Here is a 144,179-nt window from a genome sequence, read left to right as displayed (position 1 = left end):
AGTACTATCACTCCAACTAGCAAACCCGGCGACTTAATTCCACCATCTCTAACAAACAATACACAAGGTATCGCTTCATCTCAGGGCCCAAACACTAAAAGGAAGCATGACGGGATAAATGAGAGTGGGAACCATCCTAAAACACCTAAATTGTGCGCCGGTCCTACATCGCCAGTCTCTAACCCCACCTTAACTACGGTAGAGACCAGAAAAGACGAAGACCAAGTACCTCCTCCCTATTTCCCTCTACTGTCTCAGTTACAGCTACTGTTAAATTCTATCGTACTACCATTGGTAGAAAAAGTCAATGCCCTGGGTGATAGATTAACAGGTATTGAGAAAATCATTTTAGCTAACTCCTCATCACTCACTAAAGATTCTTCTAACGTCGCCAGGAGCTTTTAAACAAGGTCCTATTTTGGCTATCTAAAAATAGACCACTTGCACCTAATCACGACGGCGGAATCCTGTGTGTTAGAAGGGTGGGCTGGCTAGGGTCTTTAACCAAAGACATCAGTGGGGACCTGATCCTTGTGAAATTTAGAAATAGGAACATTGTCCCCTATCTACGATCTATTCCGCCCAAAATAGGAGAAGGCCCAATATCTGTATGGGACCTACATGATTTTTACCCAAAGCACTCCACATATCCTGTCTACAAGGTTCAAGGCGGACTATACCCATTTGTTGGGAAGGGGTACCCATGTTATGTATAATGACTATGATAATGTCTTTAAAAAGTGTTTTAAAACGACGGAATTCATTATGAATTATTAACTATTCGATTGAATCACTCTAATTAATTTAATACTTTTTTTTTTAAATGTTATGTATGTTTGTATAGATTTTTTTTATGAACTGCTTTTATGATTTTTAATACGTGAAAATCGAATAAAGCTTTGAAATTGATAGTATTGATATGTTTCTATGTTTTTTTATTGTGCAAGATAACTGTCTTGATGTTTGGACATTCTGTAGTTTTCTGAGCTGCTTCTGGGTGACAAGGGCATATAGTGCATTGTTGGTGATGAGTGCGTGGGTGACCATCTTTCTAGATTCTGTGGGGAGCCATCTGAAAGTCTTTCAAAGCAGGTGGAGCATGTGGAACAGGATGAGGATACTGCACTGATTTGGTAGTTCATTTAGAGAGAGCAATCCAGTATGATGCCAAGGTTGCATGTGTGGACCATGGGGGTAGGAGGGGATCTTAGCGAGGCAGGCCACTAGGAGTCATCCCAGGCTGAGGGGGTGGGTCCCAGGATGAGTGCTTCAGTTTTGTCTGAGTTGAGCTTGAGGCAGCTGTCTTGCATTCAGGTAGCAACTTCCTTCATTCCGTTGCAAAAGTTGATTTTGGCGGTAATGGGTTTGTTGGTGAGGGAGATGATCAGCTGGGTGTCGTCGGCGTATGAGACAATGTTGAGGCCATGGCTTCTGACAATGGCTGGGAGGTGAGCCATGTAGATGTTGAAGAGGGTGGGGCTCAGGGAGGAGCCCTGGGGCACTCCCCTGCTGATCTCTGCAGGTTCTGATAATAGTATTTAATATATGCACATTACTTCTGGAGGCATCCTTTCAACGTTTATAAGAACTAAGTTTGCACTCGCTATTCCAGAGGAGTAACATAGTGGATCTTCATTTTGCATATACTTTGTCTAAATTTATTTTAAGACACTGTATGGCATTAAAGTATTGGCGTGTGGTAAAGTGATTGCTTATTGTCTAGAGAAAATGTATAATACTAATATGAATTTATTACATTGCAGCTTACAAACTTGTACATTGAGAATCATTTGGAATGAAGATAGTATTCACAAAAAACTGAAGTTATTTCTCTATAGTGAGATGTATATTACAGTTCAGTTTTTTTGTTGCACATATTATAGAAGTTCTATTGCTAGTCTTGCTCTAGGAATTCACAGAGCTTTATCCAAATATAGTGCATTGGAAATAAAGAGCTTGCCACATGGTATATCAAATGTCATATTAGGAATAGTAAACCTGAATTAGAATGAGAAAATGCTAAGAACTATTTATTGTTTTCAGATCCCAAAGTTTTTGGAGCTCAGATTGAGCACCACTGGAAGAACAGGCCAAGTGAAGCTATCCAATGTCTTTCCTTTCCTCTCTTGTCCCATTCCCCATTCACTGTGTCCAATGGTGCCATGTTGCATGGGTAGTGATGGGCAAACTTAACATCTCATTCTAAATCCCTTCTTCCTCGCTTTCATTAAAGGCCAAGTCACACATTGTTTCATAAAATGCAGCTCTATACATTCTAAAACTCTAGGCCAAAATATAGCTACCTACCTAATCTCTCATTCTGAAAACGAAGATTTGGAGAAGGACGATGTAAATAACCGAACAGGGGTAAAACAACATTACTTTGGCTGCCCACATTGAAAAAGCATTACTGATTATCAAACGCTGTAAGAAGTCTGGGGACAGGCCAAGATTGTTGATCTCCTACATAAACACTCTCAATACGGCCAGAAAAACTCCAGATCCAACAGGAGTGATACTAATATCCACAAATCCTTGTGCCTGCCAATGACTGTGCAATAAATAGGTATGCCAGTTGGCAGTAGTTCCAGGGAAAGGCACAAGAGAGAGAGAAAAAAGATACTAGAAATATTCACCTCGTCTGCTTTTACTGTTGTTCTCAATCTGCACTGGAGAGATGTTAATGTTTGCACCAAGAAATCATTAGTGTAGTATTTGATCAATGGTTTTACAGTTAATTCGTTCACTATGACATCTGATATACCATGTGGCAGCCTCTATATGACCCAGTCTCTCTGTGGTTGCTGATAATTCTCTGACTTCTTGGACATAAAAGATATAAATAATCTATGTAAATAATGTATAGAATAACCAGAACTGTAATACATATTCTTATATCTATAACTACCTTCAGCAAGTTAGAAATCAAGTCTGTGATCTCAATGAATCTCAAAACATATAGTTTATCAACTTTAATATAATGAATACTTATTAGCATTGTGCTTTTACTCCCAGCAATAAAAATTCACTTTCTCACCACTGGGAATACAGGTGCTACAGCAAATTTAGTCATTTGCAAAATGCTTATAAAAAATAATGTGCAGAGCATACGTATAAAAATGAATTGTGCTAGAAGCAAAATTTGTAGTAGGCAACCGTACTTAAAAACTATGGGCCAGTAACATAGAAATTTTATTTATTTATTTATTTATTTAATGGTTTTATAAAGCGCGTAGTAACTCGAAGAGCATCCCAGCGCTAAAACCTGCTTTCTCCAAAGGTTTCTGCCATCTGACGGGATTATGTTTGCGGGAAAAGAAGAGTTTTTAAAGTTTTTCTGAACTGGAGGTAGTTCAGTTCTGTCCTTAGTCTCCGTGGTAGTTGGTTCCAATGTTTGGCCGTGTGGACCGAAAAACGCCGGCCACCGGTCCTGGCCTTTTTGACTCTTGGGACCGAGATCAGATTTTCTCCACTAGAGCGGAGATCTCTCTCCGCTTTGTAGGGAATTAGGAGTTCTTTCAGGAGGGGGGGGCCATTGTTGTTAAGGGTTTTATGGGCCAAACAGAGGGCCTTGAAGACCACCCTTTCTCTGACTGGGAGCCAGTGGAGGGACTTCAGCGCTGGCCTAGCAGAGGATCTTGCCGGTGTGTCCGTAAGTAGACGGGCAGCGGCATTTTGGACTTTCTGAAGAGTGTTAAGGGTGGTTTCGGGAGCTCCCAGGTAGATGGCGTTACAGTAGTCCAATCTTGCCAGAATTAGACCCTGAATGAGGAGCCTCCTTGCGGTTTCGGGGAGCAGGGGGAAGATCTTCCTGCAGGCTCTGAGTAAGCCAAAGCATGTCCCAGCCGTCCTTTTTGCTTGAGTTTTAAAGCTCATGTCCTTCTCGATCCATACACCTAGGCTTTTGACCTCATCCTTGGGTGCGGGAGGGTTACCTAGGCAGCTGGGCCAAAGGTTAGGTGGCAGGGAGGGCCCCTTGTGTCCCATCAGCAGTATCTCTGTCTTGGACCCATGGAAATGAATCATGAGTTCTTAAATTGACATAACCGAAGAAGCCTTGAATGAATAAAAGAATATATTAATACTGATGTTTGGATAGGTGTTTGTGCAAGATGTTTTCCTCTCTTTACTGCAGATATTGCAATTGCAGAAGCTACTGTTTATTAGCTATTGAATAGACATTTGTTGTATTGGACGACTGATAGGTTTTCCGTGCAAGAGATGCAGCCGACAGGGAGGATGATTCATGAGAAGTAGTTTTGGAAAACAAGGAAGGATATGCCAAACATTCAAGGACACATGGTCAAAAGATGATTGTACTCTGGTGAGAAGAGGGGGAGTAAGCCTATTCCAAGGAGTTAGTGGTCAACATAAGAGAAAAGAATATTGATGTTACATCATAGAAAATGTGTATTTATATCAGTGCATGACTAGGAACAGAGTGAGCAGAGATAAAATATGATTTCATCCCGTATCCCAGACTAGGGGATGAGAGGAGACGCTTCTGAGTTTTCTTAGACATCTCTTCATGTCAATTTGTTTTATCTGTTGGTATTTGAGCTGAGAATACATTCCAGACTATTATTCTAAAGCTTTATGCTTATGATTGATTCCCTCATCACGACTCTTCATGGGTATCTGAACTGACAACTTTATTACTTTTCGCATTACATTTTAATTTATTTAGAATAGGGGAGTTTCTTTATGGAACACGCTTGTTGCATTATTAGTATTGTATCACTTGCATTATTGATTAACATATTGATTTACTCTATAATCAAATATCGATTGATTGAATATATTAACTTTAATGATGAGACTTGGAAATAATGTAATAATAAAAATGACAAACTAAAGATTTGAAAATAAAATCCTTTAACTCACACCAACTCTCTTTATTGACTGAACTAAAATAAAAGGTAATTGATAACTCTTTATATTGACTACAACTCCTTACAACTTTGTCGACATAAAAGATCCATCGATCTGTCCGCTGGGTTTATGACTGATGAGTAAGTGATAGAGAAACCTTGAACTCCAACAGTGGTAGCAGAGGATAATTTATGTCATGAGAGAATCGATGAAATCATTAGCACTAGTTTAGAAATGCCCATGTCGTTAAGCCCAAACCCTGAACTTGAAGGCTGACGGAGTTGTGGTTTCGAAGGTGGTGGCGGTGCTGGAGGTGTGAGTATCAATAGGGTCATGCATCACTATTATTTTTGTTGAGATTTTGTCATTATGTTGAAGTTATGCTGCGTTTGAGAATAGTGGTGTTTAAGCGATAAATGTTGAGCAGTTGAAGTTGTTTGTTGAACTCAAGGTAGTCTAAGATCCTGGAATAAACAATTGAAATTGTGATGCCATTTGCCTGTTAAGATATGTGATGCGGGTTCATGAGGTACCACTGAATTGCACAATTGAGATAGATTATAACATTTGTTGTGATTGTACTAATATTGATTGGTGTTAGGGTGAATCTATTGTGCAAGGGGTATACTACATCTGACTGATTACCCGTTTGTCGAGATTTCATTTGTGTGTGTGTTTGTGTGTAAGTGTAGGGAACTCAGAAGGTGTTAAAAGCTCTTTTCTGATCATTTAATGAATTAATTATTTTGAAATTCTTTAGAGGAGCAGACAAAAGTTATTTGTGTATTGTGCTTGCTTAAGAGTTGTAGAATTTGTGTATGAGACAAATTGTAAAGGAGCGTGAACCACTGCGAAGAGTGAGAAGTAGGTCATAAAGTGTCACGCTAAAATTAGACAGCTAGAGTTAGTTTTGTGCTGTTATTGGTTGATGAAGTTACAGGGTGCCGCATTGGGATAGGTCGGTTATTGTGAAGTGCCACTCTGACATTGTTTAATGGGTCATCAAGTATTCAGCCATGACAGTATTGGAGAAATTGATTGACTATTACAGAATTAAAAACAGAATCAAAACATTGACATTTTGGTTCTGATCACTGTACATTTATTGTTGAAATATTGCAATAAGGAAATGGTTTAAATCCTTTGAGATTCGGTGACGGGTGATGTAAGAGCCCCTGTTCAGAGAGGTGAAAAGTCACCACTGGAAGGTACACCATATTACGACTGTTCTATAGCTCTGTACATCTCTGAGGCTTCGTCAGTGGTTCAAGATTGCTGAAAATGAGGGTTCATTAAAACGTCTACAATACGGTACATTTGATTTCAAGGTTATCAAACACATAAGGTAGAAATGATAAAAGATGAAAACCACCTTCTAAACCCACACAATATGAAGCTTTAAATCTTTGGGAGAAAGCATCACATGGTAATGAGAAATACCAGAATAGGACAAAGAGCTGTGTGTAAATAGGCAGATGCCCTAATGGGATGAAGGACAGCAAAAGTGGAGAAAATGTTTAATCAAGGGAGTAAGAATGTACCCAGTCATAACCACAGAAAAGAAAAAAAAATCGGAAACAGAGACATGATCATGAAGAAGCTGCAAAGAAAACAGACACTGACACGGATGATATTCTGGGTTCTTTTTTTGGCTTTACCGTATGAGGCCCCTACAACCAGTACTGATAGTGATACAACTTCTAGTGCTACTGTGGCTACAGTCCCTGTTGATCTGAATGCTATTCTACTTGAGACCATTTCCAGTATTTCAAATTGCACCCGCGCAGGTTGAAATGGCTCATACCGTAATACCTCCAAATGTTACTGCTTCATTTGTGGCTGTTCCTGTCTCAGTGTTGCAAGTTGCATAAACTCAGACATTGGTAGTGCAAGTTGCTACTGCACCAATAAATATTATCCCGAAATGCCATAGTTCAAGGTACTGTAGGAGGAGTAGCTATGACAGGGTTCATCCCGACTTCGCAGTATTCACAGATTGTTGCCTGGACACCACAGCAAAATGTTCAATCATTGAGAGAAGGAGGAAGATTGTCTTTACGACACCAGTTGCACACAGTGAGGCAGGACCATTTGAGAATGGAATTTTTCCCCGTGGTTTTGAAGAAACCATGCACAATAAAAGACAGGAGGTGCAGAGAGGTCATTCACTAGTCCAGAAACAGAAAGACTATCAGACATCTCAAAATTGAAGGTAAAATTAGAAGAATTTATTAGGGGACGTTTGGAGATTTCACATTTGGTTCATTATATTTACAAATAACTCATATATTTGAGTAAAGAAATCATTAGACATGTAGCTGCTACACTTAAATTGACTGAATGAGCAGGAAAATATGAAGTGAATCTTACTAAGAGTGTTCCATTACAAAGAAGCTTTAGGGCATGGCTAGATGGTGAATCTTTTGTGACAATGGGATCCTCTGGGAAGAGATTACACATTGTGGAATTGGTAAAATGCATCCGCAAATGGAGTGCTTTTGACAAATAAGAGTGCAAGTGGTTAACGAAACAGAAAAATAAAAAGAAACCATCAAATTCAGCAGAAAGAAATCGGAAACCACCACTAGAACCCCTTTCCTATGAGGGAAATACCAGGTGGAGTGTATGTTCATGCACCATGGAGTAGAGGTGTTCTTGCAACATTTCCAAACAGTTTTCCAAAATTGAGAGAGAATCCTGCGGTCAGGATTCCTGCCGCAGCTCACCTCTTTTGACTATCACCGGCATGACTCATATCATTTCCCCAAGCACTTATGAATGAACAATCTTCTTGTACCCTGACCTTTGACCATACTACATGCTGTTGGTAATAGCTAGCTGCAGCTGGTGTTCCCCAGTTTGTTTGAAAAGGCTTAATAGCTTTTACAAGTGTTTTATCGTGCATATGCATGGTCAGGGTTTAGTTGCCATGGATGTATGACATGACAACGCGGGCTTTTACCCCGCGCTGCCATTACGGCGCTGCTTTTACAACGCAAGTCGTTACAATGACTTGCGCTGTAGGCGCTGGATAGTGGAATAGTTTAATTTTCTATTCCAACTCCAGCCCACATACAGTAGGGAAGGTGTTGGAATAGAAAATTAAACTATTCCTTTTCCAACAGCGCCCTCCAGTTCAAGTCGTTGTAACGACTTGCGTTGTAAAAGCAGCGTCGTAATGGCAGCACGGGGTAATGCCCGCGTTGTCATGGCTGCTCACCGTTGCTACAGACATTTCCAGAAAAACTACCGGAAGCATCAAGCAATGGCATAGATGACCTCAAATGTGAACCTTCCAGAAGAAAGCCTACATACAATTAATCCCCTGTGCCTTGCTATAAGCAATTAGAACACGACCTTTGTGAACATTCTGAAACACCTTCCAGAAGATCACCTTATCAATTAATCATATGCACCTGTTCCTTGCTATAAGCAATCAGAACATTACCTTTGTGAACATGCTAAAGCACCTTCTAGAAGGCAGCCTCATCAAGTTGATTATCTGCACCTGTTCCTGTTCCTTGTCCAGCGGGAAGATCCATTGATCTTCCCGCTTGGACCTCACAGCAAAGAATATCCCACATTAGTCTCACACCTAGATGGAAAAAAGAACAAAAAGGAAAAGGAGAGATGCATTAACAGACTTGATTTTACTACCCGCTGAATTCAGTTGCAACATCATGCTTCAAACAAAGGTAACCAGTGTTTTCGTTCAACTTGTACATACTGTTGGCTGGGAGCTGCAAATGAGAACTTAGGTGAAGCTAATCCTTCCCAAATTTGCTTGTGGGTTTGATGCTGAAATCATACTCATTGCAGATTCGAAACCTTTGATTATGGGGCCTTTAAGAACAATCTAAATGGAAACAAAACAACCACAAAACTAATGGTTGGCTGAGATTTGAAAGGCTTTTTTGAGGTGATACCTTATGAGATAGAGTTAATACTAGACGAAAGCCTTATTATTTGTTTGTTTATAGGTACCATATCTGCTGGTACCATTCATCAGACTGGTGTGAATGCCTGCTGCAGTGTTTTTGTTGAGTAGACGAGCCACAGGATATTTGACTCTACATGCTATCTACATCCCAACCCCCTTCTCCCTGGGATTTATCGCCGGAGCAGTGTCTCCACCTGTAAACCTAGGGCAAGTATCTGGAGGAATCTGGAGCTAGTGTCGCCGCTCCATTGGAATCATCTGGGATCCAGGTATATGTCTTATGGCACCTGCACAGTGGTATATACAAATTGATAGGTTTGTTGAAATTTCAAAGGTTTTGAGGACAGATTTCAATACTTTCTTTGACTTTGTAGTGCTGAGTGATTTGTGGGCTGAGTGTAAAAATAGCTATGCAGTGGCCACTTTCTAAACCTCCGAGAGATGCCCGTGCTCATCCACCCTTGCCTGTGGTCATGACTAAGTATGATGAGGTGATTACCTTTATGAAAGGAAAAGTTCAAGTGTGAGACAGCGATTGGCTGAAAATCAATAGAACTACTCAAGAGACTCAGGGTCACATGTATCATTTGAAATTGCGGTTGCAAAGGGGCAGATTCGCAGAATCTGCCCCTCTGTAACCGCAAAAATCGTAAGTTGTGATTGCATTTAAGGAATCGCAAATGGCGACGCCTTAAATGCAATGCAAGATTGCATTTAAAATAGCAATTTCGCTATTATGCAGTTAAATACTGATTATTTTAACCTGAATGTATTTAGCGTAAACTTTGAAAAATGCACCTAAGTGCATTTTTCAAAGATTCAGGTTACACGCACACACACACATGCCCTTGGGGCATGTGTGTGCGCAACATGGGTGCGCATCACAATTTCTGGGGTGCAACAGGGTGTTCTTTTGACACCCATGTACCCTTGAAATTGCATGCGCAATTTGCGAGTACCTACTGGTACTCGCAAATTGCGCTTGCAATTTCCCCTTTCATTCCTATGGGCCTATAGTCCCATAGGAATGAATGGGAAGCCATTCCTTAATTGTGAGTAGCAATTTGCGAGTCGCAATTAAGGAATGTTTAGGAATCACTATTTTTATGCAATTCCTACATGCATAGGCTTTTGCTAGTCCTTAATTGCGATTCCTTAAAAATCGCAATTAAGAACTCGCAAAAACCTACCTTGATGTATGTGCCCCAAAATAATTACTGCATGCTCACTCTGAACGATTGCTACTGGTGTTTAAACAGCACAGTGGACAAGAAAGTCTTAAAAAAAGTGACATGGGGAGATTTGTGTCACAGTTTGTTCTTGGGTTGTGACCAGAGATCAGTATGCACATTCAGCAAAATCTGATTTGCTGGCAGACAAAACATTTGGATGAGATTCAGAGGTATGCAAAATACTGTAGTCATAATCAAGAAATGAAGCAGAAAAGTCTTAAGGAGAAATGTATGCTTGCACAGACAAAGCTAGCTCAGAAACTTTTTCCAGAATCAGTCATTTAAAGGAAATATAAGTGGAATGCAATGTATTGGTTTTCAAGCTGAAGGGCAGTTTGCTTGTGGAGAAGTTAGTGTCTCACAGGGTAAAGGAAGATGTGTTCCAATTGAGTCGAATTCTAGAATAGATATTGCAACATTGGAGAAATCAACTCTTTGGCATTTTTGTAAAAGGATCAGGCATTGGAAGAGGGAGTGTAGGCAGTATTAGACTAGAGTGCAATGAAGTGGGCAAATTCATGGAGTTAGCTAAATGCAGATATAGAATGTTCTAGTTCAGGTGCCTAAACAATGAATGCGAATGCTGGTACAATCGCAAGTTCCTATGATGGAGGTTCCTCAAGCTCCAGTGGCCGAAAAGAACATAAAAAATCCTAGGTTCAATATGAATCAAGTAAATAGAACAAATCCCAACCCATTTCAACACCAGAACCCATTTCAATAGTTCCCCATGTTGGAGTTTGCATACTTGCCGCAGTCTTAGAGGTAGACCAAAGTGGACCATTTGTAGATGGCTACCAAGTGTAATTTCTTATTGTCACCTGAGCTACCTTATCCATTGTTAGAACAGCTGAAGTCCTAGACCTACCACTCTCGGGGAAAAAAATATCCAAGTTGCAGGTGTTGCAAATAAGCAAATTGTAAATCCTGTTTCAGAGAAATTGCATGTAAAAATAGGGTCATTAGAGTCATGTGAATCTATTAGGAAGATATTATTTGTACAAGTTAAATTGCACTATTTACTGCACACCAGATGGAGTTGAATTTCAAGTGCATGATCGGAATGCCTAATTCAAAATGACCAAAAAAGAAACAAATGTAGGATTGTATACAGTGAGAACAGTAGAAGATTTACCTCCTGATTTCAAAGCTACAGTAAATTTGAAGATATGGGACTTTTCAACAAATGACAAGAGACTAACAAAGGTGTAGAACTGGTCTGAATTACAGTTAAGCTGAATGCAATTTTTCCAAGAACGCCACCTTATAATTTAATGCAAGAGATAGTAGCGGGAATAACGCCAGTGATTGAGAGCATGCTATAACAGGGATTTTAAAAGCGATTGTTGGAAGTGCTTGCAATTATCCTATTATAGATTTACAGAAACCCAGTGGGAAATACCAATTTGTACCAGATTGACAACGTTATTGTTCCATGTTGTCGCATGGTACAGAATCCAGCAACAATATTTTTTTCAGATTCCTTGCACAGCAGAGTGGTTTACAGTTGTGGGTTGCTGTCAGGCTTTCTTTTCCATTCCGTTGCACGATGATAGTCGTTTCTTGTTCTCATTTGTGTTTAGAGATAGAGTTTTGCATAGTGTTGAGTTCCATAAGGATATACAGAGTCCATCAATCTTTAATTGCTGTGCTAACTCAGATGCATGGAGATTCGCATAGACCTGTGGCATATTTTTTTACTATTCTTGACCCTGTTGCAACACAATTGCCCAGCTTCCTTAAAGCAGTTTCAGCAGTTGATGTTGGTATTGAGACATGTGAGAGCATTGTGATGGGACATCCTCTTACAGTGACGGTTCCTCATTCTGTAGAAATTCTGCTCATTCGAATGAACACCCAGCAGACTTACAAAGTATAAACAGCAGAAAATTGCAGCAGAGAATGTAATGTTGAAAAGATGTTGCATGCTGAACCCAGCTACCCTGCTGGCATTACCTGAAAATGAAATTGATGGGGATAAGGTTGAACAAGACTGTCTAGATGTTACGGACTTATGCACCAATCCAAGACCAGACATAAAAGATGGACCTCTTGATGAGGCAGATTATGTAATCTTTGTGGATGGCTCAGGCGTAGAAAACCATGAAGGAACATTGGTAGCAGCTTATGCAGTCTGCACAATTCAAGAGGTGGTAGAAGCTTCATGGATTCAAGGTTTTGCCTCTGCACTAGGCCTGGGTGGAGTTCACAGAACTCCGCGAAGTGGTAAAAAAAATCTGTGAGGTATGCAGAGTTCTGAGAGCGTACAGAGTTGCTTCCCGTGCCTGTTTTCATTACGTTTTCCATCAATATCTTTTATTACATCCTTACCCTACGTCTTTGTGTTTTTGTATTTTATGTTTATTTCTAATTTTTTATGTTATTTGCATGAGTTTTTGTACCCTCGAACTGCCAGCCACAGCCGCCTACCTTGTGGTAGGCATCCCAGAAAAGGGTGCATCCCGGCGCACTATTCACTGAGATGGAGGATGCAGTACTGGTATTTTATGTGCAGTGCCTGCTCCCCTCCACCCTGGCAGGCAGGCGGCAGTCCTGGAAGTGGCTGCGCCCTGCGGGAGCAGAAGCAACGCTGTGAGAGGATGTGTCGGGCTGTTCGCCACTGTTCAGGGATTAAGCGCACCCAATAACAGGGGGCGAACATCTTGGACAGGGACCAGCATCTGCTAGACCTCCTGGGCTTGGCGGTTGCGGGGCTTGGTGAGTAATATTTTTTTATTGTGTTCTCTCTATGCTAATACTTCTTTCCCAATCAGCAAGCATGCTGCTCACACTCAGGTAAGTTAAGTTATGTTACAAATATTATATGATCATCCTAGAGTAGACAAGTGCTCAGCGGTGCTACCTAATCCTATGTGTGTAGTTGGCACTCGCTTGGACTGTTTAATTAGGAAGCCACAGAGGGTCCTTTGTACTGTCACTGAGAAAGCGATGTATTAGACAATGAGCTAGCTCATTCTTCTTTCACTTTTCTGTGCCTTTATTTTTTGTAGCTCATACAGTCCCAATTTCCAACCCCAATTGATTTCCCAATGAAATTTAGAAAGTATTAAGGAACTAGTAACTATGCATGCATCAGCATGTATGCATTGAAAAAAATGCAGACTCAGGTGACGCGTCAACGGTGAGAGATTCAGAATGAGATGAGAAGTAAAGATCAATCATTGCAATTGATTAGTAGTTCCAATGTAGTTATGGAAATTTGCAATACGGTAGGGTTAGGAAACTTAGGAATAGGTTCACAATAGTAATAGGAGAGGAGGTCTGATTTTAAAACGTTAAATCAAATGTTACTGCCTTTGCCTCACAGTCAAATATTTTTGGGGGAGATAAACTGTACCACTAATCTTTTTTAAAATTTTATTTTGTTGATTTCTTACATCAGCATCCAGGGGCAAGAGGGATACGACAGCAAGTACCAACACCGTGACACACGTGGTTGGGAAGGCTGGAGGTGCCTCCACAAGTACATATGGCCTTGCTGGGCCCAGTAAGTTTTCCTGTTAATATTATTTATTTCCCTATCTTGTTCCTTCTTGTACTGCTCCACATTTAGAATTATTTTCTTTCCTTTTTACTAAGCTTTTCAGCTAATTTGTTTCCAACTCCACTTTGATCTGTTTCCTAAATCCTTCTTATCCCTACATTATCCTATTTATTATTACTGTCTCTATATTTCACGTTTCTGTACTTGACTTCAAAACTATCTGTACTAGTCTGTAGCTACCTTTTTCTTCTGCTTTTTCAGTAAGCTTTCCCTTTCTTCTTATGGACTGGTGGTACAGTTAGACTCAGAGAACCCATTTTAGGTCAGGTACTCTATTGTGAAGATTGCATGTATTTTACACTTGTTTGTTGAGAAGGCTTTCATTTTCTTGCTCATGTTCAAACAGTACTGTAAAACGAGAGAGTGGCCATGGTCACTGTGCACCCCCGGTGTTGTGCATGTATTATTGGTATATGAGCAGGTAATCAAAATGCAGCATGGCTAGAACTTGGAAGTATGATGAGGAAGACGGCCCCATTGCATTTGTCAACTAAGAACATATGTCCTTCTTTGACCAATTATTGAACCACTTCATTGCACTTCAATAACTCAGATTCATTATAGCTCTTCCCCTCCATAATTCCAAAAAGTTTTTGTTTGGCTTGACTACCTGCAGTTTTTAAATTATTGCCAAACAACAAAATGCCGAACGTGATGTTTTGCATTTTGATAGTAGATTAACAAACTAACCAAACTGTAGTGATGTTTTGTGGTTATATTTTGCTTTAAAAAATCCAGGAGAGGCGTATCTGGCATCTCAAATTATAAATGTGTAATGTCTTTTCTAACCGCACCGACCACCAGTGCTGGGGACGGTGGCACCAGCAGAGGTGACGTGGTTGCAGCGGTCACAAGTGAGGAGGGGGAGAACCTGCAGCAGTATGGGTGGGCAGTGGCAAGTCATATTGCATACTTATTGACAAATAGTAATACACTTACTGCGAGGGCGTTGACTGACTCGTGAACAACACCCCGCTTTACAAGATACAGTGGCAGTTACATATTTATTATGTCCTATTCTATCTGCAACTCAGCAGACAAAGGCTCATTAATGGACTTTAAGAATGACGGGTTAACAGGAAAGACAAAACAGGATGGAAGGAGAAAGGATGGGTGACATGTATGTAATATATGAGTGAAAGGATACATGTGTGAAAGGAATGGTGCTCAGTGGGTAATGATGATATGAATCAATCTGCATGGCTGGGTGAAGGATGGTTGAAACTAAGGAATTCCTGGGTGGGTTAAGGCAAAGCAGGATGGGTGAATGGAATGGCTGAAGGTAAGAATGCATGTCTAGGTAAATGGATGTTCGTGAAAGGTTTGTTCGGAGCTATGTTTGGATAGATGGATTGATTGGATAATGGTGACTAGTTTTCCATTGTGAGAGAGAGGATTAAAGAATGTAATGCTAAAATTGAGCATATCAAAGCCTTGGGGGGAGGATTAAGATTACTAGAAGAACAGTGCAAGGTTGAATGAACGTGCCAAAGCTATATCCCAGTCCTTCTTCCTTTCGCTGACTGAACTGTAGTATTTCAGTTTTACCACCATCTACTTCCTCAAAAGGATGTAGGTTATAGCTGAGGGAGTTAAAGGTTAAATTGGCCTGAGGTGATAATAAAATTAAACATGCACATAGTAACACAAAAATTCTTGTTTGGGGGCCGTGGCCAAGACCTCGATGGAGTAGGATATGTGCTGCGTTAGCTCCGTCCTCCGTCCACCGGAGGTCGGCTGCTTGCATTTCATCGCTTTTAGCGGCTTGGGGGTGGGATCGGAGCACCCCCAGCGTCTCTCCAGTCCACCGTTCAATACCGGCGTCCTTCCGGGGACCCGCTGCTGTGATCAGACTGCGACAGAGTGGAGGGCCTAGCAGGATGCTCCCGCTTGTCATATTATCTGTGGGTGCTGTGGAGGCCTTCAGTCTGTCCCAGGCCCCACAGGGGGACAGGCTGCCGGGGCGCAGGGTGTTCGTTGGGGTGCTGTCTGTGCCCCGACACCCCCGTACCTGACTGTGCGCATCCCAGGGGGCTCCTCTCGCGGACAGCACGGCTGACAGAAGCCCAGGCCACGTGCTCCATGGTGCTGGGACCCAAGAACTAACATCCCACAGAGGCGGCCATCAGCCACAGCGCAGAGCCAGCAGCCCGGAGATGAGGTGATTGGTGGGGCGGCGTAGCAACGCAGGCCCAAAGGAGCTGCATTGGTGAGGTGATCTGGTGTGAAGGCGCAGCCACAGGGGGAAGAGCGCATTTGACACTCCAGCTTGGGGGACACCGGAGCGCCACAACAGCCAGGGGCCTTCCAGGAGCGCCGCCGCTGTGACTTACCTGCTGCCTCTCCCACCCCTCCTGGCCTGAGGTGACTTGGTGGGGGGGCCCTGGCCCCTGCATGCATGGAGCTCCGCTGCTTCTGGCGCCCTGGTGGGTTCCTGCACCCCTGCCTGAGCCCGGAGGATTGAAGGGCTCGGGGCTGGTCCAGGGGGTATTTGACCCCTGCATCTTAGCCATTGCATCTCCGCTCCCCCCGAGTGCTGCCCCATTGGTGTGGAGATTGTATGTGGTGGTGCAGCTCCTAGGGGTAGAGTGCGTCAGACTCCTTGCCTCACAGGACATCGGTGTGCATCCATGGCCCGGGGCCTTCCAGGAGCGCCCTCAATGGGTCAGCCTTACTGTCTCTCCCTCTCCCTCCTGGCCCGGTGGGACTTGGCGGGGGTGCCTCGGCAGCAACAAGTGCGGAGCTGCACCACTACTTGGGCCTTAGCAGAATCCAGTATTCTCTACTGAGCCTGGAGGTTTAGCGAAACAGGGCCTCCATCTGGGCCGCCTTTCCACTCATGCTCCAGGGTCTGGATCTCGTTTTTTTTTTGCCCCTTGCCCCCCAACTCTTATATCTGACCTCCCCCCGGGGACAGCGCAGTGAACACCGTGCTGTGGCCCGCAGCTCCCAACAGTGACTGTCCATTTATGTTGCCCCAAGGAAAGCAAAGAGGGCTGCTGTGTGAGGAATCAAGGGGACCTCCTCTGTGGTCGTGCCGGGGGTGCGACTGGGGTCTGAATGGAGAGGGAGTGCGGGCGGACTCAGTACAGAGGTGAGGCTGTGCAATCGGCCAGTGCCTGGGATCCGACCCGCCGTTCCCATACCTTGGCGCTTGGCAGTGGGGCCTTCACTTGGCTGGAGGGGGATTCATGCCATAGCATCTCTGGCCACCTAAGGTGGTGATCCCATACATTTGAGGGCTCTCTTTCTTTGTGCTGCGAGGGGCACCCCAGGCCCACCTATGTCATATCCGCCCTAGCGCTAACTTCTCCTGCCTGCAGTTGACCCTGGTTGGCAGCCTCCCTCACTGTTGTGTATGGTGCCACTCCAGAGGGTGACTCCAGAACTGGTCGCTAGCAGGCACCTCCATGGGACAGGAGCATCCTCTGTCTAAGTCATGCCCCGCACCAAATCGGGGAAAGCCATTGCACTGCCAACTTCCAACAATTGGCACTAGAGTGGGCGATCTCGAATGAACCCTTGATTCAAGAACGGAGGATCAGGAGGAGCTCTGGCGCTGCGTAACATCGCTTGAAGAACAAAATATGGAACTCAAAATCAAGCAGAAGGATTTAGAAAATAGAAGCCGCCGGAACAACCTCCGCATCAGGGGTGTTCCACGGAGCGCGCAGGGTCAGGACATCTTGACCTACGTTGCTGATCTACTCCAAATGTTCCGGGGTGATGATGATGCCTCACCCACTACGCTGGACAGAGCGCACCTGGTTGCACCTCCACGTAGGAGGGCGAACCTGGTCCCTGAAATCCTGACCTGGGTGCATTTCTTCACAGAGAAGGAGGCGAGCCTTCGACCGTCTGTGAGCAGCAATGATCTGACCTACGAGGGCCAAAATATCCAAATCTTCCAAGATCTCTCCCCTATCAGCTTACAACAATGCCATGAAGGGACTTCAAGCAAGTACCAGACAAACTCAATTAATTGAATATCAAGTACCAGTGGGGCCATCCTTTTGCCTTGATATTCCAGTGGGAGGGCAAGCGCAGATCATTGACATCACTCAAGGAGGCTTTCCAATCGCTTCACCTTGCCCCGGACCCTCGGCCTTCCACCCAGACCTCTGCAGATCCTGAGTCCAGGATCCCCCTGCGCCCAGAGTGGTTGAGGATCCCTCCTCCTCATACAAGAGCTTCTAAAGCAAGCGAGATGTCACACCAAGCTAAACAGGACATCATCCATCATTTAAAATCCATGGAGGCCTAGCAACCTTCAGAAGGACGGGGCTCCATGTCGGGCCCCCCTCCCCCACTGGATCCGGAAACAGGGCGGCGACCCCCTGACTTGGACTAGGCCTTTCGTGGGTGGAGGGGGTGATCCTTCACCCTGGTGCTCCAGCCATTTGCCTTCTTCAAGAGATTTTGAACATGTTAGAACTTACTCAGCAACTTGGGGACCTCTGATATCCTTTTCTGGGTGGCGATACACAGCCCGGTTCCGGCAATAGGAGCGGGGGACTCTGAGCTTACTCCTTGGGGGGATCCACACTTCCCCCTTTACAGTATTGCGGGTTGGCCACTGCTGCTCTCCTATATTTACTGGCACACCCTCTATTCCCTTAGTTCCCATGACGAGTGACTTCCTCAGAGATGCGTGGGTGTACGCCAGTGGGCCTCTCCTAGACTGGAATGGTGCACTTTGGCCCAGTTGGCCTTTTGGCCGCTCGGTTTGTTGCTCTTTATTCTGTCCCTTTTGTTATCTGTCTTTTTTCTTTTTTTGGCCTCCTAGGGGGGAGAGCACAGGCGCACTACAACATCCTATATTCCTGGTGTATGAGCTTCTGGGCATGGGAGGGGGGATCCTCTTCTGCTCGCTTAAATGAAATTTGTCTACTTCCCCATCCCCATCTACACCAGACACCAATACCACTTAGGCCGGGGCCCACGATGGGAGTGGTAGTTCGCATATTTGCTTGCGCTCTACTCTGTATGTAGTTGATGATGGCACAACTTAAATGTATATCCCACAATGTAAAAGGTCTCAATGCCCCCAATAAGAGAAAGCAGGTGTGGCGCTACCTCATTATTCACGATCCAGACGTCATTTTCCTCCAGGAAACCCATCTCTTACACACAGACACGCAGCGCATGCCCCACCCTAGGTACCCCAAGCAGTTCTAGGCATCAGCACCGACTAAAGCAGCAGGAGTGGCTATTCTTTTTAAAGTGGGGAGCCCTGTGCATGTTTCTCAGGTGCTGCGCGACAAGAGGGGCATTACTTAAAACTTACACTACTCATCCATGGTAGGGTACACACAATGCTCAATGTTTATACACCTAACCAGGCACAAGACACATATATTAGGACCCTGCTTAAGGACTAGCTGTCCCGGGAACCCGACCCCATCCTTCTTGGGGATGGATTTAATTTTGTGTGGGACCACTGCTTAGATCGCACCACATCTTCCTTCCAGGGCACTGGAGTGATGTCTGCGTCACTTAATCAGGATTTTGAAGCCTTGGGCCTCGTAGATGCATGCCGATACAAAGAACTTGGGACGAAGGATTACGTCTTTTACTCACATGTTCACCACTCTTACGCTCGAATCCTTTTTTTTTTCTTAATCTCCCATTTGCTCTTTGGATTCTGCTGCGATCTCGGATATATCCATCTCGGACCATGCCCACTTGGAGGTTACCTTGACGGGTATGGGCAGGAATCCTCGTTCTGCTCCTCAGGGGCATTTCACCCACACGTCTTGCAGGATCAGGTCGATCTGGCCGAAATACGTCAGGCGATCCAAACCTATTTTGCAACAAATTACCTCCCGGACACTAATGGGCGTGTCCTGTGGGATGCATTCAAGGCCACCATTCGAGGCATCATTACCTCCATTTCCATCGCCCATACGCGAGAATCCCACCTAGTTGAAACCAATTTAGCTCGCAATATCAAACTGCTGGAAAAGCAGGGACATAATGCATCCTCTATCTAGACTCAGAAGCAGCTGGCCTCAATCGGGGGCCAACGTAGGGCTCTTCGAGTCAACAAAGCGGAACACTCCTTCCTCGCTCTGAAGCAGAAATTTTAGGATAGAGGCAACAAGGTGGGCTCCCTGTTGGCACGTCGTCTTTTTCTACAGGTTTCCCGTAACCACATCTCCAAGATGGCACTTCTGGGAGGGGCGTGGGCTACCTCGGAGTCAGCCAAGGAACAAGCATTTAGATCGTTCTTCTCTGCGCTCTATGAACAAGGCGACACCCGTAAGGATGGGATAGACCCTTTTTTGTCCTCCTGTCCTTGGACGCCACTAGCACCCTCTCATAGGCAGCAATTGGAAGAACCCATCACTGTAGAAGAACTTCAACAGGCATTGAACAGTTTTCCTATTGGCAAATCTCCAGGTCCTGATGGCCTTACATTACCATTCTATTGTCTTTTTCTTTCAGAGCTGCAGACACAGCTTCTGCAACTCTTCAGTTCCTTCACAGATACACTGACTGTCACACCTACCATAGCCGGAGCCAAAATACCTCTAATCCCTAAGTCGGGGAAAAACCCCACCTCCTGTGCTTCATTTAACCCAATTTCTCTGCTAAATGTTGATGTTAAACTCTATACCAAAATCTTAGCCCAAAGCTTAGCACCCCATCTATCTGGTCTGATTGAACTAGACCAGGTGGGCTTCATACACCAATGACAAGGGGTGGACAATCTTAGGCGAGTAGCCCACTTGGTGGAAATGGTCCAATACCGTCATATCCCGGCTATCCTCATTTCCCTTGATGCCGAGAAGGCTTTTGACCAGGTTGACTGGTCCATTCTCAAAGCAGTGTTCTAGAAGATAGGCCTGGGCCCGGTCATGATTGCCTGTATCATGCCCCCTTAAGCGGCGCCATCAGCACAGATCAGAATTAACGGTCTCCTTACCACACCTTTCTCCATTCACCGGGGCATGTGCCAGGGGTGTCCCTTATCGCCTTTGCTCTTTGCCCTGCCCATAGAGCCCCTGGCGATTGCCATCCGCCAATCGGCGGAAATTACAGGCCTACCATTTGGGAGAGACGAGCATAAAATCACTCTTTTCGCTGATGATCTCCTCTTGACTCTTACCAACCCCGTGAGCTCCCTTCCCGTGCTGCTTTATGCACTTACTAAATTGGAGCTCTGGTCTTAAAATCAACCATCACAGGCGCTTAACCTTACACTTTCTCCGCAGCAACTTGAGGATTTTGGGGATGGTGTCCCCTTTCAGTGGGCTTCCCAATCAATTTGCTACTTGGGCATTAATGTCACAGCTACTGTAGACTCGTGGACCCAGGCAAATTGGTCGGCTTGTAGAAACTCTGTCAGAGATGACCTGGTTAGGCCGCCTCAACGTGGTCAAGATGTCCATTCTCCGCAAGATCCTTTACCTTTTTCAAGCACTTCCAATCCCTATCCGCCAACGGGACAACCTGAGCCTTCAACGGGAGGTCACTGCGTTTGTCTGGGGTGGGGTGGATTCTCCACCAAATTGTTAATGCTGCCAAGAGATGGGGGGCTGGCATGCCCAGACTTCCTTGTTTATTATTGGGCATCGCATCTGCACTATGTCTCGGAGTGGCTGGCTCGCGAAAGCGAGAAGCATTGGTTCCACATGGACAGAGCCTGGCCTGCTGCCCACTCGGGGATCTAGCTTGGTTGCCGAGGGGAGTGTGCCATTCCGGGGCCTATATTGCTACTCCAACACAAACTGTTGTAGAGATATGGGACAAAATTGCAGTAGCTTGTGGCCTCACCTCGTTTGCCTCCCCCAGCACACCCTTGGCGCGCAATCCGGGTATTTCGCCAGCCCTTCAACTGACATCCTTTCTAGCATGGGCAGCTTGAGTGTATTGTACAATTGTAGATCTATTTGAGGGAGGGTCTTTTAAATCCTTTGAGCGCTGCAGGGAGGAATTTTATCTCCCCAGCACAGCGTGCTTGGAATACTTTCAAATCTGCCGTTGGTTACATACTTCCTCATACACAAAGGGTGCCACTCACCAACTTACCCCCTTTGAATCCTTAGTCTGCTCTTTTGATAGCTCTCGGGGCCTGAATTCCAGGACATACAAGGTCCTTCAGCACTCACATGCGCTACCAACACATAGCTACTAATGACGCTGGCACATAGATCTTGAGGAAGAAACCTCCCTTGAATCCTGGGAGCAACTATGGTGGGACATTCCTCGCACTTTGAAAAGCATTACACAACAAGAGACAGCTTACAAAATCATGACTCGTTGGTATTATACCCCCCTCAGGTTGCAGAAGGTGTTCCCCGCCTCCACCCCAGGTTCCTCCATGCACATATGGTGGTCTTGCCCACCTATAATGCTATTCTGGAAGGAGGTGTTGAGCCATGTCCGGGAGGTAGTGGGATTCCCCATACCGAGTACCCCTGGGGTAGTGATTCTCGGACTTTGGACGAAGTCTCTTAAAGCGATGACACACTCGGATTGGCGCCTGATCTTCCACATGCTTAACGTGACGAAGCATGGAAGAAGGCTTTGACCCCCCCCTCCTTGGTGTGGCTCACCCGTTTACGGCAGGTAATGGCGATGGAAGTTCTTCCCCATTGTCTAGCCCACACTGCCGCTAAATTCAGGCACATCTGGCAAACCTTAATGTTAAGTCTGTCTAAACTGGAACACGCTCGATCTGTCTTTCCCCGCCTATGGGCCCTCCAGCTGTACGATGACCCTCTGTTCCCTAGGGGAGAATCCTATGAGGAAGCGCAGGAATAAACTGGGCCAGGATGGCTAGTCCTTGCTTGGGGTGGTTGTGCCTGAGGCTCTGATCAGGGAACCGTTCCTCCTCCACCATAGTTTGTCTTCGGCAACGGGACACGGCGTCACCTCCTCTCCTCTCCCCTCCTCTTCTTTTCTTTTCCTCTCTTATCTTTCCTTCTCTAGCATTTCATCCTGCCTATTCTTCGTTCTTCTCTTTTTTCACAGGCTAGCAGAATAGCCCCCCCCCCTGTAACTAGTTGTAGGCTGCATTCTGTACATCTAGCAGCTGTCGGCCCTAGATGAGCTTGTTACTAAGCGATGGCGACGAGCCTATGTTGTTTTAAGTGGCATGTTATTCGCCAATGGGACCTGCAGTGATGGCCTTCAGTCCTGTTACACATGTTTGACCAGCTATTAAGATAAAATCTAATTACATTGACCCAAGATCTAACAGGCTTCCCAAACCTCACAAAGAGTGAGACAAAGGTCCGATCACTTTGGACAGTTTGTTGTGTACTGATCTCATGAAAAATATGTAAAAGGTCAGACCACAGATGCTAAAAGAAAATACAAGTTGTCTGATCATATCAGAGTGATTATTGCAGCTAAAACTAGACCATTCATTAGTAAATGGCCTAATCCGTGAAGCCCCAAATCATCTAAACACTTTACTAAGAAAACCTGCAAAAGAAAAAAAATATAGCAGTTGCATCAAACTGGTGTGTTGCTGTGTTTATGCTGCCTTAATTCCTTTCAGACAGTTAGAGCTTAGGTAAGCATGGGCTCGTGGAATTTGCGGATTTTTGCCAATTTCGCTATCTGCGAATCGCGCGAAAATGGCAAACAATTCGCAATTCGCGAGTTGGCGAATTTTATTTGCTTGTTCGCACTTCAAAAATACAATCTTGCGTGCGCGGCGTTGACTTACCGTGATTCTGAGTTCGCCGAGTTGTTTTCCTCCCAGTTTGCGTGCGCTGTGCCATTTTGGATCTGGCTGCGTGATCGTGCGAGACTTTTCGACCGTGAGTATGTCATGGAGTCCCGCCATCTTTTTTTTTTTTTGCAGTTTTATATAGCGCGAACTAGAACCGAACCGAATCAGTTATCAGAGCGCTTTACATAGCACCAGTAACGTTACATGAGGACACACTTTCATTGTAGGCACGGGGAGATTAAGTGATTGGCCCAGAATCACAGGGGGTTTTTGGCGTCGTTACCGAGACTCGAACCCAGATCCCCAGGTCTGAGGTCGAGCGCCTTAGCCGTTAGGCCAACCCCTCTCCCCTTGCACTGCGAGACTTTGAGAATGCGGATACGTCATAAGGGCCCGCGATCACATATCGCGAGAGTAAACAATAGCGAATACGTAGATGCGACACGCAGCTGACATCCGCGGGAGATTTAAACAGCTTGCTTTCCCGAAGTCGCAAAAATTGAAATTCTGCACAAGAAATCTATCGCTGGCAGCATAAACCTTCTGAACAAGGTGATTTGGATCAGAATAACTCCTCAGATTGACATTTGGCTGCACTTTTTGGTGCAAGGAGTCCATTTTTAGGGGGGTGGGAGGAAGGAAGTGCACCAGGGTCTCCAACTTCCTGTTCCTGTCCAGCAGGCTCATCCCAGTGCTTTGTCCATGTCCTGGTCACTTTTCATTTGGATCTGGAGCTGGAAGGATAACTCTTTGTGGCTGCTGCTGGATATTTGTACTTGAGGACTTTTAGTTTGGATCCCTTTTGGATTTGAGATTTTACAAGTAAGTTGGTGTTGTTTGTTTGGGGCATTGCAGTTGCTGCAACTACAATTTATAAACTTTTTCACAACTTTAAAAAAAATATATTGTGGGTAGCCACAGTATCCAGTAGGCCCAGGGTTAGTCATGGGTGCATGATACAACTGTTTCTGTGAGTTTGGTTGAACTTAAATATCATTTACGACAAGAATGGCATGGAATTGAATAGCTCACTGTTATATGTGGAAGTTTTTTTAATTTTGGGGTGCGTGTTAAAGCCACACTAGCCAGTAGGCCCAGGGGTAGTCAGTGGTGCATTGACCAAGTCTTTCTGTGGGGCCTCTTGAATTTAAACATCATTTAGGGCATGGATGGCATTGGATTGCGGAGATGTTTGTGTGTATTTAGATGTGTTGGGTGTTGTTGGGGCTTGGTCCAGAGCCTGGCCATGTGGGTGGGGACCATTTTGAGGCCTGTTCCAGGGCCAGGCCATGTGGGTGGGGGTCTAGGGGCCATTTTGAAGCCAGGCAGTGTGCTTTGTGCCATATGCCTGCACCCATTCTGCCTTGCTTTCATCCATTATGCCCAGGGGTAGTCAGTGGTGCATGGACCAAGTCTTTCTGTGGGGTCTCTTGAATTTAAACATCATTTAGGGCATGGATGGCATTGGATTGAGGTTATTTTTGTGTGAATTTTGATTTTTTGGATGTTGTTGGGGCCTGGTCCAGGGCCTGGCTATGTGGGTGGGGTCCATTTTGAGGCCTGGTCCAGGGCCGTGCCATGTGGGTGGGGGGTCATGGGGCCATTTTGAAGCCAGGCAGTGTGCTTTGTGCCATAGGCCTGCACCCAGTCATCCTTGCTTTCGTCCATTATGCCCAGGGGTATTCAGTGGTGCATGGACCAAGTCTTTCTGTGGGGTCTCTTGAATTTAAACATCATTTAGGGCATGGAAGGCATTGGATTGAGGTGATTTTTGTGTGTATTTCGATTTTTTTGGGTGTTGTTGGGGCCTGGTCCAGGGCCTGGCCATGTGGGTGGGGACCATTTTGAGGCCTAGTCCAGGGCCTGGCCATGTGGGTGGGGGTCTAGGGGCCATTTTGAAGCCAGGCAGTCTGCTTTGTGCCATAGGCCTGCACCCAGTCTGCCTTGCTTTCATCCATAATGCCCAGGGGTAGTCAGTGGTGCATGGACCAAGTCTTTCTGTGGGGTCTCTTGAATTTAAACATCATTTAGGACATGGAAGGCATTGGATTGAGGTGATTTTTGTGTGTATTTTGATTTTTTTGGGTGTTGTTGGGGCCTGGTCCAGGGCCTGGCCATGTGGGTGGGGACCATTTTGAGGCCTAGTCCAGGGCCTGGCCATGTGGTTGGGGGTCTAGGGGCCATTTTGAAGCCAGGCAGTCTGCTTTGTGCCATAGGCCTGCACCCAGTCTGCCTTGCTTTCATCCATTATGCCCAGGGGTAGTCAGTGGTGCATGGACCAAGTCTTTATGTGGGGTCTCTTGAATTTAAACATCATTTAGGGCATGGAAGGCATTGGATTGAGGTGATTTTTGTGTGTATTTCGATATTTTTTGGGTGTTGTTGGGGCCTGTTCCAGGGCATGGCCATGTGGGTGGGGACCATTTTGAGGCCTAGTCCAGGGCCTGGCCATGTGGGTGGTGTTCTAGGGGCCATTTTGAAGCCAGGCAGTCTGCTTTGTGCCATAGGCCTGCACCCAGTCTGCCTTGCTTTCATCCATTATGCCCAGGGGTAGTCAGTGGTGCATGGACCAAGTCTTTCTGTGGGGTCTCCTGAATTTAAACATCATTTAAGGCATGGATGGCATTGGATTGAGGTGATTTTTGTGTGTATTTTGATTTTTTGGGTGTTGTTGGGGCCTGGTCCAGGGCCTGGCCATGTGGGTGGGGACCATTATGAGGCCTTGTCCAGGGCCTAGCCATGTGGGTGGGGGTCTAGGGGCCATTTTTAAGCCAGTCAGTGTGCTTTGTGCCATAGGTCTGCACCCAGTCTGCCTTGCTTTCATCCATTATGCCCAGGGGTAGTCAGTGGTGCATGGAACAAGTCTTTCTGTGGGGTCTCTTGAATTTAAACATCATTTAGGACATGGATGGCATTGGATTGAGGTGATTTATGTGTGTATTTCGATTTTTTGGGTGTTGTTGGGGCCTGGTGAAGGGCCAGGCCATGTGGGTGGGGGCCATTCTGAGGCCTGATCCAGGGCCTGGCCATGTGGGTGGGGGTCTAGGGGCCATTTTGAAGCCAGGCAGTGTGCTTTGTGCCTTAGGCCTGCACCCAGTCTGCCTTGCTTTCTTCCATTATGCCCAGGGGTAGTCAGTGGTGCATATTGAGGCCAGGCAGTTTTTGTCATAGGCCGGCAAGCTTGTGGGCCAGTAGGCCTAGGGTTATGAATGGGTGCATGAAACAACTCTCTCTGTGTGGTCTCTCTTCTATTAATTTAAACATCCATTTTTGATTAGAATTGCAATTTTTATTTTGGATCTTTCCGTTTGTGGGTGTGTTGTGTTAATAATAATAAATAACTAGTTGCAATAATATTAATTGAAGCACGACATATGCAACATTTATTTAACTGATGTTCCTCTGGCTTCTTTGCTTTTAGGTGCACAAAGACTGAGAACCAGGAATCATCCTCATCATCATCACTTGTTGTAGTGCCAGGAAGAAGTCCTGCTGGGGTGTGTGTCACGCGACGTCACGTGTAGCCACAGACAACTCTGCAACTCGGGCAACAACGTCCTGCTGTTCTGACATCTAAAGAAGATGGGCCCAAAGAAAGGTAGCCGTAGCTCCTCTACCAAGAAAGTTGCCAGTGCCACTGCCAGTAAGAAGGAGCAGAAGAAGCAAGTGGCGCCACTTACCAAGGAGACTGGTGTGCCGACCGCCACTTTTTTGGGGATAAATAAACTACGCCTGCAGCAGCGGTGTCCGCCGGGGACCAAGCTGCGAGCAGCACCTCCGCTTCATTGGTCTCAGTGCCACCACACCAAGTTAGGCCCAAGCCCATGAGTACCTCAGAGGTAGCCACTTTAATTGCTCTTTCACCATCGACCAGTGATGTTGGCGTTGACTCATCGCAAACTAGCATCCAATCAACGCAGAGTGTTCAACCACTGCCGCAACGACAACCACAGGTGCAACAAGTAGACGCGCAAGGAGAGGCACAAGGAGAGGCGCAAGGAGAGGCGCAAGGAGAGGCACAAGGAGAGGCAGAACTGCCCACAATACTTGTTTCTCCAGAAGTAGCAGCACATCAGGAAATCAAAACTCATGCGGAGGTATCAGCCGAGCAAGCCACTCCTGATGATCCATTGTCTTCCAGATCCCCAGTAAGGAAAAGGAGGGCTAGTACAACTTCTTCTGCAATCCCCCTTCCTTCTGATGATCTAGATCTTAGTTGGCACCCACCAATTCAGTCTGAGAGGGAGGCACGCCATGAGCCGACAAAGCTAGGTAAAAGGAAGTTTCCCGCAAGGCTTTCAGTTATGGGTGATGACGAAGAAGAAGTAGAAGTGGTGTATTCTGCTGCTGATGAAGAGTCTGACGATGACAACCCAGTCATCACAGTCATCACTCCAGCCCAGCGGGCATGCAGCAGACATACATTTCTACCCTATCCCGAAATGCTGCACAGGATGTGGGCAGCGTGGCACTGGTACCACCTCCAACACGGGTAACTACTACACCAACACGACCTACAGCTTCCATATCTTCTCTTCAGAAGGGCCGTCATGGACCTCCATCCAGCTCGACCTCCATTACCTCAAGTAGTGGTGCTGTAAGTGCACAACAGAGTCAAATTCCGCCAGGCCCATCCTCCACTTCATCTGGCATTGAAAGTGGCACCTCCACCACCACCAGAAATCTCAACTCCCCAGTTTGGGACTTTTTCAGTATTAGCAAAAAGGCGGAAAACCAAGTTATTTGTTCGATTTGTAAAAAAGTAGTTAGTCGGGGTAAGCTTGGTACCAACTATGGTACCGGAGGCCAGAGAGGTCATCTCCAAAAACACCACATTGTCTAGTGGGAGGCGCACCTAAGTAAGATCCGGAAAGCCAAAAGTACAAATCCAAATGTAGCCATTGATATTGCATCTGATGAAGAGGAGCTGATCGTGCAGGGGAAGGGTGAAGAAGCGAGAGAATTTTTTTTTGGTACACACAGTACCCCTGGCAGCAGCACTGCAGTGGTAGCGCCCACACCCTCTACCCCAGCAACATCTAGGAGGCACAGTGAGAGACACCAATGCGAAAAAGTACATCAATGAGCCTAACTCGGTTAAAGAAGTCTGGATCATCATAACATATGAAAACAGTCCAGACCACCATTAAAAGCATGTTTTGGTCAGAGGCGCCATTGGAACGCAACCACCCAACGGCACGTCTGTATAATGCAATGTTGGCTAAAATGTTAGCGCTAGACCTTCTCCCTTTTTCTTTCGTGGAAGGGGTGGGTTTTCTAGAATTTGTGGCAATAGTCTGCCCTAAATGGAAGGTTCCTAGCCGGTCCTTTTTTGCCAGAGTTGCGGTTCCAGCACTACATCAAGATGTGCTGGACGTGATTGGGGCAGCTTTGCAGAAGAGTGCTGTTCACACTATCCACCTGACAACAGACATGTGGACCAGTTGCCAAGCCGTCTCTTTTGTATATATGTACATGACTTCCTTTGCTGATATCCCCTTCCCTTTTCTTTTCTGTACATTGTCTAAATTAAGATGATGAAAAACAGATACAATTAATTTTTTGATACCGAATAGGATTCACTGTGTGCTTTTTCTCTCTCCTGTAATTCATGTGCATTGTTGTTGCCCTGGTGGACACTTTCAAGTTTGTTCTTTATTGACTTACTTTAAAACTCCTTAAGTGGACGAATACTTGTTATATAAACGAAATCATCCAGGAGATGGCAACATGTTGGAACTCAACCTTCTACATGCTTGAGCGTCTGTTTGAGCAGTACTTGGTAATCAATGAGTATATCTTTCACGCACGGGGTGCTTCTATGAAAGATATGAGACTAGAGGTGGAGTAATGGGACCTAGTTAAAAGCCTGACAGACATGCTTCGTCCTTTTGAGGTCTTCACGCGTGAAGTCAGCAGGGAGGACTGTATTTTGGGCAAAGCTATCCCATTGTTGCGCATGCTAGAGAACCAACTGAAGGCAGTGTCTTCAACGTTCAGAGTTGATGCTGAAAATCAAGATGCATATCAGTTGGCGGAGAGCTTATTAAGCCGTCTAGTTGACAATACTAGGCTTAAAGCAATACATTCAGAACAACATTACATTTGTGCCACTATTCTGGATCCCCGGTGCAAAAAGACACTGGCCAGCAATACATTCATTCCTTTTTCTGAAGCAGATGTTTCCAAGTACAAACATTGGCTAGCTCTGTCAGCCACTTGGTTCGAAAAAGAGCGGCAGAAAATTAAAGGAAACACCACAAGTACTACTGAAGCAGCAAGCCATCCGGCGTCAAGGTCCACTTCTGTGGCCGAAGGCAGTCACTTTCCCTGAGAGCTGTTACCGACACCAGCAACCGTATCATCACCTGCACCAGGCCCAGCCATAATATTGTCGGAAGCGAATTGGATAACTCAGCAAGGGTTTACTCATTCCAGTGTTGATGCAAAGGCAACAGATGGAACGCAAAGTGGAGCACCCCTGGAGGACCTTGAGTGGATGGTGCAGGCCTATCTGGATGACCCAACAGAGGCCTTCTTTGATCAAAACCATTGGTGTATTGGTATGGGAAAAGGCCTCAATGGCCACTGATCACCAAGCTGGCTATAAATTATTTGGCTTGCCCATTCACAAGTGTGTCTTCTGAACGTGTTTTCAGTGCTGCTGGTGCCATTGTAACTTCAAAAAGGACCCACCTCTCGCCCAAAAATGTGGAGAGGTTAACAATGATCAAGATGAATCAGCACTTCATACCACCAGATTACAAAATACGTGAATCCACGCAGGAAGAAGAGGACACAGACTTAGGTGACAGAAGTTCTTCTCTGTTAGCTGACCTACTCCCAGTTCAATTCACAGAGTTTGAGGACGAGCTTTAATTCCCTGACACCTAGGCTTGAAGTACATACTTTTTTTTCCCGTCCTTATTCACTTTTATTTCTGTGTGTCTTTCTTTGTTGTGCAACTTTTAGCACAACAAAACTTTAATCACAACAAATCCATCAGCAGCACTGTCTGCATCTTATTTTCATATTGAAGGTGCCACTGTCTGCATTCCTGAAGTTCACAAGTTCACAATTCAGTCATGCTCCTCTAACCGCCTCCTCCAGACTCCCCCTATCCATTTCCCTCAAGGCAGATGGCCGGATTACGTAGAATCAAGAAACTGTCGCTTCGTAGACGAGTCCCCTCAAAAGAAGTGGGACTGGAATGACTGACTATGCTGACTGTTACTTCTGAAATTGACACGAGAGGCTGCCCTGTGGCCCTTCACTTAAGAATAAGATGCTGACAAAAAGTGGAACAGGTAATGAATGATGAGATGGCATGCAGTGGACAACACTGGCTGTCTGGCTCTGATGAAAGCAATTGCTTGTTGTTTGTTGTGCATGAAATGAATCCTATGTGTTCTGTTATTATTTAATGTTTTACACACTAAATGTAACTCAAGTCTACTCTGTTTACCTTGTTTAATACGAATTGTACTTCTACTGCAGGGGCCACTAAGTTGCATTTTTTAATTGGAAAATGTCTTTGGACTCACTGTGTGTAGACTGTGACTGCATGAACAACATTGAGTTTGCCAACACCATGATGATGATGAGTCATGATGACCAAAGTTACATAATATCTTCACAGTCGCTCACTGGGATGGATCATCGTCGATTTACGGAAGAACTATGGCCATTTCATTAGTGGCAAACAGGTAAACAAGTCAACAACAACCACAGCAGAACTACATGTCTGTCTACTCGTTGTATGGAGTGGTCGAGCCAGTGTAGTGTTATGCCAGAGTCCAGACAGCGGTTCATGTAAAATTGCGGCTATGTGGCTTACTGTATAAAATTAGATCTGCTTTGTCTGTCTGTGTCAAAGAGGTATGCTACATGGAGGTTGGTTCACTCAGTGGTACCTGCCTTGACCGTCTGCATTGCCCTGGCCTGCTGTGTGCTAATTATTATCCTGGAAACAGAGACTCAGAGTAGGCACTTTAGAAATGATGCATGTATGTAATACTGTCGCCTCTGAAAGTGAAAGTGTTATTTTTGCACTACACACCGTACCTTATATTTTTCCTCCGGGGTGTTTTATAATATCCATCGACAATTACAGGCCGGCACTTACCGTGTGCGATGGGAAAAACATTAACTCAGGCTTACCATAGCAATCCGCAATTCCGCATCCGCAGGGTAGGCAGTGGACAGTGTGGTCGCCAAGATTGATCGACGTAGCGCCCAATGGAATGTAGGAGTACAGCGAATAAGAGGAATGGCTGGATGCATGCAACTTCCCAATTTGACCAGGACAACTACAACATACAGTTAAAGTATCCACTTTACTTGTCCTTACCTTTAAAAAAAATGTTATTGTTGTGAACTTCTATGTGTGCGACTCTGTGCGTTTGCTCTCTGCTTCAAATTCATCCCTACACCTATTTGAGAAGTTTCTTTGCTATTTTTAAAATTAATGTAATGTACTACTAAGTGTTTATACTCTCTGAGGGCAGATAGGCAAGTGAAATTGTGTAATTACTGTAGCTCTGTACTGTCTAATTGTTTAGTACTAGTTAGTAAGTTGTAGTAAGTACTACTTTTCAGTAACCCAACCATCCTCTAACCATCCATTTAGCAAACAACTTCATGCATGCACTTCCTTTATGTGCCTTAAAAGATTTATGGATATCTTCGTATCCAAAGATTTGTTTTTCTTCATTTGTTGTTTGTCTATGCGTACTGTTTTTTTTTCTCTCTCCTAAAAAACCCTATTCCCATCCATTTTTCAAATCCTAACCCTCTTCCCCCGGGCTGTGTGGTTTTCATTGAGGTGTGACTAAATGACACCAATAATTCCACACGCTTGCTGGGGAGGATAAGGTCAAAAGCAACAGAAAATCAATTGCAAGGCAGGTCAATTCTGCTTGACCCACACCCATGAGTATTTGCAACTCAATTCAGAATTTCATGTCCGCCATCGAGTGGATTCATCATCAACAACATCCTCCTACAAGTGACTAAAGGTTACGCTGCTGTGTCCTTCAGTACTAGTTCTTGTAGTAGCCATAATCCACGCAACTAGTAGTTACCTTTTGATTGAATACTTTAGCATTGCTTAGGCTACAATTTATGGCACTGTTTTTGTGTACTGCACTATCGTACTGTTCTAATGCTCCTCTCAGGCCACTCAATGTCTCATTTCCTTTTTTTTCATATGTTGCTACTGCCAGTGTGTACAACTACTACTACCACCACAACGATGCCATTTCATCCGTCCAGGATACCATAGCCAACCTTAATCGCCATTTGCCATGCAGCCAGCCCTGTGCCTAGCCCTATTCTCAAACACGAATCACAGGTAAGATAAGCATTTTGGGGGAGGAAGAATAATGGAGTAGGAGGAGAGGAGATACTGACGGTAGTACTAGTAAAGTAGTAGGACAATTGAATTCACTAACTCTGTCAGTGGCACTTTTGTACAAATTTGGGCGATTACTTAGACAATTTGAATCAACGAGTCAGTTAAGTTTCAGGAAACCAAACGTACAGTTAACCCCCCGCCTCCCCCACAAAATAGTAAAAACGTGTATGCTATGTTTAAGTGGAAAATAAATAAACTATCCCACAAAACCCGACCCACCCCCCTCCCTAACCCCAACCAATGTCCATGAAATAAATGTCCCCAAAAGTTAAAAAACCCCAATGCCCAATTCCCCCATTTCCCCCCCAAAACAATCTTTAAAAAAGGGGCAAGGGACAGTCCCTACTTTGGCCGGCGGTGTCCTGTGGCCAGGTGGTCCCGCAGCTCTCCCCGGAGAGCCTCAAGAGGACTTTCTGCCTCTCCACCTCCTGCTCAAGGTAGGCCACTCACAGGGTTAGGCGGTTCACACGCAGCTTGCCGGTACTGTGGGGGGCAGCTGTTGGTTGCGCTGCTCGGTGGCAGCGGGCGACTGCCGGACCACAGCGCCGTACCACTGGAGGATTGCACTGGCTGGATGACCCAGGGGCAATGGAGGAGGATGCAGCTGTTGTTGTTGACCGAGACTCCTCCTCCTCCTCCTGAGCCACCAGCCACCGATATTCAGTGACAATTGCCTCCAGCTTCCGGCGCCTGGCCCGATAGCCAACTCCTTCCTCTATGGTTTAGGAGGAGTATCTATATGAAGAAAGAGAAAAATACTGTAACCAGTACTCTTTAAGATCAACACAAAAAACTTCAACAGAAAGTTGTGTCACAGTAGCACTAGCAACTTGCACCACAGTACATAACATTTGTGGCATGTATCTATCTAACCTCCCACTTCTTTGGCCTCTGCTCTAACATTAGTGGGAGTTAAAGGAATACTACTAGCACTATGGAGTCACTACATTAGACTCAGACAGTACACCAATCTTCTTCTTCTCTCTTGTTTAGCAAAATTAGTACGTAAAATTGAGGAAGCCGGCATAATACCTGCGCAGTCAGCTTGCACCCAAGAAAAACAGACGCTAGCCATGATGACGCAGACTCGCGTTACTATTACCAGTACATGCAGGTGGGGAAGCTCTTACTATTCTATTACGGGTGGCACTGGCCATACTCTGTGACAACAAGGGCTACTGCTCAATTAATTTAATTTTCACCCTGCCCTGTCCCTCACTACTACAAAAGGAAAATGAAGAAGATAATATGATCATCCATCCCTTCACATGATATTTGCTTATATAAGGGATGACTTTAGGTGCTTTGTTTTTATTGATTGAGTGAACACCGATAGGCCACACATGAGTGACAGAGTTGAAAAAAAATTATTAACATAGGTAGTGAGTGGTCCCCGTAATCGCCGGAGGAAGGCACTTGTGACTTGACTTGATAATGTGAACTATACAATATAGATACACAATATATTCTGTGCTTGCAAACTACTGTTAGTCAAGGGAGTATTCTAAAAAATTACAACTTCTACTTTCCTCGGCTTTGCTACTCTCGCAAGGACGTGCGGTGTTACGTGCTCTTCAAACTAATACTCTTCATCCAGTGACCGTCTACTCTGTCTACTCTACATACACCTTTGCTATCTATGAGGAAGATACCATCCAGGCATCCATCCATTCAAAGTAAATGTCAATCATTCTTCTTAATGTCTCAACTGGACAAACCTTTCTTTTTCTCACCGACAAACACCCTTTTTATTTTATTTTGTAAACCACCACCCATGCATCCGTGCTTGACTTGCATTTCAATTTGACCCAAAGGATATATTGCGCACACATACAGTTTCTGTTTCACCCAACCAGGCAGTCCTCTTTTCTTTCTCCTTCCACCCATCCTTGCTTCAACTGGCCATGCATTAGATTCCTACCAGCCACCTCTGCCTGCATTCAAAAACATGTATCATTCTTTGCCAGTCATTAGTTTAACTTGCTCGTCCTTCCTCCTTCCTTACACCCTTCTTTCCCTTTTTGTTCATCCCATCCATCAAGTTCATGTCTGATCTGACTTGGCTTCTCGATAAAACTTTCACAGCTGAGTTGCAGTCAAATTTAGAGGAGGCCAATGGTTACTCGTCAAAACCCGCTGCTAATGCTATTGCTAATGTGAAGTCAAGGGTGACTGTCTTCTACCTGGTTGACAAAAACTTAGTTCTAAATTTGTAAGTCTTCTTAACAGTAAAGTGTACTTGTGCTGTACAACATACACCCCTGCAGCGAACCCACTCGGCAATCTCAATAAGTAAGGAATATAATAGCTTACCACTGCCCGCCACTACCGAGGCATCCCCCACAGCAGTTCCTGCTGGCACTGGTTGCACCGCATCCGCCCCTGGAGTGACCACCTCCGCGCTTGAACTGGCACTGGTGGTAGTCTGTGACGATGGTGTTCCACCTAGTAAAAACATTTCATATTTTTTTTAGATGCCATATACACCACTCCCTATTTTGTCTAGGAATAAAACATTTTTTTACTTCATAAACAAATTTAATTATTTTTGACTATCTAGTCTAAACTAAAAATTCCCCTTTCGGAAGGGGAGGGTGTTTTTATTTATGCTTAGCCATAACATGCTACACTTTTTGGCACAACTGATGAATGCTTGTTTTTTAATGCGCACCATTTTTCTCACACCAGACAGAAGATTCCCTTCTACGAACAAGAGCAATATGTTACTCATCATCATCACCACCAGTACTTTAAGTTCCAACCAGGTGAGGGGTCTCCCACAATTAATGTGCAAATCAGCCACTGTTCAGTTTTCATGAGTTCACCGTTTCTCTTCTATGAAGTTGATTTTAATAAATGTTTTTATATAATGCACAATTGAAAATTAATATACATAGTACACACAGAGCTAGGTGTTTTACTTTTAATAAAGCTTTAAAACTTACATAGACTCTGTGGTTTTTGTTCATGAGTGAGTGAGTGAAAGGGTTTGCAATTTGCAAGCATGATTCTGTGACTCTGAGAGGTCTGAACTCTGACTCCGTAGTCTTATGTTCTGGGTTGTATAATCATTGGGGATCATCGCTACATTCGGGAGCTAAATAATGACTCTGACACACTAGCTAGTCAGTAAGGAGATTGGGGGTTCAACTTCTGTTATGACTGAGGTATGTGGAAAGTCTAACTGCGCCTATTTCACCAATGCCCTATTTCTTGTCCATAGTTCTGTATGTGCAGAATAGTCCTTGCAACAGTAGTAGTATGTCCTCCTATCCAATCAAAAAGTAAACTAGTATCTTATTCTTGGTGGCCATTGACATCTTATTATTGGGAATTGTCAAAGCATAAACATTAAGAAGACTTCAATAGACATTATGGACAACCCAGAGGACTTTTGTTTAACACCTTTTGCCAACTGTACAAGCTTAGCTAGGTACACAGACGGACTAATAATAATAAATAGTAGTAGCACAGAGAGTCATAGTAGAGGCAGGATAAGAATTTAGAAACAGTTTACAAGAAGATCAAAGACGATTTAGGGAAAAATAGAATTATGATGAACATTTGTAATAAATAGGTGCTGTAAAAGTTAGGGACTTATAATTATTAATATTAACCGGAAGACTTACTGGGGCCAGCAGAAGAGCCCTCGGTGGACCGATCCTGGCCTTCCTGCTCCGCCGGTGCTGCTACCTGTGTCCTCTTGCCCCTGGGAGGTGCTGATGTACATCAAAGAAAGACACAAACATGGATGATTGTTGTCAACGAAATCAAACATTTCAAAAAACAATAACAAATGATTTTGGGGAAATAAACAACAATTGCACAAAATGTATTGACCTATCTGATATGGTCTACTAGGATATTAGTATTGCTGGATTCGTGGACCGTTTACTTGGAAAGTTATGTAACTCACTAAACCAATTACAAAAAGGTTCTACTAGGACTGGCAGCACTCAGCAGCATGCGAAGTGACAGACACAGTCCGTCATGATTGCAGACCACTAAAAAATGTCCTACTAAATAACAAGTCATAATATACTCAACATATCAATCCACCACCACTATCTCTACTTAGTGGCAGGAGTACAAAGGAAGGACTGGACATCTAGTCTCTAGCATTACGCAGTTCTGTAAAGTACACTCATTTATAATAATTAATCAAGCCAAATGAGCACAAAATTGAAAACAAGTAAGCATAGTAGCACCGCCACTGAGCAGGCGAGCACCTGCAATCACAGAAGCTTTTGAAACATAATTTACCTGCAATGTAATCGGCAGCATTCTTGCTCTTTGGAAAAAACATATATTTGCAATATAGAACAGAGCAGAAGAAAACAAAGTAGTTATTAAATAGCTACTAGTACTCACCAAGCCCAGGGATCTCGACGCCAAGCAGGTCGAGCAGGTCTTGTTCCCGGTCCAGTATGTCGGACCACAGGTGCGTCACCTGGTTGTAGGTGCGCCGGACCCCTGACTCCAGATACATGGCCCGGCACACCTTACCCCATAGCTGGCGATGCTCGCGGAGGCCGTACCCAGTACCGGGCCTGTCGCCTGCTGCAATTGTCTTGGGGAGGTGGCGCTGCACAAAGAAGACAAGTGCGGCCACCTCCACCGCGCTGAAGATCTCCCTGGGACTTACAGACGCCCCTCTTAAACGCCCGCACGGGGTCCGGCTGTGGGGTGCGGGACTCTTAACCTTGGAGTTCTTGCCGGCTCCCTTTGCCATGATCCTGGGTTAAAGGAAAAATAGGGATAAAGTAAAGAAAAGAAAAGAGAGAGTTAAAAAAAAGTAGTTATTAAAGTAACGAAAAGTAGAAAAAACACAAAATATAGATATACAAAAATAGAGAGATAGATAATGAGTAAAAAAGATTTTAAAAAGTTCAAACAAACAAAGGATTACAGAGATTGAAGCAGGATAGAAAAGACATGCCCAGAACCATAGTAATAAATGAAAAACAAGATGGGTACATTTGCATGATACATTTGCGTGATATTTTCCTCGTGAGCACACAAAAACAGATGCGAACACGCAACTGCGACCCGGAGCAGGAAATGCGCAACGGGAGCATGCAATTAGCGACCGGAAACGGAAATACGCAACGCGAACAGTGAAAAACAAGATGGCCGCGCCAATATACGACCGCATGGGTAACTTCGAAGTAGCCGCGGTGAAAAAAATCCCGCGAACTCGCAAAAATAAAAAAATACGCAATCTCACAAAAGTGTGCGTATTTTGCGAACCACGAGTACGCTTTAGCGCGAATTCGAGTACCGTGAATTCGCTAATATTCGCCCATACTTACTTTTGACATTTGCCTTTAGTTTTATGAGAGCAGGTAATGGTGCCTGTGACTCTAATCACATCAAATCTAATGGCCCTAGGGGACCATTAATAAACTGCTTCTGTGCCACCCACTGCATAATTTTAAACACATTTTGGCACAGAGTGACAGGGCATTTTTTTACAATAAGTCTTTTTTTTTTCTTTCTAGATGCTCCTGGTCACCAGGGACCAGGGTGCCAGGATACAATTATCTGGATGCGGCAGCGGAAGCTGGCTGCATTGCGGGGCAAATACCAGTGGCTGGTAGCCTAGAAACAAGAGGAGGAGGAGGAGGCAGTGGCCCAGGGCCCCAGCCAGGCGCCAGCACCTCCAGCTTCCGAACCACAACATAGGTGCTGCAGTCTGCAGGCAGCTACCCGTCATCCAAGACCACACACTGCTGCCCCCTCTCAGTCTCAGACCACACCCTACTGCACCCCATCCTGTCAAGGCTGGCGCGCAGGGAAGCCTGTCAACCAAGACCACACACTGCTACCTATCAGTCTCAGACCGCACCCACTGCACCGCATCCTGGCAAGGCTGGCATGCATGGAGGCCCGGCAGAGATGAATAGACCAGCACCTCGAGGAGATCCTGTGCCATTTATAGTTTCCTCTGGCAATGGTTGGGGGGATATTTAATTTGCTTGGGGAGAGGGGTGAGCCAGTTGTCGTAGGTGGGTAGAAGGGTGGGATTTTTGTTTGACTGGTAAAATAAATATTTAGGTTTCTTTATTTATGCCTTTAATGCCTAATCAAGGTCTTCTGTGTGTTTTACTTTTCAAAGCTGCCTTTTAGTGCTTGTGTTTTAAAAAATTGCTGATAGTATGTAACAACAATTAGGAATGTACTATGCCTATGTGATACCTTTGGCCTACTACTCTCCTAACCTCTGCAGTCTGCAACTATATTGACCACTAAAGTGGGTATGGGGGTTTGCCATTGCCTTTATTACAACAACTTAGTAGAACAACAAACTATATTTGTCTAACCAAATGGAAGAAGTGAGGGTTGCAGGGTTTCCAAAGGTGCCATGTTAGTATTAGTAGCAAGCTAGCGCATTAATAACAGTGAAGGAATCAGAAGTAAGATTCCACTCCCATCTACGTGAACTCCAACTGTAAAATTTTGATCAGAAGGATAATTCATCGCAGGCAACTATATGGAAATAAAAAAAAACTGAGTTGGTGTATTATGTATTGTTAGCTGTACAAACACTTGAGACCAGACTAGCCGAAACAAAGAATACCTGATGCAGAATAACAAATGAGAAACAATACTAAATTAATCAGCGCAATGGTTGGTGAGCTAGTATTTAGAGGAAACAAAAGTGACTCTTAGTCTTGCATTGTGATTCGTTAGGAAGAGGACTTAAAGTCTGGAGGAATGGTTATTGGTTAAGCATTAAACACAACACATAATGCCTGAATGATGATACTGATGAATGATGTTCTTCTATAACTAAAATATTGACCACTTTTTTGCGTGATTGGGAAAATGGGGCCAGTGTGGACTGTTGTTTCAGTAAAAGAAGTAAAACCGAAGATCCTGCACTGAGTTGGTGGCTTTCACCACATCCGCCCTGCCAAGTGTGTGATCCGTTGATTGTGTAAATTAAGCCACAGCTCAATAAATCACACAGCTTGGGAGAAGAAGGTTAGGGGGTTTTGATACATGGATGAGAAGGGTATTTGGGAAAAGGTTTGACAAAGACAAACACTACACAAGGACAACATTCATCTGGGCAATGAGCAGCCAACCATCATGAATCTGTTATTGGAGGAAAAGGAAATGAAGGAATGAGTACAGGTAACTTAAATGCAAACCAAACCATGTTGTCTGTCTGCTCCCAGAGAGACCCAAGTTACATTATATATCTAAATGTCCTAGCTTTGAAAGATAACAAATATATTATAAAGCCGGGTCTGGTGGCTCAGTGGACTAATGCCTCCATTGCAGGGGCCTGTGTTCGACCTCATGATCACAGGTTCGAATCCCGGTGGGTCCATTCAGCCTTTCATCCAGTGCTTAATTTGTGCCGGTGCTTTCCGGTGCTTAGCACCGGCTCTTATTTACCAGGGCTGGGGCTACATATTTCCACGCGTCTCCAACTCTGCACATCGTATGGCAATATGAATGTGGCGTAGCCGTAGATTAGACAGTATTTCAAATGCAATTACTTTACTGACTCGTCGCATCACATAGTGGTCCAGACCTCGGCTACGTGTCATGATTTATTTAATCCTTGAATGAATCAGATCTACACAGTATTTCAGTCGTGACACTCATGATGCGCATTTTTAAATTGGTTTACTAAAGGGCTGGGCGGGACTCTGATTGGGAAGGGGTAGGAGTTGGTTCTGTGCGGCAGGCAGCGTGCGTCGATTTTATTTTCAAATGCCATGCCCCGGCACACCGCACGCACCCCGCCACAAGTTATCAGAGGTTGAGGTGGTTAGCCTCAACCTCTGGTTCCAGATTTAGTGCCTCAATACACAGGAATGAGTGCCCAAAGGTGCCATCTCCAGAATAATTTGCAGAGGTGCAGCTGGTTAATGAAAAAGATGAAGAAGAAATGCTAGAACTTTAATTTTTGTTTGTGGTCAGCCCATGGCCCCTGCTCTGTGGCAGAGAAAGCTCGAAAGAATGCCCCGCAGCATGTCATACTTCAATCTTCCAAAATTCTTTTTTCGCGTTTCAGAAGGGTCTCGGGAGGCTTTCTGTGGGCTTGTTGGCTAAAGTATTTTATCGAAATGTATTCATTGCCACATGCTAAGCGTAAGCAAGGGTGTGCGCGTTGTAAATGTGGTCAATCAGTTTGCATGAAGCATTTATCCACAGTATGATTACAGTGATCGAAGGTTTAGAGACATACACTGACAAAGTCAATAGGTTATATTTTTCTAGTGCTGCTATTTATGCCTTTTCCAAACATTTGTGTATATGATTCCCATATATTCAAACAACATCATTAAGCTCTGCTTTCTAGACCAGTCTGACGTAAAAGGGCATTTTACATAAATAAACAAGACGTCACCTCATTTTTCAAATATATTTATCACAAGAATGAATTTTAAGTAAGAAAAAATCACAAAAATACAAAATGTTAATTTTCATGTCTTGAAAGTGAGAAACTCCCACCTTGAAAGGGAAATCTGTGCGACTAAGGCATGTTATGATTTGAACGTGACACCTGAGAGACAAACCTGGCTGTCTTCTTCAAAAGGATGGTATCCTTATGCCAGCATGTAAGTGAACGTGGCCGAAGAATTCATTCACACTAGCTGCCTACATTTCCCAGAAACTGCACTGAATTTGGCGCATTGTTAACATAGGAAGTCTCAGTTTGCGGTAAACCCACAACATGTTGTCCTGTGGTAAAGGAACTGCTCTGGATAATATATGAGGTTCAGACTTACAAAGGCTGATTTGTTTTGAAAGAAATTGTCATTTGTTTCTTCTGAAGGGTAAACTTAGCACACCTACTAATGTTAAATTTGTTTACCCGGAAGTTTCAAGTCTGAACGTCATGATGTTTTTGGTGTATCTATGTTGACCTGAAACTACATGAGTAGACAAATGCATCTCTCTTAGTGCATATCTGAAGCTCTGTGAGTGTTCCCTTGAGAATCTTCTAGTTCCTATTGCCAGAAAACCATGGGTTCACTTTAGTAGGGTTAGGTAGAACATGGCAAATCCAGTGCTTAATTTGAGCCGGTGGTTTCCGGCGCTCAGCACTGGCCCTTAATAATCAACTCCAGCACTTTTCATCAGCACCAGTTAAGGACGTGTTAATTTACGGAGAACTTAAGTTATTTTGCTCAGAATCACAGGATGTTGAGCTGATGACGAGACTCAACCTGGTTACTCAGGTATGTAGTTCGCAGCTCTGGCCATTATGCCACATCTTTCCCCCACTTTAATGGTTAACAGTTTGTTTCGTTTTAGGCGGCGCTAACAGTAGAAATGGGCTGGTGCCAGCTGCCTCCTGGCGAGAGCCCTGGCACTTCATTTTTTACAAATGAACCACTGCTTTCATCCATCTAAGGTCGATAAAGTTAGTACCATTGGTAACAATAAACATCTGCTATTCAGTGCCAAGATACCTCTTGGTGAACGTGCACTTTACAAATACATATGTAATGTTACTGCAAATTATGTAGAAGTCAAGCGAACAACACGAACAGTTCTAATGATTATTAAAAGAAATGATTATGCAGTATTGGCAACATTGGAGTTGCATCTGCATTCCTCTTGAACTGCCTGTCAATCTTGGGTTCCTGGTGGATGTGGTCCAGTAAGGTAAACGTGAGTGTTATGTAACTTTTCTAGTTTGGCGCAGGCTAAGAGGGCCCTGTGGATTGAAAAACAAAAATGATATTGTAGAATCAAGGAGAAAGAAGTTAAACTTCATAAGGAGTTCACAGAGAAGACTCAGAGGCCGGGTAAGAGAGAAGAGAAGAATAGTCCTTTTTGCTCTCAAACATTTTATGACTGGTGTGAACAATTAGGTGAGGGCAATATTACAACAACGGGAAATCACACGAAAGTGGCTGCATGTAAATATCGGTATCTGGCTGATCAAACTCGTAACTCTCATGATCATCAATTCATCATCATGAATGATAGCAAATATATAGCCTAACATCACGTGTATAATGTGATGATCATTCATGACTTAATGCCTGTCTCTAGTTTCCTGCAACAGGCCCCCAGCCAACAACCACTTAGCTTTAAATTTGAGTCAGACAGCACTGAGCACACACAGCCAGCAACATTCAATTTTCCAAATCTAGTAAAATCAACATGCCACTGTCACCACTCACTACCACTCCACAGAGTTCGGTAGGCCACTTTAAAGTCATCACCAAATCGGTTGGTTTCAGTAGAGTTGAAAACGTCCTTCTTCTGGTGGGAGTTCAAAGCAGATCAGCCATATAGAGAGAACATTCAATGGTTGTTGGCCCTGGCCTAGTAGTCAGGGAAGTGTAGCTCAACCCCAAACTCAGGTGGTTCGCCCAGAAGTAGCTCATCTAACACACTACTTCCATGACCTGAGTCTCCCTCATCTTCCTCCTGTCGTACTTCAGATATGGAGTAATCCGGTGGTATAAAGTGCTGGTTCATTTTAATCATGATTATTTCTCCATGTTTTGGGGTTAGAGACTTGTCCCTCATGCTGTGACAATGGCACCAGCAGCACTGAAAACACACTCAGCGCAGACACAGGCTACCGGGCAAGCCAGATAGTTTATTGCCAGCCTGCTGAGCACTGGCCAATGACGCCTCTTCCCATACCAATACACCAATGGGTTTTGATCATGGTAGACCTCTGTTGGGTCATCCACATAGGCCTGGACCATCCACTCAATGGTCATTTATGCTCCATCTTGCTTGACCTCTTTTCCCTTCGCCTCTGCACTGGACTCAAGCCCTGCCAGTAGAAACACTTCAGATGCAGATTTTGGGGCTCATGTTCCTGTTCTTGTTGTTGATGGTGTTCATGTTGTTGATTTTGGCTTCAGCGAGCCAACAGCACTGCCTTTAAGTCCTGAACTTGAAGGCTGCCCTGCAGAACTTGTGCCCTGGAGGAGTGGACCTCTAATTCCTGGGCATTCTTTTTCTAGCTCACTGGTTTGCTCAGCTATCCATGTTTTGTATTTTGCAACATTGCTGTCTAAAAAAGGAATGAAACTGGACAGTAATGCTTTGTATCTTGGACCAGTGTAAAACAAATAGAAGAACTAGCAAAGAACATTTCCGAACTAAAAAGTGAACTAGATCCATTAAAGACTACTGAAGATAAAGGAGATTTTGCTATTAGTGACTGGTTTGCAACCGTAGGAGTATAACTTTTTAGAGTCATTCTGAAAGCTGTACTAATAATAGATGTTTGTTTGATAACTATATATGCTTTACATAAAATATTTAGAACAGAGAAAGTAGGAGAAAGTTAGAAGTGGAAGAGAAAAAGAATAGAGAATACAAGAAATTGAACAAACTCAGAAAATATCAAATAGAAAAAGAAGACTCAACAGAGAGTGAGAGTGTACTTTAAATATTCAATTCTGATGGCTTTTCAACCATCAGAGGAAAGAAACTGCTACAGTGAATTTAGTAAATTGCAAATGCTTACAAAAAATAATGTAGAGAGCTTATGTTTAAAACTGAAATGTGCTAAATGCAAAATTTGTAGTAGGCAACCATACTTAAAAACTATGGGCCTGTAACATAGAAATGAAGCCTAGGTTCTTAACTTGACATAATCGAAGATGCCATGAATGAATAGGAGAATATGTTAATAATGAAAGGTCTGGGTTTTTTGCTGCAGTCGTTGCTATTGCGGAATCTACAATTTATTAGCTAATGAATAGACATTTGTTGTATCTGACGACTGATAGTAATGTTCTCACCCCAAAAGATAGAGATGACAGGGAAGATGATTTAAGGGAGAAAAGTTTGTTAAACAAGATAGGATGAGCCTCAAAATTCAAGGACACATGATTTAAAAACAATGTACTATGGCGAGAAGATGGGGAGTAAACCTGTTCCAAGGAGTCTGCTGAGAGCCTATGGGTCAACATGAAGAAGAAAGAATATTGATGTTGCAACATGGAAAATGTGTTCAGGCAGAGCGAGGAAAGATAGATTGAGATTTCATCTCTTATACCAGACTCTCGGAGAAGAGGCTTTTTATTGAGCTTCCTTAGACATCCCTTCAAGAGAATCTTAGCTTATTTTTTTTATCTGTTGTAATTTGAGCAGAGAATACTTTCCAGCGTATTGTGCTAAAGCTTCATGAATATGGTTGATTGTCTCACCAGGACCCTTTATGGTTATTTGACCCACCACCTTTATTCCGTCTCACATTTCATTTTGATTTATTTAAAATAGGGGAGTTTCTTTATGGAACACACTTGTTGCATTCTTAGTATTGTTTTATTGCCTTATTGCCTTATTTATAAATATATTGATTTACTTTATTATCAAATATTGATTGATTGATTGATTATATTAACTTTTAATGATGAGAGAATAAATAGGGCAAACTAAAAGATTTTAAAATAACACCCTTTAGCTCAACTCACTCTCTTTATTGAATGACGTAAAAGAAATTATCATTGATAACACTTTGTATTAACTTCAGCACCTCACATCTCTGTCCACATCAAAGATCCATCGACCTGTATGCATTATGATTGATGAGTAAATGATAGAGAAACCCTGTGCTCCAACACCTCAATACCTCATGCAAATGATATTAACAAAGTTTGTACAATATGGAAGAATCACCAACTCCTCCTGTGAATCTATGGAAGAGAGTTTGTAATCCTAGAAAGGAGAACTCCAGGGCATATAGAACATAATGAAAGGATGACACCAGTAATAAACTCTAACTCAAAGTCTAAATTCTTGGTTTCTAATGTTTATCCTAAATACTTCTCTGAAATAATGCCTTTGACAACTTTCGATGAAAGTACAATGAATTACAATCTCTTGGCACAAGGTTCCAGCTACAGCGACTAACCATCTCAATTACCTAGCAAGGAATGCTCTGAACAAGGAAGACATTATACACAAAAGATGTAAAATGGCCATTGCCACTCCAAGTCTTAAGAAAGTTCTGTGGTACTCTTGAAAATATAGTTTGTCTTTATTCTACTTCAGAGTTCCATGTTCTGCAGGCATCACTGCTGCAAAGCCTGACAACTAGCAGAGGTGGACCTCTGACATGTTCAGCAGCGAAACGCTGAAGCATCATTGAAGGGGAGAGAATATATCTGTGCCCGCTGAGGATACATCGGGGAGTACAGGCCATAGATATTGACAATCCTTCCAAAAAGACTTTGAATAAAGCAAAACAGAAACCCCAAGAAACCTTTTTTGACATGGTAAACAATGGCTGAATACACCAAGAGAGCCATTACAAATGCTTTACAAGCCAAATGCAACCAATTTTGTCCTGGGTAAGACACAAAAAGTGAAGAAAAGGAACACTGTTCCTACAACAATATCTAACTCCCCAAGGTCAGTTCTAAAATGAACATTTGCAACCAAATGGGACTCCTGTGAACCCACCTAATCTAACTTCCTACAAAAAGCCATAAAAAAGCTGCAACATTCTTCTGATGATGAAGACCCCTTTCTAGCACTCTTTGTTAAAACCTATCCAAAACATATCCCCTTACTGGACCAACGTCATAAATTGCTCACTCGCAGAAGGAATGTTCCATTATAGTTTGAAAAACAGGTCAAGTCAAACACCTACTAAAAATGCCTGCAGACACTTAGGGGCCGATTCCGATCTGTGTCGGAAAGCAATCCGACCGAGCCGGATCGGGGTGTTTTCCGACCGATCCGAACTCCTGCAGTCCGGCCGAGCGAGTACGATGCGGCCGTACATGGGCTCCCATTGACTGAATGGGTACGTCGCGGACAAGTGCGCCCCCTACAGTGGGTACGCGTTGGTGCCATCCACACCGTACATGCCTGTGTTGGGGAGACCCATGAGTCTCCCCCTGTGCCCGAGTCATAAGGGTACGGGAAACAGGGGGTCCGACGCGGACCTCCAAAGTCCAACTCCGGGAGCTATTGCGAGCCGGACGCTCCGACTCGATCCGGCTATCCGAATTGAGCACTGTACTAGCTCGGTCATGAAACGACTCCATTGCGCGCCACGGTTTGCTTGTGACCAAGTCGTACGGAGCGGTTCGGACCTGTAAAAGATTCGGATGGAGATTTCACGCTTGTTCGCATCGTACTTTGACGTCCGGACCCGTGTGCGCCTCGGACGAAAATTCAGCCTCTGAATCGGATCCGCTAATGCCGAACCTGATTCGGTGCCCTTTCGACTGAGATCGGAATCGGCCCATAAGGGGGTGATTACGATGGCGGACAATCATGCGGGGGAGTGGGACCGCCCACCTACAATGCGGGAGTCCCACCGAGGGTATCACAAAGCCACTGCCACCGTGGTGGTCACATATACTATCTTTAACATTGCGGCAGGTGCTGCAAGCTGCAGCACCCGCTGCAATGTTAAAGATGCACAGTTTACATTTCCCTGCACTATGTGGGAGGCAACAAGCGGTGCCTGCCACATGGTGCAGGGAAGTGTCGGGAAGTGCTACAAAGAAGTGCCCCTACACAGGGGGGGGCCCGCAACGGGTCACCGAAGTCAATCTCTGCCAACCTTTGAATGGCGGATGAACCGCCATTCAAGGCTGGCATAGTTGAAGCATCCTAATTTGGCAGACAGTGCCTGCTAGGTACCGCCACCATCGTAGGTATGCTTTCCGGGTCAGACAAACAATGGTAATGATTGCCTGTGTTGGACCCATGATGGACGGACTACCCATCCACCAGCAAACCGCCCGCCATGCCAATTTAGCAGGAGGAGAATGGCCGCATGATTGCGGTGAATCTGCCCCCCGGCAGGCTGCCAGTGGTGGATTCACCGCTATCGTAATGACCCTCTAAGACCTTAACAAGGTCAAGTTTGTAATTGGGCTACCTTTTTTGGGCAAAACACTGGAAAGTATGGTCAACAAACAACTAAAAATCACTTCAAGAATAACAACTTGCAAGAGCCTAACCATTCAGGCTTTAGAGAAGGCTGCAGCATGCAGACTACAATCCTACCAGCTACAGTACCAGTTTAATGATATTAGTCAAGGGATTATTCTGCCTTCTAGTTCTCCCCTCCCCATGAAAGCCTTTGATACATTTGACAATAAGGCCCTACTCACCATTTTCAAGAATAACATGCGATTGGTAGGCACTGTTCTGAAATAACTCCAATCATACTTGGGAAAAAGAAAAATAATAGTTTACAGCTGAAATGGGAAATGTCTACTCAGATCTTACTCCATCTCCACGTTGTGTATCACCAGGCCCCTCCCTACCAAGCTACTACACCTCTAGGTTACACTGACTCAATCTTTGTGCAACATAACCAAGAGCAGAGGAAATTTCAATGTATAGAGAAAAGTACAACAGCGCCAAGTGCACTTCCAAACACAGCAGTTTGTAGGTGTTGCAGCTGAAGGTAAATCACACAAATTGAATCAATTCAATTCAATTGCTTTATTTCAATAACATGTATCATAAAAGCTTTGTTCAACAGTTGTACAATAATTAAAAGCGAGTAAACTGTGAAAATAAAACTTTAAATAAATAATTTGACTAGAAATTGTGCTGACACAGTGTTTTCGGACATCATGTTATACCACAAAGCATAAAAAACAGTTATCTAAAGCTTTGCTTATGAGTTTCTGCAAGTTCATTTCATAAAATGCACACAAATTAAAAACAAGTATAAAAAGAATGGATAAAGAATAGCAATTCATCTCAACGGGGTTATATAAAGTGCCAGTGCTTTACCGATCTGAAGAGACTTTCTTGGGTTTAAGTAAGGTCCCAATGTAATCTGGGATTTAGTGAATGCGGCAACTCGAAGCTTTTTGCCTGCCTCAAATATTTTCCAAGGCCTATATTTAGTTCACCCCACACAGGGCTTTATGCCTGACTATCCAAGCATGGTTTAAAAACTTAGCATAGGATAATAAAAGGAGAGGTAGGGAGAGTCAGGAAACACTCTTAGTCCCCGGTTATGATTGTTCAAACAAAGCAAGAGTGTCCAAGAGTACAACTAGGATACAAATGGAGAAGAAAGAAGTATATGACCCCACTCGGGTCAGTATAGAAAGCCCTCACTCACCAACCTGGTTGGTGACATGCTTCATCATCATCATAAATTGCAGGTCATTGGTTAGGCATGCCTTCGACATTCAGCAATCCCTCTTGGATAACGATTGGGATCTTTTATTTTTGACCGAAACTTGGCTGAATGAGGAGATTAACCCTGCCATTACTCTGGCGATCCCGGAGGGTTTTAGTATAATATGTGCTAATCGCCAGAGTGGTAAAAAAGGGGGTGAAGTGGCAATTGTCTATAAAAAAAATGGACAATTATTTCCCCTCACTTTGATCCTATTGACTGTATTGAAGGGCTTCCTTTCTGTATCAATCCTTCAGCATCAGTATCATTTGCGGGTCTTTTGCTGTATCGCCCTCCTAATTCCAGCCGCACTCATCTCCCGGCGCTATCGGACTATGTAATTCAAGCATGCACCCGATATGCTAATTTCACGGTCCTTGGGGATTGTAACTTGCACGTTGAAGATCTTTCCTGCCCTATAAGTTCGAATTTTATATCCACCCTAGCTGCCTGTGACCTGCCCCAGTTAGGTGCTCATCCTACCCATAGAGCTGGTCACACATTAGATTTAATATGTTCCAATCTTCCCGTTATGCCAATTGATGCTCCTATTCCAGTAATATAGTCAGATTATTTTCTTATCCCTTTTTCTATCTTTTTGACTCGCACTGATAGACCTACCTTAACCCCGAGGGAACTAGGTAGAAACTGAAGTAAAATTTCTGTGACCACACTTGAAGGACATCTCAAAGATGGTAGCCCTTCCCCTGCCGAGGATTTGGACTCACGTATTTCTAATCTTAATAAGTGGGTCGGTGAGGCAATTGACTCACTGGCTCCCCTCAGGCCGATAAAAACATTTAGGTCCTCACCAGCGGCCCCCTGGTACTCGGACGAATTACGCCAAATGAAATCCGCATGTAAAGTATTGGAAAGGTGTTGGAGATCTGGATACTATACAGAAAGTAAATCAGAGTTTCGTAAAGCTCTTAAGGATTATCGTAAACAGATTGTCAAGCACAAAAGAAGTTTCTTAACTAACAAGATTGATAAAGCTAGTAATGCTCCAAGAGAAATTTTTTCAATTGTCAGATCATTTACAGATCCCCAAGCTCTGATCCGTCAGCGGTCAGTCCCTCAAGAATTCTGCACCCAGCTCTTCGAATTTTTTGAGGAAAAGATTGCTCAGATTTACGCCTCTTTCCTGACTAGTGATAGAATTGACTCCCCTACAATACAGATGGACCTTAATATATCAGGCCCAGTTCTCACAGAATTTATAGAAATATCTAAGGAGTCTTCCCTCCAGGAATTATTAAGATGCAGGGCAGGATCGCCTGGGGATCCCTGGCCTGCAAAACAATATAAAGCGTTAGCATCTTTCCTCAATCCTTTTCTCAACCCCATATGGAACTCCTCTCTGAGCTCAGGGATTTATCCTGAAGCATGGAAACATGCATTCTTGGTCCCGATTCTAAAAAAGGCCAATGCAGATACAGATAACCCGGCTAATTATAGGCCGATATCACTCCTTCCAGCTCCAGCCAAGATTTTGGAAAGACTGGCCCATCAGCAAATCGCTAGCTTCATAGAGAACAACGGCCTCTTCCATGATTCCCAACATGGATTTCGCAGGGGCTACAGCACGGAGTCAGCCCTCATTGAAATGGCTGATTCTGTTCGCTGGACATTAGATCGGGGCTCGAGGGCGGTGTTGGTGCTGCTGGACTTATCAGCAGCATTCGACACCGTCTCGCACCCTATAATGCTGGAAAGACTAAAGGCCATAGGAATCCAGGGTAAGGTCCTTAAATGGATAGCCTCATTTCTATCCGATCGAAAACAACAAGTCCATACCCCTCCCTTTAACTCAACAGCCAGGCCATTGAAATGGGGTGTCCCTCAGGGCTCGTCACTAAGCCCCCTTTTATTTAATGTGTACTTTTCACTATTAGCAGAATTGATCTCCCGCTCAGGCATCAAAACAATGTCTTATGCCGATGATATTCAGTTGCTCTTTACCTTTGAGGAGCCTTCCTCTCTTACTTTTGACCCCCTTAAAATCTGCTTAAGAGATATAGCCAAATGGATGGATCTCAATTTTTTTAGATTAAATGCAGGTAAACTAGTAGTGCTCTTCTTTAATCAGCCTTCCCCTTTAAACTCGAATCTATGGTGGCCGGAAGATCTGAGCCACACCCCTACCCCGAAGGACTCAGTCAGAAATCTAGGAGTTCATTGGGATTATCAACTATCCTTTGGGAGTCAGGTTCAAACAGTTTCGGCTGCATGTTTTTCTAAGATTAAAATCCTGAAAAAACGTATAAACTATCTGCCCTGTGCCAACAGAAAAAAGATAATCCATGCGCTAATTATCTCTCACCTAGACTACGCCAATCGACTGTATCTGGGATTATCAGTAAGCCTCTGTCATAAACTTCAGATGGTACAAAACGCCGCTGCGCGTCTGATAGGTGGTTCCCCCCGCAGGCAACATATTTCCCCATACCTGCGTGAATTGCACTGGTTACCTGTGAGTAAACAAATTGAGTTTAAAGCCATGACACTAGCCTATCGAACCACCAAGGGCAATGGATCCGCCCATCTTAGATCCATTCTCTGTCCATACTGTAATTCAAGAGCCCTTCGCTCTAACACCAAATTTCTTCTGGCAACCCCTAGATTTAAAAAAGCTCGTTCAGGAGGCAAAACTTTTGTGCTATGCGCCGCCCAAAGATGGAACAAACTGCCTCTTGACTTGCGCAGGAGTAAATCAGAATCTGAATTCCGGCGATCTTTGAAAACATTTTTGTTTCGCCGGTAAAACCCCCGCCTGAAGAGATCTTTTTTTAATCAATCAGCGCCGGGACACCTTGTTGGGGTAGCTGCGCGCTCTATAAAAGACACAATAATAATAATAATAATCATCGGGCTCCACTGAAGAGGCCGAGTGCCTCTCCAGTGTGCTGCAAAGCCAGAACTACTGCGGAGCGTGGCTCAAAGAAGTCAGGTTTAACTTGGAGATAATATGTAGAGTATTTATGCATCACTTCAAACAGTGATGAAGTAAAAACACAACACAAGAAAAATTCCACATTCCACACCAGTTTAGAAAAATAGATTACATTTTAATAAATTATTTGACATCAAAACAACAAAAATCCAATCAGTAAAACCAGAGATATGCAATTTCAGACATTTCAGGTAAGTAACATGCCCAAAAACACAAGTGACACTTGCGGTTATCTGGTCGTGCGAGGCCGGGTGAAAGTCACAAGTTCAGATTAACCTCGATGGAGTACGTTCCAGATACAGGAACCAGGTTAGTCCCGCTGAAAGAGTTACCTTCAAAATCCAACAAACAGAGTTCTGTTTATGATGGGAGGGTCTGGAAGGAGCGGGGAAAACGTAGTGGATAGTCATCAAAGTAGCGCAAAGAGCAGGTCAGGTGTCGTGGGCAGTCATTGCTGTTCCGCGAAGTGCACGCATCACAGTGCTGGGCATCACTGGCGGTTGCTGAGGCACAAAGAGTCAGGTTCAGTGGAGCTTCGTGTTGGCAAGCAGCACGGGTGGCAAGATTTTGGCATGAGCGAGAAAGTTAGCAGTCGCAAAAAGCCCAAACATTCAAGATATCTCCTTTTCAAGAGGAGATACCTCAACTGATCACATTACAATTTTTTGACTGATAGTATGTCTATTTAGAGCTTCGAGTATCTCAAAATGGTTTTTGAAAGGACTGTTATTGTTACAAATGCTATTTTTATAAATATCCTGTCTAATGTGCAAGATGGGAAAGGGGGGCCAAGAGAATGAACATTTTTAAAATATATTTACATAGAGAAAAACCAGGGCACATGTGCATCTTTTATTTATTTATTTTATTTAGAACGTTTTATATAGTGCGAACATGACCCCCGCGGGTATCAGAGCGCTTTACAGATTATGCATCACGAAGGATATAAGCAAACTAAATAGAAAAACAAAGCGACAAATTCAACATCTAAACTTGTCCAACATTGTGAGGGAAAAGCAAACACAACAGAATGAACAAAGCGACAAAATAACAGTCTAGAAATGTCTGACATATTCGTGAACCAGGTGGCTAAGTATTTTAGAGCTGTGTATCTGATCAGAATAGTCACGTGTGAACGTAGCACTATAATATAAACAATGGGCATTTCTATCTCTGTTATAGTCAGCCAAAGCGTGGATATGTTATCTTATTACATGAACCGTTATCCACTATCCTGCTACATAGGATCGCATTGTTAAACAATACTTGTACTGAGTTAGCTAAATGTACTAAATTGGCAGATCTGGCATTAAAAAAATGTAATTTATAAATTCTTTTATAGTGATTCACTTTATGGTCTCCCTGTGAAATTTTAAACTGGATGAATAGTGCGATGCACCGTGATATCTTTTATTTCAAATCTTTTTTATTTTCAAACATCAGATTGTCACACAGCGTTAAGCCTACAACCCATGCCGGGCCGTCCACGTTGCTTGAAAGCACAGTGATAGCTGCCGAAGGCCATTCATTCAGACCTATTTGTACACAGCGTTTCGCCTACAACCCCTTGGGGCCGGCCGCGTCGTTTGGTCTTATGTTCAGGCATTTCGTCTGTGCAAGTAATAGCCCGACCCCTAGGGTCGAATACGAACTAGGAACCATTGTAACAGTAACAGACAGACCGCTCAGGTCCAAACTCTCATCGGCAGCGGAGTAAAGATGATAGAACTGGAAAAACAGATGGAATAAGTAAAGTGTGAGACAAGAAAAAGCAGAGGGAGAAGAGAAAAAGGGTAAGGGGCATCCGGAGAAGAAGTGTGCACCCCGGGCAGAGGACTATGGGACATTAGGCCTGTCCCCGCGCTCCTGGAGGCTAGGGCTGAGTGCTTCAGGGTGTCTATGACAGCAGTCTATCGGGGTCAGGGAGTGTCACAGAATCCTCGTAGAGTCGCAGCGCCCGAAGCTTAGCAGGCATATGACGCGCATGTTCCACAGTACATAAATATCGAACCAGGGGTCGCCAGACAGCCTTAAAGCGCATGTCCCGGGCTTGCAACCTAGCTGTAAAGAGTTCCATTGTAATAACATGCCATAGGCGCATGAACCAGGCTGCGATTGGAGGAGCCTCGGGTTTTTTCCAATACAAGGCTATGAGCTGTCTAGCTGCTCCCAACATTTGAAGCGCCAGAATCCAATCGCTCCGGTTCAATGCCCTTAGGCCCGCAGGTTTTATACCCAGCAAAAGTGTGCTTGTGGCTTCAGGCAGAGGGAACCCCAAGACCCCCCTGATGTGACTTAGAACCTCCTTCCAGAAGAAGGTCAGCAACGGAAAAGCCCATCAGATATGGATAAAGTCCCCAGTCGCAGACCTGCACCTCCAACACGTCGGAGAGGAAGTAGGGAACATCTTGCACAGGCGCTGAGGCGTATAATACCACTGGGTCATGATCTTGTAGGCATTCTCCTGCTGCGGGATGCTACGGTACACTTTGGGAATGTCCTGCCACAGGCGACGCCACTACGCCGGGGTGATGTCCGTGCCTGATATTGTCTGCCAGCATTTTTGGTATGGATTGATGGGAGGCGTCTTTGGATGTTGTAGGATTCGGTAGATCTGCGAGATCAGACCCTTCGAATCAGTAAAGGAACGGGCCAGCCGCTCAAACGGGGTGAAGGTGCGCGTAGCCGCCTGATATGTTTCACCTTCGGCCACCCAATGCCGCAGCTGGGCGTATTGCATCCCCGCTTCGAGGTTAACCCGAAACTCCTCTCTACGGTGGGCAAAGGACTTGATGGAGCCCCCCTCAAACAGATCCGTAAGCACCCTACAGTTTCCTTGCGTCCACTTGCCAAAGGCACTCATGCGATAGGCTGGTGGGATTCCCCTCAATCGGAGTGTCGGCGAAGGGAAGGTCGTGAGGCCCCTGCGGACCGCTATCCTATCCCAGATTTCCAGGACCGTTTTTGTGGCATCGCCATATAAGCGCTCCGAGAGCATGCCGCCCTATGGTGCAACGGGAGGTCCCAGATGGTACGTCCAGTCACCCCCCGGTCCATGTGTAACCACCCCTTCTCACTCTCAGAGACTCCCCACTCCACAATAAAGCGGAGGTGTGCTGCCCAATAATAGTCCACTTGATTAGGGCAGGCCAAACCCCCTCTATCTCGTGGTGCCATCAGTAGGGTCTGGGAGAACCGGGCCCTTTTTCCCCCCCAAATAAATTTGGTAAGGTCGTGCTGAAGGCCACGTATATAGAGGAGCGGGATGGGCGTAGGAAGACACTGAAAAAGGTATAGAATTTTGGGGAGAATAGACATCTTAATGGCATTAAGCCTGTCCAGCCACGACTGCACGAGCGGATTCCATCTCTGCAGATCTTCAAGAACCGAGCGCCTAAAGTCCCGCCAGTTGACTTGTGTCCACCCATCTAGAGAGGAGGTTAATTGGAGGCCAAGGTAGCGGATATGTTGGGCTGCCCATCGGTATGGGACAAGCTGTTTCAGAGGGGGTATTTCGTCCGTCGGGATAGTGAGGTTAAGGGCCCAAGACTTACTATGATTGGTCTTCAGACCCGAGGCCTGTTCAAAAAGGCACAGCACTGAGTGTAGCTCCGGGAGGGATTCCCGAAGGTTCGTAAGCGTAAGGATAAGGTCGTCTGCAAACAGCGCCACTTTGTTCTCGCGTCCCCCATGTGGATACCATGTATTTTGGGGTTTTGCCTGATCCAGTCTGCTAAAGGCTCTATCGCAAGGGTGAATAATAGGGGTGAGAGAGGGCAGCCCTGTCTGGTACCCCTAGAGATGGGAAACGACGCGGTGAGTTGGCCATTGACTCGGACCCTGACCTGCGGAGCCATGATCCTGGTGATCATCTTCTGACCTATCCCCAATTTATGCAAGACCGCTCGCAGGAAGGACCAGTCCACCCGGTCGAAGGCCTTTTCCGCATCCAGCGATAAAAGGCAGGCCGGTATCTTCCAGTGGTGTGCTTTGCCCACCAGGTGGGCGACTCTACGCACATTGTCTGCACTCTGCCGGCTGTGGATGAAGCTAACCTGATCCGGGTCTATTAAGCCCGGCATGTAAGGGGTCCAAGCGTCTCGCCAACAATTTGTTGTAAACTTTAAAATCGGTGTTAAGCAAGGCGATCAGGCGGTATGACGCACATAGTGTAGGATCTTTTCCGGGTTGTAGAATCAAAGCTATCTCCGCCATACCCATATCAGGGCATGGGAGATAAAAAGATAATCGATCCGGGAGTACGAGCAGTGCGCATGTGAGTAGAACGAGTAGTCCCTTCAATCTGGGGAGTGGTAGCGCCAAGCATCCAGCAGCCCTAAGTCTTCAATCTGCTTGCGCAGTGTTGAGGACATGGCCCCTGCTCCACTAAAGGAACCCTCACTGCGGTCTACATCTGGATTCCAAACTAAATTAAAGTACCCCCCCAGAATTAACGAGGGCTCTCCTTGCGACACCTGTTCTCGTATGAGGTCTCGGAGGTAGCGGTCTTGCGACTGATTAGGGGCATAGATGTTAGACAGGGTGTAGCGACGCCATCCAACCTTCTCACTCACTCTGATGAAGCGTCCATCCCCACTTCGTCTCTTGTGCCCCGCCTTGGGAACCGCAGCCTCCTCAGGTTCAGCAGGCCGCAGGGTGGCGGATCAAACCCCAGAGTGGGAGGCGCAAGATGGCGGCTCCCGCCTCGGGGCCTCAACGCAGCTCCGGCCGTCCGCCTGCAGACCCGCTGTAGATGGCCAGTCAACTTCACCTATGATGGCCCGGACGTCGATGCTCAGCATCCACCCCACAGATGGCAGGTAAGGTCCCCCGGGCTCCGCTTTATTGGCATAAACAGGTGGCAGGTGTCGGGAGCTTCCCCGAGACACGTCTCACCACATCGCCGGTTAGACCACGCCCCCGCACCGTGATAGCTTGATCAAATAATTAGAGTGGAAGATTGAAACCTCCGCTCCCAACATACATTTACCAAGTAGCATACCCCACCAGTTCCTATTGTCTCAGAGTAACATAGAGCATTTTAGCCCCTAGTATGAAAGTAGCGAAAAGTATTTATCCCATAGGTTCTGAATGGTGACATTATAGTTAAAGTTGTCAAAACTTATAACACTAATTTAAAACATTGTTTCCTCCAGGTATCTTTTAACATCGTTATTGATCCTGACTGAATTCCATTTGGCTTCTGTACTTTTATTAAGTATGCTCTATTTAAGTAAGTATCACTAACACATCTTCCCCCTCTAATAAAGGATAGTTTCTCTGTTTAGAATAGCCTCAATTAAATCATGCCACTGAACAGAACCTGGGGTTGAGATACAACAGTACCCCCTAAGTAACAAATCAGCAAATAATTCAGACATTAGCTATTAAAGTGTATGTAATAAAATTATCATCAAGACTGCTATATAGTAGCAATAACAATAGCCATGTCCCTAAAGTTTAACAGGGCCACAATTTAAAGTTTCTTGGGCTTTTATTATATATACTTATAATACTTTATCGTCTTCTTTCTTTTTTGAATTGTGATGGCACATAATTGTGTCACATTCTGGTTTTATGGTTTCAATTTGAGCCGTGTACCACTCCCAATGTAGTAATGAACATAAATAGATATGAGATGTTTCTTCTATATAGACAAATCAGTAGTAAACTTGAAAATGAAATTATAGGTATGAACGATGATTTGCTGGGCCTAATTATGTTTTATAATAAATGATGCCCCATAAGATGTGAATGTTCAAAACCATGGATAAAGTAGTCCAGTATGAAATCAAGAAGGATTGTCCTCATGACTTTGCCGTGTCTAGAGTAAAGTGTAAATATATGCTTCAAAAATATATGTATAGTATTGTAATTTTAGTTGTGGTCTAGTTAGGTAGCACTTGTAAATAATGTTCTTAATTAGTGTACATACATAGACGGCCTTCCTAATGAAGGCAGCAGTGCCGAAACGCGCGTAGTTTTCAACCCTGCCGCTTGCCATCACCATATCATCAAATTTTATTTGTATCAAAAGTGACATCATTGTACAATTGTATTTATTATAAGTTGTAAATGTGTTTATATATATGAATCTTAAACTCATGAAGAAGGATACAAAGAATGTTATACATAGGTAATTAATGAATTTATGAACTCTTTGCCTTATTCTTTTTTTATAAAAATTACATTACAAGATTAATAAAATGAAAATATTTTTTTTTCTCTATAGTGATTAATCTGTATGAGTCTTTAGTAATTAACTGAGATTCACACCTAGAATTTAAAAATATGGATTATTGTTTGCTCTAAAATTCAGAAACTTTCCATAGCTCTTTTTCCATATTAAAAAAAAAGGCTGGGCCAAAGTCAATAGCTGTGGACCCGGAATCAGATGAAGGGGCTAGGCTAAGGCAGAAATGTCTTCATCAGGAGCCCGTTGACTTCTTTTTTGAGGAAGACAGCAAAAGAGTTCACCCTGACTTTGGGGGGAAGGGCATTCCAGATCCTCTGAGTCATCCCTGAGAAGGCTCGGTTATAGGTCTTTTTTCTCTTGAAATTTTGTGGTTTAAGCAAAAGGGTACTGGCGCTCCTGAAGGCTCTAGAGCCACAGGAGAGCTCCAATTTCTGCGCGAGGTACAGCGGGGTCTTGAAGTGGATGGCTTTGTGAGCCTAGCATGCAATTTTTAACTTTATCCGAGCTTCATACGGAAACCAATTCAGGTCCCGCAAGTCCGGAGAGATGTGGTGGTATTTTTTTGTGCCAGTTAAGAGCCTAGCAGCGGAATTGAGGGTAACCCTAAGAGGAGCCGTCCTCACTCTAGGAAGGCTGCAAAGTATTGCGCTACCATAGTCCGGCTTTGAGATCACTCATGCTTGTATTGCAACCTTTACATCCTGAGCAGGGAGAAAGGGTTTGAGTTTCCTAAGTAAGCTGAGTTGGAAGTTCGCTCCTTTGGTTAGGGAACTGATGTGCTTCTGCATGCTCAGGCTTTTGTCTAGAATGATACCCAGAGAGGATGCTGAGTCTAAGAGGTACGGTCTACAGTTAAGAGCAGTCAGCTGCTTCGACCATTGTTCCATGAAGATTGGTTGTGGTATGAGATCAGTATGAATTCAGTTTTAAGAGAATGTAGCTTTGTGTTTCCAGCAGGACTGAGTTGAGGGACTGAATGTCTTCGGGGGAGGCTATTTTCAAGTATAGTTAGGTATCGTCCGCATACATATGATAATGAATGCTGGATAATTTTAGAATTTCTCTTAGAGGCTCCATGAACAGGTTAAAGAGCGTGGGGACAGTGCTGAACCTTGGGGAACCCCCAAGTTGACCGGTGCAGGATGGGACAAGGATTGGTTCACCTTGAAGCTTTGGGATCTGATCTGAAGGAACGAAGAGAACCAGTTTAATACAGGGCCAAACAACTCCATCCTGTGTTCCAGTACGTCAATTAGGTGATCATGTTTGACAGTATCAAATACTGACGAAAGGTCAAGAAGGATCAATAGGCATGACTCATTGTGATCCAACAGTCTAAGCGCATCATCCACGATGTGCGTTAGCGCCAACTTTGTACTATGACCTGGGCGGAAACCAGATTGGCATTGGTCCAGGAGTTGGAAATTGTTAATGTGATGACAACGTTGGGCAAGCACACATTTCTCCAGGAGTTTTGCCAAGGTGGGGATGCTAGTGACTGTGCGAAAGTTAAGAAGGTCTGTGGGATCAGCATTTGATTTCTTTAGAATCGGGGTAACTTTACCTGATTTAAGGCAATCCAGAATAGCACCTCGTAGAAGTGAAGCATTGCTGATTGTCGCCCAGAGTGTTAGTAAGGCGGATCTCACTTCCGGGAAAAGGCTTGATGGCAAAGGGTTGTTGTAGTGATTGGAAGGTTTCAAAGTCAACATCATTTTGCGTATAGTGCATACATAAAAAGTTTGGAACAGACTCCAAGATGCATTGTTTTTGGGGAGGAAGGGCAGTGAAGGGTAAGTGATATTCGACTCTGACGTGCCTGGGGTGTTCAGCGGACCACTCGAGAGGTGATCATGGGCCGAGCGTAATTCAGTCTCATTCTTAATAGTCTTATCCTTGAAGGAAACAGAGAATTCTTCACAGTTCGGCAGTGTCCCTTGACCTGGAGCCAAGAAGTCAGGATGATTTTTAGCTTGGGACTTGATGAGTTCGAACAGTTTTTTGGGAAGCTTTTCTGCTTGATCTAGTTGAGTTCTGAAGAAGGTGGCCTTCGAGAATATGATGCATTTATTGTATATGCTTCGCAAGGATCTCAAGTGACAAAGATGTTCAAGGGAGGGATACGTTCGCCACTTCCTTTCTGCAAGTCTTAAATTTCTTTTTTCGGCTTTAAGACTATCATTGAATCACAGATTGGAGAGGACACTCTTTTAAGCTGAAGTGGTGCCACTGAGTCAAGTACATTAAGCATTGCATGGTTAGAATGGGCCGTAAGGTCATGGACATCCGACATGGTCATGGGGGGGCAAGATGTTATCACAAAGCACCTCAGAGAGTTGATGTTCTGTAAACATCTTTTCAACTGTTTTGGGTTCTTAGGTTGGGATCTGCTTGCTCTTGGCGATTCAAGGACAAGGAAGGGGATGCAATAGTGGTCCAATCACATGGGAGGCTCGACTCCCGGAGGAAACAGTTGGGCTTACCAATGACAAGATCTAAAGTGTCTCCTTTGATATGCGTTGGGCTGTCACATATTTGTATAAGGTTAAGGTCAAGAAGGAAGGATTTAAGGCTTATGACCACCACATCGTTTACATCATTCCAATGGAGGTTGAAATCTCCCAGGAAGATCTGAGTGCCCTGGAAATCCACATTGGCCGAAATAATGTCCATGATCTGTTCTGTGAAGGAAAGGTTGTCGCGTGGGGGGTGGTAGAACGTGTGCAGTGTGCATGAATGATTGTTGTCCCCAGTCACTTCAATGCATAGGTATTCATAAGACAGCAGGAGGTCGGCATGAATGACTTTCACTGTTAGATCACTACAATGTAAGCATGCGATGCCTCCCCCTTGACCACTAGTTCATACATACATTCCCATATCACTACAGACCATCACGCCCAGAGACAACCATTCACACACACCATCAGGTATAAGAGCACCAATACACACAAACAGACCTACAGAAACATATGAACACAAGCCAATGTGTTTATGATATCTCGAGGTAATGTGCCGTAGAGGAGTAAAATTTGAAGTGCCTTAGTTCAGCACTGGATGTTTTGCAGGGAGAAATAAAATGATGTGAATAATGGGGTACATGGCAATGTGCTGTAGAAGGAAAGCAGAGATGTGTTACTGGTGTATAAATAAGTTTGTGTGCAGAATGGGGCACAGGGTGAGGTGTAATGGAGTAGCAGATGCAGAATAATGCCCATTAGCGAGCACAGGTTGATGTACATGAGGTGGACACAGACAGCGGGATGTCAGAGTGTTCTTAAGTAGTCTCATTTGAGTTGCTCATCATACAGACTAGCTTTTCTCTTTCATTGTGAGACTCATGGTATTTTACCCTTTTAAGGGAAAAATGTGAAGTACCATAATAAAAAGGAACAAATAGAACCAGATATGCTACGTGCGCCTGGCATGGGACTTCTGGACAGCATTTTGGAGTTCAGAGAAGGATATTTTCAGCATTTCTATTAAAGGTATGTGAGAGAGGGGTGAACAAGCACTGTGCAGCTAGGTATTATAATTAAAACACATGTATTCTGTGTAGGTGCACATTTATATTTTGTCTCCTTCTGTCCCCTCCACCATTTAATAGAGTTCGGTGGCTGCATAATCCTTGGTATTGTAGGCAATAATTAACCGGACCGCTGTTATTTGGTAAAGGGTCTGTCTGACTTGTATATTACTAATATTTGCTATTATAGCAAAAAAGGATGGGTGTAACTCTCCTAATTATGTTGAGCATAGTATAAGTGCATATATTTAAGCAATTAATAATCCAGAATTCACATGCTTTGTTTGTTTGATGGAATTGAAAGCTGATCACTGATCATACCTCTTTTTCCATTTGCTTACTGTCCGATTCACAGTTGTTGGCTAGAGGATGCAAGATACATATTAGTGTTTGTTATGTTGACAGTTTCACTACTTTTTCTTGTTTGGCCATGTTGGAGCATCTTGGTGCAGGAATCCATTTGAGACATAATTCCTGAGCATTATCATCTAGAAGGAAGGCTAATCCTGCGGTGGATCCAAACCATGCCTCCTGTGATTACTAAAATTTGTTTAGCCGGTCAGTTTAGATTTGCACAGTTGATTAGGAAGCTACATAGGTTTGTGGGCTTGCACCTTCTGTGGAGATGGGGCATGAACCCGCCTGTTGTTCAATTAAAAGTAGCTGCCTAGCCCACAACAATGCAGGAGAGTGAATAACTCAGCCACTACATTTATAAAGATTGTTGGTGCCATCTTTAGCCTGAAGAGAAGCACTGAGACCTGGGCATATTCATGGGGAATGATGATATTAACTTATCATTGATCAATAGGCATTTGGTCCTTCAAAGGACTGAAGGAAAGTGATCTTCAGTTCTGAAATATTTTATTTGAATAGGGTTGACACTTCTTCTGGTGAACTTGTCACATGGTTGTAATAGCTACACATGCGGATGCTCTTACTTCATCAAAGGCCATGTCTGATATCAACTCCTCATGAAGTAAAGCCCTCAGCATCCTATTTAACTGCAGACAATACATCTGTGAGCAGTCTCAAAGCAGTATTGTCTCTCAGCACCAAATATGCTCCAGTATAAACTTTACATCTAGTTGATTACAGATTTTCTCAACGGGGTTCTGCAATGTGGCTTTTCTATAGACATGGATGGCCTGGTCACCAGACAGATACCGTTGAATCCAGCTGCACTTAATCATGAATAGATTATTCTTATTTGAGCAGCAGTTAGAGGCAAGACATGAAGTGCAAAGCAGTGTTTTATTTACATCCTTGCACGTTCTGAAAACAGCATCTCTGAAACTGATGAACCAAAGACTCATTTGTAGAAGATGCTGGGACTGTTGGTCCACTGAGAAAGAGGAAGCAGCAGTGACTTCAGAACCTGGAATTTAGAATTTCTCTCACAATCTGACCATTTTGGGTTGAAGGCATTTGAAATAAACATATCATGCCCTAGTACCTCCTCATCTTCCTCCTCACCATCTCATATTGATGATTCTGCATCTCACGAAGTTTCTAGCCTTTAGCTGACTTAGGCCCTCATGAATTGAGGTATTTTATGGTTGGTAAGTGAAAGGAAGCACAGGAACCAGGTAAGTTCAACTTCTTTATTATGCACCTTCGTACATTACCGGCAAGTACAAGAGGTTACAGCCAACTGCCGGTAATTCATATCACCACATTCCTGACCCACATCTTCCCCCTTACATAACTACACAAGCGGGAAAGTACATAGCATATGCAAAATATATCAATGTTCAACAACAACAATAAAAGAAAATAGAATTGCCTCACTCAAATAATGCAAGGTTGCAAAATCAGTTAATTATACATTTTAATGTACATATTAAAATGTTATTATATCTTGTAATCTCGTAGCTTAACAGGCACAATATGTTTCCTAGATGACCTTCTAACACTAGCTTCCTGTGATCCTTGCATAATGGGAACATCCTGTATACTAACACCACTTGGAATTCAGCTTCTCAGGAACAACCAAAACATCCAACCTGTACAAAAATCCCTTGACTACTGAAAGCTCTGGCCCAATATGTCTATAGACACCAACAGGGTCTTACAATTTCCTGGTTGGCCAACCACTTCCTACATATTACATCACTTGTTTTAGAGTATCATCGTGCTGCAAAGCTTCTATTGAAACCTGTTCAGTAATGGCTTCTTGGACTGTATTTGACGCTTTGTTAACTACAATATCATCTTTATCCTTCCAGGATGTTCCATACTTCTGATTTTCAACTTTCAAAGGTAACTTCTACAGGCAGTCAGCCATTACATTTTTAACACCTGGGATATACACCATCCAATAACAATAATTCTGTAAACTGTATTGCCATTTGGTAATCTGTGGCGAAGATCTACCTGATTCTTTTGTGGTAAAAAAATTGACCAACGGTTTGTGGTCCACTCGTACCTCAAGCTCTGACCCCCATAAATATTGCCTGAAATTATCAATGCCCTATCACTAAATAAGATGCCTCTGCACCCCTTAAGCTTCGACTAGCGAAAGCACCAACTTCACCCTTACTATTTCTTATTTGCATTAAAACTGCCCCTAGCCCATGCTGGCTGGCATCTGTGCCAACAATGCTGGGATCCATGTTATCGAATGGCTTTTATGTCCTCAAACTCACGACTACACTCCTGATCCCATACATATCTTTCGCCTTTTTTGAGAAAGGAACGCAAAGCATGTGTTCTCTCAGCACACCTGGGAATGAATTGTGCATAGAATTCCATGAGACCCATAAAAGATCTTAACTGATTTTTACCCTCGGGAATAGGAGCTTCAACCATGCCATTCACCAAGTTCTCTTTCGGTTCCACACCTTGCGCAGACAACTTGTGTCCAAAAAATTCCACACTTTCCACCCCAAACTTGCACTTTTCTGCTTTTAGAGTAACACCTTTCTCTTATAGAATGGATAAAACCTGAGCCAGTTTTTTATCATGCTCAGTCTTGTTCTCCGCATACACCAACAGATCGTATTGGAAACAGGTGACCCCTCTCACTTCTCATCCATTAATCGCTGAAATACATCGGAGGCAGAGGCTAACCTAAAGGGCATCCTCTTGAATTGAAAAGTGTATAATGCTCCTTAATAACATCAGCATTGGAGCACATTGAGGGTGTGCACTGTAATTAAGGTGAATAGGAATGCCTTTTGTCAAGGTATGCGCATCACCGATGCTCTGAAGCACTTTAATTAAAAGTGATCACTGCAATTTAGGTGTGCGTGACATCATACACACACCAAATTTCACAGACATTAGGTGTGTGCAACAATGCTCACGTAATCAGCTTACTGGAACTGCACCGCTATTAGGGCGCTGACTCAGATGCAGCTTACTTAAGATGGTCGCCGTGCCACCTCACAAGTCACACAACGTCACCAAGGAAACAACAGAAGCTTACAACGCTGACCCTGTTTGTGGCTTCCCTAAGATGCTCACAGCTGTGGAGAACATCAAACGTCATGAGACAGTAACTTGCTGTACCAGCGACCTCTAGAAACGGCAGATGTGTCAGGGATAAGCGCTGCACAATATCTTACACTAAAGACTTTCAGTTGAGTCCAGTGGCACTGCAACAGAAGTGTACGGCTAAACTGAAGGATGACTGGCTCCAGAATTTGGCCCCTCAATGGTGGTACTCTTTTGTAACATGCACACGTCACTTTTCTCTTGTAACACACTGTTTGCTACCTCTTACATTTTGTTTGCTTTAGATACTTGCACAAGTGCCACCATTGCCTACGTAACGTTTGTTCTTGTGTTTGAGTGTCCTCCATTTACTGCAGTATTATTACTTGTACTTTGTACGCTTTTGTAACCTGCACACATGTCACTTTTTAGCCTCTCGCCTCTCTCAATCGCACGTGCGCACACACACAGCCACACTCACACATGTACACACACACAAACATGCACACACACACGCAGGCACACACACAAGCACGCACACACACTGCATACACACACTGCATGCACACACACGCACACACACACACACATGCACACACACACGCACACAGCCACCCCCCCACCCACTCACCTGGCTCGTTTGTCGCGACTCCCCTGGTATCTCTGCCGTATCACCTGGCACACGCGCGGGGCTTCCCTCACTCATGGGAGCCCCGCACTTGTTGTACAATAGCTAAGAAATTTAGCCGTGCACGTATCCCAGACCCCAAACTCCAGTCTCAGCAAGACTCCCATTCTATGTACTCACGGGTCATTGCTGGCCGTGCTCCAAGGTTCGAAGACACCGAAACTCCGCTCACTCGTACTCTCCTGACGTCACTGATTGCCGCCGGACCGACCGAGTGCCGTTTACTGAAAAACGGTTTCACTCCGCCCTCGAGACCTTACACCCTATTGGTTAACTGGACACCACGTGATTCGTGCTTTTTTTATGTTGAGTCTACCGCTGCAAAAAGTATGGGGAAAATACTCGCTGCACAGTTCTATGAAAAAATATTGCATCTGAATGGTCATATAGTAGTAAAATGTTCTGTGAAAGTCATTCACAAACTGGGCTGCAGGAATGTTAAAATCGTCCCTGTCCCTATTAGTGTCCACTGGTTACCGCACTCCACCGCTAAAATCGGCCCTGTCCCTATTAGTGTCCGCTGGTTACCGCACTCCACCGCTAAAATCGGCCCTGTCCCTATTAGTGTCCGCTGGTTACCGCACTCCACCGCACTCTGCCAATCATCTTTGACCTCAGGGTTTTGCCTCTCAGAATTGCTCAAAAATGGGACTTAGGCCCAATAAAAATGAGCTGCCCTGATGAAGTGAAAATAGACTGAACTAACGTGCCATGAAATAAAAGGTCAGCGCCAATGTGTCTCAATAGAATGTCACGAATCGGGTGCACCCTGTGAATGCAGCCGGCCTGTGCAGCGCCTATTGCAATGGCGATGCCAGCAACCCGTGAGGGCGCACTATGCGGGCACAGGTCGGCCTGCCAGGGACAGGGCTTTGAAGTCCTTTCAGGTCGCGCAGGGGCACTGTGAACTACCGTGGATGGTTTGTGGGTGGAGCTTGTCATGTTTGTGTGTCTACACAAGAAAATGCTGGCTGTGTGGGACGATTTAAAGGCGAGGGAGTCTGTCGGAGTGAGTTGTGATGTCACCTGTGTGTGCATTATGTCACGGCTTTTAGTGAAGCGTGCTTCTTGCCAATTGTATGGTTTCGTAGCATTTTCTGAGACTTCGTGTACCTACTGTGAATAATAAGGGTCCTGCAGGCCTAAATGCAGCCAAGATAAAATAGGCTGATTGCTTCCAGGTTGAGTCGCAAAAAAATAACAACCATAAAAACAGCCGTAATGGTGATGCAGTGCGTCGCTTAGATTAGGACGTGGCGCCACTGCACCTGCCGCACTATTGATAGCCTTGCCACTGCACACTCTCTCCTAACGCTTATCTTTGTAGCAGGGGCGCCAAATGCATTTAGAATGCAATAGGTCTCACATTTGCGAGAGTTTAAGCTATTGGCATTGTAAATGACGATGCCTTTTATTTTGGTTTTAAAAACAAGCCATAAATAAAAGGCATTGTCATTTACAATGCAAATAGCGCAAACTCTCGTAAATGCGAGACCTATTGCATTGCAAATGCTTGTTCCTCCTGTAATGCACCGTTTGCTACCTCTTGTATTTTGTTTGCTCACGGTTGTCACTTTTGCCTCATGTAATAACCTTTGCTTTTGTAATTTGTTCACTTGTATCAGTTCTGTTCCTATTGTGAAGCGCTCTGACACCTTCGGGTAAAGTCCGCGCTATATAAAAACGCATAAATAAATAAATAAAGAAAGAAAGAACTGCGCAGAACCCGCAGCAGGTACTGCAGTAGCAGGCCATAGAGTGCCTAGCACTCTGGAAACCTTTCCGGTAAACTCGGCTCCAAAGGAATGAAGCACAGGAATCAGATAAGTTCAACTTCTTTACTATGCTCTATGGTACATGACTGACAAGGACAAGAGGTTACAGCCTACTGCTGGTAATTCACATCACCAAATTCCAGACCCATTATGATGCCCTGGATTCCACAGCAGAACCCAACAGTAAGGCTCTCATTCATAAATTCAGAGCCTTTCCAACCGCCAAATGGCTTTTCTAAATTCCCCAAACCCAACTAGCGATTCTGTAACAGATTGCCGAGTCTTAGCGAATCACTAATTCGGTTTGTGAATAAATAAAGATTCAGTATTTGCAAGGGGTGTGTTAAGGGCGTCTCTTCCTGACCCCGAATCGTTATAGTGTCTATTAATGTTTTGTTACCGAAATCTTGTCACAAAACATTAATAATTTATCACCTCCTCGAAAGGAGGTGGTAAGCCATTCTCAAATTGGAAGGAGTCACCATGGGACCGCTTCCCCTTTGTGAATGTTCATAAAAATGTTTTTATGAGCAGGCAGTGGTCCTTGAGACCAGTGTCTGTTTATTTAAAAGGTTTGTGTAATTTTCTTTTTTAAGGCATCCCGAGTTTGTTTAAGGAAAATGGGATACACTTAATAAAAGAAAAGATTGCTTAATTTTGAAGCAATCACAGACACGGTGGTCTGCTGGCCCCAGCAGGCTACCATGCCTGTGAATGTAGCCGATCATAGTGGGCCATAATGTATGACCTACCTCATGCATATTAATGAGGTAGGTCGAGTTGCGACCCTCTACAAATCAGTATTTTGAGAACCAAACTATTAATGTCGAGATCAAATCTCAAAATTGCGACCACTTCTTACAGCTTTATTTTGTGCATTCTATTGAAGGAATCGCAAGTTGGGCATCGTTTTTTGTCACAATATACGATTACTTAAATGGAATCTTTGTACATAAGAGCCTTCGTTTTTCCTCTTTTTACCACTCAAATTGTTAATCGCTTCCAAACGCATTTTCCTTTTTGGCGGGAGATGAAGAAGGTAACATTGAGGTGGGGAAATTGCTTGTTTGGTGCTTAAGACACCAAAATGCTAGGAGCCCAGACCCACTTCAATGTTTCCAATCACCTTACCTGATCTCTACTAAGCTTCAAGTAGAGGATAATCCCAAATTGACAAACTAGGTTTCCACCACAGTACTGAATACAAATTTACGAATGAGTGGAGGGGCTCTAACTATGTCTGGTACATGCTCTACAGACATACTGCACTGGTGATCCAAGTGTGGCCATGCATTAAAAAACTACAACATATTCTTGATATATACATTTTCCAAAACGCTGAGAACAGAAATGCAAAGTCCTTGAGCAGGAAAGCAGAGATCTAACCAATCAATGAATTGCCAGGACACCTCTCCTGAAACCTGGCACACCTGAAACACCAGGAATATTCCTTCAAGAATTCATAGAGTCATACTGTTGACGAGAGCCACCTGGGATCTCTGCACAGCATTATTTCAATATGACAAGACATTCTTATATCCCACCATGCACACCTCATATCAACCCCCACCCTAGTAGATGAGGTTTGTTCTAGAATGCCACTTATGTGTTTGCAAAGTGGGTGAGAGAACACTGTTGTCTGTCATTGAAGTCATAAACAAGGTTTTTAGGAATACCTCTCCCATTTATAGTGGATAAGACTGGGTGGGAAAGCATTTCCAGATTTGGAACCCTGCATTCTTCAGAGTCCACCTCCTGTAAAGGATGAAGGAAGGAAGAAGCATGTGAAGACAAAGAACTAACCTGCATGTAAAGCATTAACTTATAAAAGCCTAATTCACAAATTATATCAATGAGGATCATACATTTCGTAAGACAATTAAAACAGTCAGATGTTTTCAAATATCTGTAAAGGGATATGGTCATATTTCAAATAAAACAAATTAAAATCCCTTCATACACATCACATTCCTTCAATTGGATCCAAAATTGTGTCCTGGAGCTTTCCCCAGCACTCAAAGAGTGTACTTTTAAAAGTGTTTATTCCATGAACGTGCTGGTGCTGACTTGCAGTACTCTCAGAGGAGAATCTCATCCATATGTCATTATACAAACAATAAATTCCCATAAGGCTTGTTCTCAGTTTTCCTATACATCCTTCGCTCCTGTGTTCTGTAAAATACTCTGCATAACTTCATCTTAAAATTAAAATTACTTCATAACAATAAATTAAGACTTGAACATCATCGCCAAAATATGAATGCAAAGGAAACAAACTTGAAACATATGCTAGCTTTCATGCTTTGGCAACAAATAACTTCGAATTGCTATTTCTTGTTATTTTATGTCTGTTAATACTAAGGTCTGGATTTAAATTCTTGAAGGAAATTTGTAATTTCATGCTAAAACTTCAGATTGCTCTTATGTAGGCCAAATGGGGCAAAATCTTGAAAATTTAGACAACAGCATCACTCCTTCTCAGTCAATAGCCATTCAGTACATTCCATGCCATATACATCGACTGGTCATTTCAATGTATGTTAATGTGGCAAATTTGTAAAATACGCTTCATGAAGAGCTATGCTGTTTCCAGCGACATTTCCCATTTAATAACACTGTACTTGACACTATAGCCACTGCCACTGAAGGAAATAAGCAGGGGGCGCGTCCAAGATGGCAACCAAGTAAGTTGTATCTTGCGGAGCTCCGCCGGATTTCCTTGTCACTATTCGATAGCAGCTGAAGAGGTGGACTCTTGTAGCCATATCTGCCCCATCCACCTGCGAGATATCCGTGCCGTCTCCTGGGAGTGTTGGCAGCAGTCGATGGAGAGCGATTCACTGCTCTCTGTAGCCACGGGGCACCCCGGAACAGCGAGGAGGCCGTGCCCGAGGGGACTCAGCAGCGGTGAGCTGTGTGGCGAGTGACACCCCTGCTCACCTGAAGTGCTGTGCTCTGGTGATGGTGAATGGTGCCCCCGTACCTCTTATGAGCTAGTGGACAGCATACACACCCAGCTCGGTATAGTGGTGTGCGGTCGTGGCCTGGAGCCCCTCAGCTGCAGATCTGCAGTCATGGCCTGCTCCATAACTTGCGGCCTCGCAACTCTTTTCATGCTACCGCCGTTGCCGGATTGGGGCCCAGTGTGGAAGCTGATGCCTCCTGATCTCCCCGACAGCCACTGCTTATTGCTGGCATGGCGGAGCTACGGTGCTGCACACGCAGCCTACTTACTGGGGACTGGACGGCCCACGCAGTGGCACAGTGAAGTTGGCTGGGCCGAGTGGTGCCATAGAAAGGATTGCGGGACGCCCGTGGCAGCAGCCCCAACCACGCAGCTGCCTGTCATTGCTTCATCGTGGAGGGACGCAAGGCAGGGCCGGCTCTAGGCATGTGCAGGCTGTGCACCTGCACAGGGCCACCAAACCCCAGGGGCCACCACGCCAATATATATCCTTAATATATTAATCCTCTGAGGATGGATACATATTTGCGTGGCGGCCCCTGGCAGGGATTTGGCGGCCTCCGGCTCTGTTCCACTTCTAAACACCCTGACCCCCCCCTCTTTACTGGCCTCTGTGCTCCGCCCCACCCGGACCCCCTCTTACGGGGCCCCCTACCTATGCTCCTTGCCCAGGGCCACCATGAGCCTAGAGCCGGCCCTGCGCAAGGTGAGTGGGTCAGTGGCTGAAACCTTCTGCAGCCCAATGGTGGTGGGCTGGCCCATCTCGGTGGTGGCCCCCCTCAAGGAACTCTTCTGCATTGACAATTACTATGTGCACTCTGGACACTATTGGCAGCAGGCGGCTCACATGGCCCCGTGAAGTGGTCGTCCTACCCACTTTAAGCAGGAATACTAGTCGAGCAGATAGGTAACCTTGCATGCAGTGGCGTGGCTCCATAAACTTTGCCTAACCTGGTGATTGGCGGCACGCACCCTTACGATGGTGCTCCCTGGTGCAGTGGGGTGTCCCTGGCATTACGCGAGTGGTGGTTGGAGTGCTACGCTGGAGTTGAGGACCACCAGCGTGATGGTGCAGAGACTTGTGTGAGCTGTGACTGCTCCGAAGCTCATTAAAATAGTGGTTTGTGCTGTGCAAAACCCTTGTGATAAACGTAACCTTTTATCTAAATAAACAGCCGTTTATTCTGGGCGTGCTGGGTGGGAAGGAGGATACTACCTTCCGTTTGAAGTAAAGAAAAGAGCCTTCAAATGTCATAGATCACTTGACCATACCCGCACTGCTGGTGGCAAACTACCTGTTTAGTGTATAGGCTTTTTGCATTTTTGTTTTACATGATTAATGTTGTGGACTAGTACTGAAAATTCACATAATCAGATTGTGAAAAATTTCTTATGTGTTTTCTGGTTGCATGGAAACGTAACATATTAAAAAGTGTTTAAAATACATATACAAATTGTTGATTAATTTTTGCAAACAGGTAGTTTGCCTCCAGCAGTGCGGGTAGGGTCAAGTGATCTAGACACTTGAAGGCTCTTTTCCTCCAAAGCACAGCCATGTCCTCCCACCACACCACAAAAAAGGCTCCCACAGTGAAAGACATATTTACTAAAACTGCCGCCAAGAAAACAGACTCGACACCCAGGGTCGAAGCGCTGGAACTACCTACGGATGACACATGAGTGAAGGAGTTGGCCCTGGGCAAGTCTATCACTAAAGCATTTTTGGAGCAACTGTTTAGGACCCTCAGAGACAACTTTGCAGAGCTCACGTTGGATATTACGACTGAGACAAAGGAGATCCGCCAGGCGTTGGAGCAGGGGCAGGACGCTCTGGAGGAGGAATAGGGGGGCCATCATCCGGAGTTGCTGGAGTTACATGACCAGAATTTGGAGCTACAATACCAATTTGAAGACCTTGAGAATAGATCCTACCACGCCAACATATGTAGCAAGGGAGCCCCTCTGCATGCTATTCCAGACAGTATGGAGTTTGTCGCTTCAAAAATGTAGCCCGTTCCCTTAAGGAAATCATCCTGGATTGCACACATTGTGCCAGGTGGCCTGCTAGTATGTCGGGCCAACCCCACGATATACTTACTTGTCTTCAGTATTAACGCCATAAAGAAGTCATTATGGCAGCTGCACGAGATCTGAAACTCATCGACTTGAGGCTCATAGGCTGTGGCTCTATCAGGACCTCTACCCGCTTACACAACAACGACGTAGGGCGCTCAGGCCACGTACAGACTTCCTCCAGGACCAAAACATTAGATATAAATGGGCCACCCCTTCACCTTCATTTTGAGTGGTGAGAGGAGGTTCATGTGATTCGCACCCTTATGGATGCCTGAGCACTCCCTGACATGCTGACTATGCTGCCCACCACACGTGCAACCTCGCCGACGCAGGATACGGTACCCAGGGGCTCTGACTCATCACGCTTCACCAGACAGAAGAAGAGATTGTTTAATAAGTCATCCAAAGCAGACAGCCTTGAAGAACGAGCCTGACTACTCCATCAGTTACAACAGGAAGGCGATCTTGTGGGTGCAGACAGTGACCACTGACTATCACCAGACATTGTGCTTTCCCTCACAAGCTAAAAGAACCATTATGGTTCCGTCAGTGGCTGCTGCTACTGGCTCTCTGGTCCCGATCCCCTGCTGCACCAAGTCCGCAGTCTTGCAAGAGGAGCTCTATCATGGGGGTACTACGTTCCAGGTGTGCTCGCCTAAGACATGGAGCCTCTCTATTGGTGTCCTGTTGTCCACAGGTGGGGGACTTTTTTGGTTCACTGTTTCTCCTTTCTTTCTCAAGTTTTTCCTTGTCCTGTCTATCTTTTTTCTCTCCCCTTGCCCCTGACATTACTGTGCACATTCCTTAGCTGGCCCAGAACGACACTGCCACAAAGGTGTGGTCAACATACTGTTACCTAGGTCTCAAAGGTGCTGTCTATACTTAGCGGGTGTGGCAGGGTATGCTCAGACGTGAGTCCCTTGCTCACTTTGCCACTGGATTCAAGCAAGCCTGGCAGAAGACGGCTGTAATGCCAGAAACCGGTCCTCGGAAGCTTGTTTCCGGTCCAGGGAAGGCATGGCTTGGCAGTTCGGGCTGGACTGTTCCCATGAGGCACAGGGTCAGACTGATTTGCATATAGCCATGTCTGAACTGGGGTGGCAGAGTGGGCTAAAGAACGGTGAGGGATTAAACCCAGATCTTTTGACTGGGTGTGAGTGTTTGATTGATTCATATGCTTCGTCTATCACCACCTCCTTTAGTACCGCTTTTGGCCACCATAAGTGTGGCAGGGTATGCTCAGACGTGAGTCCCTTGCTCACTTTGCCACTGGATTCAAGCAAGCCGGGCTGAAGACGGCTGGAATGCCAGAAACCGGTCCACAGAAGCTTGTTTCCGGTCCAGGGAAGGCATGGCTTGGCAGTTCGGGCTGGACTGTACCCATGAGGCACAGGGTCAGACTGATTTGCATATAGCCATGTCTGAACTGGGGTGGCAGAGTGGGCTAAAGAACGGTGAGGGATTAAACCCAGATCTTTTGATTGGGTGTGAGTGTTTGATTGATTCATATGCTCCGTCCATCACCACCCCCTTTTGTACCGCTTTTGGCCACCATAAGTGTGGCAGGGTATGCTCAGACGTGAGTCCCTTGCTCACTTTGCCACTGGATTCAAGCAAGCCGGGCTGGAGACGGCTGGAATTCCAGAAACCGGTCCTCGGAAGCTTGTTTCCGGTCCAGGGAAGGCATGGCTTGGCAGTTCGGGCTGGACTGTTCCCATGAGGCACAGGGTCAGACTGATTTGCATATAGCCATGTCTGAACTGGGGTGGCAGAGTGGGCTAAAGAACGGTGAGGGATTAAACCCAGATCTTTTGACTGGGTGTGAGTGTTTGATTGATTCATATGCTCCGTCCATCACCACCCCCTTTTGTACCGCTTTTGGCCACCATAAGTGTGGCAGGGTATGCTCAGACGTGAGTCCCTTGCTCACTTTGCCACTGGATTCAAGCAAGCCGGGCTGAAGATGGCTGGAATGCCAGAAACCGGTCCTCGGAAGCTTGTTTCCGGTCCAGGGAAGGCATGGCTTGGCAGTTCGGGCTGGACTGTTCCCATGAGGCACAGGGTCAGACTGATTTGCATATAGCCATGTCTGAACTGGGGTGGCAGAGTAGGCTAAAGAACGATGAGGGATTAAACCCAGATCTTTTGACTGGGTGTGAGTGTTTGATTGATTCATATGCTCCGTCCATCACCACCCCCTTTTGTACCGCTTTTGGCCACCATAAGTGTGGCAGGGTATGCTCAGACGTGAGCTCCTTGCTCACTTTGCCACTGGATTCAAGCAAGCCGGGCTGAAGACGGCTGGAATGCCAGACACCGGTCCTCGAAAGCTTGTTTCTGGTCCAGGGAAGGCATGGCTTGGCAGTTCGGGCTGGACTGTTCCCATGAGGCACAGGGTCAGACTGATTTACATATAGCCATGTCTGAACTGGGGTGGCAGAGTAGGCTATAGAACGGTGAGGGATTTAACCCAGATCTTTTGAATGGATGTGAGTGTTTGATTGATTCCTATGCTCCGTCCATCACTACCCCCTTTTGTCGCGCTTTTGGCCACCATAAGTGTGGCAGGGTATGCTCAGATGTGAGTCCCTTGCTCACTTTGCCACTGGATTCAAGCAAACCGGGCTGAAGACGGCTGGAATGCCAGAAACCGGTCCTCGGAAGTTTGTTTTCGGTCCAGGGAAGGCATGGCTTGGCAGTTCGGGCTGGACTGTTCCCATGAGGCACAGGGTCAGACTGATTTGGATATAGCCATGTCTGAACTGGGGTGGCAGAGTGGGCTAAAGAACGGTGAGGGATTAAACCCAGATCTTTTGACTGGGTGTGAGTGTTTGATTGATTCATATGCTCCGTCCATCACCACCCCCTTTTGTACCGCTTTTGGCCACCATAAGTGTGGCAGGGTATGCTCAGACGTGAGTCCCTTGCTCACTTTGCCACTGGATTCAAGCAAGCCGGGCTGAAGACAGCTGGAATGCCAGAAACCGGTCCTCGGAAGCTTGTTTCCGGTCCAGGGAAGGCATGGCTTGGCAGTTCGGGCTGGACTGTTCTAATGAGGCACAGGGTCAGACTGATTTGCATATAGCCATGTCTGAACTGGGGTGGCAGAGTGGGCTAAAGAACGGTGAGGGATTAAACCCAGATCTTTTGACTGGGTGTGAGTGTTTGATTGATTCATATGCTCCGTCCATCACCACCCCCTTTTGTACCGCTTTTGGCCACCATAAGTGTGGCAGGGTATGCTCAGACGTGAGTCCCTTGCTCACTTTGCCACTGGATTCAAGCAAGCCGGGCTGAAGACGGCTGGAATGCCAGAAACCGGTCCTCGGAAGCTTGTTTCCGGTCCAGGGAAGGCATGGCTTGGCAGTTCGGGCTGGACTGTTCCCATGAGGCACAGGGTCAGACTGATTTGCATATAGCCATGTCTGAACTGGGGTGGCAGAGTGGGCTAAAGAACGGTGAGGGATTAAACCCAGATCTTTTGACTGGGTGTGAGTGTTTGATTGATTCATATGCTCCGTCCATCACCACCCCCTTTTGTACCGCTTTTGGCCATCATAAGTGTGGCAGGGTATGCTCAGACGTGAGTCCCTTGCTCACTTTGCCACTGGATTCAAGCAAGCCGGGCTGAAGATGGCTGGAATTCCAGAAACCGGTCCTCTGAAGCTTGTTTCCGGTCCAGGGAAGGCATGGCTTGGCAGTTCGGGCTGGACTGTTCCCATGAGGCACAGGGTCAGACAGATTTGCATAAAGCCATGTCTGAACTGGGGTGGCAGAGTGGGCTAAAGAACGGTGAGGGATTAAACCCAGATCTTCTGACTGGGTGTGAGTGTTTGATTGATTCATATGCTCCGTCCATCACCACCCCCTTTTGTACCGCTTTTGGCCACCATAAGTGTGGCAGAGTATGCTCAGACGTGAGTCCCTTGCTCACTTTGCCACTGGATTCAAGCAAGCCGAGCTGAAGACGGCTGGAATGCCAGAAACCGGTCCTCGGAAGCTTGTTTCCGGTCCAGGGAAGGCATGGCTTGGCAGTTCGGGCTGGACTGTTCCCATGAGGCACAGGGTCAGACTGATTTGCATATAGCCATGTCTGAACTGGGGTGGCAGAGTGGGCTAAAGAACGGTGAGGGATTAAACCCAGATCTTTTGACTGGGTGTGAGTGTTTGATTGATTCATATGCTCCGTCCATCACCACCCCCTTTTGTACCGCTTTTGGCCACCATAAGTGTGGCAGGGTATGCTCAGACGTGAGTCCCTTGCTCACTTTGCCACTGGATTCAAGCAAGCCGGGCTGAAGACGGCTGGAATGCCAGAAACCGGTCCTCGGAAGCTTGTTTCCGGTCCAGGGAAGGCATGGCTTGGCAGTTCGGGCTGGACTGTTCCCATGAGACACAGGGTCAGACTGATTTGCATATAGCCATGTCTGAACTGGGGTGGCAGAGTGGGCTAAATAACGGTGAGGGATTAAACCCAGATCTTTTGACTGGGTGTGAGTGTTTGATTGATTCATATGCTCCGTCCATCACCACCCCCTTTTGTACCGCTTTTGGCCATCATAAGTGTGGCAGGGTATGCTCAGACGTGAGTCCCTTGCTCACTTTGTCACTGGATTCAAGCAAGCCGGGCTGAAGACGGCTGGAATTCCAGAAACCGGTCCTCGGAAGCTTGTTTCCGGTCCAGGGAAGGCATGGCTTGGCAGTTCGGGCTAGACTGTACCCTTGAGGCACAGGGTCAGACTGATTTGCATAAAGCCATGTCTGAACTGGGGTGGCAGAGTGGGCTAAAGAACGGTGAGGGATTAAACCCAGATCTTTTGACTGGGTGTGAGTGTTTGATTGATTCATATGCTCCGTCCATCACCACCCCCTTTTGTACCGCTTTTGGCCACCATAAGTATGGCAGGGTATGCTCAGACGTGAGTCCCTTGCTCACTTTGCCACTGGATTCAAGCAAGCCGGGTTGAAGACGGCTGGAATGCCAGAAACCGGTCCTCGGAAGCTTGTTTCCGGTCCAGGGAAGGCATGGCTTGGCAGTTCGGGCTGGACTGTTCCCATGAGGCACAGGGTCAGACTGATTTGCATATAGCCATGTCTGAACTGGGGTGGCAGAGTGGGCTAAAGAACGGTGGAGGATTAAACCCAGATCTTTTGACTGGATGTGAGTGTTTGATTGATTCATATGCTCCGTCCATCACCACCCCCTTTTGTACCGCTTTTGGCCACCTTAAGTGTGGCAGGGTATGCTCAGACGTGATTTCTTGCTCACTTTGCCACTGGATTCAAGCAAGCCGGGCTGAAGACGGCTGGAATGCCAGAAACTGGTCCTCGGAAGCTTGTTTCCGGTCCAGGGAAGGCATGGCTTGGCAGTTCGGGCTGGACTGTTCCCATGAGGCACAGGGTCAGACTGATTTGCATATAGCCATGTCTGAACTGGGGTGGCAGAGTAGGCTAAAGAACGGTGAGGGATTAAACCCAGATCTTTTGACTGGGTGTGAGTGTTTGATTGATTCATATGCTCCGTCCATCACCACCCCCTTTTGTACCGCTTTTGGCCACCATAAGTGTGGCAGGGTATGCTCAGACGTGAGTCCCTTGCTCACTTTGCCACTGGATTCAAGCAAGCCGGGCTGAAGACGGCTGGAATGCCAGAAACCGGTCCTCGAAAGCTTGTTTCCGGTCCAGGGAAGGCATGTCTTGGCAGTTCGGGCTGGACTGTTCCCATGAGGCGCAGGGTCAGACTGATTTGCATATAGCCATGTCTGAACTGGGGTGGCAGAGTAGGCTAGAGAACGGTGAGGAATTAAACCCAGATCTTTTGACTGGGTGTGAGTGTTTGATTGATTCCTATGCTCCGTCCATCACCACCTCCTTTTGTACCGCTTTTGGCCACCATAAGTGTGGCAGGGTATGCTCAGACGTGAGTCCCTTGCTCACTTTGCCACTGGATTCAAGCAAGCCGGGCTGAAGACGGCTGGAATGCCAGAAACCAGTCCTCGGAAGCTTGTTTTCGGTCCAGGGAAGGCATGGCTTGGCAGTTCGGGCTGGACTGTTCCATGAGGCACAGGGTCAGACTGATTTGCATATAGCCATGTCTGAACTGGGGTGGCAGAGTGGGCTAAAGAACGGTGAGGGATTAAATCCAGATCTTTTGACTGGGTGTGAGTGTTTGATTGATTCATATGCTCCGTCCATCACCACCCCCTTTTGTACTGCTTTTGGCCACCATAAGTGTGGCAGGGTATGCTCAGACGTGAGTCCCTTGCTCACTTTACCACTGGATTCAAGCAAGCCGGGCTGAAGACGGCTGGAATGCCAGAAACCGGTCCTCGGAAGCTTGTTTCCGGTCCAGGGAAGGCATGGCTTTGCAGTTCGGGCTGGACTGTTCCCATGAGGCACAGGGTCAGACTGATTTGCATATAGCCATGTCTGAACTGGGGTGGCAGAGTGGGCTAAAGAACGGTGAGGGATTAAACCCAGATCTTTTGACTGGGTGTGAGTGTTTGATTGATTCATATGCTCCGTCCATCACCATCCCCTTTTGTACCGCTTTTGGCCACCATAAGTGTGGCAGGGTATGCTCAGACGTGAGTCCCTTGCTCACTTTGCCACTGGATTCAAGCAAGCCGGGCTGAAGACGGCTGGAATGCCAGAAACCGGTCCACAGAAGCTTGTTTCCGGTCCAGGGAAGGCATGGCTTGGCAGTTCGGGCTGGACTGTTCCCATGAGGCACAGGGTCAGACTGATTTGCATATAGCCATGTCTGAACTGGGGTGGCAGAGTGGGCAAAAGAACGGTGAGGGATTAAACCCAGATCTTTTGACTGGGTGTGAGTGTTTGATTGATTCATATGCTCCGTCCATCACCACCCCCTTTTGTACCGCTTTTGGCCACCATAAGTGTGGCAGGGTATGCTCAGATGTGAGTCCCTTGCTCACTTTGCCACTGGATTCAAGCAAGCCGGGCTGAAGACGGCTGGAATGCCAGAAACCGGTCCTCGGAAGCTTGTTTCCGGTCCAGGGAAGGCATGGCTTGGCAGTTCGGGCTGGACTGTTCCCATGAGGCACAGGGTCAGACTGATTTGCATATAGCCATGTCTGAACTGGGGTGGCAGAGTGGGCTAAAGAACGGTGAGGGATTAAACCCAGATCTTTTGACTGGGTGTGAGTGTTTGATTGATTCATATTCTCCGTCCATCACCACCCCCTTTTGTACCGCTTCTGGCCACCATAAGTGTGGCAGGGTATGCTCAGACGTGAGTCCCTTGCTCACTTTGCCACTGGATTCAAGCAAGCCGGGCTGAAGACGGCTGGAATGCCAGAAACCGGTCCTCAGAAGCTTGTTTCCGGTCCAGGGAAGGCATGGCTTGGCAGTTCGGGCTGGACTGTTCCCATGAGGCATAGGGTGTGACTGATTTGCATATAGCCATGTCTGAACTGGGGTGGCAGAGTGGGCTAAAGAACGGTGATGGATTAAACCCAGATGTTTTGACTGGGTGTGAGTGTTTGATTGATTCATATGCTCCGTCCATCAACACCCCCTTTTGTACCGCTTTTGGCCAACATAAGTGTGGCAGGGTATGCTCAGACGTGAGTCCCTTGCTCACGTTGCCACTGGATTCAAGCAAGCCGGGCTGAAGACGGCTGGAATGCCAGAAACCAGTCCTCGGAAGCTTGTTTCCGGTCCAGGGAAGGCATGGCTCGGCAGTTCGGGCTGGACTGTTCCCATGAGGCACAGGGTCAGACTGATTTGCATATAGCCATGTCTGAACTGGGGTGGCAGAGTGGGCTAAAGAACGGTGAGGGATTAAACCCAGATCTTTTGACTGGGTGTGAGTGTTTGATTGATTCATATGCTCCGTCCATCACCATCCCCTTTTGTACCGCTTTTGGCCACCATAAGTGTGGCAGGGTATGCTCAGACGTGAGTCCCTTGCTCACTTTGCCACTGGATTCAAGCAAGCCGGGCTGAAGACGGCTGGAATGCCAGAAACCGGTCCACAGAAGCTTGTTTCCGGTCCAGGGAAGGCATGGCTTGGCAGTTCGGGCTGGACTGTTCCCATGAGGCACAGGGTCAGACTGATTTGCATATAGCCATGTCTGAACTGGGGTGGCAGAGTGGGCAAAAGAACGGTGAGGGATTAAACCCAGATCTTTTGACTGGGTGTGAGTGTTTGATTGATTCATATGCTCCGTCCATCACCACCCCCTTTTGTACCGCTTTTGGCCACCATAAGTGTGGCAGGGTATGCTCAGGTGTGAGTCCCTTGCTCACTTTGCCACTGGATTCAAGCAAGCCGGGCTGAAGACGGCTGGAATGCCAGAAACCGGTCCTCGGAAGCTTGTTTCCGGTCCAGGGAAGGCATGGCTTGGCAGTTCGGGCTGGACTGTTCCCATGAGGCACAGGGTCAGACTGATTTGCATATAGCCATGTCTGAACTGGGGTGGCAGAGTGGGCTAAAGAACGGTGAGGGATTAAACCCAGATCTTTTGACTGGGTGTGAGTGTTTGATTGATTCATATTCTCCGTCCATCACCACCCCCTTTTGTACCGCTTCTGGCCACCATAAGTGTGGCAGGGTATGCTCAGACGTGAGTCCCTTGCTCACTTTGCCACTGGATTCAAGCAAGCCGGGCTGAAGACGGCTGGAATGCCAGAAACCGGTCCTCAGAAGCTTGTTTCCGGTCCAGGGAAGGCATGGCTTGGCAGTTCGGGCTGGACTGTTCCCATGAGGCATAGGGTCAGACTGATTTGCATATAGCCATGTCTGAACTGGGGTGGCAGAGTGGGCTAAAGAACGGTGATGGATTAAACCCAGATGTTTTGACTGGGTGTGAGTGTTTGATTGGCTCAGATGCTCCGTCCATCACCACCCCCTTTTGTACCGCTTTGGCCGCCATAAGTGTGGCAGGGTATGCTCCGACGTGAGTCCCTTGCTCACTTTGCCACTTGATTCAAGCAAGCCGGGCTGAAGACGGCTGAATGCCAGAAACCGGTCCTCGGAAGCTTGTTTCCGGTCCAGGGAAGACATGGCTTGGCAGTTTTAGCTGGACTGTTTCCATGAGGCACAGGGTCAGACTGATTTGCATATAGCCATGTCTGAACTGGGGTGGCAGAGTGGGCTAAAGAACGGTGATGGATTAAACCCAGATCTTTTGACTGGGTGTGAGTGTTTGATTGGTTCTGATGCTCCGTCCATCACCACCCCCTTTTGTACCGCTTTGACTGCCATAAGTGTGGCAGTGTATGCTCAGACGTGAGTCCCTTGCTCACTTTGCCACTGGATTCAAGCAAGCCGGGCTGAAGAAGGCTGCAATGCCAGAAACTGGTCCTCGGAAGCTTGTTTCCGGTCCAGGGAAGACATGGCTTGGCAGTTCGGGCTGGACTGTTCCCATGAGGCACAGGGTCAGACTGATTTGCATATAGCCATGTCTGAACTGGGGTGGCAGAGTGGGCTAAAGAACGGTGATGGATTAAACCCAGATCTGTTGACTGGGTGTGAGTGTTTGATTGGTTCTGATGCTCCGTCCATCACCACCCCCTTTTGCACCGCTTTGTGCGCCATAAGTTGGCAGGGTATGCTCAGACGTGAGTCCCTTGCTCACTTTGCCACTGGATTCAAGCAAGCCTGGCTGAAGACGGCTGAAATGCCAGAAACCGGTCGTAGGAAGCTTGTTTCCGGTCCAGGGAAGGCATGGCTTGGCAGTTCGGACTGGACTGTTCCCATGAGGCAGAGGGTCAGACTGATTTGCATATGGCCATGTCTGAACTGGGGTGGCAGAGTGGACTAAAGAACGGTGATGGATTAAACCCAGATCTGTTGACTGGGTGTGAGTTTTTGATTGGTTCAGATGCTCTGTCCATCACCACCCCCTTTTGTACCGCTTTGCTGTACTCCCACTGTACATGAACATTTTGAATAACCTATTTGCTTCCTTTCTAGAAAACGTCACAAATATCTGATCTGCCTTCATCCTTTGCTCTGGTGTTTGGGTATTTTGCCTCTAAAACAGCTGAGGCCTGCTGATCATGCCCTAGATGCATCTTTTCTGCCTAGAAAAGATGACCATATTTACCCCAATGAGACCATAACTGACACTTTTTTAAGCAAACAATAGGGTGTGCAAAGGTTTTGCATAGTTTCATAAAGTTCAATTATGGATTGCAAGAGTCAAGGGAGTGTTTTAAAACTTGGCAATGAAAATATAGTATTTGCTTTTAAAACTCTGGGTCTGATTCTGATGTTGGTGGTCCTGGGACCAACGTACCGGTGGATGTTGGTCCCACCACCACAATTTTATCAGGCCTCTCGCCTGATCAAGATGGTGGTGGTGGAACCACCACAAGAACACCGCTTCCACTGGGATCCAGGATCCCGTTGAGGTGGTGAGAGGGACTGGAAATGGTGGCGGTGCTGATGCTGACACCACCTAGCAGATTACGATCTGCCTTTCAACCGCCCATTTCATAGTGGGGACCCCACCATGAAAAGGATGGCAGAATGAGAGGGAAGGAGGCCCAAACAGATCCCCCAGGCAAATCTGCCCATGCAGGTGCATGTGGAGGGGCACATGTTGTGCCCGCTTAGAATTGCACCATGTCGTGCATGCCACACAGTGCACCCGACGTGGCAGCGGTCCCACAGCAGCGGCATGACTACTGGCGGTAATCCTCAGGAAAAGCATGCAGCCACTGTGGGATAGCGGCTGCAGCGCTACCAAGTCCAACTACAACCTCATAACTGGGTAAGCGAGATGCCGCAGACTTGGCTTGGCAGTTTTAGCTGGACTGTTTCCATGAGGCACAGGGTCAGACTGATTTGCATATAGCCATGTCTGAACTGGGGTGGCAGAGTGGGCTAAAGAACGGTGATGGATTAAACCCAGATTTTTTGACTGGGTGTGAGTGTTTGATTGGTTCTGATGCTCCGTCCATCACCACCCCCTTTTGTACCGCTTTGGCTGCCATAAGTGTGGCAGTGTATGCTCAGACGTGAGTCCCTTGCTCACTTTGCCACTGGATTCAAGCAAGCCTGGCTGAAGACGGCTGAAATGCCAGAAACCGGTCGTAGGAAGCTTGTTTCCGGTCCAGGGAAGGCATGGCTTGGCAGTTCGGACTGGACTGTTCCCATGAGGCAGAGGGTCAGACTGATTTGCATATGGCCATGTCTGAACTGGGGTGGCAGAGTGGACTAAAGAACGGTGATGGATTAAACCTAGATCTGTTGACTGGGTGTGAGTTTTTGATTGGTTCAGATGCTCTGTCCATCACCACCCCCTTTTGTACCGCTTTGCTGTACTCCCACTGTACATGAACATTTTGAATAACCTAGTTGCTTCCTTTCTAGAAAACGTCACAAATATCTGATCTGCCTTCATCCTTTGCTCTGGTGTTTGGGTATTTTGCCTCTAAAACAGCTGAGGCCTGCTGATCATGCCCTAGATGCATCTTTTCTGCCTAGAAAAGATGACCATATTTACCCCAATGAGACCATAACTGACACTTTTTTAAGCAAACAATAGGGTGTGCAAAAGTTTTGCATAGTTTCATAAAGTTCAATTATGGATTGCAAGAGTCAAGGGAGTGTTTTAAAACTTGGCAATGAAAATATAGTATTTGCTTTTAAAACTCTGGGTCTGATTCTGATGTTGGTGGTCCTGGGACCAACGTACCGGTGGATGTTGGTCCCACCACCCCAATTTTGTCAGGCCTCTCGCCTGATCAAGATGGTGGTGGTGGAACCACCACAAGAACACCGCTTCCACTGGGATCCAGGATCCCGTTGAGGTGGTGAGAGGGACTGGAAATGGTGGCGGTGCTGATGCTGACACCACCTAGCAGATTACGATCTGCCTTTCAACCGCCCATTTCATAGTGGGGACCCCACCATGAAAAGGATGGCAGAATGAGAGGGAAGGAGGCCCAAACAGATCCCCCAGGCAAATCTGCCCATGCAGGTGCATGTGGAGGGGCACATGTTGTGCCCGCTTAGAATTGCACCATGTCGTGCATGCCACACAGTGCACCCGACGTGGCAGCGGTCCCACAGCAGCGGCATGACTACTGGCGGTAATCCTCAGGAAAAGCATGCAGCCACTGTGGGATAGCGGCTGCGGCGCTACCAAGTCCAACTACAACCTCATAACTGGGTAAGCGAGATGCCGCAGACTTGGAGTCTACTTCTGACTGCCACAGCGGCAGTCTAGCGGGCAGACCGCCAACATCAAAATCAGGCCCTATGTTTCCCACAGCAGACTTCATGGCCTGTATCCAAATATACCAAAAATAACTCACGGATTAAAAAACAAAAAACGATGCACATATGGAAAATGCTTCAAAGCTCTAACCTTGTATAATACACATAACATGTTTTCCATCCCTACCAAACTCTGTCAGCTTTTCCATACCTTCTCCAAACCTATGCCTGGTTAAATCAGAGACACATTTAAAAGAGCACGTGAGCGTGGAAAACAGCACAACGATCAATGACTAATAAGATAGACATTTTTCTCAGAGAAAAATACTGATTGTTTGTCCTTGTTTTGGGATTCTGCAAGGGTTGGCTTCTATTACTTGATTTACAATTCATTAAAGAAAACCTCTGCATTCTTTTTTAAATTGTCAAAACTGTCTGTGGGTTTTTTAAATAATCACTATGTAGGAGGCCAACAACGGTGGGCTGGAAATGACGCTGAAAATGTTACTTTTATTCAAATCCGTCTTTTTTTGCTAAGGTCAAGAAGCAGCTTAAATTCCTGTGATGAAGCTTTGCATTAGTTTATTACACCGCTACTAATCTCCTCTACCTGCTAGAGCATGTGAACTATATATAAATATATATATATGCTAACTAAGTATTCAGATGGTGCACAATGAATACATAGTGGTTTTAAGATCAACTGCCCTTAACACAAATATATGTTCTTATTACCGAATTTAGGTTTAGGATTTTAGAAGGACTGTTACCGCATGTATATATTGTATATTGGGGGTGTCTCGAATGAAAATATTATGGCTTCATATTTTTATAACACAAGTTATTTATTTAATGTATATATTTATGTTTATATTTATATTTATATATTTATTTTGGATGACTCTTAAAATTATTTATGCATGTTATTTTTCACAAATTGAACTCTGAAGCTGCTTTAAGTGACTTGTTGCTTTCCATGATGAGATTTGCACTATGACGATGTCATTTCCTGCCTATGCACTTTATATGCCGCTTCTTCCCATAGCAACGCGTCATGTGATCAAGACTCGAGTGGGGGTCGAAACGTGTTATGGCGGACTGGCTGGGTGAACAATATAGCACTTTTGATTGACACAAATCTTTGGGTCCACTCCTCATCATTTTGCCAAGGAGAGGCAGTTGCAAGCGGCGATTTGCGATGCATTGGATTACCGAGAGACTTCAGCGGTGCCAGTGGAACCCCTCCACGTTTCAGGGGGGAAAACAGGGGAAGGAAGTCGCCGGTTCTGGTACCCGGAACTGAACTGTGTACTCCAGTGCGGAGGAAGCTGCAGGAGCCCTTTGGAGCTGTGTACGAACCTGCCCTGGTTGCGGAAGCTAACGGATCCTGTGTCGGCTGACCGGTGGAAAACGCCAGACAATCTGCTGAGGTAGGAGTAGCCAGAATTCCCAGTGGGGAGTGTGCGCGGCATCAGGGAGGGACAGTGTTTTGATTGCCCGACGACCGTATTCCCAATCTGCTTAGTTATAAGAAACTACAACTTCAAGCATTACGTCCGCTGACGCGTTGCGCCATAGAGAGGAAGCAGCCAGCTCCATGTTTTCCAATTCCCCGGCTGGGGGATCGGCGGCTGTCACGAACATTGTTCATTCACCTGGGAGCCCCAATAGCAGAGAAATGTATAAAAGGTTGGAGAAGTTAATGCGCTCAGAACAGTCCAAGTGGTGGGAGCACAGGTCATTATCCTGCTACTTGGAGGTTGGAAAGGTACTGAGAGGGCTGCAAATTACTTTAGCGCCCAGCTATGAGAACCCCGATCCGGCCATGCTGTCGGAATGGGTGGAATCCAACCTGGAATCATCCAGAAAGCTCATGACTATACTAATTAAATATGCGGAGAGTGACCATGCCAAATTAAAGATTCAGATAGAATCTTTGGAACTGGAGATTGATAAACTGGAAAAAACGGATCAAACAAAGAAACTAAGGGAAAACATGCTGGCCTGACTAAGTAAGGACAAGGAAGTCATCAAAAGAAGTAAGGCTTTCAAGTTTGAAAGGGATCGGGCGGATTATCTAAATGGTCAAATATTTACATATCCCCGTGGATATCATGCGGTTAAGGCACGAACAAAAAGCCCTTTACCGAGAAAATCAAGTGAGGTAAATATGGCCTCAACCTCGGCTTTGGATCTGAGTTCAGCCGCTGAAAGCGACCCGGAAGGTGATGCTACTAGGGCGCAGAATTTGGGGTTTACCAAGCTTTCCCTGGCCCAGGAGGTAGACTGTTTACGCAAGGACATATGAGAAACACTGAGGCCTCGTGGACCTCCTGGACCCAAAAACAAAGACTCAATTACAAGCGGCACCAGAGAAGAAAATGCACCACAAGACAGCAGAGTTACATGCAAAAAAGCAGCAAGGGGCAGATGGAACTGGTTCCAGAACAGGAATCAGATGCAAGCCCAACTCCAACGCAGTAATCAATTTAACAAGAATAAATCTGACAGCAGCAGAAACAACAGTCTTAGGAATAGGACTTTCATACTGTCCTCAATGCAACTTTAACTATGCGGATGTGAGAATGGACACCTATCGATTTGTGAGAAAATTAAAGCTCACAAAGTTCCATATGCTGCAACCCAAAAAGAAATCGGCCTTACCTACTGTGACAAATCCAACCAGCCCTTCCCTTCTAACGGTGGGTGACCTGGATGTGTTTGAAGATGCCTGGGCTTTGCAAAATGAGCAGGAAGGTTCAATGTTGGTCAATGAATCTGTGCGATTGGAGGACAGGGGGGCTTAGGAAACGCCCTTCAAACCGTAATCAGTCTTCCAACCAATAATGCTGCACGACAATTTAGACGTTTATCACAAACTGGTAACTCAGGATTTGAAAAAAGTATGTACATCTACAAATAAAGCCCACCATGCAACAAACAAACACAATCTGTGCTACAAGAATTTAATGAAAAAATTGGGCTCAGATACCAATGTAATCGTGAGGCAAGCGGACAAAGGGGGCAATGTGGTCCTGTGGCCATGCCAGCTCTATATGGATGAAGCAGAACTGCAATTATCTGACATATCCTGCTATAGAAAAAGTAACATCCACATTGTCAAAGCAGCATGGAATGACCACTACCTTAAACTTCTTGCTTGGAAAAGTGGGGGTTTACTAAGTGTTGCAGAATATCGATTTATGAAGAAAGAACATCCGGTGATCCCCACTTTCTATTTAATCCCAAAGGTCCATAAGAGCACTGTTATACCACCTGGCAAACCGATCATATCTGCGATCAACAGTGCGATGGAAAACACTTCCAAGTACATTGACTATTTTCTCCAGGAATGGGTTTGGGGTCTGACTTCCTTTGTACAAGATACATCTGATTTTTTAAGGAAAATAGAACATATCGAATGGAGTCAGGATATGTTATTAGTGACTTTGGATAAAACTTCTTTGTACACCTCAATTAGACACTATGACGGTGTTGGACTTGGGCCTTTTTGGCAGGTTCACCCCTAAACTTTTGCCTTTAGCCTCTGGCATGGTAGTAGTGATTTTAGGCATCTGCGCACTTTAGCACTGTGGCGCAGTGTAAAGTGCGTGCACACTCTGAGTGTGTGTGCTGAGATGGCCTGCCCTCCCAGAGGAGTGCATGGGGGATATTTGTGTCCATGGTAGTTCCTGATGCGTGGGGAGTGCAAGGTCGAGTTTGGTATGTGCAAACTCGTGAGATTAAATGCTGCGCGATGATGTGTGCGGATTTATTGTATCTAGTGTAGAAGTGCCACTTCTAGAAGTTGGTATGTCTGTGCAGTGAATGTGAATTGACTGCCTCAGGCAACATCAGGAGCTCAGAAAAATCTACAACCGTAATTGGAATCTGGTTCACGGGGATCCAATTATTGGAGAGTTGGTGTCCAACAAACCTTTACTCACTTTTAGGAAATCATTCTCAATGAGCTCCAGTTTTGGTTAGCTGGACGTTCCACGTTACTGGAATGGCCGAAAGTGGCCATTCCAGTAACGTGGCAGGCCCAGGTTAAGGGTTTCAGAAAATGTCCTGGTTGCAAGGCATGTTGATTTGGATGTAACAAGACCCAATTTTCCAGCCCCTTTAAAGCAGAACACATCATGATTAACAAAAGATTAGCATGTAAGACTGAGTTTGCTATTTATGTGTTGGAGTGTCCTTGGGGCTCAAATATGTGGGTAGCACAAAGCTACCGGCCCACAAACGGATACTCCAGCACATAAGAGCCATCAAGGGGAAAGATCAAGCATTTCCAGTTGCTAGACACTTCGAGCAGACCCACAATAGTAACCCGAATTTCTTGCAATACTATGTGATATATACGGTGTTACCAATGAAACGTGGGGGGTAACCAGGAGGCGAAACTGCGCCTCCGGGAAACTCGATACATAATAGAGCTCGATACTAAAAATCCGGCTGGATTGAACGCTAGCGAAGATTTCCATACTTGCTTATAATCTTTCCCTTATTGATATAATGCTCTTTGGTATAGAAAGTTTAATGTGGGCTCACATTGAATGAAATATGAGAATGATAGCCGTTGTATTCATGATCTGGTTTTTACACATGAATTGATTCATTGTTTTTTGGTTATGAAATTTGCATTTTATGTGATCAAGACCCGAGTGCGGGTCGAAACGCGTTATGGTGGACTGGCTGGGTGAACAATAAAGCCATTTTAATTGGTACGAATCTTTGGGTCCACTCCTCGTCATTTTGCCCAGGAGAGGCAGTTGCAAGCGGCGATTTGTGATACATATATATATATATATATATATATATATATTCACTGAAAAAACCATAGGTTATAGACCATATATAGTTAGGAATTAGCATTTACAAAACCTTGAAAATTCACTGAAAAAACCATAGGTTATAGACCATATATAGTTAGGAATTAGCATTTAAAAAACCTTATTTTACTCACACAAAACCATTGAAATTCCATATATAGTTAGTTGCACTAACTATATATCGCGCACCTGCAATCCACTGCTGATCATGTCACATATTACATCATTCATGACATGGTCAGTGACATCACTGATGACATCACTGATGACATCTCAAATGACATCACTGATGACATCACTGATGACAACATCCAGTGACTGTATGTTTCTGTAAAGTTAAAATATGTCTTACATATTGAAGAATGAGTGGATGTATAAGTGTCTGGATGAAGGATTTAGTAGGTGCGTGACTGACTGTATGAGTGAGTGATTAAATGTGTCTCACTGAATGCATGGGTTAGTGACTAAACTGTCTTAATTTGTGCATCATTATGTCTGTTGTTCTGTAAACTGCTGCATGTGTTGATCATTAGCTATACGAGAGGCTATATGTGTTATTAATTGGTTGCCCAAGTATTTCTATGGGAGATTGAGTTTGTGTGGGGGTGGCTGGAAGGTGTGTGACTCTATGCATAGATGTGTGAACAGTTTATTCACTAGGTGTATGAGTTCAAGAGTGCATGTGGAAACAGCTACATGGGCAGTTGACTGTGTGCATGAGTGTATTGATGAGTGAATGGATATCTCAATGCTACATGTCATAGTAAGTACATATGTAAAACACAGTACATGTGAGAGTTGGCATATATAAATAACTGTGCATGAGAGCCACCGAATGAGTGAGTGGTTGTATCGATCATTGTGAACTTGTATCAGGGATTGTATAAGAGAGTAAATATGTGTTAGTATATGTTTCAATAAGTAAGGTGTGTTTAACTGTATAGTTGAAGAAATGGAGATGAGATTGTTTCTTTGCATGACTGACTGGGTGTGTGAGTAACTCCATGGATGAGTGGCAGTGTGTGAGTGTCTGTATACACTGAGTGTATCTAAGGTTATATTAGAGTCTGAAGAGGTTTATCGTATTAGCACAAGAATGATGTCAAATGAGATGTCATCAGTGATGTCATCAGTGATGTCATTTGAGATGTCATCAGTGATGTCATCAGTGATGTCACTGACCATGTCATGAATGATGTAATATGTGACATGATCAGCAGTGGATTGCAGGTGCGCGATATATAGTTAGTGCAACTAACTATATATGGAATTTCAATGGTTTTGTGTGAGTAAAATAAGGTTTTTTAAATGCTAATTCCTAACTATATATGGTCTATAACCTATGGTTTTTTCAGTGAATTTTCAAGGTTTTGTAAATGCTAATTCCTAACTATATATGGTCTATAACCTATGGTTTTTTCAGTGAATTTCAATGGTTTTTTAATAGCAAATATCATAAGCTGTCGAATGTCAAGTACGTGGTAAGTGAAAACATTTTCGTGTTTATGCACACTGATCTGCTTTGAATGGTGCCCCCCCCCCTCATTTCTATTAGGAGTACTCTCTCTTTGCAGATAGTGAAAGGTAGTTAACGCAGGTCTTTGCCCCCATTGTAATCCGTCGTGCCTGCTTCTCTCTCCATTTGATTGATTGTTATCCAAGTATTTACTGTTTTAGAATTAGTTCTCTTTGGTTCATTCTCTATTTACAAACAAACACAGAGTCGCAATACTCTGTTTAGTCTTTGCAGATAACGAAAAATCGTGTAAAAAAAAAGAAAAGGAATCGAGCAAAATCAGTAGGCCACTAATGGGATCTCTTTTTGACCTCGCTAAAATAGAAACATTAGGAACAACCCCTCATGACAAATACAAAACTAGTGAGATGAACTGAACTCCACACAATGATGGCTGCAAAACAGCTCGGCTCCGCCACCCACCCCGCCCAAAATAACGATAAAGAACGGCTGCCATGATTGGTTGCGGAATGACCACGACGGAGCTACGAAATGGTGCTGCTCTCATGCTAACCCCAGCTTCAGTCTGAAACATCCAGAAACACTGTAGACTACCAATTCGATCAGTTCCGGTAGCGCCCCAATGTAACCCGGTAGAGAAGAACTAGCTCTCCCCTCTTTGACTGATGGTTCTTGTTGCCTGTCCCTTCTGTTGTCATTTAACAGAACTATTTAGCCTGCTGAAAGGGGTTGTGTTCCGACCGCTGGTTGGTGGAGACATTTTGACTATATTCTGTACCTGCGTTGTCGCGTAATGCGTCATATGACGCGCCGCGTTAGCGCATCCGGAAGTCATCCGGGGCGCGCAGCGCGTAACGTAAGCATAACAAGTCATGTGACTTGTTAATAAAACTTTTCATTGGTTCATTTTACTTTTCTTATTGTAATGATGAAAGGCTTGGTCATATGACCTAAAAATTACGCTTTTCATTACTTCCGAACATTATTTTTTCTTAAATATATGTTATAATGTTCCAGGCTAATGTACTTTCCCGGAAATTTTACAACTGTCCTGCAAGTAAAATATATTCTTTTTTCGAGAAAAAGAGCGTTTCTTCGTCCCATGACGGAGCCGTTGAGCAAAAGAGGGTCGACCTGCTGTCTTAGTCGCCGATACGCCTGAATATGAGATTCTTATCGATCACTTTATGTTGCAGGAATAGAAAACACAACAGCCCTTGACCATTTATCTTTACTGCGTTCCTTCGTATTATACCTTTTACCCTTCATGTAATTGGTCTGCTTTATTTCACTTGCCTTTTAATGATTCTAAAACAGTCACTATTATTAAAAACTTTACCAATGTATATACTACTACCATGTTTTCTTTTAAAAACCTTTATTGTGAAAATTTCATTATACAAATACGAGCCTATAACCACGTGGGCCTGCCACAGAGCAAACTGTAATCGTATATGATGAATAGACATTTACACTGTAGAGGAACGTAACGGGCGGGCCATTAGGTTGCAAGAACTAAGGTGTCTAACAGTTACGGAATCGGTGGACGTACATTTTATAATTAAAATACGACAGGACCAGTTACAATAAAATTATCTAGATATACATTTGCGGGCAAGTACCATGGGTGACGTTAATTCGAACTTTCAACAGTACAGTAATCAATAACACATCAGAACTTAATATCAATAGGGATGTCGAAATATTCAATCAATTCTCGTCCCCGCCCGCCATGTGCTTCAAAACTGCATACGTATCTCGTGATTTCAAGGTTCTGCAACCAGTACACAACAAGGAGTTACGAGTCCCATTTATTCCGGCGCCATTTTGGGCGAGGACGGGCAGGTCCAGGATATAGTCAAAATGTCTCTACCAACCATCGACTATGATGATGTTCATATGCTGTATTTATTAGAGTAACACTCATCTGTCCACATGAAATTAATTTGCCACAATCTAAACATGTCATTTTAATCTTTCCAAAGTTCTTCTAAATATTTGGGACCGTTTCCCTTGCCTCTGAAGCTCTCAGTGCCACTTCTTTGATGAATGTACTAGCAGGTCAGGGGTTCTCCTCCAAATCTCTCTTTTATGCAGCACTATAATTAATTGGTGCCACCTCTCCATATGACGATGCATGGTATAGTTACCACAACTATATATTTTTTCGGTTCCTCTGGAGAGTTCATCGTGGCAGATGAAGCGTGTAACGTACCGGGCATTTACCTTTTTTTGCATGTACAGGAAAGGAAAAAAAAATCGAGCGTCCGAGTTCTAAGGTGTCCCAGGGCCATTTTGGTGGACCAGGCCCAAATCCAAAGAACAGCCATCTCACAGGCTAATGGGGCGACCCACGCCGAGTTTCAGCATTGTAGGATGACCACACATGTACAGCAACTTACTAGACATCACCTCGGTGCCATCCGGATCTCGGCGCCCCACTGCAGATGAAGTGCCTCTCAACTATGAAACCACCACGGTGACATCCGGATCTTGGCGCGTTGTGCTGCCTTCGGCCTATTCGCACATCGGTCCGCTACTGACGCCATCTCACAGGCTAATGGGGCGACCCACGCCGAGTTTCAGCATTGTAGGATGACCACACCAGTACAGCAACTTGCTAGACATCACCTCGGTGCCATCCGGATCTCGGCGCCCCACTGCAGATGAAGTGCCTCTCAACTATGAAACCACCACGGTGACATCCGGATCTTGGCGCGTTGTGCTGCCTTCGGCCTATTCGCACATCGGTCCGCTACTGACGCCATCTCACAGGCTAATGGGGCGACCCACGCCGAGTTTCAGCATTGTAGGATGACCACACCAACTTGCTAGACATCACCTCAGTGCCATCCGAATCTTGGCATCTCAACGCCTAGTGGTATCTTCCATACAAAAAATATTGTTACGCTGCCTTTGGCCCCATTCGCACATCAGTCCGCAACTTAGACATCACCTCGGTGCCATCCGGATCTTGGCATCTCAGCGCCTTGTGGTGTCAGTCAGAAAATATTGTTGCGCTGCCTTTGGCCCCATTCGCACATCGGTCCGCTACTGACGCCATCTCACAGGCCAACGGGGCGCCCCACGCCGACTTTCAACATTGTAGGATGGCCACAGAAGTGCGACAACTTACTAGACACCACCTCGGTGCCATCCGGATCTTGGCGCGTTGTGCTGCCTTCGGCCTATTCGCACATCGGTCTGCTACTGACGCAAACTCAAGGCCAACGGGGCGCTCCACGCCGACTTTCAGCATTGTAGGATGGCCACACCAGTGCTGCAACTTGCTGGACACCACCTCGGTGCCATCCGGATCTTGGCGCGTTGTATTGCCTTCGGCCTATTCGCACATCGGTCCGCTACTGACGCCGCCTCACGTGCCAACGTATTTTCTCCGCATTTTATACCCTATGCCGCATAACAGGTCATGTGACTTGTTTATAAAACTTTTCATTGGTTCATTTTACTTTTGGTTTCCGAATGATGGAAGGCTTGATCATATGACCTAAAAACAACACTTTTCATTGGATGAAAACTTTTTTTTTCCCCCAAACGATGAAAGCCCCACCTTGTTTCTGGATGTTTCAGACTAAACTGGCGTCAGCATGAGAGCACCACCATCTCGTAGCTCCGTCGTGGTCATTCCGCGAGCAATCATGGCAGCCGCTCCCCACCAGAAGCCTGCAGGAGTCGGGGCCCCCAAAACTTTTGATGAATTCTCAAGGCGGAGGGGACGCTTTCGAGAATGGGGTCCAAGACCTAGCAGACAAGCGTCCGATTTCCAAGGTGTCCCAGGGCCATTTCAGTGGACCACGCCCAAAAAGGAAAGAGCCTGCCGCCATTTTGAGAGTCCTGTGGCAGCCGCCTATCGCTGCACCGCAAGAGTGGGCGCAACTCAGCTGAATGGCGGATTTTGACACAGTGGACCAAAAGCGGACGGAATGGCAACTGAAACGGTAAAGGGGCGCCCCACTAAAACAGATGAGACTCCACCTGGAGAGGCCCGTTCACGCCGCCTCCCCCGGGGCGCTCCACGCCGTTATTCGGAGCAGCATTGTAGGATACCAAAACCAGTGCGGCAACTTACTGGACATCACCTTGGTGCCATCGTTCTGCTGCCTTGGAACTATTCGCACAACAGTTTGCTACTGATGACCCACCCCCCGCGACGCCCCACGCCGTTATTTGCTGGGTGGCAACTTACTAGACATCACTTTCGTGTCATCTAGATTTCGGCGCGTTCTGCTGCCTTGGAACTATTCGCACAACAGTTTGCTACTGATGACCCACCCCCCGCGACGCCCCACGCCGGAAATCTGGACGTTGTGCTGCGTTGGGACTATTCGCACAGCCGACCGCTACTTCGTTGTTTTTCCCTAAAAATGTTTATATGTTATTACTATTTTTGTTTTCTTGTATATATTTATAAATTATTAAAGTTTTATAATCTTACTACTTTGTCGGAGTGCTATATATTTTTAATGTGACACATAATTGTAAAAACTTTGATGTACAAAGAGTCATCCCTGGAATCTTCCGCTTCACGCTCGGTCCCCTCCCCAATCACAATACAGGATGGTTTTCAGATAATAGCAACGCTTCTGCTGTGACGGATCTCATCGAGTGTGGGCCTTGATCTACTATAACTCCTTTGAAGAGGGGTGATTCTTTACAGCTGTGGCCATAAACTACATCTGCAGGGCTAGCTGATAGCCTAGGACCGGCCTGGACAATCGGACACAGAGGAAAAGGAGTGTCAGAGGGTGCGGTAGTGAATAGGGCGAAAGGGAGGTGTCGGGCGGGCACAGGGTGTGATTCTCAGGGAAGAGCAGCGCAGATGGGGGGAGGTTTATTACCCATGCATAAGACAGAGAGCGGGGGTGACCACTGCCTGGGTGAGATGCTTGCGAGGGTGGGGAGCCATGCTAAGGATCGACAGCGTGCACAGAGTGGGTCTGGTCAAGGCATCTAAAATGGCTGCCGTGCACGACAAAAGTGTGGCATTTGAAAAAAGACAAGATGGCGCACACAATGTTTTTCAACAATTCCTGATTTCCTTCGAATCGAACGTTAACAGACGTTGGGGCATATTACCAAAGTTAAGCGATATTTATCCCTAACGATGCATTGCAAAGATTTTTTTACCGTCAGAAATTATCGCAGATAAACCTTGCTATTATCAAGGTTTATCGCAAATAGGATAAAAAACGAGCGCAATGCATTAATATCGCTGAAAACTCCGCGATATTCATGCATTACCGAGCTAATGCTCTTAGCCATGTTATCCACCTCCCATTGGATAACATGGCTAAGAACTGCTCAGGGCAGCTGTTACTTTTTGGAGATATTCGCGCTTATCTCGAATATTTCCAAAAGTTGATAGTAGGAGATAGCGATGTTAGCGACTGTTTCCAGTCGCTAACATCTTGGCATGCCCACTTTGCATGTCATTAGTGATAAATATCACTCACATGCAAAGTGGGACCCAAGATGGTCGCTATCTCCTACTAGCCGTCGCTAACTGGTGTTAGCAACAGCTAGGTAATACAGATATAATTTTATCTCCGCGAAGCGGAGCGCTGTTACAGATATATATCTTGTTTTTGAGCGTTAATTTCTCAAAATGCACTGAAGCACATATATTGAGACATAGCAACGGCACATCGGGCTACCAGTCCCTAATATTTTACCAAGTTTCGTGCAAATCCATTCAGCCGTTCGATTATTATTATTATTTTTTTTTTTTGCCCCGCGGGGCCCTTTTAAAACCTCCACATCAAACCTAGGGGGTCAGCGAGGATCTACTATGCCCCCTTATGGTCATTTGCCCCTTCGCTTTGGCCTCCTCTTGTCTCTCGATCCTACCGAGAGACAAGATGGCGGCCGCTACGTACTGTTTGGAATGTTTACAGACACCGGAGAGCCAATCAGCTTCGCTTCGCAAAGCTCCGCAACGCGAAAAGTACGCGAAGCGGTGCGCTGTTACAGATATATATCTTTTTTTGAACGTTAATTTCTCAAAATCCACTGAAGCACATATATTGAGACCTAGCAAAGGCACATCGGGCTACCAGTCCCTACAATTTTGCCAAGTTTCGTGCAAATCCATTCAGCCGTTCGATTATTATTATTATTTTTTTTTTTTGCCCCGCGGGTCCCTTTTAAAACCTCCACATCAAACCTAGGGGGTCAGCGAGGATCTACTATGCCCCCTTATAGTTATTTCCCCCTTTGTTTTGACCTCCTCTTGTCTCTCGATCCTACCGAGAGACAAGATGGCGGCCGCTACGGACTGTTTGGAATGTTGACAGACGCCGGAGAACCAATCAGCTTCGCTTCACAAAGCTCCGTTGCGCGAAAAGTCCGCGAACCAGAGCGCTGCCCGGTCCGCTGTTACAGATATATATCTTTTTTTAAACGTTAATTTCTCAAAATCCACTGGAGCACATATATTGAGACCTACAAAAGGCACATCGGGCTACCAGTCCCTACAATTTTGCCAAGTTTCGTGCAAATCCATTCAGCCGTTCGGGCTAAAAGTGAGGCCAACCGCCCTATGGAAAACTCAATGTTAAAAACACGTTTTGGGACCCCCCTTTTTTCTCGGCCCCCACTGGACGAACCCCCCCCAAATTTTCAAGGGCTGCTCAGAAACAAAATGTGCCATTTTCCTGAAAATTTCAGCCAATTCCGTCCACAAACGCCAAAGTTATTAGACATAGAATTTTCAAAAAAACCCATAGAGAAAAAATCCTAACTATATATACCTACTGGCGACCGCCAGTAGGTAATATATATATATATATATATATATATATATATATATATATATATATATTCCAGCAACCTCTCCGGGGAGAGAACGAGTCGCACACACATCGCGCGTTTTCCTAATGCATTTCGACCATAACCTTTGGTCTTCTTCAGAGGAGGAGCCAGGCATGCATCATGGGGCCGCGATCCAAACTTACAGGGCCAAGTCATTGCTCATTTAAATGTTTGTGAACCCTCCAGTGGGCGTTACTGCAATCAGGGCTGGCTCTAGGCTCATGGTGGCCCTGTGCAGGGAGCATAGGTGGGGGCCCCGGAAGAGGGGGTCCGGACGGGGCGGAACTCAGGAAGGTGTTTTAATAATGCGTCCACTGGAATTATGGCGTGCGTCACTGCCGGTGTCGGCGCGATCAGGCAGCACTGGGCATGGCAGTCCAGGCCTGTGTATCATCCAGTTACGATATGACGGCGTCCCGCCCCCCTCCTATTTCTTCCTGTGATAGAGGGAGTTACCCAGATCTTTATTCAACACGTTCAGCTAGTCCCACTTTCAAATCCAGCAGGAGTAGTGTGTATTCTACGATATTTAGGTCCACGTTTAAGATGAGAAAAGCAAACTACAAGTCCCATAATACAAAGTGCATAGGGCTAAAAACCTAGGACTGGCTACAGGTCTCACTCTTGATGCGGGCGGGGGCACTGGCAGCTGTGTTGCTTGCGCGGTACCTTTAACACTCTACATGTGACCCCTTCAGTTTTATCCATTTCGAAAGAGATTGGTGAAGTTAAGAAAGCTCTGATTAAACAACTTTTAGCTGTATAGCAGCTCAGTGGGCGAGGTGTGGCGCCGCGGCCAGGGCGACAGATGCTGGAATCTGGGGATCAGGGTTCGATCCCCGGCTCCGGCGGCAGATTAGCCCAGCACCATGCGACTCTGGGCAATAGCTTGCTTAATCTTCCCGTCGGCCCCCAGCGCCTGGAGACCCTAACGGGTGATTGTGCGCTATACAAATCTGGATTATTATTAGTGGGTTGATCGGCTGCTGCAGAGGTCAGTATATAATTTGTAAATCGGGCGTTCATCCTGCCAAGGTTGCTAAAATCCGTGCCCCTTGAATAAGGTACGAAACATATATTTTATTTCAACTAAAAGAGAAGATGTATTTGTGGTGTGGACTGATAAGTTGTCAGGAGTTTAGTTTCTGCATCAACTAGAAGTGTCACAAACACTGAACGAGGTCCATGGTGCACTGCAGCAGGGCAGGCTTTCATTGTAAGACTGTTCCCACTCGAGGCTGGCCTGCACATTGCACAACAGTGCCTGTCAAATAATATTCACAGATTGAATGTATCTTTGTTGTGTCTATACCTGCAAGTCCGCTGTCCGCTGAGACTCTCACCGTTCCAAATTTGAAGGGTCGGGGAAGAGTCGAGATGCCGGAGTCGGACAGAGGTGTTCTCTGAATGATCATCGGTGGCGCCTGTATTAATGTTCTTTATTCTCACACGATGGCGACGCACGCACTCTCCCTGGCGCCGGGAACGTGACCACCGTGACGCGTCACAGCGGCTAAGAGCAGCAGGTGCAGTTGCGCACTGCGCGCGGGGGCTGTCCCAGGGCCGTCACGTCATTGGTAGTAGGGCTAAGATTGACGGCCCTGGGACCCAAACTGCTGGCTGTCTGGGCAAGTGAAACTGAAAACAACAACGCTGCCATTGCTAGCCGGGGTCGGAGCCGGAGGCCGCCAAATCCTGCCAGGGGGCCGCCAGTGCCACGAACGATCATTCCAATCCATAGCTGCCAAGGTTTCAGATTACTTATGTGTGACATTTTCTGACTATCAGTGAAATTATGAGTGACATTCAACGACAATGAGTGACACTTTCTCGCAAGCAAAAATCAAGTAATGGACACAAGGGAAATCGATACATTTAAAAAATTACACCCATTTGAGCAAAGAGAAACTCTAAGATTATCTTAAAACTGCTGCAAAGGACCAGAAATAGAAGGGCAGTCCTCCTCAATAGGTGGCAAAAGCAATACCACATCCTTCTTCAGCTTTCTCCCATGTACATACTCCTTCAAAACACCAACTTGTCCCTATAAAACTCTCATACATTAGCATAATCTCCTCTCATCCTACACTTTACACCTGCTCGCACCACAGAACCGCAGATAATTGACACTAAGCTCTCAGTTTTAAATTAGCCATTCCATGCTACTAAACCTCACCAGAGTGATCAGTAAATCCAATCTTCTTTTTGTAAACTATTGCTGTAACTGGGCAGATGGTGTGTGGTACCGAATACCTGCACTACTTTAAATTAAAAGAGAGCGCATCGGCACTTCGCAGCAATGCTGTCAAATTTAATGGGAGAACAGTGGCACTTTGAAGGAGAAAATAGGTATTGTGGATAAGTACCAACACCTTTTGTATGTTTTCATTTAAAGTTCTACCTGCAATATTTCATTGGTATACGTCACTCCCCAAATTGCAGCCATCACTCTATGAGCACGGATTGAAAGCCCCTTCTGGACAGGCCACTAACAAACTTTCTCCAGTATGGGTTCCGCTAAATTTGCCAGTCACCCGAACTGGTGCTGGAAGGGCTCCGACAGCAGCAGTCACTGGGCCTCTCTTGAATTAGGGGGCTCAGTGCAGAGCTAACAGTCTACAATACTCGTTCACCGCTGCCAAATCAGGTTATCAAGCAGTCACAGGCTCTGGTCTGCTCTGCTTTATCAAGAAAGTACAGCACAGCGGTCGCCTGGATGGACACAAGTACCCTGCCATTCCCGGAACACACGTGGAGCCTAGGCAGGTGAAGAATGCTTTGTATCACAAGCCCACCCAGAATCTCTGCCTGGGGGCTGGGCTGGCGAAGCAGCAGGGGGCACTGCAGGACGTAAAACACTGCTGTCAGTGCGAGCGCGATCTCTTCACACTGGTCTGACAAAGATAAAGCCTAGTGGATCGGGGTGCCCATAACCTCTGAAGAACGAGGAGACTGAGCAGGCCTGCAGTGCAAATTACTGTGAATTTTAAATCAAATGATGATCTTGCAGATAACCAGTCGCTCAGAAGGATGGCGAGAGAGACCGAGTAGCTCTGTCTGCATATTTTAGTGTGTGCCTCAATTAAATTAATATCATATCATCGGCATGACTGTGCGTGCATGCGGCTCTGCGTGACAAGTTAATATACAACACACTTTCAGTGGCAGCAGGCATCAACGCGTGGCCAAAGTAAAGGTAATTAATTATAAGTAGAACTTACTTGAACTACTACTTCAGAGACTGTCTCTGTCTGCGTTGGTCCTGGTCCTGCGCCGGCCGCGGTGAACACGGGGGTCGGCCTCAGAGCCAGTCTCCCAGCTCGGCTGCAGTGTTGCCTGCGCCTGATGCTTCTCGTCTATCTGCACGCGGGCGGCCATGCTGAGGAAGCAGTGATTTGGCCAATTATGCTGCAGCTGGCCGGCCTGGAATCTAACGGGGGTTACAAACTTATTATGCGCACACAGCAGCGTGTGGTGTTCACAACGCACCAGGAGAGGACTCGACGCGACCGTCAGCCTCATTCGAGTTCCCCGCCGCTTCTGACCACATGACTTCCTCCAAGACGTGACGGAAGACAGAGGTCACATCCGGATAATCCCCCCAACGGTGCCACAGCCACTAGCAAGCAACCACTGCTGGGGCAGGCCCCGCCCCGGGGGCCGCGAATGTGAAATATGCAGCCTGGCAGCAGGGGCTGATTTGTAACATTGTAACACTCTCAGCCAGAGGCTGTTGAGCTGCAGGCAAGACTTTAACTACCTGCTGGCAAGTCTGCGGGCAGCAGCAGAGCCGGCACACTGTGTCACAGATGCCAGCGGCGCTCGCTAGCACAGTGGCTTAGCCAGTTTCAGCGTGACATTAAAAATGCGTGAGCCGTGACAATGCATTTCAGTGCGGTGATGCGGAAAACCGCACTGAAATGCGTTAGAGAGTCACGCGTGATTGCGTGATACTTGGCAGGCCTGCCGATCCGATCCGCTTCGTGGCGGCCCCTGGGGTTTGGCGGCCCTGTGCAGGTGCACACTTTGCACATGCCTAGGGCTGGCCCTGCTGCAAAGTCGAGCATCCTGGTACCTGTAGGCATCCCACAGCCTCTCAGTAATTACCCTTCAGTGGGCGATGCTAAATTGTTTCTGCCATATATATATATATAACCTACTGTTATAGTTAGGACCGATTTTTCATAGGAAATCCGCAACATTCTATTTGGAAAAACGTTGGCGCTGGTTGATGAATCTTTGCAAAATGTTCAAAACTAATGGCCAGCTCAGTTCCGCTCCTTTCCTGAAAGTTTGGGGTTGATTCGTCAAGCGGGGGCAGAGGAAAAAGGGGTCCCAAAACAAGTTTTCCTCATGCAATTTCCCATAGGACCTTGAGCCACAGCTACAGCCTGAACTGCTGAACGGAATTACGCCAGAGATGTAGTCCTCAGTTCAGACTCGTGCCTTTTTCTTAAATGGTGTCAATCTGTTCAGTAGTTCCTGAGACAATTACAGTTAAAAGCATATATATATCTATGGGCGCGGTGGATCTGTGGACTGTGAGCGCACCTTATGCGCACCATAAGCGCACCCTTCCGATCACGCGCTGAATGCTAATTGGCTGTAAAGTGGTTGTCAACATTTGAAACCAGGAACTTTTGGCAGCCATTTCGTGCCTCGGTAGAAGCAAGGCTGGAGAAGTTAGCGGAACAAGTGTGGAAAACGTAGAAAGGGGGCAGGGTAGAAATATCCTGATCCTCTAGATCTGTTTAGGGGACCCACAGGGCTCAAAATGTTATTATTATTATTTTTTTAAACCTGGCAGGTGTTGCCCAATGGGGTTTCTTTTATAATTAGCCCCCTGGGGGGCCAAATCCCCGGGCAAATAAAAAAAATGTATGGGGGGACCGCCACCCCCACCACTCTCTTTCAAAATCCAAACCAAGTTTGCTTTGGGAGGGCGGGAGCCGCAAGACTCCCGCCCTCTCATAGCAAACAGCAGTGTCCCGGGGGGGGCACTTTGGGATACTGCAGGAGCCAGACCTGGGGGGTTGCAGTGCCCAGGGTCCTCGAGGGCTCCAGCCGGGGGGCCCCACAGCCTCTTTTCCACAATAAAAAAAGCCCCGGGGTGGTGGTTCCCGGTGCTTGGGAGGGGTCGTTAAGGCCCCCCACCTCTAATTTTGCAGGGGTGGGCCATTGGAGCCCCACCCCAACCATTTATTTTATAGTTCTGGGGGGTGGCTCTCACTCTTGCATAAGAAACAGCAATGTTGAAAAAATCTTCCAGTAAGATAACAAAGGATTTTGAAGTCCACTTTCGCCGTTTTTTGTTGTAGTTGGTGCCGTTAAAGCGGCAACAATTTTAACGCTGTCTTTGTAAATATGCCCCTAAGTTTTGTAATGTCGACAATCTCGTCTCCCATTTAAATAGGCACGAAATATTTATTGAAGTGCATTGTGAATCGTGTAGCAACACTGTCTATTTGTGATCAATAAAGAATTGAAAGAGTTGGGCACTTCTTTTGCTCATAATGTGCATAGTGTCAGATTTACAAGTTCATTGTGTTACTATTGCATCACTTTTAAGATGGGAAAAGTGATGCGAAAGTGGCGCAAGGGGCTTGTAAATCTGCTACACAGTGTTGTCTTACTTTGCTATTCCTTTCTATCATGTAGAGGATCCTGGGTAAATATAACGGTTTCTGTACAGCCAGTACCTTTCAACCCTACCCCCAAACTGCTTAGTGCCTGTTACCATAGTAACAGTTCATGGAACACTTACGTGAGCACGGAGGTTAGAGGTTCACCACAGAATGTTGCTAATCGAAATAGTTACTGTGCTGGAGGTGTAAAGTTTTTCCATAAGAACCGTTAGTCATAGCTATAGACTCTGGTAAAGAGCTGGTAAATAGTTAGCCTCAGTATTATACTTCTAGTTATAAATATCATTTCTATTATTAAATGTTTCCTAACTATATGATTATCACACTAAATAATAGTGAAATGTTGTCAGAAAAAGATGTATATACTGTTTTTTAAATAACTTTTATTGAAGTAACAATAAATAACTAGAAACGTAACTTTATGATAACAATATAATAAATAACTAGAATCATAACTTTAACATAACAATATAATGAACAAAATGTGATATGGACTCCAATAGAAGTAGGGTAGATAATCTGTAAAACAAAAATGAAAATAAGTGTTTAAAATTAGATTCATGTGACTGAGGCGGTCAAAGATTACAAGTTAAGGTAACACTTGGCAATATATCTTAATTTGCAGGTCTGCAGTGTCCCTGATACATTTCACCTCTCTTATAGGCCCGCATTCAAGAGGTGTCTGTACGGAAGTACCTACTGCGTCAGATTTACAGTATGGACTATCAGGTCTTTAGAATGATTCAGAGATGAGATAGAATTAGGTGAGAGATGAAGTCATTATGCAGGACAATATTCTTTGGGGCTTATTTACAACCCTCTTGCGTCACTTTTGCGTTACTTTTGTCATGTTAAAAGTGACGCAAAAGTGGTGCAATGGGCTTGTAAATAAGCCCCTTTATTCATAACGCATTTAATCGGAGGCATTGTGTATCTAGGCCGCTCTGCTTAACTTCTGTAAACACTGTGGCCAACAGAATTCACAACTTGAACTCAGCTTTGGTTGTACACTGCAGACTGTCTTACATTCAGCGTCGGCAGAGTGGACAGCAGCGTCCATAACTTTAAAAGAGAAAGAGAAATGATGTGAGAGTGAGAGAGAGAAAGAGAGAAAAAACGACATTAAAAATGTGAGAGAGAGAAAGTTATAGATGGAGCAGTTAATACTGGAGAAAATCTTCGTAGTTCACCTTTTTGCCTCCTTTGTGTGTCGAAACATTGTAAATCTGCCCCTGAGACTGTTGTAAACTATCTATTCTCACTGCTCGGAGGTAATTGTACATTCCTATGCAGTCAAGCTGCTGCACACTACCCACTCTTTCCGTCCACAGATGACTTGTCATTTGAGATGCCATCAGTGATGTCCTCAGTGATATCACTGATCATGTCATGAATGATGTGATATGTGACATCATCACCAGTGGAGTTACCGTTAGCACAACTAACTATAACTGAGGAATTTCAATGGTTTTGTATGAGTGAAATATCCAGCTAACTATAACACCCCTGAAACCTATGTTTTTTCAGTATATATATATATATATATTCACTGAAAAAACCATAGGTTATAGACCATATATAGTTAGGAATTAGCATTTAAAAAACCTTATTTTACTCACACAAAACCATTGAAATTCCATATATAGTTAGTTGCACTAACTATATATCGCGCACCCGCAATCCACTGCTGATGATGTCACATATTACATCATTCATGACATGGTCAGTGACATCACTGATGACATCACTGATGACATCTCAAATGACATCACTGATGACATCACTGATAACAACATCCAGTGATTTTATGTTTCTGTAAAGTTTAAATATGTCTTACATATTGAAGAATGAGTGGATGTATAAGTGTCTGGACGAAGGATTTAGTAGGTGCATGACTGACTGTATGAGTGAGTGATTAAATGTGTCTCACTGAGTGCATGGGTTAGTGACTAAACTGTCTTAATTTGTGCATCATTATGTCTGTTGTTCTGTAAACTGCTGCATGTGTTGATCAGTAGCTATATGAGTAACTATATGGGTTATTGATTGATTGTCCAAGTATTTGTATGGGAGACTGAGTGTGTGTGTGGCTGGCTGGGAGGTGTGTGACTCTGTGCAGATCAATGTGTACTTATATCAATGATTGTATAACAAGGTAAGTATGTGTTAGTATATGTTTGAAAATATAAGGTGCTCTATGTTTAACTGTATAGACAAGAAAATGGAAGTGTGATTGATTCTTTACAGGACTGACTAGGTGTGTAAGTAACTCCATGGATGAGTGGCAGAGTGTGAGTGTCTGTATAGGTGTATGAGTGCATATGATAGTGTTGTAAAGATGAGTGATTGTATGTATGAATGATTGTATGGGTGAATGAGTGAATGTGTGTGTAGACGTAGGAATCAGTGAGTACATATGTAGTAACTAGTATTGGTGTGTCAATGGTTTCAAAAATTATACTCTGTATTTAACACTGGGTGAAACAGAGGTTATATTAAAATATGAGGAGATGCATTGTATTGTCACATGAATGATATCATCAGTGATGTGGTCATTGATGTCAAATGAGATGTCATCAGTGATGTCATCAGTGATGTCATTTGAGATGTCATCAGTGATGTCATCAGTGATGTCACTGACCATGTCATGAATGATGTAATATGTGACATCATCAGCAGTGGATTGCGGGTGCGCGATATATAGTTAGTGCAACTAACTATATATGGAATTTCAATGGTTTTGTGTGAGTAAAATAAGGTTTTTTAAATGCTAATTCCTAACTATATATGGTCTATAACCTATGGTTTTTTCAGTGAATTTTCAAGGTTTTGTAAATGCTAATTCCTAACTATATATGATCAATAACCTATGTTTTTTTCAGTGAATTTCAATGGTTTTTTAATAGCAAATATCATAAGCTGTCGAATGTCAAGTACGTGGTAAGTGAAAACATTTTCGTGTTTATGCACACTGATCGGCTTTGAATGGTGCCCCCCCCCTCATTTCTATTAGGAGTACTCTCTCTTTGCACATAGTGAAGGGTAGTTAACGCAGGCCTTTGCCCCCGTTGTAATACGTCGTGCCTGCTTCTCTCTCCATTTGATTGATTGTTATCCAAGTATTTACTGTTTTAGAATTGGTTCTCTTTGGTTCATTCTCTATTTACAAACAAACACAGAGTCGCAATACTCTGTTTAGTCTTTGCAGATAACGAAAAATCGTGTAAAAAAAAAAGAAAAGGAATCGAGCAAAATCAGTAGGCCACTAACGGGATCTCTTTTTGACCTCGCTAAAATAGAAACATTAGGAACAACCCCTCATGACAAATACAAAACTAGTGAAATGAACTGAACTCCACACAATGATGGCTGCAAAACAGCTCGGCTCCGCCACCCACCCCGCCCAAAATAACGATAAAGAGCGGCTGCCATGATTGGTTGCAGAATGGCCACGACGGAGCTACGATATGGTACTGCTCTCATGCTAACCCCAGCTTCAGTCTGAAACATCCAGAAACACTGTAGACTACCAATTCGATCAGTTCCGGTAGCGCCCCAATGTAACCCGGTAGAGAAGAACTAGCCCTCCCCTCTTTGACTGATGGTTCTTGTTGCCTGTCCCTTCTGTTGTCATTTAACAGAACTATTTAGCCTGCTGAAAGGGGTTGTGTTCCGACCGCTGGTTGGTGGAGACATTTTGACTATATTCTGGACCTGCGTTGTCGCGTAATGCGTCATATGACGCGCCGCGTTAGCGCATCCGGAAGTCATCCGGGGCGCGCAGCGCGTAACGTAAGCATAACAAGTCATGTGACTTGTTAATAAAACTTTTCATTGGTTCATTTTACTTTTCTTATTCTAATGATGAAAGGCTTGGTCATATGACCTAAAAATTACGCTTTTTATTACTTCCGAACATTATTTTTTCTTAAATATATGTTATAATGTTCCAGGCTAATGTACTTTCCCGGAAAATTTACAACTGTCCTGCAAGTAAAATATATTCTTTTTTCGAGAAAAAGAGCGTTTCTTCGTCCCATGACGGAGCCGTTGAGCAAAAGAGGGTCGACCTGCTGTCTTAGTCGCCGATACGCCTGAATATGAGATTCTTATCGATCACTTTATGTTGCAGGAATAGAAAACACAACAGCCCTTGACCATTTATCTTTACTGCGTTCCTTCGTATTATACCTTTTACCCTTCATGTAATTGGTCTGCTTTATTTCACTTGCCTTTTAATGATTCTAAAACAGTGACTATTATTAAAAACTTTACCAATGTATATACTACTACCATGTTTTCTTTTAAAAACCTTTATTATGAAAATTTCATTATACAAATACGAGCCTATAACCACGTGGGCCGGCCACGGAGCAAACTGTAATCGTATATGATGAGTAGACATTTACACTGTAGAGGAACGTAACGGGCGGGCCATTAGGTTGCAAGAACTAAGGTGTCTAACAGTTACGGAATCGGTGGACGTACATTTTATAATTAAAATACGACAGGGCCAGTTACAATAAAATTATCTAGATATACATTTGCGGGCAAGTACCATGGGTGACGTTAATTCGAACTTTCAATGGTACAGTAATCAATAACACATCAGAACTTAATATCAATAGGGATGTCGAAATATTCAATCAATTCTCGTCCCCGCCCGCCATGTGCTTCAAAACTGCATACGTATCTCGTGATTTCAAGGTTCTGCAACCAGTACACAACAAGGAGTTACGAGTCCCATTTATTCCGGCGCCATTTTGGGCGAGGACGGGCAGGTCCAGGATATAGTCAAAATGTCTCTACCAACCATCGACTATGATGATGTTCATATGCTGTATTTATTAGAGTAACACTCATCTGTCCACATGAAATTAATTTGCCACAATCTAAACATGTCATTTTAATCTTTCCAAAGTTCTTCTAAATATTTGGGACCGTTTCCCTTGCCTCTGATGCTGTCAGTGCCACTTCTTTGATGAATGTACTAGCAGGTCAGGGGTTCTCCTCCAAATCTCTCTTTTATGCAGCACTATAATTAATTGGTGCCACCTCTCCATATGACGATGCATGGTATAGTTACCATAACTATATTTTTTTTCGGTTCCTCTGGAGAGTTCATCGTGGCAGATGAAGCGTGTAACGTACCGGGCATTTACCTTTTTTTGCATGTACAGGAAAGGAAAAAAAAATCGAGCGTCCGAGTTCTAAGGTGTCCCAGGGCCATTTTAGTGGACCAGGCCCAAATCCAAAGAACAGGCCGCCATTTTGAGAGTCCTGTTGCAGCCGCCTGTCGCTGTAGCATCAAGAGCAGCCGAAACTCAGCTGAATGGCAACTGAAACGGTAAAGGGGCGCCCCACTACAGCAGACGAGCCTCCACCTAGGAAGGCCCGTTCACGCCGCCTCCCCCCCACCCCCCTTCGGGCACCCCACGCCGTTATTCGGAGCAGTATTGTAGGATGGCCACACCAGTGCGGCAACTTGCTAGACATCACCTCGGTGGTAACCGAATCTCAACGCCTTGTGGTGTCTTCTATTCAGAAAACATTGTTATGCTGCCTTCGACCTATTCGCCGCAAGTGCGCACACAACTCAACTGCATAGCTTGCTAGACACCACCTCGGTGCCATCCGGATCTTGGAATCTCGGCGCCTTTTGGTGTCTTCTCTTCAGAAAATATTGTTGCGCTGCCTTTGGCCCCATTCGCACATCGGTCCGCTACTGACGCCATCTCACAGGCTAATGGGGCGCCCCACGCCGAGTTTCAGCATTGTAGGATGACCACACCAGTACAGCAACTTGCTAGACATCACCTCGGTGCCATCCGGATCTCGGCGCCCCACTGCAGATGAAGTGCCTCTCAACTATGAAACCACCACGGTGACATCCGGATCTTGGCGCGTTGTGCTGCCTTCGGCCTATTCGCACATCGGTCCGCTACTGACGCCATCTCACAGGCTAATGGGGTGCCCCACGCCGAGTTTCAGCATTGTAGGATGACCACACCAGTACAGCAACTTGCTAGACATCACCTCGGTGCCATCCGGATCTCGGCGCCCCACTGCAGATGAAGTGCCTCTCAACTATGAAACCACCACGATGACATCCGGATCTTGGCGCGTTGTGCTGCCTTCGGCCTATTCGCACATCGGTCCGCTACTGACGCCATCTCACAGGCTAATGGGGCGCCCCACGCCGAGTTTCAGCATTGTAGGATGACCACACCAGTACAGCAACTTGCTAGACATCACCTCGGTGCCATCCGGATCTCGGCGCCCCACTGCAGATGAAGTGCCTCTCAACTATGAAACCACCACGGTGACATCCGGATCTTGGCGCGTTGTGCTGCCTTCGGCCTATTCGCACATCGGTCCGCTACTGACGCCATCTCACAGACTAATGGGGCGCCCCACGCCGAGTTTCAGCATTGTAGGATGACCACACCAGTGCACCTTACTAGACACCACCTCTGTGCCATCCGGATCTTGGCATCTCAGCGCCTTGTGGTGTCTTCTATTCAGAAAATATTCTTGCGCTACCTTTGCCCCATTCACACATCGGTCCGCTACTGACGCCATCTCACAGGCTAATAGGGCGCCCCACGCCGAGTTTCAGCATTGTAGGATGTCCACACCAGTACAGCAACTTGCTAGACATCACCTTGGTGCCATCCGGATCTTGGCATCTCAACGCCTAGTGGTATCTTCCATACAGAAAATATTGTTGTGCTGCCTTTGGCCCCATTCGCACATCGGTCCGCAACTGACACCATCTCACAGGCCAACAGGGCGCCCCACGCCGACTTTTACCATTGTAGGATGGCCACACCAGTACAGCAACTTGCTAGACATCACCTCGGTGCCATCCGGATCTTGGCATCTCAGCGCCTTGTGGTGTCAGTCAGAAAATATTGTTGCGCTGCCTTTGGCCCCATTCGCACATCAGTCCGCTACTGACACCATCTCACAGGCCAACAGGGCGCCCCACGCCGACTTTTACCATTGTAGGATGGCTACACCAGTGCCACAACTTGCTAGACACCACCTTGGTGCCATCCGGATCTTGGCATCTCAGCGCCTTGTGGTGTCTTCTATTCCGAAAATATTGTTGCGCTGCCTTTGGCCCCATTCGCACATCGGTCCGCTACTGCCGCCATCTCACAGGCCAACGGGGCGCCCCACGCCGACTTTCAACATTGTAGGATGGCCACACCAGTGCGGCAACTTACTAGACACCACCTCGGTGCCATCCGGATCTTGGCGCGTTGTGCTGCCTTCGGCCTATTCGCACATCGGTCCGCTACTGACGCAAACTCACAGGCCAACGGGGCGCCCCACGCCGACTTTCAGCATTGTAGGATGGCCACACCAGTGCTGCAACTTGCTGGACACCACCTCGGTGCCATCCGGATCTTGGCGCGTTGTATTGCCTTCGGCCTATTCGCACATCGGTCCGCTACTGACGCCGCCTCACGTGCCAACGTATTTTCTCCGCATTTTATACCCTATGCCGCATAACAGGTCATGTGACTTGTTTATAAAACTTTTCATTGGTTCATTTTACTTTTGGTTTCCTAATGATGGAAGGCTTGATCATATGACCTAAAAACAACACTTTTCATTGGATGAAAACTTTTTTTTTTTCCCAAACGATGAAAGCCCCACCTTGTTTCTGGATGTTTCAGACTGAAGCTGGCGTCAGCATGAGAGCACCACCATCTCGTAGCTCCGTCGTGGTCATTCCGCGAGCAATCATGGCAACCGCTCCCCACCAGAAGCCTACAGGAGTCGGGGGCCCCCAAAACTTTTGATGAATCCTCAAGGCGGAGGGGACGCTTTCGAGAATGGGGTCCAAGACCTAGCAGACAAGCGTCCGATTTCCAAGGTGTCCCAGGGCCATTTCAGTGGACCAGGCCCAAAAAGGAAACAGCCTGCCGCCATTTTGAGAGTCCTGTGACAGCCGCCTATCGCTGCACCGCAAGAGTGGGCGCAACTCAGCTGAATTGCGGCTTTTGACACAGTGGACCAAAAACGGACGGAATGGCAACTGAAACGGTAAAGGGGCGCCCCACTACAACAGATGACACTCCACCTGGAGAGGCCCGTTCACGCCGCCTCCCCCGGGGCGCCCCACGCCGTTATTCGGAGCAGCATTGTAGGATACCAAAACCAGTGCGGCAACTTACTGGACATCACCTTGGTGCCATCGTTCTGCTGCCGTGGTACTATTCGCACAACAGTTTGCTACTGATGACCCACCCCCCGCGACGCCCCACACCGGAAATCTGGACGTTGTGCTGCGTTGGGACTATTCGCACAGCCGACCGCTACTTCGTTGTTTTTCCCTAAAAATGTTTATATGTTATTACTATTTTTTTTTTCTTGTATATATTTATAAGTTATTAAAGTTTTATAATCTTACTACTTTGTCGGAGTGCTATATATTTTTAATGTGACACATAATTGTAAAAACTTTGATGTACAAAGAGTCATCCCTGGAATCTTCCGCTTCAGGCTCGGTCCCCTCCCCAATCACAATACAGGATGGTTTTCAGATAATAGGAACGCGTCTGCTGTGACGGATCTCATCGAGTGTGGGCCTTGATCTACTATAACTCCTTTGAAGAGGGGTGATTCTTTACAGCTGGGGCCATAAACTACATCTGCAGGGCTAGCTTATACCCTACGACCGGCCTGGACAATCGGACACAGAGGAAAAGGAGTGTCAGAGGGTGCGGTAGTGAATAGGGCGAAAGGGAGGTGTCGGGCGGGCACAGGGTGTGATTCTCAGGGAAGAGCAGCGCAGATGGGGGGAGGTTTATTACCCATGCATAAGACAGAGAGCGGGGGTGACCACTGCCTGGGGGAGATGCTTGCGAGGGTGGGGAGCCATGCTAAGGATCGACAGCGTGCACAGAGTGGGTCTGGTCAAGGCATCTAAAATGGCTGCCGTGCACGACAAAAGTGTGGCATTTGGAAAAAGACAAGATGGCGCAGACAATGTTTTTCAACACTTCCTGATTTCCTTCGAATCGAACGTTAACAGACGTTGGGGCATATTACCAAAGTTAAGCGATATTTATCCCTAACGATGCTTAGCAACGATTTTTTTACCGCTAAGCATCGTCAGAAATTATCGCAGATAAACCTTGCTATTATCAAGGTTTATCGCAAATACGATAAAAAACGACCGCAATGCATTAATATCGCTGACAACTCAGCGATATTCATGCATTACCGAGCTAATGCTCTTAGCCATGTTATCCACCTCCCATTGGATAACATGGCTAAGAACTGCTCAGGGCAGGTGCTAGCTTTTGGAGATATTCGCGCTTATCTCGAATATTTCCAAAAGTTGATAATAGGAGATAGCGATGTTAGCGACTGTTTCCAGTCGCTAACATCTTGGCATGCCCACTTTGCATGTCATTAGTGATAAATATCACTCACATGCAAAGTGGGGCCCAAGATGGTCGCTATCTCCTACTAGCCGTCGCTAACTGGTGTTAGCAACAGCTAGGTAATACAGATATAATTTTATCTCCGCGAAGCGGAGCGCTGTTACAGATATATATCTTTTTTGGAACGTTAATTTCTCAAAATCCACTGAAGCACATATATTGAGACCTAGCAAAGGCACATCGAGCTACCAGTCCCTACAATTTTGCCAAGTTTCGTGCAAATCCATTCAGCCGTTCGATTATTATTATTATTTTTTTTTTGCCCCGCGGGGCCCTTTTAAAACCTCCACATCAAACCTAAGAGGTCAAGGAGGATCTACTATGCCCCCTTATGGTCATTTGCCCCTTCGCTTTGGCCTCCTCTTGTCTCTCGATCCTACCGAGAGACAAGATGGCGGCCGCTACGGACTGTTTGCAATGTTTACAGACGCCGGAGAACCAATCAGATTCGCAAACCTCCGTTACGCGAAGCGGAGCGCTGTTACAGATATATATCTTTTTTTGAACGTTAATTTCTCAAAATCCACTGGAGCACATATATTGAGACCTAGCAAAGGCACATCGGGCTACCAGTCCCTAATATTTTACCAAGTTTCGTGCAAATCCATTCAGCCGTTCGATTATTATTATTATTTTTTTTTTTTGCCCCGCGGGACCCTTTTAAAACCTCCACATCAAACCTAGGGGGTCAGCGAGGATCTACTATGCCCCCTTATGGTCATTTGCCCCTTCGCTTTGGCCTCCTCTTGTCTCTCGATCCTACCGAGAGACAAGATGGCGGCCGCTACGGACTGTTTGGAATGTTCACAGACGCCGGAGAACCAATCAGCTTCGCTTCACAAAGCTCCGTACCGCGAAAAGTCCGCGAACCGGAGCGCTGCCCGGTCCGCTGTTACAGATATATATCTTTTTTTGAACGTTAATTTCTCAAAATCCACTGGAGCACATATATTGAGACCTAGCAAAGGCACATCGGGCTACCAGTCCCTACAATTTTGCCAAGTTTCGTGCAAATCCATTCAGCCGTTCGGGCTAAAAGTGAGGCCAACCGCCCTATGGAAAACTCAATGTTAAAAACACGTTTTGGGACCCCCCTTTTTTCTCGGCCCCCCCTTGACAAACCCCCCCCCCCCAAATTTTCAAGGGCTGCTCAGAAACAAAATGTGCCATTTTCCTTAAAATTTCAGCCAATTCCGTCCACAAACGCCAAAGTTATTAGACATAGAATTTTCAAAAATCCCATAGAGAAAAAATCCTAACTATATATACCTTCTGGCGACCGCCAGTAGGTAATATATATATATATATATATATATATATTCGAACACTTTTCACTCCGGTAGGGCTGAAAACAGGCCAGCACACAGGTCTCCGTTTTCATATGATTTATTGCAACCCCGTCACCCCAACAGATGCGTTTCGCTTAAAAAAGCTTCGTCAGTGTCTTTAAAAGATGGCGCTGTTAAAAGACTACCGATTTGGGGGTAGTCCTTTTACGATGTTCACATCGGAAGTGGTGATGTTTTAATACTGTGGTGACACGGCGTTCCGGTAAACATAGAGAAAGGTTTATCCGAAACGCGTCTGTTTATTTTGCTCTGTTACTTGAATAAACTGATGGTAACAAGTCCGTACGAGTGCGGTTCCTTTCTGGCGGAAGCCGTGGTGAAAAGGAAACGGAGCTATTGTGTTGATGCGGGTGCACCCCCGCAATCGAGTCGCACCTGTCTGCGTGTGCGCTGGAGTGTTTGGTGTTAAGGAGCGAGGATATATATATATATATATATATACACATATATATATATATATATGTATATGATCGACAAATCGCCCTGAAGCAGCGAGAGGGAGGCATTGTAGAGAATAAAGTCAGCAACAGGCAGAAGGGTAGCAGCGGTAAAGAAGGGGGACTCGAGGGAGCACGGAGTTGTTTCACATGGCTTACCTCCCAACGAATTCCTACAGCTGTGCCTCCCACGGACTCTCTCTCTGAAAAATATCACCCCATTCAGCTTGCATCCAGTTCCACAGTGCTGAACATTGGGGCATTGTGGGATGTGTAGTTCCACTACACGGGACTACACCAGGATGCTGACCACACCAAGGGGGCGGAGTATAGAAGTTAAAACAACAGAGGGGAAGGACTGTTTTTCATTTCGCAGCGCTAGGAACAGTTGGAGAGGGGCGCTGAGGAAGGCTGGTATTGCGAAATGCATTCGCCTAAACCATCTGTTCAATAAAGTGCTCCTGATTGTCTCCCTTTGGGTCACGGCCTTTTTCTTTGGAGGAGGTAGCTGCTCATATATATATATGTATATGATCGACAAATCGCCCTGAAGCAGCGAGAGGGAGGCATTGTAGAGAATAAAGTCAGCTGTGAAGTTTGTGGCAGCCCATGAAGAAGAGGCTCATGGCCTCGAAACGTGTCGGCATTTGAACGCAGTATGGAGTGAAATGGCAGGCTGCATTTTACAGAGCCGGAGGGTGGAATGTTGCTGTGTGCCCTCTCGCTGCTTCAGGGCGATTTGTTGATCATATATATATATATATATATATATACATATGTTTGCACTAGATACCGGTAATCCAGGGCTCTAGCAGCGCGGCGGTCCCTTCCAAAAAAACGGCGTTTTTTGTAAATATAACAGCAAGCTTCCTGTACACCATCCAGGTTCAGAAAGGGTCGGGACACTCCGGGATGCTTCAAATTCGTTTATTCAGCAACAATAGTTACAAAAGCCGACGCGTTTCGCCGTAAGGCTTGGTCACGGTGACGTTTGCATCTTACAATCCCCTTTACATACACCCAGTGATGACAATGGAAATAGGACTGGCAGGGTGTGTTACCCGGATTTCGCCGCCATCTTGGAGTGGTTAATTTCCCAACAATTCAATTACACAAATCCATATTGCCCAAGTGGGCTCTTAATTTGTAATTCACATTCACAACTGTCTGTACTTATATTCCACATCCAGCCCCAGTGGGCCTATGATCGTGAATTAACACATAAGTAGTAAAGTCTATTTGATAACGTTTTACCATCAATTCATAGTCTTGACAGACGGGTGCTATCTATTCATAGCCACCCCACAGACTGCACAGCCCTAATACACAAATAAAAAAATAAAAAAGGAAAAGTGCTCACATACAAATGCAAAAGATTTAAAAACATTTAGTTTGTTACAGTTAAAACAATGCTATTTCATCAATGTATATACAAGGAATCTGTTTCATCAAGTCACTAATTACAATTATCACAGATGGACTGCCAATTCCTCACTGGAATTCAGGCCTACCGGTATGAGAGTCTCGAAATCTATAATAAATTTAGACACTAATACTCTCAGCTGATGTTCTCTGTCACCCCCCCTTAACTGAGGTCTGATTGCATCAAGAATTACAAATGCCAACAATTTGTCATTCTGGTTATGACAGCTCTTGAAGTGACGAGCTACTGGATACAATTCATTGTTGTTCCTTATTGCTCGCTTGTGTTCTAGTACCCTTCGTTTAGCCTTTTTCTTGGTACTACCAATGTACAGTTTATTGCACGGGCAGATTAAACAATACACACACATCTCTGTGTTACAATCAAAGCTTCCTCTAATCTCAAATTCCCTTGTACTATTGGGTATTTTGATCTTAGAACTATTTTTGCTGTATGCATCTGCTTTGCAGTGTATGCAGCAAAAAAAACAGACATAGCCCTGCCTAGCTGATTGGTCGACTTCACTGTCTGGTTGTGGCTCAATTCATCTTTGAGTGACAGACCTCTTCTAAATGTTATCTGTGGGGTTTCATGTAGGCATTTATCCAGAGTGGCATCTGTTTTTAATATGTGCCAGTTATCTTTAAGAATTTTGCCTACCTGAAAGGCTTGACTCGAATATGTTGTGATGAACCTTATTTTATTTTCGTTTTTATCATCTCTTATTTTTGGATTTAAGAGCGCAGTTCTATCCAGCTCATCTACCTTATTTACTGCTCTCTTGATTGTTTTTTGAGCATATCCTCTCTGTCTGAATCTTTCACACATGATTCCCTTTTCTTTTGCAAATTCTTCCTCCGTGCTGCAGTTTCTTTTCGCACGGATCAGTTCTCCATAAGGAATACTTTGAACCAGGCTGAACGGATGTGAGCTGGCAGCACACAGCAGACTTTTCCCTGCCGTAGCTTTTCTATGGAGTTTAGTTTTTAACTGATCACCTTGCACCTGTACTTCAACATCTAGGAATACTATGGACTCTGTGCTGATTTGAGAAGTTAATTCAATGTTCAGATCATTGGTATTTAGCATTTGAATGAATTCAGTTGCATTCTTCAAATCCCCACGCCAAATAACAAAAATATCATCAATAAATCTTGTCCATAGGACAATGTGTTGGTTGAACTTTTCAAAGCACATGGACACTTGCTCCTCCCACCACCCCATAAAGAGGTTGGCATAACTGGGGGCGAAGCAAGTGCCCATTGCTGTCCCTTGTAGCTGTACATACAGTTGCTCATTGAAGAAAAAATAGTTATTAGACAAACAGTATGTTATCATGTCTATCAACATTTCAGTGTGCATCAAGAGAGAAATCGATCTGGCTTTTAAAAAATGTCTCATTGCTTGGATTCCCAGATCGTGTTTGATAGATGTATATAAACTCGTTACATCTAATGTAATCAATAGAAAATCAGGTTCCCAATGTATACCATCAATCATATTCAAAAAATGCATTGTATCCCTTAGGTATGCTGGTAGGGCAGCGACAAAAGGTCTCAGAAAGAAGTCAATGTATTTAGATGTCATCTCCAATTTAGATCCCATCGAAGAGACAATCGGTCTACCGGGGGGATTTTCGGGGCCTAATGCAATTTAGGTAACAAATACAGTACCGATGTTTTGGCATGTTTGCATCTAAGGCTGCTGTATGTTAGGACTCTTTCGGTGACCATGTTTTGCTATCACATGACCTACCAGTTTTAGATAAAGGTTAGTCCTACCTTACTGTCAGTGCTTGTTATTGCTAACCTGTGGGTTCTTGTATTCCTGGTTCCTGTGTTGCTTGGATCGGCTTCACTGTTTCTCACGGGCTCGTGAGAAACGCTGGTGTTTTTTCCTTTTCCTTGGAGCTCTATTCTGGGGCTCTATTCGAAATCCTTTCCCTTCCTTTCTTTCGTTTTCCCCTGCTTAGTGAGTTAGTCAGAGAGTCCTTGTCCCCGTTTTGTCCCGTTTTTGGTGTTTGTACATAATCACATTCCTTGTCGGGTTTGGGAAGTGTTAGGGGCTCCTGGTTCCCTCCCGACCGGTAACCGTTTCCCTTTTCTAATGTGAGGAGACGCGGTGGTTGTGTCAGCGCTTTCTTCTGATTTGCGCGTTTCATTACAGCACCGCTCCACATCGTTAGGCTCCGGAAATGACGTTTGAGGTCGTTCCGCGAGCATGATTTAATCCCGATTGTTAAGGCAGCCGGTACGTTTAGGTTGCTATTCCTTGCCCTTTACCAAGTCACGGGGTTTTACACATTTGTTTTACAACGTAAAGGGGTTTTTTGTGCATGTCGAAAGTAAGACATGTTTTTCCCCTGAAAACGAAAGAGCACAGAGACACTCCCTATGGGATCAGTCATTTCACTAGTATCCAAGAGACGTTATCTTGGAGGTGTTTTGCTGGTTGACTGAAGCCTCCGCGATTCGAGACCTGCACTTTCCACTGGTAAGATTATGTTAATGTTATAGCAGGATATGGTCATTGATGTTGAGACGCTGGGGACAGATTTTGATTGTGAAGTGTTTCTTCCCTGTCTGTTCAGGTGCGGAAGCGTGGAGGAGGGAACAGTTTATTCTTCGCTCAACAGGGGTGGAAGACTTGGTGTCTCCGCATACTCCACCCCCTTTTCTGGGTCATTAGTTCACTCACTGTTTATATCTCGTGAGTGGCTGGTGAGTCGGGGAAGTGGATTGGAACATACCTCGTTCCTGCAGTGTGTGGGTAGAGGGGGAACCCAACACTGTATTCGTCCCAAGTTAACACATTTTTGTCCTTCCAAACCTTAAGCATAGTATCGTATTTCAAGTTAGAATTCTCCATTTCTCTTTTGTCAACTTTTTTGTAGCAAGTGGTATCAGATAGCTGACGTATCCCTTCACTGATATAGTCATTCCTACCCCAAACCACCACATTCCCCCCTTATCAGATTGTTTGATGATAATGGAGGGATCATTTTTTAGTTTATCAATCGCCACCAGTTGGTCTTTCCTGAGGTTAAATTTCGATCTTCCATACTTTTTGTAACAAATTTTCTTCAGTTCTTTAGTTACACTCTTTTCAAATACCTCTAGTGCATCACAGTGTACCATGGGAAGAAATTTAGATTTAGGTTTAAATCCGCTAAAACCTGCCGTGTCTATGACAATGTCAGTGTCTTGTAAGTTGAGCAGTGGATCATCACTGTGTATGACATTTTCATTTAGTTCACACACAGTTTGAAAATCTGCAATATCTGAAATAGTCATTGAGGGTATACTCTCAATCATGCTACTGCTATCTCAAAGAGAAAATGCAGAGCCTGATGTCGCAATAAAACCATGCATCTATTTTCCAGATGAAAGGTAGCTGCAACCTCATATCCTTATGCGTTTCGGCCATTAGGCATTGATCACAGGTGAGAAAGATTGCAATAACTGGAAGGAGCTTTTTATATATACACACCCACGTGGTTGATGGTATCCTACTTCTCAAGGTGCATCAGTGCTGTTGTTTTGGCGTCCATACACATGGTGTGATGTTTTATCCTGCTGAAGAGCATTAAAGTCATCACTGTATGGATTGAAATATATGTCCAGGCATCTTGTCTCTCAAAATATAAAGTGCCCACGTGCACGTTAATTTAAAATAGCCAGTATGTCATGCTGGAAATCCGACATTGTCCTAGAGAGGCTGTTACCTCTCCCTTCTACCTTTCTCACCTCATACCAGAAATCCCGGGCAAGTGCATTGCCTTCCGGTACGAGGCAAGCAAGTCATGACCCTGTAATTATGTCTCCATAAAACAGCAAAACTCCATCTTGGGGGCCCCCGACCCTGCAGGGCGGCTTCTGTGGACAACAATGGAGATCCTGTCACAGTAATCCAGCAAAGAGAAAATGCAGAGCCTGACCTCCGAATAAAACCATGCATTTATTTTCCAGGTGAAAGGTAGCTGCAACCTCATGTCCTTACGTGTTTCGGCCGTTAGGCCTTGATCACAGGTGAGAAAGATTGCAATCACTGGACGGAGCTTTTTTATAAAGACGTGTTTTATATACCTCTTCCGCCCTTCTTTATATCACCTATAACTAAGTATGTATACGCATGTGGGATGGTTCACTTTATGTACAAATACCTATAAATAAATTAATTAAATAACTTAATCTAGGGATTACGATCTTGCTGGGAAAGCGCTCCGTGCGACTCTGATCCGGAAGGCTTTCCAAGCAAAACACGCTGTGCGAGTCCGACCGAACGCGTACGGTGCAGCCGTATGCTGAAGGACTCGGTTCGCTCGGACTCCCATTGAAGTCTATGGGAGCCTGTGTACCAACGCACACACAGGCTCCTATAGCAAAAAAGGAGTGGGTGGGGAAAAGCGTACACCCTATGGCGGGCACCCCATGTTGCCCACCACACTGTGCATGCTTCCATCGGGGGACCCCTGTGCAACCCCGCGTGACCAATTCAGAGGACTATGGGTGAAGGGGGCCTGCTATGGCCCCCCGAAGTCCGATTCCAAAAGCTGTTTCGTCTCGCCGACACCGAGTCGATACGGCTGTCCAAATTGCGCATCGTACTCTCTTGTTCGGAATCTGGCTTCATTGCGTGGCACGATTCAGTTCTGAATGAGTCGGACGGACAGGATCTGGTTCGGAAACGATTCGGTCGACACGGACGAGATCTTCGCATCGTACTTGGTCGTTCAGATAGGGGGATGACTTGGTCAGAAACATAGGCTCAGAATCGCCTGTGCTCGTTCAGGAACCCATCTGGAGGCTTTGCTAGCAAGATCGTAATTGGCCACTAGGTCATGACTGTGGGGTGGGGGATGTCTGCAACCTTATTTACTTGGTGATTATCTCATCACTCCTCTGCCTGTCTATTGGAAATGCTAACTTCTGTCCACAAGCTGAACCTACAAATGAGAATGTTTTGCATTTCACACAGAAGCTCCATATTTCATTTATAGATTGTGTGTATAAGGATGAATATTGTTTTTTACCTCTGTAACTCACATTAATACAAATAAAAAAATATGAATGACATTTCTACATGTTTACATTAGACATAGATGCCACTAGAAGCACAAGCAATGGTGCGGATGGAACTTAGGTCTTCAGGTTCAAGAGTCATCAACACAGACACTAGCCATTTTGGGCCAGTTTTACAAAGAAGTTACACAATGTAACACAGCAAGACAACTTGCTGAGCTGCGTTGCATGATAGGGAGAGAGTAGGAATGCACTAGCTACTAAGATATGATCCCATTCCTGCTCTCTCAGTGCTGCTCAGCGCCAACGTAGACAAGAGTGCCTATGCTACGGGCAGAATTATTTTTGTGCAGGAAGGAACACCTTCCTACACAAAAACAAGACTTAGAGGCATTTTCCTCTTTCTACATGTGCTGCAAAATGCAGTACATGTAGAAAAAAGAAATACCAAGGACAACTAAAGATAGTTTTCCTTGTTAGGCCTCTGTTGGGATGGATTACCATTTTGACTCATTCCCAGGTTTACTAGTCTTAGTAAATCTGCAAAGGCACCAAAATCCATGGGTGGATGCGTGGGAAAACCCATGCTCCACCCATGGAACACCCTCCCAATGCAGAGTAACTCAAGGCAGCGACTTGTTTACCAAACCATGCAGAGCATTGCAAGTTGGCTATGCGTGGCTTAGTAAATTTCACTGAGACCCTTGCTTTGCCTTGTGTGAGACAATGGCAACCCTAGGGCTTTGTAAATCTGACCCTTGTTTGAGCTTGATCTAAGGGTGAGAGGTTTTCTCCTAATTGGAGGTGAACAGTCATGTGTTTACTTTTATTAACAAATGTTAGTTGTTAGTACCTGTGGGGACTGTAGTTTGAAATTTCAAATGTAACAGACGGTACTTTATTTGAGCCGGCACTTGCGGTTTTGCAGTTTGGGCTCACCGGAATTCTTTTTTGGGGACCGTAACTTATTTTTCATTGTCAAACTGTGCCCCAGAACAAGAGAAAGAAAGAAAAGAGGGAAAGAAGGACAATAAAAAAGAAAGAAAACTGTGACAAAGGGGGAAAGCAGGAATAGGAAGAAAGCCTGCAAGGTGGGATAAAGGAGCCGGGGGATGAAAAAGGCATGCAATGGGATCTAGACTAGGCAGTCTTTGTATTCTCCACCCCAAACGCTCAGCAGTGCAGGCAATGGGCTTCTGAGAGGAATGTTGAGCCGACACATATTATTTGACAAATAAAGCACTGGTAACAGGTAAAAGATGAGCCAGGGCTCTAGAGGAGATGTGAAGAGAGAAGACAGAGTAGGATGCGCGGAGATGGCGAGAAAATGTGAATTTTGAGTTAAGCTCTAGGGGCCTCATTTATGAAAGCATTGCGCCACTGGTGCGTCACTTTTTCCCATGTTAAAAGTGACCCACCGGCGGCGCAAGTCCTTCATAAATAAGGCCCTAGGGGCTTTGCAGATATCTTCTGGTAGGATTGTAGAACACTTGATAAGAAGGTGCAGTCACCTCTGCATCTGTTATAGGGAAGATTGGAGTCTACCAATAATAATGTCATTGTGAGGTGGTACTTGCGATTATATCTTACAGGGAGTTGGAGGTTGAGCCATCCACGCATCTGTATCTTACGTAACGTATTTTAAAATAGATTATTGACTTCATCGTAAGCGAGTTTAGGGGTGTTAACAGAGAGCAGCTGAGCCCAGAGTGTGGTCCAGTGGTACAGGCAAGAACTGACTAGAGCACCAACCACCGCATCTTCTGGGGAAAAATAAGAATTTAACAACTATGTCTATCAGGGACTTGAGGCAGAGGTCTACACATTCAGATTTCTTAACATTGTTTTCTTTGGAACTGTCTCGCTGAAGAATCTGGGTAGCTGGCAATTAAGATAATATTATTTAGGATTTCAGTCTTAGATTTATTCACTTTCAGGTTTTGTCACTTCGATGCTTTAATTGAATCAAGATTTCTTTAAACTGTTCACACGTACTGATTGCTCTTGTGCGGTTCTGCCTGTGACGTACTGCAATAATCGGAAGTGACGTCTGGGCATGGGGTTAATAAGGGATTAGATGCAAATGTTGAAAAGTAACAGCTTACTGGGCTGATGGGCAGATGGATTTGTTTTTTATGGATATTTTCAGTCCATTCTGAAATAATCTGAAGTATGAAAAGGTGTGCCATGCATAAGATGTAACCAATCATTGCTAAGACATCTTTCTCCCTGCTGTAGCAGAAATCTAATTGCTGCAGGTCAGTTGGATGTAAATCTTTAGTGGTGTCTTGGAGCTCAAGTGTTTTAAATGAACTTGTAATCCCATGCAATATGGCTATCAGTTCATAGGGCCCAATTCACAGAACTAACGTAAGACAAAATCCTAAACTTACTGCCATTTTGGTATTCATAGAAGGCACTTACTCATTTTGGTATTCACAGAAGGCACTTACTCATTGATGAGTAAGAGCATTCTGTGAATACCAAAATGAGTAAGTGCTATAGATAGGTTTAGCTGTCTGCCTGAACTAAAGTAATCAAAACCTGTAACAAATACACAGAAGGGATTTCTGACAGTCGCCTACAGTCAGTGGTTCATTTCAGTGACTCATCTTCAGCCATGTCTTGACAAAAGTGTGATTTATATTCCGGATCAGGTCTGAGGATTATTTTAATCCCATCATTAGCTATTTGCCAACAGGTTTGCACTGAAGGTGATCTGAAGTATTCATACAAAGTAATGGAGGCATACATCTGCTGATGTAGCGCTAAGGATGAGTGTGCACCTTAATGTCATTTTGCAGTTTATGTCACAGGAGTGGCATTTAACGGTATCTTCCCAAACTGTAGCTTTGTGTGCGCATCCCGATCTTCACAGTCTTGATCTGCCAGAGTTAAGGGCGATTCCATCTAGTAGTCACATTGCCTCTAACACTTGGTAGTGCCTAGAAGAAAATGTCTTCCAGAAGGAGCCCCAAGGCGGAAATAGTTTGACAACAAAAATCCCCTGATAAATTGACAAGGCTCCTAAAACTGCCATACAATGGCTTCAGGAAACAAGGTAGACACCAGGAGAAGCTGAGGAGATGACCGACTTCTGAGGTCAACAACATTAGGCTAGGCTCAGGATCTGGAGACATAAATGGAAATCCTGATGGTAAGAAGAATGAATAACCGGAGAAGGACTGGAAGGCTTCGTAACAAACAAGGAATCGGGAGCGATGAAACATTATGCTAAAAACTGGAAATGTTGCAACGGCTGGAGTAAAAAAATCTCTCACCTTATATAGACCTGAAACAGGAAACGGAAACAGAGTCAAGAGGCTATTCCATAAGGTTTGTGAAGGACCCAGAGACTACAATGGTAGTGACCATCTTTGATGCAGAGACTACATATTCTCCCCAAAGTCCTCACAGAGGAATTTTGGAAGGAGAAGAAAAGGTATAATTAATCCACAAGGGTAGCTGCCCCCCCGAAGAGAAAGGACATTGCAAAAAAGGGCTGCATCAGTGGGTGGCTGCCAACAGGTATGTTTCTTTGAAAGTGTGCTGGCGCTCTGGGACTGCCAGTATGTTGTGACTCATGGCATAGAATGCGTTTCATGACAGCATTCCACTGCTCGTGCTCCTTAGGTTGTGTTCCATAGGTGACAGTTAGTTAGGATAGCCCTGGAGAGTTTAACACCGCCGTGGCTCTTATATTTGCTACAGACTTTTGAATGATGCTTACTTTATTCTACTTACGGGAAGGCGTGATCCTTTCATCATTGGCAATGATCTGGAGCCACCACATTAAACCTGCAAAGCGGTTGGTATTGATTTTGCATGCAGTAAGCACCAGACTGATCTAGACTGACCTGAACATTTCGGATAAGTGGTGCACTTCCCACACAGCGGCACAAACTGTACACCACGGCACACTGGTCTCCAGGAGGTTGCTGTACATATTTCAGCCGTTGCCTGACATTAGGCTGATGGTTGATTTACCCCGTACCAGCCGTCCATGAAATGGACAGTCAATTGGCCACATAACGCGCCGGCCTGCTTGCATCCCGCAAGTTTTTTCATGCTGTTTAACCCGTCTGTCTGCCTGCAAGCCACAAAGAGGATCAGACTCTTGGAAATGTAGGGCGGACTTATGGGTGAGTCACTGCCTGTTCGGTGGGGTCTTCCTGACCATTGCCTGGTGATATTTTGATTCCATAGTCTGTCATTCGGTCATTGACACCACCCGCATTTTGAAGCAACAAGTGTCCTATTTGTGCCGCCATTTTGGGATGAGAAAATCTCGTTAATATTAGTAGTAGTAGTAGTAGTAGTACAAAGCTTTATTTCGATATGAAATATCTTAAAAAGCACATGGCAATTAAAATACAATTCATTTATAAATAACATTAAATAAGCACTTAAGCAGGAATACAACAGAAAAAAATAATTAAACCAATTACAGCTTTGGACTTAATTAAAAAGTAGTCGCCTTATAAAGTTAAGTTAGGTCTTTCAGTCTGATCACCCACGCCCAACTAAGAAATTTGGCCACCCCACAAGCTAGGGTGGTGTTGGGATCTGTCTGCAAGATTCTAAGGGCAGAGGCATGATTCTTGGTCTCAAGCTGGCGGCAAACAGGTTTTAACCATTTCGACCTAGGTTTGTTGTAAGCGCGACATACAAAGAAAAAATGTGGGATGGTTTCAGGTGCATCGATACAAAATGGGCAATTGGCAGGTGTTTGGTTGGGGGGTTTCCACTTACAGGTACGTTCCCGAACCGGAAGAGTTCTCAGTCTAAACTGAATGTATAGGGCCCTATCTCTGGGTTTCCTAATGAAATCCAGATAGAGTTCAAGACGATGAACTGTCTTGTGTAGACGGAATTCATCAGTCAACCTGCCCAGGTTGGTATCTCTAAAATCTTGGGCATCAACCCATAGCCAATAAGCTCTCTTGATCTCCAGTTTAGACACTGATACACCTGTCTCCCACGTAATATTAAAACCAATAGCCAATAAAAACTTCTTTACCCTGGTAAGCCAAACAATTTTATGGGACTCCTGCATATTCATGACTTCTCTAAGGCCATCTGCGTAGCTAGATAGCTCAGGTGTATGCCACAAACGAGCCCAATAGAGAAGCGGGCGCAAGATAATAAGATCTTTGATTGATCGGCGTCCAAGGTCATATTGGAGTGGTTTGCTTGGAGTGCCCCTAGTTAAAGAAACGAGCTCCCTAAAAAACTTGTTTTCAGCCAGAACAAGGGGATCAACATTGTTGAAGCCCCAGAGCTCAGCTCCATACAATGCACTACCTTAGCTTTTGCAGAGTAAATCTCCATTGCAGGTGCTAGGAGTCTGGATAGTGAGGCTCTATGTTCCCTCCCAATGGCTCCCAGGATACGTTTGTGATTCAAGACCATTTTCTCAATATGGGGGAGCCATTTCAATTGGTCAAATATCCTTATCCCTAGGTAATCAAATGTTTTAACATGCTCTAAGGGCACCTCATCGAGTGTAAGTGTACAGTTGGCTTTCTTACTAGGGTTAAAATAAAGGAGCTTGGTTTTTATTGTATTAAGCCCCTTAAATTACAAAATGTGCAGAACCGGTCCAAAAGCTTCTGGAGCCCCATAGGTGTTTTAGGAATCAATAGCGTATCGTCCACAAAAAGCTTGGCGGGGACTTTGACACCAGCCTGGGTAGGGGCATCGGCATCAATGTCAGACAGAAATGAAACAACCCCATTTACAAACAATGAAAAGAGGGTCGGTGCCAGGACGCATCCTTGGCGGACGCCTCTATTTACCGGGATTTTGTCGGTTTTCTGCTCCTGAGTGCCCCACCGGATACAAGCATAATTTCCATCGTGCATACAGGCCAACAAATTCAGGATGGGCAAGGGGAACCCGATCTCCCGCAAAACCGTCCACAGTTGCTCTCGGGGAACCAGGTCAAACGCGGTCTTTAAATCAATAAAGGCCAAGTACAGACCGCCCTTGCCAATGGTTACTATCTTCCAGTGCAGCAAAACCAGCCTAAATGCCTGGTCAACAGTGCTAGTGCACGTCCTAAAACCTGCCTGGAATTCGGAGAAGATGTTATTCTCCTCCGCCCATGAAAGGATCCTCTCCAGAAGGACCCTGCCAACCACCTTCTGGCCAAAACGATTCAAAAAGGGGGTGGTGATGGACAGAGTATCTGAATTAAGCAGAACACTCCTACCCAGTCAAAAGATCAGGGCTTGATCCATCACCGTTTTTTAGCTCACTGCACCATCCCAGTTCAGAACCTGGCTACATGCAAATTAGTCTGACCCTGGCCCAGTGCATCATGGGAACAGGGCAGACCAAACTACCAAGCCAATTCTTTACTGGAAAGGAAACAAGCTTCCGGGGACCGGTTTCTGGCATTACAGCCGTCTTCGGCCCGGCTTGCTTGAATCCTGATGGTGCAGTGAGCAAGGGACTCACATCTGAGCATACCCTTCCACACTTGTGGTGGCCAAAACGATTCAAAAAGGGGGTGGTGATGGACAGAGTATCTGAATTAAGCAGAACACTCCTACCCAGTCAAAAGATCAGGGCTTAATCCATCACCGTTTTTTAGCTCGCTGCACCATCCCAGTTCAGAACCTGGCTACATGCAAATTAGTCTGACCCTGGCTCAGTGCATCATGGTAACAGGGCAGACCAAACTACCAAGCCAATTCTTTACTGGAAACGAAACAAGCTTCCGGGGACCGGTTTATGGCATTACAGCCGTCTTCGGCCCGGCTTGCTTGAATCCTGATGGTGCAGTGAGCAAGGGACTCACATCTGAGCATACCCTTACACACTTGTGGTGGCCAAAACGATTTAAAAAGGGGGTGGTGATGGACCGAGTATCTGAATTAAGCAGAACACTCCTACCCAGTCAAAAGATCAGAGCTTGATCCATCACCGTTTTTTAGCTCACTGCACCATCCCAGTTCAGAACCTGGCTACATGCAAATTAGTCTGACCCTGGCCCAGTGCATCATGGGAACAGGGCAGACCAAACTACCAAGCCAATTCTTTACTGGAAAGGAAACAAGCTTCCGGGGACCGGTTTCTGGCATTACAGCCGTCTTCGGCCCGGCTTGCTTGAATCCTGATGGTGCAGTGAGCAAGGGACTCACATCTGAGCATACCCTTCCACACTTGTGGTGGCCAAAACGATTTAAAAAGGGGGTGGTGATGGACAGAGTATCTGAATTAAGCAGAACACTCCTACCCAGTCAAAAGATCAAGGCTTGATCCATCACCGTTTTTTAGCTCACTGCACCATCCCAGTTCAGAACCTGGCTACATGCAAATTAGTCTGACCCTGGCCCAGTGCATAATGGGAACAGGGCAGACCAAAATACAAAGCCAATTCTTTACTGGAAAGGAAACAAGCTTCCGGGGACCGGTTTCTGGCATTACAGCCGTCTTCGGCCCGGCTTGCTTGAATCCTGATGGTGCAGTGAGCAAGGGACTCACATCTGAGCATACCCTTCCACACTTGTGGTGGCCAAAACGATTCAAAAAGGGGGTGGTGATGGACAGAGTATCTGAATTAAGCAGAACACTCCTACCCAGTCAAAAGATCACCGTTTTTTAGCTCACTGCACCATCAGGATTCAAGCAAGCCGGGCCGAAGACGGCTGCAATGCCAGAAACCGGTCCCCGGAAGCTTGTTTCCTTCCCAGTAAAGAATTGGCTTGGTAGTTTGGTCTGCCCTGTTCCCATGATGCACTGGGCCAGGGACAGACTAATTTGCATATAGCCAGGTTCTGAACTGGGATGGTGCAGTGAGCTAAAAAACGGTGATGGATCAAGCCCTGATCTTTTGACTGGGTATGAGTGTTTTGTTTAATTCAGATGCTCTGTCCATCACCACCCCCTTTTCTGAATCGTTTTGGCCACTATAGGAGTGGCAGGGTATGCTCAGACATGAGTCCCTTGCTCACTGCACCATCAGGATTCAAGCAAGCCGGGCCGAAGACGGCTGCAATGCCAGAAACCGGTCCCCGGAAGCTTGTTTCCTTTCCAGTAAAGAATTGGCTTGGTAGTTTGGTCTGCCCTGTTCACATGATACACTAGGCCAGGGACAGACTAATTTGCATATAGCCAGGTTCTGAACTGGGATGGTGCAGTGAGCTAAAAAACGGTGATGGATCAAGCCCTGATCTTTTGACTGGGTATGAGTGTTCTGTTTAATTCAGATGCTATGTCCATCACCACCCCCTTTTCTGAATCGTTTTGGCCACTATAGGAGTGGCAGGGTATGCTCAGACATGAGTCCCTTGCTCACTGCACCATCAGGATTCAAGCAAGCCGGGCCGAAGACGGCTGCAATGCCAGAAACCGGTCCCCGGAAGCTTGTTTCCTTTCCAGTAAAGAATTAGCTTGGTAGTTTGGTCTGCCCTTTTCCCATGATGCACTGGGCCAGGGACAGACTAATTTGCATATAGCCAGGTTCTGAACTGGGATGGTGCAGTGAGCTAAAAAACGGTGATGGATCAAGCCCTGATATTTTGACTGGGTATGAGTTTTCTGTTTAATTCAGATGCTCTGTCCATCACCACCCCCTTTTCTGAATCGTTTAGGCCACTATAGGAATGGCAGGGTATGCTCAGACATGAGTCCCTTGCTCACTGCACCATCAGGATTCAAGCAAGCCGGGCCGAAGACGGCTGCAATGCCGGAAACCGGTCCCCGGAAGCTTGGTTCCTTTCCAGTAAAGAATTGGCTTGGTAGTTTGGTCTGCCCTGTTCCCATGATGCACTGGGCCAGGGACAGACTAATTTGCATATAGCCAGGTTCTGAACTGGGATGGTGCAGTGAGCTAAAAAACGGTGATGGATCAAGCCCTGATCTTTTGACTGGGTATGAGTGTTCTGTTTAATTCAGATGCCCTGTCCATCACCACCCCCTTTTCTGAATCGTTTTGGCCACTATAGGAGTGGCAGGGTATGCTCAGACATGAGTCCCTTGCTCACTGCACCATCAGGATTCAAGCAAGCCGGGCCGAAGACGGCTGCAATGCCGGAAACCGGTCCCCGGAAGCTTGGTTCCTTTCCAGTAAAGAATTGGCTTGGTAGTTTGGTCTGCCCTGTTCCCATGATGCACTGGGCCAGGGACAGACTAATTTGCATATAGCCAGGTTCTGAACTGGGATGGTGCAGTGAGCTAAAAAACGGTGATGGATCAAGCCCTGATCTTTTGACTGGGTATGAGTGTTCTGTTTAATTCAGATGCTCTGTCCATCACCACCCCCTTTTCTGAATCGTTTTGGCCACTATAGGAGTGGCAGGGTATGCTCAGACATGAGTCCCTTGCTCACTGCACCATCAGGATTCAAGCAAGCCGGGCCGAAGACGGCTGCAATGCCAGAAACCGGTCCCCGGAAGCTTGTATCCTTTCCAGTAAAGAATTGGCTTGGTAGTTTGGTCTGCCCTGTTCCCATGATGCACTGGGCCAGGGTCAGACTAATTTGCATATATCCAGGTTCTGAACTGGGATGGTGCAGTGAGCTAAAAAACGGTGATGGATCAAGCCCTGATCTTTTGACTGGGTATGAGTGTTCTGTTTAATTCAGATGCTCTGTCCATCACCACCCCCTTTTCTGAATAGTTTTGGCCACTCTAGGAGTGGCAGGGTATGCTCAGACATGAGTCCCTTGCTCAGTGCACCATCAGGATTCAAGCAAGCCGGGCCGAAGACGGCTGCAATGCCAGAAACCGGTCCCCGGAAGCTTGTTTCCTTTCCAGTAAAGAATTGGCTTGGTAGTTTGGTCTGCCCTGTTCCCATGATGCACTGGGCCAGGGACAGACTAATTTGCATATAGCCAGGTTCTGAACTGGGATGGTGCAGTGAGCTAAAAAATGGTGATGGATCAAGCCCTGATCTTTTGACTGGGTATGAGTGTTCTGTTTAATTCAGATGCTCTGTCCATCACCACCCCCTTTTCTGAACCACCTTCTGGCCAGCATCAATGAGGCTGATTAGACGATAGTTGGCAGGGTCTCCCCTTTGTCCATTCTTATAAATCGGATCAACTCGGCCCCTTTCCAAGAACTCAAAACCGGAGACCCCTGAAGAAGGGCATTAATCAAAAGGGAGAAGAACTTAGCCCATTGCTCGATGTTGGCACGAAAAAGATCGCCTGGAATGCCATCCTGGCCCGGTGCCTTCCCTGGTACAATTTTATTGATGGCTGTCTCGACCTCTTTTTGCCCTACAGGAACGATGAGGGACAAAGTATCTATCATAGGTGATGTGTCGTGTCCGGGGGCCCACTATTATCTGTTATCCCTACTCCTTCATACAAACTCCTGAAGTGATCGAACCACTCCCCATCGGTGAAATGGTTGGGTATTGGTTCTGTGTCGCCACCATTTGAGCTTCTAACCAAAGCCCAAAACCGCTCGCCATTTTTGGACTGACTAGCCAGCTTCAGCTCCTCCCAATGGGAGTCATCCCAAGCCCTCTTTGCCACCAGTAATACTCGCCTATACTGGGATCGGGCTAAGCGGACCTCAGCAGCATCGCGAGTTTTAATGGCAGATATCAATTTGGATTTTGCCCCCCTACAGTCCTGATTATACCCCTTGGCTGTAGGTTTCCTACTCTTTGGTTGGCTTGTAGCCCGAGTGTCAAGTAGAAGAGCGGCCATCAAATCAATTGTTTCGGCATAAATCACCTCAGCCTGGGCAAATCCCAAATCGTTAATACAAATTGCAGAGAACTTCTCGGTCTGGTCTCTTACAATCTCCCCAAGGGCACTGGTTTTATGTTCATCTAAGATGAATTTTTGCCATTTGATGAATCTTCTACAATTTGAAGGCATTATTTCCCTAGTCACCATCCTTGGTCTACTATTAGACTGAGGCTTCTCATTAAACAGCTGGTCCCGCATACAAAGGGACAAGGGGTTGTGGTCGCTATGGATAGATGGGATGACAGTCATGTCACTCACATGTTTCCATAGCCTCTTGTCGACCAAAATGTAATCTATTCTGCTAGGGCAGGTAACCCTATTGTAGGTATGGGCTCCAGAAAAATCTGATGGCGTACGCCCGTTAACAGCTACCAGTGCATGCTCCTATAACAGGGCATTCATATGAATGACAATTGGTGTCCATTTTTTAATTGGCGCGATCGTCAGTTGCGGTATGCCCCATCTCGCATCCTCATCAAGGAAACCTCCAGCTCCATCCGCAGCAAGCGGTTCGAAGGTACAGTTAAAATCGCCGGCAATTATGGACAGAGAATCAGTGGGGCAACTTAGGAGTGAGTCTGCTAACGCAGAGATAGTCGGAGATTTAGCCCCCCCTTGCAATCCTCTTGCATACATGTTAAAAAGCTCCAGAGTCACTGTAGCCTGAGGATCCCTAATCGTTAGCCTCATCAACTCCATTGATGTACTATGGTGGTGGGTAATTTTACAATTTAATGCAATTTTGACCCAAATTAACAGACAGCCCGACGGGTGACCCCGACCAGAGGAGATAGCAGGAACATGAAAGGAAGAATAGCCAGACTTATACATTGGTTGGAGACACCAAGTTTCCTGAAAAATGCACAGGTCATATGTGTCAATGAGGTTATTCCAATCAGGAAGTAGTACTTTTTTATGCAAGCCCGCTACGTTCCATGAAATGATGTTAAGGTTGCCGTTGTGACCATCAACTTGTAGCGAGACTAACCCCTGATCGGGGCCTTTGTCACTACCCTCAGTTGGGCTCAGATGGGAAGTCTTTACAGGCACTGTGGACTCAGTTTTCCCATGATTACCATTTCCTGCCAGGGCGGTGTAGTCCAGAGAGGTCGTCGGGCCCGGAGGGTGATCTAAGCCTTGGACACTATCCCTATTACCCCCATATATCATAGTGGCCGAGGTTGTGTGTGGACTGTCATAAAGTTCAGGTGACCTAGGGGGGCTATTATCGATAGTTCTGGAAGGGACAAATGAGACAGGAGAAGCCCGAGAAACCCCTACCTGGGCCGGAAGTCAGTCAACAGCTTCCAATCCGCTGTACCGGTTTTGGCAAGGGATAGAAGATGGAACAAACTGGGGGCCTAACCAACCTCCATAGTTCCGGTTACCTCCAGGGTTAAATCTCCAAGCTCTCCGTTGTATTAAAGTCCAACTATCGTCAGTGGGTGGAGGAAAACCGGAGGGATAAAAATAGGACAGTGGGAGTGCTAGAATGGAAGTTCCTGGACCCTGACTTTTCCAGTTGCAAATGTATCTCACTGTCCCGGGGTCGTCAAAATTCACTAAAATACAGTCTCCCCTGATGTCCTTGTCTGAGTGGCCCACCCATGAAACCCTTTTGACCATCAATATTCTACTCACAATATGCATAGGTAGTGGTCTAAATTGATTAAGCCAGGCCACGACCTTATTGCGTAAAGATGCATAGGATTCATTGTCACCTTTTTCCAAAACTGGTATTCCTGCTAAGACTACCAGATAAGGACTTACTTCCGGCGGAAGGTCGATGTTAATTCCTTCACTGGCAGAAAGTTTTTGGGGGGACCCGTCACCCTAATTTGTTCGTGACATTTTACTCAGTGTTGTACCTGGGGCCTTTGCCTGTAAATTGAGAGAGGGAGCGGCTGCAACCGGTATGTCCAAGGGCTTGGGTGGTGGAATTATAGCATCATTAACGGCCCCCACTCCCGATATATTAGAGGGGGGGGCCTCAGCCCTAAATTCTTTCACCTTTTTCTGTGAGTCAGCCTTACCAGAAGACACAATACCAATCCTATCTAGTTTTTCCTCGATCTTGGTTAACCTCTCTAGGACTGGGCGGAGAAGAAGTCTGAAAAGGTCTCCTATCTTATTAATCAAGGGGTCCTCCACATCCAACCCGGTAAGTACCTGACTTTCTAACCCATTAGCCTCCGGGGGACAATCTCACAGGGGTCGTGATTACTTTAGAAATGTGTACGATTGCCTTGGTAGTCTCGGAGGCCTGCCCTTTGTCGATTGGAGCTTTTCCCTGGCGTTTGGTGACTTTTCCCAACTTTTGAACATTCGAAGTGACCAGACGCTGTGTAGTTTTTGGAATGGCCCCTTGGCGCCTTTCCCGAAGTTGTCTGGTATTATGCTCCTTGACAGGACTTGGCTCTGTTGGACGTGAATGGGGGTAATCGGAAGTAAATCAGAGGACGTGGTTTGGTTCCCTTCAGTAAGATTTTCAATATCACAAACCAGTGGGTCGGAAATTAAAGACTCCAGGGAGGGAAGTACATCAGGATTAGGAGGACTATAATGATTGGCCGGAGTCCTTGCATTGGCTATTGGACCCATTGAGGATCTTCTGGCAAGTGCCAGATCCTGGGAAACCCTCCTCTCCATGATTGTAATACTCTGATCAATGGCTGTATTCATCCTAGTGATGAATTTGTCCATGGAACCTATTAAGTTTACACTGGCCGTCTTACTGCTAACTTCCTTAGCTGCCATTTACAAATGAGTCACAACAGTAATACAATTACAGGGGTACACTGTACAAACAATAAAACCCACCGGATGATAAGATGTAAAGGGGGTGGCCCGCCCCGCCCTTGAACGATCTTGAACGGGCTTAAACGGGCCCGCCCTTGGCCCGGGCTTCGCCCGGCGACCGTCCGCGACCGTTCCGCGGGTTTTAATAGGAGGAGGCGCGAAGACACCACAGGTGTGGCAGGTTGCTCAGCCGCAAGGCACAGTGGTCGTCGCAGTCCCGCTGAGTAAATAGGCTCACCAAATCAGCGTTACACCACGCAAATCAGCGTTACTCGCCACAGTCAGAGTAGATAGTTCCTCGAGGGCCAAAGAGCAATGTTCTCACACAGGCACAAGTTCCCACTACGAGCGGCACCCCATCTCGTTAATATGCACAACCTATATTGTGTGTCTGTTGATGTTTGCTCAATTAGATCGCAGAAACATATTAAACCAGATGTATCTACACTGATGTGTACAGCTGATATTCCACACAGGTGGAGCACGTTCAGCAGGATCTTTTTCGCTGAGACAGCTTGTGGTGACATTTTGTTTTGGTGTCATTTCGGTCCATGTAATCATTAGGTTGGGCAACACTTTTACAGTTTTCCTTCACTGAAGTACACAGCTGAGGCTTTAAGCATGTGGACCACGTACTATTAATTCATCAAACAGTTTTGAGATGCACTTTATGCCAGTTTTTCTACACTGATGTCTACAGCTGGTGTTTGAAGTATTAGGAGCATATTTAGCATGACTTATTTCACTGACATGCTCAGCTGGTTGTGTCATTCCATGCTGGTGAAAGTGTTAAGCTGTTAAGTATTAGGTTGGAGAACACATTTGGTCAGATATGTGTTTTATACATGTGTAGCGCCAGCACACACAGCAGTGGGTGACATTTAAAGATAGTGGTGTGTACATTAAGGGCCAGATGTAGGTGTCCAAAAACCGGTCGGAAACGGGCGAAAATACCGATTTTCTGCCGTTTCCGACCGGTATTTGGACATTGGTATGTAGGGGTAGCAAAAACATACAGATTCGGTATATTTACCGAATCGGTAATTTTACCGAATCGGTAAAATTACCGATCGGTAAAATTACCAAATCTGTAATTTCTTATGTAGGTAGCACTTTAACCAGTGCTACAGGGCCTTTAGAATTCGTTATTTACCACCTAATACCATTGGGTGGTAAATAGCGAATTCCTGTGTACACCTGTGTCATGTGGCACACATACATGCCCTAAGGGCTTGTGGCTTGTGTGCCTGTTTCTAGCACACAAGCCAGAAACAGGGGTGTAACAGGGTGTCAAAGTGACACCCTGTCCCCCTTGGCAATTCTGTTCGGTAATTACAGAATCAGTATTTGCTATTGATTCCTATGGGCTTCAAGGCCCATAGGAATCAATGGCAAATACCGATTCGGTAATTACTGAATCGGTAAATAACGAATTCTACCGAATCGGTAAAAATTACCGAATTTTTACCTACATCTGCTTTACCGATTCATAAATACCGATTCGGTAAAATTCGTTATTTATGAATCTGTAAATAAGATTTACCTACATCTAGCCCTTAGTATCAGTCAAAAAGCACATTAATCCAGATTCATTTTTCCTTAGACGTTTGGGAGTTGTTGTTTTTTCAAGATATTGCTTTGTAACACATTTTTATTTCTGCGATTAGTATGCAGTCAGCTAATTCTCTACCATAATTTTTAGCATTCCCTGGTAGCCCACCGATACCATGCAATCAGTGGTTTGATCCTTTCCAGACATATCTGGGGACCAAAGGGACATCTCATTTTAGGGTTGAGAGAAATAAATATATCCTGCTACATTCATTAGGTTTTGAAGGGAGAGACTTGTTCAAACATCTTCCTGATGGATGATGAAGATCTAGATGAATATCAGGACGTGATACAGAAATTGAAGGAGAGATTCGATATTCAACCTAGCTGAATCGTGTTACGACACACGTTATTTTTCAAGAGGAGACAATCCCCTTCAGAAAATGTAGATGATTATATCAGTGTGTTAAAAAAATTGTGTACGAAGTGTCAGCATGCTGAACTCACTGATCAACTCATAATGGATCAGTTTATAGGCAATTACTCGGGTTAAGCTCATCCAGAAAAACTTACTGACTATAGGTAATGGAAGTGATTAAAGAGGCAAAGAGATTAGAATTAGCTCAAATCTCTATTAAGGAGTTAAGTATCCAATCTGAAGCAAATGAAACTGCAAGTGCAATCTGTGGGAGTCAGAAAAATGAGACACTTGAGAAGACTTTTTTTGGGAGGAGCAACATTTGTTTTAACTGTGGGAATATTCAACAGGTTTTCCTGCAAGAATGATAACATGTTGCAAATGTGCAAACGTAGGTCATGTACATACATACGTAGGTATGTGTTTGAAATGGGATTTCACGCCAAAGAGAACCCCTGCTCACCCCCTTGGTAGCTTGGCACAAGCAGTCAGGCTTATCCTGGAGGCAGCGTGTAAAGCGTTTGCGCCACACACTCACAGCAACAACATACTAGGCACACCACAAAAGGAACTCCACACAAGGTTATATCAAAAATAGCCTTTGTATTATCATAAACACATTAGAATAGTAATCACATAATATACTTTGTGCCACCTGGTACTAGGTAATATCTACAAGGGATTATATACACCTGACAGGGTCAACTGGACCACTGTCAGAACCATAACAAAGTGAACTTAATAAACGTACAACCATTAATCACTGGCAAACAGTGTACTCAGCATCATCCTAATCATAATAAACCATATTATGCACAGTATCACATTTAGGCATGAAATACATTCTGCGCCAATCTCACCAGCAAAAACACATTATGCAATCATCTCATAAGTCCCAACGCATTAGACAGTAACCCCACAGCATAAATCACCATATGCAAAACCTCATAACATAAACCACAGTAGAGGCATAAATCACGGTGCATAACTCTCAGGACATGAATCACACTTCCTAGCACCACATAAATCACATTAGGGCCTGGTGCCCTACAAACTTAACAGTCCCCCTGGCCAACTGGCCTTCTCAATGGGGCTCAAATGCCCCATGCCCACAATGTCAGTGCTGCTGCCAAGGCAGCGGAATCCAAAGTGCGCTATTACGCGGTGGTGGAGGAGTGTATCTCACTCCTGTCGCCTTCAAAATGCCCCCAAAGAACTAACAGCCTAAACGTTGCAGCTGACGCTAATTGCCATGCAGCTGGGAATCAAATAAAGGCACTGGCACTTACTGTGCCTTCTGAGGAAATGGGCAAAACGCTGAAGCTGCCAGCACTGGTACGGCACAGCTGGGGACAAGGCGAATAGGCCCTCGCACCACTGTCCCTCTGGGCCCCACTGGGCTCTCTAAATAACTCTGCCCCCATCGTTGCAGCTGCCTGAGCTCTCGCAGGAAAGCTGGGATCAGCCATAAAACCACAGCACCACTGTGCCCTCTCTTGTCCCACTCAGGGACTTCTGAATCAATGATGCCGACCATTGGAGCGGCCCTCGGGCAGGCAGGCCGCTCAAGAAATAGGCACTAGCACCAAGTGTGTCTGAGGAGTCCCGTTCACCGGGCTCCTCCTGGGACCAAAACACTCTGTCCCCCGCGTGCCCTCTGCAGCCCCATTGACTGGGGCTGTTCCCCTCCAGTGCGGCGGCACAGCAAGATGTGGGGCTCTCTCTTTGCTATGAGAGCTCTGCCGACCAGCCCCAGCACTTCTCCTGCATGCGGGGCTTCCCTTCACTCACGGGAGCCCCGCGCTGCCTTTGGCGGCCTCGGTCGCATCTCCTCTTCACCCGGGCCCCCTCCTGGGACCCGGGACTTCCATGTGGAGCTCCGGATGCCTTCTGATTCTCCTTCTGTCACTGGGGCTCCCAACCGCTCATGGGAGCCCCGCTCCACCACTTCGGCACCTTTTCTGGCCCTGCCGCAGGCCCCGCCCAGAGTCAGGAGAACTCTGCCTGGCTTCCGGGTCGCTTGTGGCAGTGGCTGCGATTTCTTTTTCTTCTTGGCAGAAAATAGGGGTAGGCTCCCTCTTAAGCAGACACTTGGGGAGTGGGCACCCGCCTATTTAATGATTCAATAAGCGGGGTGGGCTCCCGCTCGGTCCCCATGATTCGGGGGAATCCCTTCTCGGGGGCTTCCCTCACTTCTCCTCAGGCAGCACAGCTCTGCAAAGACCATGCACTCCTCTCTCCAAAAAAGTAGAATATAATGCTCACAGGGCGCTAGGAGCCACAGCTCCACAGCAAAAGGTCCTGAAAGATCCAGGGGGGCAAGGCTGGGCCCAGGGAGGCAAGCCCTCATGGCAGTCCCTTCTGGGCCCCAGCAGCAGCACGCCCCAGCAAGGTCAGGAACAGCACAGTATCAGGGAAGAGAACATGTTCATGCGTCACAGCCCCTATATTTATACCAACAGTTCCTTTGTCTGTATTTCAGGGCATGGGGGAACCAGATGCAACTGGTTCAGGGGGGATTTGGAGCACTTTGTTTTGCAAGCTCCTTTTCCCCTTTGTCAGGTGGGGCTAGGTGATCAGACACACCACAGGGGGTAGAGACAACATTGTACAGGGCAGGCACACTCCTATTCAGAGTCAGGGGATTACTCCTCCCACTACTTCCAGCACAGATGTCCTAATCAGCCCAGCGCTGACTCACTCGGCCCCTCCTGGAGCCACACACACCTCCCAGCCCCTGTCACTCACAACCCAGACATGAAATTCACATCAGGGAGGCAGACACATAGCACACAGAAATGCCAACCTCTAAAAGTGGCATTTCTCCCATAGTCATAATAAATCTGCGCACACCATTGCACAGCATTTATTCTCACAATTTCATACATACCAAACTCTACCACTCTGCTCCTCCCATACCATGAATTACCACTGACACACACTGATCAGAGAATCCCCAATGCATTCCTATGGGAGGGCAGGCCAATCTCACCAATGCAACACAGAGAGCGCACACACTTTACACTGGAGCACAGTGCTAAAGTGCACAGAGGCCTAAAACCACCAACACCAGGTTACAAGAAAAGGCTAGGAGAATGCAAAAAGTGTTGGGGTGAACCTGCCAAGAGGACCAAGTCCAACAGTATGTCAAAGCAGTTTGACAGCGAGTGTAAAAGTAAGTAGTATGGTAGAAGAAGAATTACAGTGTGGGGCTGATGAGTTGATTGTGATGAATGTTCAAAATATGATTCTGGTGGTCAAGAAAGACGAAATGAGAAGTAGTGATCCGAAGGAATGATTTGACCCATATATAGATGTGCTAGTGGGAGACAAAAGGTTGCATCAATTTGTTGATTCTGGGGCAAGGTTCTCGATGATCACTTCGGAGTTGTACCACGAACTATGGGGTGACATGAAATTAAATCTTCCGGTTAGGTCATCTGTATCCTATGAGGGCAGAAAGATAGAGTTGGAAGGATTGCTTGAAGAAACATTGGAGGTCAGAAAATATTTGGGAAGGTATAGGTAACTAAGAAGGGGAAGTATTTTAGGATGGTAATTAGGGGCTGTTCTATTTGATTCTCAGGCCAGGCACAACGGAGCTTGCATTAGTAGTAAAGGGTGTGTATTTCTCAGATTTGATTTAACACGAATTCCCTGAGGTCATTGCTAAAAAGATAGGACTTATTTTAGGCTTCAAACACAACATTAAAGTTAAACAGGAAGCTATACCTGTGAAACATAACATTAGATCTATTCAATTCAGTTAAAGCGATGATTTGGGCAAAGAGTTAAGTAGGTTACAAAGTTCTGAGGTCATAGAACCTATAGAGTCAAGTTTATGGCTGTCACTGTTAGCGGTGGCAAGAAAACACAATGGAGATAATCGGGTATGTGTTGATTTGAGGAGCCTCAATAGAGAGATATAGGTTGATTCCCATCCTTTGCTGCAGATTGATGATTTGTTGGGAATGCTGGGTGGCGCTGAGTGGTTTTGAAAAATTGACATGGCCTCTGCTTATCATCAGGTTGAATTGGAGGAATCGTCCGGGCACTACACAGCTTTCAATTCTCCTGCTGACACATACCAATTCCGTTGCATGCAGTTTGGGCTGGCATCAGCTGTGTCATCAGTCTTCCAGCGTATCATACACCAGCTGTTAGGTAACATCAAGGGATTCACTGTTTTCAGGACAATATGTTGATTTTTGTGAAGAGGTTGGAAGATCATGACTTCATTTTATGGAGGGTTCTCCAGATTTTTTCTGATAAAGGAATTGAGTTTAAGATGGAAAAGTGGGAAAAGAAGGAATTTTGGAAAGACAAATTAGAATTTTTGAGCCAAGCTATTTCCAGTGACCTGAACTGGTAAAATTGATTGTGGATTGTCCTCCTCCCTAAAACAAAGATGATTTATGCTCATTTATTGGGCAATGTGAGTTCTTTTTTTTTTTAATTTGCATCAACAGGGACAAGAACACAACAGCGAAGAGAGAATGAAAAGAAACATTTCATACAAACGTAAAAAATAATTGATACATTAAAGTAATTTCAGCAAGGCAATACATAAAGCATTAAACATTAAAGACATTTAATATCAAAAAGAAGAATAAACGAGTATTAAGACGTAAAAATATTCCCCAGATCCTTTCCACTTTCACTTTTGTTTGAAGACCCCTTGTTGTTGGTAAAGCCCGTTCCATATTATATATTTCCTTAACAAGACTCCAACATTCCTGAACCGTCGGTGGGTTATGTTGGATCCAGACCCTAGCTATTATTAGTCGGGCGCATGAAATTAGAATATTCAACAAATCACACGAAGAACTGTTTGCCCCAGAGGTGCCTACAAGCACATCGACAGATGTCAGTAATATTGGACATACCAGTTTTGTAGACACAACTTTAGTTATACCATTCCAAAAGTCACTCAATTGCGGACACGTAAAAAACATGTGAGTGATATCAGCTGATCTTAAATTACATTTTGGACACTTCGTACGTTCACTGGTACTATTATTATTAGCCCATTTTAAGATCCTGTCTGGCGTATAGTAGAGTTGACAGATGGTTTTAAATAGCTGCAGCTTAAGGCTAGAGGAATGAGCAGAGCAATTTAAGCTATTTAAGGAAGAAGTGATCAGGTTAGGGGTCACAACAGTACCCAACTTCCTACTACATTTCTCGGATAATTTTGTAGAATCATCATTTCTAAAACCAGAATTTTTTTTATATCCAATACTAATCCATGCTTTATCAGTTTCTTTATAAATACAGTTCCATAAATCAGAATTCAAAATATTAGTAAGTCCTAATTTCCGCAGCAGATAATCTCTGATTTGATAATATTTAAACCGAGCCCCCTCTCTGAGATTATAACATACCTTCAGCCTTTCAAATGTAGAAAACCCCTGATGGTCATATAAGTCTCCCAGTTTTTTTATACCGGAATCTGACAACACTAAACCAGCTGTATCATGAAAAATTCCTGGTAGACCCGGATTAAGCCACAAAGGGGTACTCAAATGGAAAAGAGAAGTTTTACATTTACCAAGAATAGAGCGCCATATGCTAATAGTATCTTGTAGCGTCTTGAATTTCACGCGCTTGAAATAATTGGGGTCGTTTAGTCTGTAAAGGAACATATTTACATCCTCACCCAACATAAATTTGTGAAAATACAAACATTTCTCGGGGATAATCAAGCTTCAAAATCGAGTACAAAAAAGTGTCGGGTATGGGCAATGTGAGTTCAATGCCGGATTATTCCAGGGTACGCATTTAAAATGAAAGATCTTACACATATTTAAAAAAGAAATGTACAGTTGGAGTGGGATGATGATTGTCAAAACACTTTCAACATGGTCAAAGATGAAATGACAGGGGCAATAGGGTTCCTATGATCCGGAGCTCCCATGCGCTATTGCTGTTGATGTGAGCAAGTATGGTATGGGGGCTGATCTAACTCAAGATAAGGGGTGTGAGTCTATCACCATAAGTTATGCATCAAGGGTACTTTGTGAACCAGAGCTCAATTACTATGTAATTGAGAAAGAATTTCTAGCCTGTTATTGGGCCTTAGAGAAATGTAGGTCCTGTGTTGGGTAGGGGATTTTACCTACAGGCAGACCATAAGCCTCTGGTAAACATTCTGAGTGCTAAGAGTGTCAAGTATAACACTCCCCATATAGCTCATCTTACTACGAAGCTTCTACAGTATGATTGTTCAATATTGCACGTTCATGAAGAGGATAATGTTGCCCAGGGAGACTGGATCCACTTCTCTCTCTCTCTCCCCCCCTTTTATTATAGTTCCGAGGATAATGTAACTGCAGATATGTTGTCCAGATTGCCCATATGTAATCAAGAAATGATAGATCTAGAGGAATACATTGAGAGTTGTTACGTAGCTGCAATGAACATGCATGAGTATGGAGCATGTTCAGAAAAAGAGTGGAAACAAGCTACTGAGGTTGATGCTGTATTGAAAAAGGTCCAGGACTATATTTTTAATGGCTGACCAATGGAGAGGTGTGTATTCCTGGAGATTCAACTTTACTGCAAAATTGCTGAAGAACTGTCTATTGAGGGTGATGTTGTGTTGAGAGGGTACAAGTGTTTCCCTAGTGCCATTTCATCAAAAGATGGTTAAAAGGTCTCATGAAAGGGATTTGGGGGCTACAATGAAGAATAAAAAGAGCCAGAGCTTACTGTTGGTGGCCTTCAATGGACAGGGATATCAACGGTGAAGTCAATGAATGTGTAGTGTGCAGTAATTCAGAGAAAGGTCTTAAAGTGGTGTTGCCACCTTTGCAACCTAATCAATATCCTGACGGATCATGGGGTAAATTGAAAATAGATATTATTGGACTGTTCAGTTTTCTGACCCATCATTTGTATCATGCAGTTGTCCTAATGGATTATTACAGCAAATGGCCAGAAAATAGCTTTTTTTCATGCATTTGACAAAGAATATTGTATCCTTTCTCAAGGAAGTCTTTTATAGGGAAGGGGTTCTGGAACATCTTATTTCTGACAATGGAGTTCAATTTGTTTATACTGAAATGGAAGAGTTTGTGAAAGCTTCAGGAGTCAAGCATTTAAAAAGGTCCCTCTTTAATCCCCAGACAAACGGACTGGTAGAAGGGATGAACAGGGTTGTGCGTAAGTGCATTAAGAGGGCCCAAAACAACAACTACAATGTGGAAGAAGCTGTCAAGACTATGTTGTGGTTTTATCGTACGACCCCCCACTTTGTCACTCAACCGTCCACATTCAGCCTATTATCAGATGTCTCCCTGCCTCAATGCTGTATCCCTCTTGGTTTCTTAGTTCTGACAAGCACAATATTATTAATATTGATGTGATCGGAATATCTTATGTCAAACAGTGAGTGTGAACCAAAGGAAACAAAAGGAAAGGCATGTCACTAGAAGCTGTGTAAAATGTGTACTTTTTCAGGTGGGTGGCCTAGTGCAGGTAAAAAACCTAGGTTTTGTGAAGAAAGGAGAGGCCTAATGTTGGGCTCCAGTTAAGATTGAAAAGGTCTGTGGAAGTTCTGTTTGTGGGAAATAGGGAC

Source organism: Lissotriton helveticus, chromosome 2_1, assembly GCF_964261635.1.
Source record: "Lissotriton helveticus chromosome 2_1, aLisHel1.1, whole genome shotgun sequence".
In the NCBI taxonomy this organism is placed as follows: domain Eukaryota; kingdom Metazoa; phylum Chordata; class Amphibia; order Caudata; family Salamandridae; genus Lissotriton; species Lissotriton helveticus.
The sequence above is the reverse complement of the archived record's forward strand: the minus strand, read 5'-3'. Positions refer to the sequence as shown.